The following is a 132,989-nucleotide window of genomic DNA, read 5'->3' as shown; positions in this document are numbered from 1 at the left end:
CTCAGTAGTTTGCTCTCAATTCCAAAGGAAAGAATTTTGGTTTAAATAACACAACCTTTTACATAAAGGAGTTAACATGATGTTAACATTATGGTTATCACTGCAACTTGAACCAGAACATGGAAGTTTGAGATTTCCTAGCACTCAGCAAAGTTGTTTTTCCATTTGCAAGATCTTAATCAAGAAATCTGTAACTCAAGTAGGTTCATTTTTAAAGATGTGCTGGCCTTGAAATAATTTAGGCAGAGGACTGGAATACCTCAGTACCTGAAAACGATTTCTGTTGCATTCTAGTAATATTGGATCATACATAACAGGTTTGTCTGTTAGAATCTGAAATACTGCCAGCTTTGAGTACAGTTTCTTCAGTACAATGGGCACAATTACAATTTTGAATCACACTTCTGGTAATTGAATAAATATTTAGTGTGGGGACCACATAAGGCACCTTTGTGAAACAAAGATGCTGAGTCCTATTCAGCCTTGTGCTTCATTGTTCTTATCTACCATTTAAAATTGCCTTTGTTTTTGCCTTTTTTCTGCTTAAACAATGAAACTAAATTAGTATCTCTTGGATTTTTATGATTAAAACATGGAGGTCAACAATACAGGACTCATCCCAAGTGAAGTTAACTTCAGCAAAAGCAAATATGTAAGGAAGGCAATTGCAAAACACTAATTAGAGTTTAGGAACTGCGTTTTCAGACCGTACTGTTGTGTAGTGTCTATAAACTGCTGTTTCACCTAAGTTACATCTTGTGATGGACTGCAGTAAAACAACATGGTGTTTTTAAACCCTGAAGAATTAGGTGCTCAAGTCATGTCAGCAGCTGGACAAAGGCATCCAAATCCGAATTTATTATTTTTTCCAATGTAAACTGTAATCTGAGGAAAGAGAAGGATGGCAGCTGTGATGCAAGGGAAGGCTTTCTTGTTCGCATAGGAAAAGAGTTTAGATGTTAAGGAATAATTATACTTTGAGTGGAATTAAGACTGAGGGCATAAAATGGCATTCAGGACTCCTAAATCTGAGAACTGGTCAGCTGTGCAGGAATTCTTGGGCAGTGAAACCTCTCAGTGCTATGATGAATTCTCAGCTGTAGCTATAAGACATAAGCCTTTCTACTTCAATAGTCAAACACTATGATAAACTATCCATCAGAAAACTTCAAGCTGACCTGTTGGGTTGGTCCAGAGGAGTAAGAGGATTTACAGGACTAGGCAGCATCTCCCTCCTCAGCAAAACAGCCTGTTTCTAGTCCTGTGCTGTAATTCTCCTTTATTGACGAAATCCATATAATGTCTGAAATGAGAGGTTGTTTGAGTGGGTTCAGCATGTAGTAGTTCAACTTTATTGCTTCCTATTACAGCATGTGTAGAACATTTATTGCCAGTAGATTATGAGATATGGATCGAACACACAGAGTGAATGATTAAAACTTGTTTCATTATCTGTCTGAGGACTCAGGCAGGATCCCTGTAGCCAGTCTTCTACTCTGTCAAGATTATCAGTGTAGAAATTGGTTCTTGAGGGCAAGCAGCACTTGCTTAGCACCTTTGGAAGGACGGATGACATCTAGCTTTTAGCCTGAAGAATATGAAAACTCTTACTGGATCTCATATAAAGGTAATGCTGAGCCTGCAACAGGACAACCTCTAAAGGGAAAACCTGTCCTTTTGATGTTCATCTGAAAGGAAACAAGTCACTTGAGTTCATTCGGCAGTTGTGACCGAGCTTATTTTCAAAGCCAGCACACTGGATTCTCACTTTCATTACTTAGTGCTGTGTTTAAACACCTGAGATGTTTCATCTTCATGTTACTGAGCAACTGGTTGCTCAGCTTCCCTGACTACATGGCCTGGGGTGTCTTAAGATGCAGTTGGCAAACGTTATTTGCAAGCAGTTAGTGTTTTGCTGTAGATGTGTCTGCCTGAGTTCTGCAAAAATCTTGGGCCTCTTCTGAAGTATTGGCTTTTATAGTGTAACTCTTTCTCAAAATCCAACTTTTTTCTTTCTTTAACTTAGCTAAAGAAAGGTAGCAAAGGCTGAAAATACCCTGGAGTGGGATGCCTCCTATTCTCAAATTAGCTTTATGATGGTGCTTGAATTACTGCCTTGCTTGTCTTTGATTCTGATTATGAAAATGCAACATCTATATTTGGAGAAGTTTATCATCCACTGCTCATAAAAATTAGCTGAAGTTAGAACCAAGCTTAATAGTCAAGTAGAGTAGAAAACAATGATCACATTCCTGAAGTATTTCAAAGGCCATTCAACTCATAAGTTGTATACAAGTGCTGCAAATAGATGTTTTCCTTAACCTTAGTTTTATTCATTCTAGATCCTTGCTGGATTTAGTCAGCGGTTAACATGCTACAAGCTGCTGCATACAGGAAACTTTTAGCTGTTTTTTGTGTTATTAAATAATTTAAAAGGAATAAATATTTTGAGAAGGGAGAAGGGGTAACAAGGTGATCAAAAGCAAGTTGTATCCCACAACTTATTTATTCAGCACTTTACCCTTAGAGTTTTCTATCCTCAATGCTTAAAATCAATCTGACGTTATTCAGCAAATGGTGCTGTCAGAATCTGTAAGTGATGTTTAAACTAATGAGGTCTTGGCTATTTACTTGAATAGTTGCAGGTTTGTTTCACCCATTAGGTTTTTGACTGAAATAAAGAGGGATTGTGAAGACATCTTTGGATTAGCAGCCCATGGCATATAATGCCTTCCTTTGAACCATCAGTGTGCAACTGAACTGATAATTGAATTTAGTAGGAAACCTGTCAGCACTGATGGTTTGGTTTGTAAGATTGTCTATACATGTAAGGAGGTAGCAAAGCAATAAAGCTCCAATTGTAATAAATTGAAAAGCCTAAGTACTTGCAGTGTCAAGGGGCAGCAGCTCTGCTGAAAGGAAACAGTTTCTATAAAGTCAGACTGGGTTTGAAATTGTTTTCTCTTGGTTTTGGAAATTTTTTTTTCCTGTGTCCTATTTAATCTTATTCTGTTTCACTCTGATATTGGCAAATGGGATGAAACTGAACAGAATAGAATGGGGCAAAATTGCAGAGCTGAAACTGAGAAAGTGTTTGTGTCTCCCAAATGTAACCTGTTTTTTCTGAACCTGGTCAAAATGCTTGGCTTAAGCCAATGAACAAAGTGATGGAAGCTGTCCACGTTAACTGGTGTTCCTGTGCCAGAGTAGCCTGTTATCGTTGTCCATTGCTCTGTGGTTCATTTATAAGTAAGTTAAAAGAGGTTGGGCTTATCACAAGGTGAGTACACATCATCCTCAGGACATTTGTGTTTGCTTATATGGTCTGAAAATAACTTTCTTGGCTACAGATTCCATACATAAGAGATCTCAACTCATTTCTGTGACATGGGAGCTCACCACAATTAGCTACCAAGCACCTGCTATGCTGTGCTGTAATGATAGGAACTCAAGCGGATGCATGGCAGCTATGATCAGGTCATGCTGTCTTCTAGTGAGCTAGCAATCTAGTTAGCAGGAGCTAGATTCATTCTTAGTGAGGACTAAGCATGTTGCTACTAATGTACTCAGCAAATCCAGAAGTGCGTTTTGCTGAAGGATTAATTCAAGCTACTATGAATCAGAGTGACATCTGTGTTAGGTCTTAGTGGTGGCTTGGCCAAGTTTCCCATAGTCCACAATTTAACAGCCCTTTGGACAAATGTCATATACTGTATTGTGATGTAATCCTTCATAAGGAATGCCATCTGATCCATCTAATGTATGTAGATCTATCTAATGTAATGTAACCAAGTAGAAAAGCACAGAGGAGGCACAGTGGACATCAAAGAACTTTCTGACATAGCTGTTGCATTCAAAATGCTCATTTATTACCCATTTTATAGAAAACTTTAGAATTAGGATGCTTCTCAAGGTTGCAGCAGAAAAAGGGACTATTTAGATTGTGTATCACTGGGGGAAGAATGAACAAACTTTAGCATAAAAGAGGTGAACTAATAGCTCTCCAGAACTCATGGATGATTTTGTGTGCCTTTATTCTAGGGTGTGCAGTCCTGGTCGAGCGACTTCTGCTTAAGCCAGTCACTCAGAATTAGCTACTTAAAGCAAACCATGAAACCTCAGATCTTGTTGAATAGAAAGGGAGAGAAACTTGTATCCTACTTGTAGTTTACTCCAGGCTATCTGTATAACAGTAGTTACAGAAGTATTTCAAGAAAGAAATCTTCAGTTTCAGAAAGATCATCTGATCCTCAATGAGCACTTCTTCAAGCTGCTGGTCTGCTTTGAATGTAGGACTAGAGCTTCCTAACTGTTTTTTGCTGTCATGTGAAGAATTACACAATCTTGCTCTTGGGCTCTTTCTTCATTTTCTTTCTGAGACTGATGTTAAAGCACATTGGGACAAATCACTGAAGAAGAAACAAGAGGATGTTCTGCGATGCTACATAGTTCAGTTAGAAAGCTTAGACCCTTCTGGGCAGCACATGGGTACTGTCATCACTGCTGTCAGTGTGGTGAGGCACAGGACTTTGTTCCCTATCACCTCACACTATTTCTCCTCTTCTTTCATTCCTTTATTACCATAGTGCTTCATCCAGTGCTTCTGAGTTATAGGTGACACTCCACTCTGTGCAACTTAGCAGTCCTGGGGTAACAGCTGGAATTGATGATCTTAAAGGTCTCTTCCAACCTGGTTGATGCTATGATTCTAAAGGGATTTAAATTCAAGCTGTGCAGAGCAAGTGACTTATGATGGAAATTTACCTGCTGTGTGCTCCTGTATGTACATTTCACAAACAAATAACAAATGATGTACTTTGTGATGCTGCTATCACTCTGTAAATGTCTACATTTCCTTCTGACGAGAAAACACAGAAATGGTATAAGCAACTTGTACTGAAAGCTTCCCAAATCAAGGCCATTTCCTCTGCTAAAGTGACCAAAAAGCTAGAAAATGTTTTCTGACAGCGTTATAGAATCACACTGCTCTGGTTTTGAGGGGTCATGTTACACTTGGTAAGAACCAGGGATGAGGGAAGCATGCAATTTGGAAATGCAGCTGAGGGTGAACAGTGCAGACACTCTTCATCAGTTCCTGCTCTCCTGAGAGCCTGGCATATTTTCTTCCTTATGGCACAGCATGACTTCAGGCTGTCCTTTGCTATTGCCATCTGAGCTGATAGTGGAGGGTAACAGAGCAGAGAGACCATTTTAAGGTAAAAGGGAAGGAGCCAAAGTCCCTTACTGGATCTGCTGAATTCTCTGTATCTATTATTTCTGCACAATCAGATGTGCTTTGCAGCAAATCTTTCTGAACCTTACTTGTACCCTTGCAAGTAGATGCTGTAAATGACCTTCATTTATTCCTGTGTGACTACCGGATCCACAGCTGTGAGAAGAGCATGGATGGCAGTGAGCAACCAGCGATGTCCATCCAGAAGACACACTCAGACTTGGGAAGGTCACATACTATATGCTGTCACCATGGAGCATGCTGACCTGTGTAGCTGACATACCCTCATTCAATCAGATTTCATCTGTAGCAGGTATAGCTGCCAGGTAAGATGCCATTCAAGTGCCACTCCAGTGACTTTGGGGAGGTTGCTTTTGGCTTTAGCTCATGTTTTCAGCACTCAGAAGCCCATTTTTCTCAGTCTTTGGTGAATGGTTGGTTTCAGTCTCATCACTGAATGAAACTTTGCTGCCCATTTAATAACACTCGTGTTTGACTTGGGAAGAATATAGAGGAGCATAAACTCAACTTTCACTGAGGCAGAGATTTTCTGTTTCCTCAGGACTACTGAAGTCTAAGCCACACAATTTGTACAAGACGTAATATCATCTCCTAGAACTATACTTTGACTGAGAAAGATTGAAAGAATGAGGGCAATCACAGCAACCACATTTGCTTTGAGGAAAACATTAATAAATCATTATTTTTCATTGTGTGTATAATAAAAAGTCAAATTAAAAATCAAATGAATGACAAATATTTGAAGAGAAAAAAGTCTATTTAACTCTGGGAGAATGCAAAGTACAGGTACGGGAATGTTAAATACAATCTTCTTCTAAAGGCTTTCCCAGCTCGGTGGTTTTAAAATGGTGGAAGGATTTATTCCAGCTACCAGCTGTAATTCCACATCCATGGCAGACCAGCATAAACTAAAGTGCCACTGAAGGAGTCATTCTCCCCCAGCCAGTTCATATGACTGCATGACCTTCCATGCAGTCAGTGCAGGCAACCATTGGACTTGGTCCAGGTGAAACTCACGTGGCAAAAGAAGTTTTTTACATCAGCTGGGTGCATAATCTCATTCGTCACACAACTACAAGAGCAACCAAGGAGAAAAGGCATCGTGGAGGAAGACTCGGGCAGTCAACACCAGCTTTTCTCAGTGGCTGGGTCACCCTGGACTGGTTAAAAGTGTCCTTGATGCTGGACCTTCGGCATGGCCCCTCTCTGTCAGCCCCTACTGAAAAACTCGGGAGCTCCTAAGTTCAACTAAATTTGATGGGGATTCTCCCCCTCTGCTGCTCTCTAGAGAGACTCCCCTGCAGTCCTGATCAAGCTGTGGGACAACAGCACAAGAGGGGCATGGAGCTGTTGGAGTGAGTCCAGATGTGGCCACAGAGATGCTGCGAGGGCTGGAGCAGCTCTGCTCTGGAGCCAGGCTGAGAGAGCTGAGCTGATTCAGTCTGGAGAGGGGAAGACTCCTTAAAGGGATACCTTAGAGCAGCTCCAGTGCCTAAAAGGGCTACAAGAAACCTGGAGGGGGGCTTTGGACAAGGGCCTGTATGGACAGGACAAGGGGAATGGCTTTAACCTGACAGAGGGGAGACTGAGATGAGCTCTTAGGCAGAAGTTCTTCCCTGTGAGGGTGCTGAGGCACTGGCACAGGGTGCCCAGAGAAGCTGTGGCTGCCCCATCCCTGGCAGTGTTCAAGGCCAGGTTGGACACAGGGGCTTGGAGCAACCTGCTCTAGTGGAAGGTGTCCCTGCCCATGGCAGGGGATTGGAACTGGATGACCTTTAAGGTCCCTTCAAACCATTCTGTTATTCTGTGATGTAGATCTCTCAAGGACAGTTATTCAGAGGCTTTAGTGAAAATGGTAGACAGGAGGAGGAAAGCAGGAGAGATCAGCATTACCTCCTCCAATGCAAAACCAGCAGAACCCAGATGCTTGAGTATCTCTGCCCCAGCTGTAAGGCTATTGTCTCTTGCCTGCGCAGATGTAGTGAGTATATAGGGAGAAGGGGGTTATTGTGATAAAGGGGAAGGGAAGCAATGGAGAAGAGTCTTCACTGTTCATAGGGTTACCAGTCTTTTCCTTTGGCAAGTGCTTGGATTTCAGAGCTTTTTCCCCCAGCTCTGCACGTAAGGGGAAGGAAGAGACCTTTCAGAAGGTATCATGATGCCTACAATGTATCCATAAAACACAAATATTGCACCAGCCTAAGTCTGAGATATGATCCACATCTGCCTCTTACAGAAGAAAATCCCTTCTCCTGCCTTACATCCACAGGCTGTGCTCAAGGAGAGAAAGCATCTCCCTGCTCCTTTCATGGCACCCACCATACCTCAGGGGCTCAGAGATGATTGCTGCAGCCTTTGCGGAGCACATCGATCCCTTACTGAGCAGTGCTGAGTCAGCAGAGGTGGGACGAGCATCAGCTGCAGGGGATGAATGTTTGAATACTATTGATGCAAGTCATCATCTGGCCTGCAGGGACTGCAGTCACTGCCATCCTCCCTACAAGGACACAGCAAATAGCCCAAGGTGGCTGCAGGTAAGTCACAGTTGGTGGCTCTCCTCTGAGCTGGCTGAAGGTGATTGGCAAGAGGCGTTGGGAGGGGGACAGTGGAGTTTGCAGCCATGTGCCAAGCCACAGACATTAGTGCAGGATTGAAGACAAGCCATGGAGCTGAGGGATTTCTGTGGGTCTTGAGCTGTGCACAGGTCCAAGGAGATTGGGTTGGGGACAGCAAAGGCCTGAAGCATGAAGCCATGTCTGCATTTGTGGCTCAGTATGACATGGAGAGGACCACAGTGTGGGGGAGACACTGGTATGTGCTTCTATAAGGTAGCAGGTTATTTGCTAAGGTGTGTTTGAGCTATGTATCCCCTTTATTTGCTGATAGTTTAGCTAGATCAGCCAAACTAAGTAGTGGACAAGGCTCCTTCAGCCCTGGTCCTCTTTGCTGACCCAAGTGGAATTTGCTGTAAAGGGTGTTGAGTACTTGCAGGTGCCCATAAAGCCATTAGGAGGTTTGACTTAAAAATATAGATCTAGGCCAGATGATGTGAAGCTTCTCTTTTGTGCCTGTAGGGCTGGAGGGATGGGCTTCCTCACAAGAGTGCCAGGGAGATAAACTCATTGATGCAAATGTATGGTGCAATGACGAGTATGCAATAAAAATCAAAGGCAGCACATCTGAAAAGTGTGGAGTAAAGAAGGTGCATGGCCATACACTCAGCACTTGGGATAAGGTAAACTAATGAAGAAGAATCAATTAGTGTAGTTTGCTCTGTGTAGAGTATAAATCAAATATGCTTTGTGGTAGTAATTCTGTTCTATACCATGTTATGTTTATACACAGGAAGAAAGAGTAAATTAATTGTAACACACAACCTTCATTTTGGCTTGTGCTAATCTAGTTAATTTTGACTAGTTTTGGAGGGATTAACTTTGACACATCTGTAGGTTTTCTGGTGCCTGAACATGTACGGAAATGTGTCCATGTGCTGTATGATCAGAGGGCATGTGTGTATCCAAATAGCTGGTCACTGCTAGATGTGCTAGATGGCTTTTCCCCTCCACTGCTTTCTCCTCTGGTTAGCTGTGGTGTTTGTGCAGCCACATGGGGAGCTGGACATAGAAGCTGGTCAAGATAATGCTTAGTGTGTTGCTGAAACTAAAGCCAGCAAAGTGCTTGTGTAACCTAAGCACAGGAGTGGATGTGAGCAGCGAGCAACTGAGAGCTGAAGGTGAGGGAAATGTGCATGATGGAAACCCTAAGCAAAGGGTAAGCAAAAGCCCTGCAATAAACTTGCTGCATGTTACAAAGCCACACACTAAAGCCTGAAGTGTTGGACTTTGTTGTGACAAGTGAGGTCTGGTTTTGACGTTGGAGGTGAGCATCTCTGAGGGTAAGCAGTGAATTAAGTTCTGAATGTGTCCTGGGTGGAGAACTGACCATGGCTAAACACCTTCCCCCCACCAGCACTTGAGAGGTCTCATGCTGCAGAAAGACAAATTGCATATTGAAGCTGTGGGTTCCTTTTCCCATCACATGAAAGATTATGAATGTCTAATGACAACTGTTCAAGTTTATATTCAGATTATTTTGATTAAGAGGGGAAGAGGAAGAGCATGATAAACATGAAAAGGTACGTGATAAGTATAGGTTATCATCTGCGTAGTCACCAGCTTTGCATATGCATACACAGGGAGAGGGAAGTGTATGACATGAGCTTGTATTGTAGGGTGAAGCTATAGCTGTGTCTGAGATAGATACTCTGTGTAAGGGAAAGGTTTGGTTACTTTTATTTAGCCTCCCCACCATGCTGTCAGATATGAAGAGAAGAATACAGTTGTGTGAGAAGAAAACCTTAGGCTGCAGAAATAGCTCAAAAGAGAGAGAACAACGTTACTGCATCTCGTGTGTTCCAACAGCTAACACTGATAGGTCTAAAAAATCCAGAAAGAAAAAGCAAAGTGGCCTGAAGAAATTGCTGGAGTATTGCTCATCCAGGACACTTAGCACCTAGAAGTCATGGAATCCCAGACTGGTTTGAATTGGAAGGGACCTTAAAGATCATCCAGTTCCAACCCCCTGCCATGGGCAAATCCTGAATTACAGTAGCCTGATTGCAAGAGTGTAGATGCTAACTGGGATCTGTTCATTGCCTGGCAGCACAGCCTAGTATCTGCTAAATGATCAGGAAAGAAGCTCAGTGAAACAAGGACTTTGGAAATACTGAATTGATCAAATGCACATCATCAGGTTCAATCAATGGGTAGTCAGGCATGGTCCAAAACTGCTGGGGTTTGTCTTCAATGTTTGATATGCTGTTATCTCTATAAAGTGTGTGTGCTGGGGCTCTAGAAAATCATGCTTAACTTTTCTTGGCTTTTTATGTTCTCTGTAGCTTTTTTTCTCTGGTAACTACAGAAACTTAGCTTATTGCAACCTAAAGGTCCCTATGTCAAAATACTGTCCTCTATGTGTTATAGAACTAGATGAGATGTTCATGTATAACGTAGAAAAGACTTGCCACTTTAAATGAAAATGAACAAATAACAGAATTTTACCATTCTGGATATAATCTGCTGTGTTTTCTTTTGGATGTAGACTGATTTTAACCCCCCTCTTTTTCCAAGCCCTCGTGTACAGCTAGGGGCATGTGCCTGTTTCAAGGGCGAGCCTGTAACCTGCAACAGTATGGATGGTCCTTGATGTGATGTTGCTGCCTGTGTACAAATGAGGATGGGGTGATTAAAGGATTGAAAGCATATTGAGCAGTCAGGGATTTAAAGATTGTAGCTGGCATAAAAGCAGAGGCACAAAGCTTTTATCTCAATAGCTCAGATGACAAAAGTGAAGTAGCTGCAGCAGTGCTGGTCCTGAATGTTTAGGTGGATATACCTCTGAGCTGGGGTGGTCTTGGGATCCTGCCTGGTCAGATGAAAAGCCACCTCACATGCATCTGCACAGCTGTATTTGCATCTGGAATATTGCACCATCAGTGCTCCAAACAACAGGCAGGCACCCAGTCATGGCTGAGCTGTGCTGTGTCCTGGAGTGTCCCCAGCTATTCTCCATGGGGCTTTTGTTTGGGTTGTGAGGAGGCTGGGAAGCACAGCCTTGACTCCTGCCTCTGGACAAGTATATTTCAAACAAGGTAAAGAAACAGTCTCAGAGCACCAAAGCAAGCTCAATATAGTGTGAAGTCTTGAAGCAATGCAATTAAAGAGGGATTCAAAGTGTAGTCAAAGGCTATGAACTTTGATTTCAGTACTACAGTAAAATAGAATTAAAAAGAGGCATATATATATAAAAAATATGCCTGGATGAATATAATGGCATTTTGAAAGGAACAAAGGATTTCTCTGAATATTTAAAATTTAGTATTGCAAATTGCTTGAATGGACAAAAATGACATTTTTAGAAGGTCAGGAATCGCTTCAGAAAAGTATCTGGTCTTTAAAGTTGAGTAAAAGAATCTGCTTTTACAGTCACATTTCTGCTTATGTTGCCTGGGACTCACTTCCAGCTGAGGTCAGGGTGGTGGGTCTGGCCCTCTGGCTCTGTGGATTAAGTGCATCAACCTGGATGATGGCCCTTTCTGCAAGTGATTGTGTGAGCTATTCGGTGAGCTCATCGAGCCTCTAGGAAAATCCATCACTGCTGCAAGGAAAAGTGAGAGGGGAAATCTGAATATCCCATGTAGTTCACAGTCTGTGTCAAAGCAAAACAAACTGCTGCGGCTGGCAGAGGTGGTTGGCACCCTTTCCCTTCATTGCTTACTGTACTGAGCTTCTTGGCAACATGCAGGGGTGCCCCTGCCCTTGCTGTTAGGCTCATGGTCTCAGATTAGGTTTTCGCTTGCTTTCTGGAGGCTGTTCTGCCTGGGCATAGGATGTGCTGTAGCTGGGGGCTGGTAGGGCACAGGAACTGATGGGCTGGATTGGCATCACCAATACTTGCACACTGTAACATGGTTTTGGTATCAGTGGTGTTATAGACAGCTCAGTTAACCACGTGCCACCATGTTAAGTTAACTTCCCTGCATAGAATCACAGAATGATTTGGGTTGGAAGGGAACTTATCATCCAGTTTCAACCCTCCTATGCCACGGGTAGGGACACCTTCCACTAGACCAGGTTGCTCAAGGCCTTGTCCAACCTGGCCTTAAAGAGCAGGCCTGCTCTTAAACCTTATCCTCCTGAGGCAGATGTCCCAGGGAATGCAGGAAGATGGAGTCTGAGAGGTGGTACACAACCATTTGTAGAAAGGGTAACTGGTGGGATAAAGTTGTGTTTTGAAGTACCCTCTGGATTAGAGCACTACTGGTGGATCATCAGGTCAGTATCTGCAGGATACTGACTTGATGCACAGAGGGGCAGTGTCTGGCTTGCTTTGAGAAATGCAGCCAGCAATGCTGTCCTCTTAAAAATACACACATGCTCCTTCTTCCTCTCCCTCCTTGCCTTGGCAGCTGAGAAGAGCAGGCAAGCACGGGATAAACCACATCCCTATCATTTGTACTGGGTTAAACAAAGGCCATGTGACTTCTGAGTTGTCAAACTCAGTTTTCTACATGATGGGAAAAGGATGAGTGGTTGTGGCACAGACATCATTGTCTGCTGTCCAACCTTCCCATGGCAAATTCTTTGTCTTTATTAGCTGATCTTATGAGAGCATGGTAGGGGACCGTATGCCATGTGGAGGCTGCATAGGTTGCAATGATACTTTACTTGGTGTTTTTATTAAGTTTTGTGAAATTCCAAGGCATTGTTACAGTGAGGGCTGAGCAATTACAATGCTGCTTTAAATACCTATTAAATAATTACAGTCACAGAGGCAATATCAGCCTCCTTGTCTCCAAAGCTGTATTCTAGTAAAGACGTTTTATCACTATTGCATTTTTGTTAATATATTTGGTCTTATGTTAGTTTTAAAAGGATTCTTCCATGCTATCACCAAAGGGGCTTCATATGTACACTTGTCCTTGGGTGGAGAATCTCTGGGGATCACGGGTGGATGGCAATACGCGTGGTTGACACTAGACTGAGGAACTGAGTGAACAGGAAAGCTCTGCCTGAGCTCATCAGCGAATTAAATAGCCTTTGCAGGCTGATTGAAGCAGTGGTTGTCATAGTGCCAGCAAACCCTCGCTCCTGAGCTGATTGGAAAATTGCAGTTTTCCTTCTGGTAACTTTGAATGCCTTCCCTCCCCTCCCGTCCCCTCCTCCTGCTATTGTTTCATTCCAGTAGTACAGAGCTCACTCACTGTGGTTGGTGTTTCCCAATAAAACAAAATCATGTTCAGCAGCAGAAGAAATTAAATGTGGATGGATGCTGATGTGTTGGGAAGTTGACTCCATTTCACTCTTCTCCCTGCTCCGTATGGACTAAGGAAGAAGTCAGCTCAAGGTCACTGTATACCCTGATAAGGCTGACTTTTTTTTCTTGTTAGCAGTGGTGACCTTCTGTTGTTTGCTGAAAGGTGTATAACAGCAAGCAGGTAATAGCTGAATTGTGATTTCACAAACCTCTGGACCAAACTTCTCCATCCTCATCTGGGGTTTGTCCGCAGTGAATTTGCTTTTCAGAATTCATGGTGGGAATTTCTGACTAGGTCAACACAGTACACCATCAGCTCTTCTAATCTAGTGCACAAGTGCAGTGACAAATGTATACTGTGCAGAATGAGATGTCTCACTCTGGGGAAGTGTGGGGTGGCACGGGGACCTGTCTCTGTCTCTTGCAGGTTAGCCAGAGACAGAAATTACTTGGAGCACCCATGTCTTGGTTCATTCTGTGTGTCTATAGTGTTCAGACCTTGGCAAGATACCCACTGTGTGTGAGGGAGGCAGGAATTTGGTTACTATGAAAAGTTTGCTCCTGGTACCTCCAGTTTTGTTTCAGGTGGAGATGTCTCACCAGGCTTGCTAGGGTGAAGGCAATTTTGCACTTGGATATAGGCACCTTTGCAGTGATCCTGGTGCAGATTTGATCCATCAGGGCTGATGCAGGTTGGCTTCCCACTGTCCTTTGGGTTGGCTTCAGTAGCTGTGAGAAAATCCACTGGCTTCAAACCCCATGGAGAGTTGCTACCCAAAGGACCTAAGAAGCTGCTGGTCTAAAGAGCTATGTTACAGGATGCCTACCCTTTCTTTCTCGGAATCTTGGCCCTGTAAGTGCATGGAGGTGTATATGGAATTGATTGCCCTGTTGCTATCTTCTGTAGAAACAATTGAAGCTGAAGAAACCAAAGAAACCTGAGGAAGTGGGGTTTATTCTAATGCAACCAGGAGTTCAGCTCATGCTTTCAGATGCCTCTGGTTTGTAGTGACTGTGGCCTGAAGAATTGAGTACATTGCTAACAGTTTGTTGTGATGGAGGATGAAATAGAAATGGGATAAACTTTATCATTCAGCATTTGGGTGACATTTGAGAAATGCTAAATTAACCTTCAAAACGTCTCCAAATGTCTTGTTTAGGGAAAGAAAAAAAAGAAGTCAAAGACATTGAGTCTGGTTAACGCAGACAACGAATGAGTGCATGTAAACAAATTCCCTCAAGCATTTATTGCCTCAGCCACCAATATTTCATCAGTTAAAGAATAATTTCCACATCTACCTTATTGAACAAAAGATACCATCTCTGAGCCTAAAGGTGAAGAGAGAGCAATATCTTTAAACTAAACCTGGGTGCAGTTGAAGGAGAGGTTGTTAACCCCCCCCCCCCCCCCCCCGAGCGCTCATGGTATTACATTCCTGTTCTAATTAGAAGAAATTAAAACAGTCTTAAATCTCTGCTTTTTTTGATAGCACAACTTTGCCATTGCTTTGTGGGGTTCCTATTTCAGGCCTTAAATTCTGAAATGAAAAAATTAGCCCAGGTTAACTGTTGTGAAGACCCTTTCCAGCCTGCCTTGTCCTTGGAGCTCCTGTGCTTGCATTCCCATGCATGAGATGCTGATGCATGTCTTTGTCTTTTCGAAAGGAGGCTGTCTCTTGGGGATAGCTCAAGCATGGTTGGAGCCATGGATGGAACAGCTCTTTCCTTGCTGCCCTGGATGCTGGGGTACCGCTTGCTGAGATTCTCCCAAGGGGCAGCCTGTTCCACTGCTGCCAGTGGATGTGCTGGCACTTAGTCAAGGGTAGTTGTCAAGTTTTTCTGAAGCAGAACATCTCAATAGTCACAGCAGACCATGTTCCCCATGGGAATCTGCTGAATATACTGGCTTCAGGAAGGATTAATGCCTACTAATCCTCCATTCAGGAGAAAAAGATTCAGGAGTTTGCCAAGCACCAACGAGCCAGTTTAGTCCTTCCCTCCCTCACCCCCTGTTGCTGCTTCTTATTTTTTTTCTATATATTTTCTTTTTTTTTCTTTTTTTTTTAAATAAATCCTTCTCAAAATTACAAAAGCAGATCCAAGCAATCACGGTGACTCAGCTGTAGAGCTATAAGCATTCCACATTGCAGATTAAATTTGCAATTGGTAATACCATTGTGCTGTGCTGTGAAAATGAAAAATGACTCTCTTCCTACTTGCTATTTGCAAAGTACCAAGATTTGCATCAAACCAGAATGGTTGCTAGAATAAAAAAGGGGCAAACTGACACCCTCAGAAGGGTTAGAGACTATCTCCCCTGGTGTCCTATTTTACCAGTACAGTAATCTTGGCTGAGTTTATCAGCAGAGGAAAAAGGAGACAGATGCCAAAGCAATATACGGCAGGCATTCATTCACAGCTGTGTGTTGCAAGGAATGGAGTTTCTTTCTGATCCCACCTGTGACATTTTTCTACCTGCAAATAGTGCAATTGTGCTATTTCTAATCTGAAACCCATCCAGAACTAAACTAACAGCAGATGCTGCTCATTTGAGTCAAGCATTGAAGAGTTCATAAAGTTTTTAACCGATTGTTTGAGTGGAGAAATGAATTCCAAATATCTATATGCTAATTATAATATTGCATTTACAGTGATTGCTTACAAGTTGACTGCCCTTCTGACTGAATCCAATGCTTTCTCTTCTTTAGTTATGGGACAAAATAGATAGGAGTGTCCAGTCCATTCTATACCTCTGCTTTTTAGTATCTTATTCCTAACTATTCTATGATTCTATTCTATGATTCTTGTCCTCTGGGCAACTCTTCCAGCAGTGCATAAATGATACCACCTCATTGTCCAGATGCTGGCCTTTTCCCAGAAAAACTAAGCAGTGTTTGTGTGTTCGTTTTGAACACAAAGGAAGAATTTCCACTGAGAGCTGTAGTACCAGGAGATTCCCTTCATAACCCTGCAAGTTTCTTTCTGCTACCCAGCTGTGGTTCTTGTTCACCCCTTCTTTTAGCATGTTCTCTTTTCTCTCTGTCCCGCAGGGGTGATGTTCTGAGTCTGCTTTACCCAGAGTGAATATCCCATTTGCTTGTTTCCCTCTGCCACTTTAGTGTGTCCTAGAAGATATCTGTGTGTTTTACTCTTTTTCTTGATTCTATATCAAATCAATGTTTTGAGTTTGTTTCTACCCAAACCCAAGGATGCAAAAACCAGGTTGGAAGCTAGCCAACCATTTTACCTTTGGTTTTTACATTACCCATGCTGCTGGAAGAGATAATGTGAAACCATGCAGAATATAACATTACTTTTCAAGGGTTTTAAACTGAAGGACTGTTGAATCGTGGTTATAAACCAGGAACTCCTCAACCCTGATTAGAAGACATCAAAGATGAAGAATCCTGTATTTTTCATGGCAATTCCCTCTACCAGTTAAAAATCTTTACTGTTAAAATGTGATCCTAATATCTGACTTGATTTGTAGGCTTTAATTCTGTACCACTGATGTGTAATGCTTTGCTCCATTAAACTTAATTTTTTGGCACTGTGCTTTTTCTCCCTGTGAAAGTTCTTAAGTGCTGTTACTGGTAATCTTTTTCTAAGCAAAAGAGATTTATCTTGACATTTCTTACTATAGGAGGTTTCCTTCCATCCTTAGATTCGTTTAAGGCTCTTTTCTGGCAACCTATCCAAGTTTTGTAAAAGCTTTTTGAACAAGACGTGATTTCCACATCTGCCCTTCCCATTGTGTGTGGAACAGCCCCTTGTTTCTTCTCCCTGATCACCTTTCATCCCCTGAACATACTGAGTGCTATTGCTGTGTTGTCCATTCATTATTGTTCTCTCTAGTTCCTCTTTATTCTCAGGCTTCCCAGCAGCACAACTTTCTCTAGAGAGAATGACCATTTGTTTTCTCCTTGATGTATTGCTTGGTGTTTGACTGTACTAATGCACCTTTTCTTTAGGGCTAATTTACTGAATGTCCTTGTCCTGCTTTTGTGAACACTCAACCCTCATCCATGTTTATTTGCATAGTTTAGCAGAAGTTATTTCCTTTATATTTCCATATCAGGGGAAAGTGTACTGAGGCAGATCAATATGATATTTCTCCACACACTTTTTGGTGTGCCTACAGGCTTCAGACTGCATAACCCTTGGTAGCAAAGTGACTGCAAAAGCCCTGGTGAAGGGGCCTTCAGTGGAAGGTGATTCCTCAAAGCCCTCTTTGTCTCCTCTGTCCTGGCAGAGGACAAAAGCCTGTGTCCCCCAGGTAGTGTTGGGGACTTACCCCACATTTCCTCACATCCGTTGTCTACATATCAAGTGGAGCTGGAGAATTAGATAGAAAGAGGATCCCTGCTATCAGAAGGATATTGTATTCTATAAGGGATTTATGGTGCTACATTAGGGTGATGGGAAGAAACCTTAGATGTGGGGGTTAGATATGCTACGATGTTGTGCTGCTGTTCTGATGGTAGCTGTGTGCTGCAGTAAACAACCTTTTCTGAGAGTCACTCTCTACTAAAAATGCCTCGTTGTTCCACACCCCCTCCCCCCCATCCTTTTCAGCAATCCATTAAAAGACTTAAAAGTGCCACTTCTGTCTCTGCTTGCAGGTATGCCACCTGAAATAGAATGAACCATAAATCGCTTTAATAGATAGCAGCAGAAGCTTCACAAATCCTTACAATTCAAACTTCAGAGAAAGTTAACGTAGCATCTCAGAAGAGGAGGACTGGGAAACTGCAGTCATACATTTTGTGCTGGTGGCTGGAAAGACCATGAATTGAATTCAACTAATCACGTAAAGATTGTCAGTCAATAGAAGCAATGGTTATATGTTTAAAGGGCTTAATGACTCTACTGGTGAATGTCCTGTAGCTTGATAATCATTTGTCCTTGAGTTAATTATCTGAGTCATATCAGCTTTGTGAAGCAGAGATGGAGTGGTGGGTGGTTTTAAACACCATAGAAATATTAAAATCACGTTGCTGTATCGTGAATCTTAAGAAGGAATGTTTTGGCAGAGGAAATACTTTTACTCTGAAGCTCACCTTTTGCTTGTGCCTTTCTTTGGCAAACAGTGAAGCAATCAGGCATGCTGAGTCTTTTACCCAAAAGCCATTACTTTATTAAAAAGGCACACGTCAAATTTGGTGTGACTGTGACCTAGACCTAAGGGTGGCACATACACAGAAGTGGTGTCTAAGGACGTGTTATCATTCACCCCACAGTAACCAAGGTTTCCCAAGGATGCAAAGAGAAGATGACAGTGACTCCCCAAACTCTTCATGAAGACCCTGTACTTGTGAAATACTTCAGACCTGCTTGTGCAAGTCTATGACTTCTGGTCACACTCTGAGGGCAGGATAGAGGAATTTATTGAGTTTAAGGCTTTTTGTCTACCACGAATTTTGAAACATGTCTTATGGAACTTAATGGGTTATCCTTTGTCTGCTCACAGAGCCTCATTCATTGCTGAATTGAATGGGGCTTTGAGCAGTCTGGTATAGTGGAAGGCATCCCTGCCCGTGGCAGGGGCTTGGAACTGGATGAGCTATAAGGTCCTTCCAACACAAAGCTTTCTGTAATTCTATGTTTCTGTGCTGCTTACTCCCAGTTTGTTGTGGGAAGCAGTGAAATTCAGCAGAGTTCTGATCCTGAGTAGGGAGAGGCTTATGTTATTCCTCAGGTTGGCTTTAGTTCCTATATGTGTGACTCTAAGCATGCTCAGTGATCCAAGAATTGTATCACTGCTGAGCCCATAACAATTTCAAGAACATATTTAAGGTTCAGGTTTGTTCTTGGAGAATTTTGTGCTCCATAGTGTCAGCAGATACACACTTTCAAGACTGCTGATATTCTATGATTTTCCTGTCTGTACTGTAATTTGAATCAATTAAACTTCAGCTGTGTATCACAGCAATCTTTGAAGGAATAGGAATGACGTGCTTCTAGGAAATGTGCATTATTTCCTTTTCCCCTCTGTCATCATCTAAACAATTTCTCCCATCCTATTTCTCAGGTTTTTCTTCGGTAACTCTATCGATGTGCACTATTTTCTCTTAGCATTTGCTTGGCCAGCCTGAAAAAGTCCCTGCAACCTGTTTTTTAAATGTCAGTTTGATTTGAGGTGGCAGTTAAATCAATTCGGTCCTGCCTGAAATAGTAAATGTAAACATGTTAAACAGGTCTTGTGTTCTCCTTGAACAGAGCCTGATCAACTCCTACCGAAGCCAGCAAGAAGGGTCTTCCTCTTTTGTAGGGCTGGCTTGATCTCCTGGTAATATTTATTCATCACGCAATAGGCCTCCTCTGATGATGTGAACTGAAGTTCATGCTGCTTTATCTAAGAAAAGAAATTAAGTTAATTAGATGCTTCCAATATATAGCAGCTTAATTTCCTTTAGGCTCTTGCAAAGTCTCCAGATGGGTAGACTACTAATCCTTTGCAATTATTCTCATAATTATAAAATTATAATTATGTCTGTTTTCTAATGATTGATCACGGTTCAGAATGGCTCACACGTGTATTCCTTGATACATGGACATAGGCCTGATCTAATAAAAACTTCTGTATCTTCAACGGAAGCTGCTGAAGACCTGCTGAGATACATGAATGGAGAATCTGGCTTAGAATACCAAACAAGTTTAAATGTGTAATGCTGGGTTCCCAACAGGCCTCTTCAGATGTCTTACTGACTGCCTCTGTGGGCCATATTAACAGCATGCCTCCATATGTTGTTAATTAGGTATCTCAGCTGTGTCTTTGGGGTTTGAAAGGAGCATTTACCATAATCATATGGCGTGATATGTCACAAAGATTCTTGCTTACCAAGAAATCCTCTTTAGGAAAACTGAGGCAGAGCCAAGTTACCCCTTTTGACTCAAGTCAAACTCATCTGCATGAAATTTCTTTCTCTTTTTAATTCCTTTACTTTTCCTTTTTTGCTGTTGGAGGTGTTCTGATCCAAAGAAATGAATATTGGTTTAGTACTTGGATGTATAGCCCTGGGATTTTTGGATCTGGGAAGCTGTACAAAGAGACATAGCTGAAGCGCATTCCCACGCCATAGCCATGGCTGTGCTGAGGTGCCCCCCTCTTCTGTTTGCCCCAGAAGATGTTCTTTGTGTGCAAATTCTTCAAAATCAAAACTTTCTCAAAAAAACCAGTTTGTTGCAGGAGTTTGACAATAAATATTTCCAGATGACACTACACCCTCTTCCATGGAAATAACCATGCTAACAGCCCAATTTTTAGGGGATGTTCAAGGAATTGCCAAGTATTCCTGACAAAGTGATATCATTTGACTTTCCTGTAAGAATTATCCTACATCCGTAGCATTTTATAAACACCACAATTCTGAGCCCCCTTTAAATTATTATCGAAACCTTCCACCTACCTTACATCTAGACAAATTGGTAATCCATCTGTCTAGGTGTTTAAAACCTCTCTTGGAGTAATCCTTCTCTCCCAGATGAGGCCATTAAACCATGGGCTCCAAATGGGACTTGGTGATATTTTCCTACTTCATCACTTTAAACTCTTTTCTTGCTCTATGGTAGCTTCATAAGGTAGCTTTTAGTATGATCAAGGGAGTCTGACTTCTCTTTAGCTTTCTGTGTAATGCATTTAAGGAACCCAAATCCTTTAAGTCAAGGACACTTTATTAATTTATGGCTACAGGAATTTTCCCCTTTGGCATTAATCTGTAGTGCCCAGGAGGTGCAGCTTTCCAGTCACGCAAAGCATAAATGTGTGTCTGACGACAGGCTCTCAATCACCTCTTTGTAAAGCCATGAGCCCATGTGAAGGTAGCAGTGTGGCTACTGAGCAGACCCACGTTGTCTGCAAGCTGCCAGCATGGCTGTAGGCTGCTACTCCAACATGAGGTTGTTGTGTGAGACCAGACAGTGTGAGCCACAGTGCCTTAGCCAGAGAGGAGAGAGGATTATACTTCAAACAGTAATCCTTGTATAATTCCGCTATCATCAGTATTGCTCTCAACCTGAAAGCCTGAACGCAAGCAAAAGGGGCAGCTGCTGCCTTGTACTCTTCTGAAACCTGTGATGTGAGTTGGTAGGGCAGGGATGGGGAGAACATGATCATGACTATAAGTTCATTCACTTTTCCAGCTCCGTCAGCTTGATGTAAGAAGATATTTTCTCTTCTCACTGCACCATTGCAAAAGGCATGGCCATCAGCATGATTCAAAATGAAAGGAACCAGCTCTTTGTCCCCTTGAAAAACTTTCACAGAAAGTCTTGCCTTGCCTTAACATTTAGATCTCAATAAGCCCCCACAGCACAAGTTGAGAGGACTCTGTTATAACCAGAAAGTTTGCTCCTGTACAATGCAATAAGGTCTGGGCAGTCTGATTATTGTGCCTGCTGCATTTATTCATGGTGAGAATATTCAGGGGACAGGGTTTGCTGCAGATTTATTGTGTGTTTTAAGTAGTTCTGTCCCTCCTTTTCCTATTGGCATCCTTGTATTAACAGGCAGCAGAAATATCCTTTTTCAGCTTTCCATTTTACCAGCCCCAACATGCCAAATCTCAGGCTGGTCTTTACCATGATCCTTTTATCTCTTGTTTTGCACAGAGTGGTCTCAACAGAGGGCAACAGTGACACTACGGCAGCCTTAGCTCTTCTGACAAACGCATCACCATGTCCATGTTGGGATCATATTAGCCCCCTGACCCTCCTGGCCTCATTACTGTCATCAAGAAGGCATCATCTGGCCAATGAATATACTCAAAGCTTTCTTCTGTTCAGATATTTCCAGCTGATGAGCTCCCACTTTATAGCAGGATTTCTCATACTTGCTGCATTTGATTATTGGCACCCAGCATGGTGCATTTCACCTCATTTCTGCTGTTTGGGTTCTCAGGATCATGCAGTTCTTTCTATGTGATGCCTCAGACTCTCTTCATTCTTGCTGCACTTATTAAAGCTGCTTAATTTTAGCTCACTCGAGTCTAAATCAACAGTTAAGCTTCTAATTAGGTACCACTATAACCAACCCAGCCAGAGGAATCGGTGAAGTCTATTTGTAAAGTCATGCCTGCACTTGTATGCCTAACCCTTAAAATAAGATGCCATCAAACATGACAAAAGATTATCCAATGAGCCATTCAGCTATAATGCTTACCTAAATTGAACGTTGTGTGAAATAAATTACAGTTTACCAAAGAATATGAAACATATTTTACCTTACACTAAAAATTGCATTTACTCCCCAAATCAGTTATGTTTCCCAAGGCTGATGAATTAAATCTCTGATCCTGTAAGCACCAGGCTTTGGGTTGAAAGGTAAAGACAGAAAGCTTCTGCAGTGGTTTATTTTTATCTGTGGAATCATTCCTCTCTTGCAAAAAGGCACTTGTGCCCACAGCATATATATACTTTTTGATGTGCTTTCTGCAATTTCTTCCTCTTGTATTTGTTCTGATTCCATCAAGTGTTTTTGAAGAGTACACGCAGCCATTGTGAGGGGTAGGGTGAAGTGACAGGTAGTGTGATGCCTTCTGGGTTCTTGTCTGAAACAAATCAGCACAAGCACGAGGTAGAACTTTCTGTAGGGACACAGAACTAGGCAACTTGCTGGCAAGTGTATTCCTTGTAAAGAGAGTGCCAAGAGACTGTTCCTAGTTATTGCAGGTCAGAGTTACCCCAGAGCATTCATATCTTGAGAAACTCTCTGCCAAAGTCACTTTGAAAATGTTCTTTTCAGTTGAGTCATCTGTTCCTGTGTTTCACATAGAGATCTATGGCTTGAGAGAGGATTTTTTTCCCATTTCCTGCACCTTGCAGTGTCAAGAAAATACGAAATTTGAATAGATATAAATTTTTCTGGTATTCAAATGCCAAGGCTTGATCTAGAAAAGCACTGGACTTTTGCTTCCTCTGCTTACGTGTCCTTCTTAGAGACTGCTATCAGCAGGGGTCTGATACTTGCAATGGCTAGTACTCTAACAACCTATTGTGTTAAATCCGCTTCTGTAATGACATTTATGTGCCTGATTCCAACTAAAACTACTCATATTTAAATGTCTAGGTAACTTGTAGAAGATGGGCCTTCATGAATAAAGTCTTAGAAGTGTGTGAAATCAAATCATCCTGCATCATATCTAAAGGTCTAATTCTTTTTCCATGAAAGATACCTTCCAAAAAAAACCTCTCCAAACCTACAAACAGCCAGGCAGTGTCTTCCTTTAGTTTTGACTGATAATAATATAATAAGAATTATAACTATTACATTATTGTGTTATTATATTTATTATTATTATGATTAGATAATTTAGAGGTCTGCACCTCTAAATGCTTGGTCAGCAGCATGCAGAAGGATACAAAATGCTTTTGTTCTGCTATTCTTCCATGGTTGCAATGTGGAATAATTCCACTGCATTATAAGAGCATACCTGCCCAGAGATTTGGATGCTTATTTTTTGCTATCTTGCACTAGTTTTTTTCAAAATAAAAATAAAAAAGGAGATAGAAATTTCAAAGGCAAAACCAAGATGAGAGACAAAACAGTGCTAACAACAGATGGAAATCTGGACTAAGACAATTGAACTTTAAATTACATCAAAAAATGTCCAAGAGCAAGTTAAACAGCTTTCTCATTCAGGTTTTATTTGAAACTGTCACAGAAAGCGCACATTTTCTATTCCCTTGAATTAATGTGTAATTTTAAAAAGTATCTTAATCCTATGCTGTTTGATGTGACTTCTCTGAAGGATGAGATTCTGATTCATGCTTCCTGGGATTCTATAATCAGGCAGGACTTTATTATCGTAGAGGATTTTATGTCCCAATAGTCGTACACACAGATATTTCTGGCTGCTTTGGCAATGTCAGAAGTATCTCACAGATGCATCTCGAAGTGTTAAAGCTGATGAAAAACACAGTTCTTCATGGGCTGTCATGAAAGTAAAAGCTGGGTACCCTCTTCCTGTTGCATTCAGAATCTCTCTGTAGGTGTGGGCTCTTTTTGTACCAACTCTGTCACTGTTAAGCAACAGCCAACAGATGTAGAGCAAGTTGCAGATGCAGAAAAGGAATGAGAAACTTACTGAAGTTAGATGAAATTCCCTAAATCTCTCTCATGGGAGATGGAAAAACTTCTTTACGAAGAAAGTTTTAGGGAGTATGAAAAGATAATAAAATGCCATCTCCTACACAGGAAGAAAGCAGGATAGAAGATGAGAAATAATTTCTGTGTTTAAGTGTTTGGAAGGGATACAGGTGAAAGTGGTGTGAGGCCATTTAAACTGAAAAATCCTCATATGAGGAAGGGCATTACAGTCATGTCCAGAGGAAAAAGGTTGTAAGCAACATGTAAATGGTACATAATAAGATAATGAACGACATGAGACAACTGCTCCTTTGCAAATAAATGGATAATGACTTCATTTAAGGCTGGAGTCTTACACTTACTCATGCATATGTTTAATTTAGATGACATAATTCATGTCATGACCCCAGTGAAGAATATGTAAATTTTAGTGGGATTGAGTCATGATAAATTTGCAAATCAAAGTACTGCTCAGAAATATTATCTCATTTCCAGGTAGTAAGGCTACAAATTTCATTAATTGTTCAAAACTGGTTATCCATTGTATATGTGTTAGATGAAAAAGTTAACAACCAAAATCTGTGTCACGATGAGGCTTAAACTGAGCAGCCTACTTTTGGGAAAGTTAAAACATACCCACACAAAAGTGTTGTCTAGTTCTTATATACAGTCTATTGAAGGTGGCTGCTGTAAAAGCTGGTGCAGATTCATGGTTTTAATTAAGCAGCCACCAAAATTTAGGCATAACAGAACAAGTAATAAAAAGAGATACCTTATTTGTTTTTCAGAGAACATAAAGCACCACGGTTTTATGTATCTCCTACTTAGGAAAAGATATCTTTGTAATCTAGGTAATTATAAATAATTTTTATTCAGTTCTTGTTTTGCAGAGAACAAACTCACTGCAAAGAATCATCATAATAAAAAAAACATTTAATCTGACTCCACTTAAGTCATAAACAATATTTTTGCAAACAAACATACTTGCCATACAGCTGGTTACAGTGTATTATCGTACAAGCACTTTAAGCTGCCTTGCAGTATAATGAGCATTGAGGTCAATATCACCCACCCATCCGTTGAACCTGGGTGAGCACGTTTCTCCTTGCACTTGAGGACAGTGGGATGGGAGAATACCCCAAGGGCTGGGGGAAAGGGATGCCCAACTGCTTTGGTGCCATGCAGGGGAGCTCTGCCTGTCTGCCTGTGCTTTATGGACCCCTACAATGAATTCTCAAGATTGGGCTGTAAACAGATAAGTTTTCTTAAATGTAATTTGAGTTTTATGGTTTCACTCAGGTCTTTTTCTACCTCTGAGGTTGTAAAAAGATGTGTGTAGTTCTCTGCATAATTTAAGCAACACGGATGATTTCCACAGAGCAGGAGTCAGGGAAGTGCTGTTGTGTGGATGGAGAGATTGATCTGTGCTGACAAAGAGCCCCATGTAGGAGCTCCCCTGTAAGGTCCCCAAAAGACCACTCTAATTACATAGAATGATGGTGGCATCTTCTTGTTAAGTGCCCACATTTCCATTTTAAGCAGGGTCCCTGCTCTGTAATTAGTTGTGAGTACTCTTTATATGAGCCAGATGGTAGCGTAGTAGATGGCTTTTAGTGACTCCTGAAAAATAGAAAAGACTCTGAGTAGGCACCATTTACATGGGTTTTTTTTTTGCAATTTGGAGTGTATATATATATGCATATATATATATATTACAGCTTGCTTAAAAACAGAGGGCAAAGATGAAACCTTGCAACACTGACATGCAAACCCCTCGCCCTGAGTTTGGCACTGGCAGCATGCAATTGATGAAGCTGCACTGGTGATCTCAAATATGTGTGCTGCTCAACAGCAGCACAGTGCAAGCTCTTGTCACTCAATGTCCATCTCTGATGCAAGGGGCTCAAGGGGGAATTCTGCTTTCCTCGGTACAGGTCCCAGTGTGGCTTTGCAGAGCATCGTCTGTGCTAGATGTATTCTGGTTTGGACAGGATCTGCATCTCCTGCCCTCCATCACTCCTCTCCCGGGAAGTTCCACCCAGCCTTCGAGTTCTTCTTTCCCTAAAGAAAAAGAGGAATAGTTGGAATTAAACCAGGCAAAAACAGTTGTATGGACTGTGTTTATGTGTTCCCTCACTTCTTAGGGGAAAGTCAAAGTGACATTAAAGGAGCATTACTCAAAAGGGGGGCAGAGGCGGTTGCTGAAGAGGCAGTAGATGAGGGGGTTGATGGCACTGTTCAAGGCTGGTAGGTTCTGGATGATCACGGATGCGTAGAAGCGCTCTTTGGTCTCAGGGAGTATCTTAAAGTTGTCCAGGATATCAAACAGAAAGTAAGGGCTCCAACAGAGAACAAATGCTGCAAGACAGACAGACAGAGGAACAGCTTGACATTAAGTAGTTCAGCTATTTAAAGAGGTAATCACACACGCATAGAGAGACTGCTGTAACACACAAATATTTGTTCATGCAAAAACAAAATCATCTCTCCTTATTCAGGGTCTTATTTAAGAGAATAGTTATTAGATTGTGCCTTTATTTGTCTTTATTTTTATTTTAATGCCCATAAAATATATTATGTGTGCTCCTCTAAGTGTTTAGAGTGCTCCCTCTAGACATATCAAGACACTTTTGAACACTACACAACACATAAAGGGTAAATAGGTAGCCAGTTAAAACATCATCAGTTACAGTGAAGTGCTCTTTTAACGGTCCCCTGAGTGAACAGCCAATCTAAATGTACACACCACCAAAGTGTCTCTCCGTGACAGCACTGCTGTCACAGCCATCTATTAAAACAGAGCCTCTTAGACTTCCAGGAGCGAGGAATGACACCCTTTCACACCACATTATGGCAGACCAACGTGTCATTTGGCAGTGGTAGAAAGAAAAAGGCCACAGATCTGCCTTTATTTGCAGGCATAGGGAATGAATCTGTCCCTTACAAATTTCTATGCAATCTCCTTTCAATAAAGGCTTTTCCCACAAGGTTTACACAGAAAACCTGGGACAGGCAGTGCAGTCAGCTAAGCTTGAAGTACCTGGTTTGCAGATGTACAGGTATCCGTGAAGTCAGACATGTCCAAATGAGACAGCAGAATGACCCTGTGCTTGTTTTCTTGTCACATTGATCAGGTTTTTTGCCTTGGCAGTTAGCTGAGCACTCACTGAATGTGCAAGGAAGAGGTAAGCCCCTCTCCTGCTCTCTAGAGTAAGCAAACTGACAGCGTCTATGCGCAGATACCAGCAGAGTTGCAATGCACAGTGTCAGTGCATGGATCATAACACTGACTACACAGAATTTGGAGTGGCTTTAAATAAATCCATGAGTGTTAGGTGCCTAGATCTGTTTGCACATCAAGAAGTGGTGGGTGCCTAATATTACCAGAGTCCTTTGAAATACTGAGCATCCAGGCCAGCTCTTCCCATCCGATGGCATTGCAGTTGTATTTGTTTCTGGCCAAAGCTTTCCCTGATTGCCATGCAGAAAAGCCCAGCCACAGAGAAGTTGTTCTTGTGCTTCTGAACAGCATGAATCAGACTGGCCTCTCCCTGTCTCACTGAGCAGTGAGCTAAGCACCTTAGCAGTTACTATTACCACAATATCATCCAGTCTGAATTTTGTGTGTCCTCAGAAAGAGGAGCGATCTCTTTTTCAGTGGTAGGGGATGGCTGTCAGCCCTCAGGAATAAATAGCTTCAGTTGCCTTCCTGCCTGTTTCTGGCAGCTAATCACAAGCCCTGTGTGATGCTGCCTTTATTTATCCAGATAGAATGTCAGCCTCCTAATTCCATCAGAATAATGTCATCTCCCTGGGAGACGGAGGACTCCTGCGCTGAGTCATCTGCTGCCCAGTCAGGAAAGGAGAGCTCATCCTTTCCACCTCAGCAGGCAATGCACCCCTTGCCTCTTCTTCCTGTCCCTTGCACCACCCCAGCACCTAACATACCATACATAGTCTCTAAGCCTAAAAGACAACCAGTTACCAAGTATTTTGCAGCCTGAATGGGAAGGAGATGACCCTTTCCTTCATTCCTTTTAGGTAATATCTCTCCTTTACTTTCTTTATACATGTGAAATGTTACGCTTATAACCTCATTTGAGGCTTATGTCAGATGCCTAAAACAGGATCTTATCAGCCAGAGAGGGGAAGGACAAGGTCAGAAGGCAAGAGGGGGTCAAGGTAAAGGTCCTCTGAGCCATCTACTGCACATTATGTGCTGATGATGGAAGGAGCTGAGGAAAACCAGATTCCAAATGTCAACATCCTCCTTAGCTACCAGCTGTGGGGGGGTTTCACTTACCAAGGATAATTACGATGCTGTATTTTATCGCTTTCACCTTTGCCTTGGATATGAACCCACGACTGGTGCAGCCAGCAGAGGTTTTGCCACCTGGGAAAAGAGCAGCTCAGCTAGTAAAAGCACTTTCTGTACCCAGGAATTTCTGATCTTGACCAAAATCCAGACTTGCAAGGACATGTGAAAGCACAGCAGAAGTATAGGTGTAAGTATATTATAGGAAAAAAATATTATGGAAATGGGCAAAGTTCTAGGAATAGGGATTCTAGTTCTAGAATAAGGATTTTTTACTTTTCAATTATTTTCTCACAGATGTTTTGTTTTGCTAAAGGGGATCTAGTGTCAGAGGAAAGAAGGTAAATAATGCAGAAAAGAGTTATGGGTGAGCCATTACAGAAAACCCATTTCCACTGCAGTGATGGGGACCCAGTGCAACACTCCATGTCCAGGCATTCCCAGATTTGGGGAGACTTGCCATATTTGAATCACAAGGCTGGAGACACATGTGTGCTGAGACTCACCAGGGCAGGTCGATATGATGACAGCCTGAGCTTTGCTCTTCATCCAGATGGTTCGAATCACGATTGAGTATATGACACTACAGAAGAGAAAGAGTCATTGGTGTTATGAGGCAAAGTAAATTTAACGGACACTCCAGTCATTCATGCTCTATGAATATAGTTATCTATGTGTAAGGAATAGAGGTGATGGGACTGCATAGGATTGCAGAGCAGATCTGAAGAGTTTCCAGGATGGGAATTGTTCTTATTGTCCTGGCATTGTAGATGTCAAATCTGAGGCTCAGAAGAATGCAGTGATTTGAACAAGATCTCACAGGCAAGAGGTTATTGGAGATTTTAAGCTAGCTGAAGCCAAATCTCCCTGAGGACCAGACCTAGGACACTAGCTCTGGAAAAGCGAAAGCAAGAGGAAGGACCAGATTTTGATGCATGTACACTTCTGTTTTACCATTACTTTGGGAGTAGGAAGCTGACAAATAAAATGGTACCCTGGGAAATTTGGCAGGGGCAAGATCCATGAGAAATGCAGTTGAGTATCTCGGTGATGGTTTTCGGGCCCCAAGGTCCTGGGATGGAAATCAAGGACAGAAGCGTCAGGTAGCTGGGAAGAGTTAGATGATTCCAAACCAGATCCATCACAATTTCCATATTTAGAAGGGAATATACATACACTCTTAATAGGAAAGATGAAAAGTTCCCTAGTCCGCAATGACCCTGGATAGTTACGACCTTTCCCTAGGAGACAGCAAACATGGAATTCAGTTTATTTAATATAGAATTGGTAAAAATAATTATTTCAAGCTGAGGAGCTGTTTGAACCCATGTCCTGGATGAGGAGTTTAGGTTACCTTTTCAGCATTTTACTTCAAAAAATAGGAGGCCTTTTCTTCTTCCAGCATATATAATGTGCAGCTAAAATCACTAAGCAACAGCATCCTTTTGACTGGTGTTTTCCTTTTTAGTTTGCTAAGGAAGACAAAAATAATTTCAGGATATTTCAATTAATGTGCTCAGGTTGCCATGTTTTCCTGATGTGAAAACCAAGCATCACAACAGAAATTGCCCTTGTGTGCTGTTTGCAATACACTGCAGCGTTTTGGGGGCCTGGGGCAGCCTGACTATTAATTGCCATAAACCTTAGTGATGACTGTGTGAAAAAGGTACAACTAGAGAGATTACTTTAGGGTGTTTTATAGAGACAAAAATGTGTCTTACCGTCATGTGGTTTATTTTTGTTATCAGAAGAGACATTCTTATTAGAGCTTTCAGACTGATATAAGAGTCTTTCTTACAGCACCCTCAACTAATAGACACACTTGTAGAGACAGTATTTGTGTGCCTTGGAGGTTTCCCTTCTGCATAAATTTGAGCCATCTGGTTTCCAGTCTCAGTAGGTGAGAGCTGGAAATACAATGTGCAGTGTGGGCTGTGCAGCAGAGCAGTAGTGTACTTGCCCTGTGAGGGTTTTGTATGCATCTGCTGCGGCCTCCAACTTGCCCTCCTTAATCCCTTCAAAGGTCCAGCATGGCTCACGGCTGACTTGAACATTCTCGTTTTATCTCCTGTCTTTTCAAGAACCTGTTTATTTATCAGCTAGTGCACTTGAGAGTCCCTTTTCACTTTGTACTGACAATGGTGGAAAAGTCACGTATTGTTTCTCTTTTGACTGCTCCAATGAAGTAGAATGCATTTAATAATTGTTGCCATCTCCAGAAATATCCAGCCAGCTTCTTAAAGTCCTGTTTCTATTTTCTCCCTAGCCTGCTGCCTCTAGCCTGACCTTTTTATTTGCAGACCTGCATGTGCCCGGTAGGACACATTCAGAGCTGCCTAAGCATCAGGACGAAGAAGCTTATCTCATAGTCAAAACAGTCAGACTCCCTACTTCCAGCCAAGTGCCACAAGGACTGAGTTGTGAAGTCAGGCTCCTCACTTTCCCTCCAGCTCCAAGAATACTGTCTTCTTGGCTGCAAAGTCTGATAGGAGCATCCTTTCCACCAGATGCAGTTATAGTGGCTGTCTTCTTCAGTTGGCATTTCACATATGAGCTTACATGCTGTTTCATTTAAATCCTTCATTTTTAAAAGTCTGGGGAAAGTTTAATTCCTGGTTTAATCCAGTAGCTTCTAAAGTGCTGCCAACATAGCAGATTTCTAGTGGTGTTTTTTGCCTCTGTTCATCTTTCTATTTGCTATAGCTGGATCCTTCCTTCCTTATCAGGAGGGGAGCAGAGGTGGTATAAAGCTGCTCGGGGTGGGTGTCAGAAAAGACGAGCCACTTGGCATCCTAGGAACACTTGCCAGGGACTGTTTTGCCAGCTGCAATTATGCCTTTATGCTTTGATCTCTTTGACTCCAGATCTTATTAGTGCCTAATCTTCTTTTTTTCTTTAACCTAGCTATGCTGGCATGGAGCTAAGGAACTGGAGTTTCCATAAATACAACACCCAAAGCTTAAGATCATAAAAGGCATCTATGTGTGTCTTTCAAAGCCACAACAATAAAAAGGGAGCACTTATGAAACAGAAGTTGTGTTTTTCTCACAAGAGAAAAGCAGTTATGTTTTTTTACAGAGTGCATTTATAGCTTCTTTCTTTCTATAAAAGGCAGCTGGAGGAGGACATGGTGGTTTGTGACATCTCAGAAGGGGGGAAGAAATTCCCACTTGATGGAAAATGAAGTGGCAGATGAGCAAGGAGTAGTGGCGGACAGATGACAACTGGTATTCAGTTGGGCAGGAGGGTGTTTGACAGTGGTCTGCACCATTCTGACCATATCATAGTGCTGGTTTCCTTCCTTTCAGTATCAAGCTGCTCAGCCTCCACTGCCAAGATAAAAAAGCACAGCATACACATTGCCACAAACCTCCTTTCCTAACACATGTAACATGCATGTGTGCTGTATGCTCTTGTCTCCACTGAAAGCACAGGGAGATGTGATGTACAGTTTGTTAGGTCCAGATGTTGTCAAGTTTCTTTGTGTCTGTAAGTGCATAGAGGATTTCTGGGGCTATATAAACACATGCTGTAATTACTTTAATGCATACAATGATATTGAAATACTGTATGAGTTGTTGTGGCTCCTTATCTGCAGGCAAGAAATTAATGAAGGGAAAGAGCAAGCTTAAGCGTAGTAGTCAAACCTGGATGGAAAGATAATCCAAACCCTTTTGAGAAGGAGCTGCTCAGGCTTTGAAGACCACAGGATAGAAAGGACATGCTGTTGATCTAAAAATCCAGGGATTTTTCTAGCCCTGATAAATGCAGATCTGGAGAGGTGGCAGGAAAATACAAGAATATGGTTCAGGCTATGGATGAATCTCTGCAAAAGAAATTCTTTGCATCTCTAAACCAATTTAGCTTGGTAGCTTGATCCAAATTCTGAAGGGCTAAGATGCATGTTCATTGTAGCATGTTATTGGTTAATGATGTTTTCTAATATGGCTCCATTGGTAATTACAGCATTCTTTATGCATGTAAATAACTGACTTATGGTTAGTCATAGAAATGCTAACATGAATAGTCCCACTCCATCTTCATTTGTAATTCATAGATCGTTTTAGGTTTGGAAAATACAATGTCTCCTGGAAAAGCTATGTATTGATATTAACAATCACATGAGTTACTGATCTGCCTATTCTTTAAAAATGGGTTTTAATTTATTTTTAAATAAAGGATTGCATTATATTGTCCCACCCAGCCTTAGTATTAGCTAGTAAAATGAGCCTTTACCATGGCAAAAAGTGCACTTAAGCCCCCTGTTAATGGCTTGTATTTATCATCTAGTATTGCCTATTGTTCCTTGTACTTTATTTGTGGGAAGTGATGCAGCTGTGTTATTTTATGGTAGCTAATTTGCAGTACTATTTATCCAAAGACAAAAGACATATTTAACTTCATCTAAAGAAGCCATTGTAAGCATGTGTAATGGCTAAGTGAATAGATGGGCAGATATTAGAACATATGTGCAAGATCTAAGTTTTTCTATTTAGAAATGGAAATTGCAGGCAAAAATGATTATGCTCACTTAATCAAGTTCAAAAAAATACCTTTTGCATTTTTACTAATAGTATTTTTATTCCCTTTATTTGATTGAATTTAGACAAATACGTTCTATTAAATCTATTTTTTATTTCATTGCAATGTCCTGGGTTTAGTTTCATATTTTTCCTTTGAGCTGATTCTGTTTTTTCTCATCTAATTATTTTTCTGCTGCTCCAAAGCAAATGTTCTCTTTGGAGTTTTGATTTTAAACAGCAGATGGATATTCTGTGATTCAAGAGAACTTCTGCAATTCTTTTTTTTTTATACATAAATTTGGAATTATATTAGATAAGTGCCTATGTGTTACATTTATCAGGTTAAAATATAAAAAATATGTTTGATAGTTGTGAATATCAGCTAAAAAGACTGAGTTTCTAGATACTCATGTGCCAGCATATAATTTTGGTTTGGCACACAGTAGTGATACAGAACAGAAATCCAGTAGCTCTCCTGTGTCCTCGTCACAGGACCTGAGGGGCCCAAGTGCAGGTACTGGCAGGAGAGAAGTCTGTAGTCATGATCTGGGCTGTATATAACCTCTGTTCAGCAATGCCCTGGAGGTATTCAGCTATCACAGATACCATTTGAGCTTTGCGTGGCATATCTTAGCATAGGAGAAATGGCTTTGGTTGTAGCTGATGACCCTTGTCCCAGAATGAAAAAGAAATAATTATTGCAGGTTGCCCAGTTAATTTTTCTGGGTTTTGAGCAGTTGACAATACCAACTGCAGAAAAAGTGTTGGATTAGTCTAAATAAAAGGGAAGAACAGGGCAAACTAAGCATTGTAAAGAACCTGATGCAGGATCTGCTGCTCTTCCTGGGTGTCACTGAGTGGGGAGGAGGGGAGCTTTTATATAAAAAGAACAAATATTCTCCCCTTTTCTCAGCTCTCAAAGATAACCAGATGCTAGGCTTAAAAATCCAATCACAGCTTTTCATTCTCTTTCCATTATTCAGGTCTTGTTTGTTTGTATTATAATCAGATAAATAACTCACCACAAAACCACAGGCTGTTTGGTAACTGATTGCTGATTCTCCAGTTGTGAAGGAGTGGTGGGAACAGATATCCTGAGTATTTACATCTTTCAGGGCTGTTGCAGCTTTGTTTACAGATTTCTTTTTATATACACTTTTCCTGCTTTTTATATATACATTACCTGTCTGAAGTCTGATTTCTGCCGGCAAGAGCATAAGAGCATTTGTCTCAGTGTATGCTGAAACCAGCAATGTGTCTGGGCAGGCAGTGGGCACTGCTCTGCCCTGTGGCTCCAAGGCCAGTGTTACAAATTCCTGTCCTGCCATAAACTTCTCTGGTGAAAGCCGTTTAAGGTTAAAGCCATGAAAAAAATTAGAATGCTTTATTCATGTCTCAGCTGTCAGGGCAATCTCATGAGATGCTGGTTTCATGCCTTTCTCCTCATTTCTTCATTGCCTTCTTGCTTCTGGGGATTTACTGTAAAGCAAGTCACAGAGCTGATCAAGTCTGAATACCTTCCTTTGGCAGGGAGGGAGGGGAGCATAATGTCAGCAGCTCTAAAAACTGTGTTGTTATGTAGCTTGCCTTTTCTGACCAAACAAGTCTATATGCCATGTAAAAAAGAGTGGCTGATCTGCAATAGGAAGCGTGTGGATCTGTAAGTTTGAGTGTGAAAGAGCTGCTTCACATACATGTGGGACCTGATCTAGTTGAAGATGTCCTTGCTCATTGCAGAGGGGTTGGACTAGATGGCTTTTGAAGGTCCCTTCCAACCCCAAAATATTCTATGATTCTGTGATAACTGGACAGGCTATGGGTCTTTTTCCTAAAACACTAAAAATGCTGCCTAGAATATCCTGGTTGATAGCTACTTGAGAAAACTCATGACAAAACTCCTGTCATAAAAGCAACAAGCCTCAAAGTTTTCTGTTCTATTTCTTTTCACAGTTAAGTAAGTTACTTTTTGTCTCTTCTCTGTGTGTTCATTCTGTTTGCTGCTAGTGCTGGGCTGCAGATCCACCCACAGTTTTATTTACATGTTCCCAAGAATATTTCTTGCTTTATTTAAAGCTAGGCTGGTTTTAAGACATAGGAGAATATACAAAGAGAAGTGATCCTGTCTAGGAAGAAAGAGCAATTGGGCAACCTGGGACTGGCTTTTCCCTATTGCTATAATGTCCTTTCTTTAAGGAGAATTTTTTATTATTTTGCTTGTTATATCTGTGCATTCTGACACACACAAAGAAATGGAAAGTTAGGAAATTGATGTGTTATGACCAAAGTATAAAGATTGTCTCTTCTCTCTAGGGAACAACACTGCTCAGTGTTGAATCTGTATGAGAAACTCATAGAATCTCAGACTGCCTTGGGTTGGAAGGGACCTTAAAGCTCATACAGTTCCAACCCCCTGCCATGGGCATGGACATCTTCCACTAGACAAAGTTGCTCCAAGCCATGTCCAACCTATCAGCTAAATGAGTTCAAGCACCACCTGCTTCATTAGGAGCTGCAGAGCCTAATATTTGTGATTAAACAGTAAGGAACTTCAAAGCACAACTCAACTGGATAGGAGCTAAAACTGCAACATGGTCTTTACTATTTAGCTTATGTAGCCTTGTTCTAGAAAAGATAAGCCCCAACCCACTCTTATTTGGTGTGCTAACTCAGATAAGAGACTCATGGCTCATCACCTGCTGGAAAAACAGATGGAACAAGAAAGATATCCAAGGGATATGCAAACACAGCTCCATTCTCACAGCCTTAACAGCACGTCACCATATTATGGGGAAAAGGGGGAGTATCAGCAAGTCTTTGCCACTAGGAAGAAATGAGCACCAAGCAATCCTATTGTAAATTTGCTACTGAAAGAGAATAAAAGGGAAAGGAAGGAAAGGGCTCAGAGAACAAGTCACTGCCACTGGCAGCCATTCAAACCAGTTAAGAAGCCTCACTCCCCTTCCACATCTGTTTTTGACTGCTCCTTTTGTACTGGTGGCTCCTCATGGCTAGATAATTTTAGCTTAACAGCAGCTAATGGCAGTACCCCAGAGGGAGGTGAAAAAATTCACTGATCACTAAGCACAGCCTGGGATATTGGCTGACCTCAGTTTAAAACTGATTCTGCTGCAGATCATCTTAGTGATTTTGGCTAAACCTGTCTCCAGTATTTGCAGCTCAAGTTTCCCATTCCAGAATGGGAAGGATTTTATTTGCCTGTATTTTAGGAGCTGTTGGCAGCTTCAGACACTTGGAGATTTCTTTGCCATCGTGGTGAAGAAACACTCTCCTAGTATTAGGAAGCTTGAGAGCACTTACAGTTAATTTTAATTTAATTAGCATTGAGTGTAGTTTTCCTGCTCTTTTATTAACATTACATTTTGTCATAATAACTAGACATTCATCCTGGGTTTTTAAAGATATGTTTCATGCCTGAAGCTCGGAGATAAGTGGACACACTTTAAAGATTCAGTCCTTTCTTTCAGAGACGTTTCTGGCTAATAACACCACATGGAGAACATGCAAAGCAAGTACAGTGACCTGTGCATTATCTGATAAAAAACAAAGCAGCTATAAGGCAGGTGTGGAAATGAAATTGTAATGATTGAGTAGAAATTAAAGCATTAAGCTGATTGCACACTTGACGGCTTTCACCACATGCTTGCTGGCTGTGGTTCAGGCTTACCTGATAATGATCAGAGGAATGAAGTACACCAGGAAAGCCACCACTGTCATGTAGGGTATCCAGTAGGAGTCATCGGGCCAGAGAGCCCAGCACTGCACTTCCCCATTAGAGAGCTGCCGTTTCCCAAAAATAATCAGAGTTGGTATGGAAAACAGGAAAGAGAGGCTCCAGGCCACTCCAATAAGAACTTTCGCCTGTCTTTCTGTGCAACAGAATCAAACAGATAGTGTTAATGTGGGCATGCCTGGCCCTGTGTAGCAGTACTGATAGAAAGGCAGGAAGGAGGAGGGAATTGTGTGATGAAAGGGAATTTGGGGCTGATGCTGAAAAGACTTCAAAGTAGAATGGGGATTTCATCTCTTTTGCATGATGAATAGTCATGCTCTTAAGGGCTTGTATTTTACATGTTTTCTTTAAAGATGCTAAGGGCCCATTGAGTCTGTAAATGCTATGGGAAGGCACTTGTCAGGGACAGCAAGTCAGAAACAAGAGATGTAAATGATTCCTCTGTGCCAGCAAGACATCATGAATGAATGCAAAGGACTGCACACTCTTACCATGGCACAGCAAAGTGAAGGTCAGTAGGACAGAGAGATAGAAAACAAGGAGCCCTTATGCTACAGATAACAGAGTAAGGGTTACTTAAAGCATAAATTAGGTTGGAGCATATTGGATGTACTGATGGGGGAAATGGCCTCCTTAGAATGGAAATTAAACATTTTGATGCACCTTGAAGTAAGAACTTATCAGGAAAGAGAAAATGCTTCAGTTCAGGATTGAAACAAAACTGCACAACCAGCTGCAACTTTACTGCCCCAAAGAAACATGGCTCTGGTGAGCATGGGAATCTCCTGCAGTTCTCTGCACCATGGCAGGGACCAGATCCTGCTCCTGTTGATGGTCATATGTCTAAGCGTTGTTAAGGGCGGACTGCTAACTGTGAGACGGCAGATGCTGGTGCTCGAGTGCTCAGCCCTGTTTTACCTGCCACAACAGACATCTACTAGGAGATCCTGCTGGTCCTCACAGTGAAGAACAGGAGATGAAGGATCCCAAAAGACTTGGCAAGTTAGGGCTACTGCTTACCCTTGATTTCTGTCTTTCTCTTCTGCCACATGGGGAAAATTAATGGGAAACTAAATGATGCCTGGTAGCACCAAGGGTTTATTTTACAAATCAATAAGTTGGAGCTGACAGCCCTGAGGCTTTCATTTTCACAAATGTACATCTTCCAGCTCAAATCCAGGCAGCTGTAGCCAAAAAATGTGGGGGAAAAGGGCTGATTTGTAGGGTACAAGTGATTTCAGCAGCAGTTACTCCTCCTGAGTCAGGTTGCAAAAGAAACAGATGGAGACAGGTTTTTTGATCTGGGAAGCTTTGGTGCTGAAATACTTTATTGTCCTACAAAATACCCGAAGTTGTGTGTGAAACAGAAAATCACTTTAAATTATGCATATCAAGGCAAGTGTCTTTCCTCCTTGAAGCTCAAAGAGCAATACGAAAGTATGTGGGCGAAACATTCAAAAAGCAATTTTATGCTTTATAAAACATCAGTTGCAAATATTCACTTATCTTGCTCATTTTTAAATGCTACCCACGTTCAACAAAATACAATCTTGCTAATCTAGGGCTTAAGGGAACTCTGATGACATCTACATAAGTGAGATGGTTAGATTAAGTCTATAAATATTACATAGGCAGAGGAGAACTGTAAAGTTTCCTAAAGCAAAACAAGAACTTAGCAGAAGGAATATTAAGACTGTCAGAAAATATTTCCTGACAAAAAGGACTTTTTGATTGTGAGGCAGCTACTTAAACTACATATATACAAGCCTCAGTGGGGCCCACTTGTGTATTTCTAAGGGGAAAAGATTATACTTGGATAATACGCTTTCTTTTTGTACTGTAGAGTAATTCGGAGAGAAGTGATCAATTTGAGTTGGGCAAGAGTGGTATCAGTGCTGAACCCAGGACAACAGGGCACTGATAGCCCCTAGTTAAGCAGCTTTTTGTTGTATCAGGTTAATCTTAATTGCCTGCCTTGCAAGCAGAGGTTTTTTTATGTTGTTTTTTTGTAAATGCTCTAATATGCTCTAAATCCCAACAAATCATATAGCAAATCATATAACTAGAGCTGTGTCAATTATAAATGGAATCAAATAAATGACAGCTTTGAAATACTATGTTCTATTCAACCAGTTTCAGTATTTTCCTTTAAAAACAGCATTGCTCTTTAAATGCAAAGTTTTTCATCCAGAAGCTTGTCGATCTGATGGACTTCAGTGTCATCTGCATCTCAAAGCCAGGCAAGGATCAGTTTATGCCTATTTGGGTTTTGTCTTTTACTTAAGCACTTCTGTTGTTGCTTAGTTTGTGTACTGTTTGCATGTACCTTTCAACATGGTGAAATATTCATAACATCTCTTCTGCTGTAACTTCTCAGGTTTTTTCTTTTTGATCTTTATTTATTTGCTTTTCAGTGACCCCCTTGGTTATTGAATTAGGTGCCTCATACAGCAGAAGCATTAGGATTAGACTGTAGAATTCTTCCACATCTGCACTTTCTGTGGTCATTTATGTGTTCACAAAGTGAATAGAAAATACTGAACTGTTGAAGTTTGTTTTCTTAGAAGCCATGCAAAGTATAGCTCATTGCACCTAAAAAACGTCCAACAACCCGGACTGTATTGTTTGATTTTTTAAAAGCAAGAAGTTGTTTGGTTTATTTTTGGTTTTGGTTTGGTTTTTCCCCAAAATGGTATTTCAAGGCTACATCAAAACATCATTTCTAAAATGGGAAAGGAGAAACAACTCTTTTGTTTCTTGATTGAAGCATTTTAAGGGATGAATTTTACAATTTTGAACAAAATTAGCTACAGGTTGACTCAGAACTGCTGCTAAAGTTTCTCTGTGTCATCACCAATGACAAAGTTTTGTAGTTGTCTTTGTTCTCTGCAAGCAGAATAGCTAAGAGGGCATTTCAAAAGCCTGTGACACCTCTGTTAAGAATAGCTAGGTGCAAAAGCTATATATGTTCCAGGAAGTTGCTATGGTAAATATACCTCTCTAGATATTTCTAGATACTTCTTTTGGATTTACAGCTGCCTCCTTTTTCCCTTTGAACAAGGTCTTTGCTTGTCCCATCAGTGTGCAGCCAGCCATTGCCAGAGCCATGTGGGCTGTGTCAGTGTTATCTCTGCTCATGACCTGCCGCTCTGCTGCCCCTCGACTGAATGCAATGTCTGCTCTTTCCAATATTTCAGAAATGTTTTATGGTACAGGTATAGGAAATGGGAAAAAGAAAGGAAACATTTTTATGGGGTAGGTATAGGAAATGGGAAAAAGAAAGGAAACATCTATATAGTACAGGTGTAGGGAATGAGACTGAATTAAAAAAAGGTTTTTATAAAGATTTGAGGTGGTTGGTGGGGGTTTTATGTCCAACTTCGATGTGCTTTGCACAAATTAACCACCAAATTCTTTACTAAGCCCAGGCAGTAGCTGCTTTTCCTGTACCATGTATGAAGAAGAGATGTCAGTGGGTCTGTCGCACAGCTCGCCCTCCCCAGCCTGGTGCAGCATCAGCAGGAGCTGCAGAGTGCTTCATGCCCCCCAAAGGCTGCTGAGAAAACCTTGATATCCATCTCCTCTTTCTGAAAAAGTGAGCCCATACCCTGGGGAACATGAGGCTAAATTTCATAGAAGTATTTGAAGCTTTCAGGCCTTAACATCTGCCAAATCTGCACCACTGCCTCAGCTGTGATGGATTCATAGGTTTTTAAGTCCAGAAAGGACCATTAATCTGATCATTTGAATAGAGCAGGCTGGTAAAAGCCATTATCACTCCAAAACAAGAATGATATTTGCATCTGATTAAAGTGGTTCTTCCAGACCTCATGGTTCTTATAAGCATTGCCTTTCCTCCCCACCTGTTATTTCTGTTTATTCACTCAGTGCAACATACTTAATGTCTCACTTTGGTTTTGTGGGGAAGAAATCATGTTCTTTAAATTGTACTGCTAAGCTGCCAGCATATATTTGAGTGCTGTAAAAATAACAAATAGAAAACATTCCAAGAAACAATAGATATCCAGACTTATATGCTATAGCTGTTGAAGTTCTATCAAACTCTTGCATGAATTCTCAGTACTACATTCTCAATCCAAGTTATTTTTAAAAGTGAATGAACAGACAATATAGCTGTTGCAGCTCCTAGAGTGGGTCTAGTAAGAGGGATAGCCTTTGCCCACAATAACCTTCCAAAAATGCTGGGAGATAATGAAAACCTCTACACTTTTTAAAATGACATTTCATTCTTTGCTAACACAATGCTTATAAAAACTGTGAAGGGCTTAATAAGTCTTGAAACCACAGCTACTTTGCCATTTAGAAAACTGTACCTGAGTCCAAATGTTGCTATAGCAGGAATGAATAATTCACGGCAAAAAGGTTACAAATTTTGCAGCAAAAAAGCTACCCAATAATATCGATAGCAATAGCAAAGTGCAGAAATTCTCCTACCTCCTTGCAAGAACTTCATTGGGTAAACTATGGCATGATACCGGTCTATGCTTAGTGACACGAGGACATAAGTCGAGGCATATAGAAGGACCACCTGAGGCAGAAGGTATATGAGACAGCAGCTGAGACACATTTACTGCAGAAAACAATGTTACCAAGAACACTGAACTAGGGATATTTGAAAGCTTTAGTGAAAATAAAAGGAAAGAGCAATAAAAAAAGCCCTCAATGTATTTTCACCTTCCTCTTGTCCACAAAGATTTAATACACTTTAATTCAATTGTTTTGACTTTAAATGAACACTTTCAGCATTTAACGCTTCTGATGCTAACAGAATCTCTACACAAAGCTGCACAAGCTTGGGCATACATGGGAGCATGAGGTTTCTATACCTGGAAGTAGCGAACGACTCTGCAGACGATATCAGGAGCCATGAAGTCTCCAGTGTAGCGCCAAATGATGTCAGTCATTATGTTTATGAGTCCCGTGAATGAATCTGCAAAGAAAATTAACTGAAGGAGCATTAAAAGAAACAAACACATGACTGCAGAGGAGCCACAGAGACATGTGTGACCCTCAGGATGTGCCAGCTCACTCAGTCTTGAGGGCAGTCACACCATGATGCTAGAGCACCTGGGAAAGCCTCAGAAAGCACTTAAGAGTTCTGTTTGTTCATTTTCTTCTCTTAATTTAACGCCAGTCCATTCAGACAGGGCAGGATTCCTCTAAGCATCAGAACCCACAGTGGGTTACTCATGAGCAGGTCTTGCCAATGCCCTCTGGGCAGCAGTTCAGCTGGCTGGTTGGATGTGCTGCACCCTTAAAGTGCTTTTTCTCTCTGTTTCTTATAAGGGGATGTGAGGTGACCAGCTGGGATGGCCACATCAGCCCTAGACTGGATGCAGGTCCTGGTCTCCACATCTGTATAGCCCAAAAGATGCCTGAAATGAACAAAGATCAGTTCCTCCTCAAATAATAATTTGCTGTTTGGAAGTAGAGTTGCATATGAAAGTCATCTATGGGTGTTAAGCCTACATACACTTAAACATTTCAGGCTTGGCCATGAGAGATGTGGAGGATACTGCCTGGTGGGCTTAATCCTGTTGCCTGCTAAAAGCCCCCAGGTTTTCCATGGGGTATCAATAAAATACAGCATTGGAGAAGCTGTAGCTTAGGGTCTAAGTGCATCAGCTCGATCCCAGCTGTGCCAAATATTGAATTATTTGATGACTTTGTATCTTTGTCTTTTCTTTCATTGTAAAAAGAAATATGTCTCCTGTGAAAACCCCAGGGGGGATACCTAAATGCAGCTTCCTTGTCAGAATTTTATTCACAAACTTAATTACTTAATAGCTAACCCTGCCTTGTCAGCTTAAAGTTAACCTACTTCTGCATGTACTTTTGCATTCACCAAAATAAATACACCTCAGGCCAGCTTTTTTTTTTGTGGGAAAATCTAAGGAGATGTTCCAGCCTTTGTTCTGCCTCTTATGGAACAAGTGAGCACTTACAGCAATACAAGTTTCACAAAGGAATTGCAAAAGCTGGTGGTACATACAGGTGATATTTTGTCTTTAAAACCAAGATAATAAAGAGGTTCTCTCCCTGTAGGATAGGATAAACATTTTAAGTGCTGTCCATGGAAGAAAATGTGCATCAATCCAGTGTCCTGCCACTTCAAGTGACACAGCATGTTGCTGCTCTTGCGCAGATTACTGCAAAGGGTGAGAGCAGTTTGGGAAAACATTTTGTGCCATTTGTCAGGACAAAAACAAGTCACACAGAAAGGAGCATCAATCCATATCTAAAACCAAAGTAGAGTGGTGAGGTAAGATGTTTCACTTTGATATCAACATTTTACACCTTCAGAAACTAGCCCTAAAGTTTAGTGTGATAAAGGCATTCTAACCCCCGTTACCAGGAGGTTTTGGTTTGAAGTGTAAGCTTTTGGAAACAAGATGTTGCAACGATTTCAAAACGTATTTTTGTGAGCAGTAAATAGCTTGAACCAGTATTCCCAAGCAATCAGGAATGGGTTTGGCAAAATTAGTTTCTTTTAAGCCCTTTGGAATTCCAGATATTTCTCACTTCAAACAGAGATCAGCTTAATGTTTCAGAAGCAGCAACCTGGTTTGCTTCAGTGGAAAATTAGCATTATTTTTTCTGTATCAGTAATCTTTTATCTCCTCTTCTTCAATCCTCTATCTCCTTGTTTTCTTCAAGGCTTAGTTCAAAACGAAATCAGAGCAAAATATCACTGCTGTTGCACGTAACTACATTGCCTCCCTCTTTGTGATGGTGATCATTATTAATTGTTCTTTCCTCTCCTGGTGTTTCCCAGCCCTGTTTTCTTTCTCTTTCCTCTCCCCCTGCCTCTAGAGGGAGGCTGGATCAGAGATGACATCCAGAAGGAAGTTAGTGGTTTGAAACCCTGTGTTAAATGTTAGTTATTTGTTAGAGGGAGGGGATGATTGCTCCTCTGATGAGTACAGTGGCTTTAAGACTGTATTGAAAAGACTGTAGGTGGATAGAATTAAGATGGTCTTTGAATAAAGCACAGAGTTTAAGTGTTTCAAAAAGTGAAATGCATCCTCCAGCAGTGGTTCAAACCCATTCCTTCCATTTCCTTACTCCTGAATTATTGATTTATATCCTCTCTCTCTCCAGTGATGAAATATTCATTGGTTCAAAGTAATACACATCAATAGATCTTCACCTCAGGGTATCCTCCAGCTTTTGATGGTCTGAGCATCCGCCAAGTGTGTGGTAAATAGGGGTTCAGCTTCTGCAGCAGAGGAAGGTGTGGGGGCTGCTCTCCCTCCTGCCCTCCTTCCTGGAGGAAAAAGGGGGAGAAGGGAAGGCACATCCTCTGTCTCCTCATTTCACTCTTTACTCCACCATTTTATTATCCCTTTCCAATGCATTAGTACAGTGCTTTGAAGGTGCATCCTGCAGGTCAGGTGAGAGATGGGCCAGTGTCCTGGTGTAGCAGGAGTACCTGTTGGGTGTAAGCAATTTGGGCAGGCCCAAAAGCACATTTCCAGTATATGCCCATGTTGCATCAGGCAACATTAGTGTGCATTGGGAATGTGGTTTTTAGCCTGTGAATGGCCCCCACTTCACTGACTCATGTGATGGATAGAGAAGCCACAGGGGAATGAGCCTTCACTTCAGCTGATGCTCAACCCAAAGGTGCTCTCCAGGGGTGCCCCTCATGCACTCCACACCACAGAGCTGCCAGGCAGTGCTCAGGCTGAGGTACTATAGGAGTATTACTCAGCTAAAGCAGACATCCACCCCTGATGCATAATGTGGATATCAGGTCTATCTTTGTCATGCTACAGGTCTGTTCTCACTGCATAACGTTACCTACCAATATATCTGTAGCCTTAAGTACTCGAGGACATTTAAAGACAACTCAAAATTGTCTTTCCCTTGAGACTCTTTGAGGCTTTTCAGGTGACTGCAGAGGCTTTTAAGCAAGGTTTAAACTTCACGGCTTCTTTGTGCTGACAGCCTCTGCTCTGCTCCCCCAGTGGTACCTTTTAAGAACAATCTGTGCTGAGGCTCTGGATCACTGTGAAGGGCTCAGCATCCCCTCCTCCAAGCTTGTGCCCCTCAGCACCACACACATCTGTGTGCCAAAGCCAGCTGTGTGTGCCTGCCAAATGAGCTGGATTCCTCAATGCCCTTTAATTATAGAAGCTTCTCCCACACAGTGTCTTCATGCCCTCTGCAGGCTTCAGAAATCTCTTGTCTCTGTGATCCTACCAAGTAACAGACCAACTTTTCTAATTCATTTGCTCCCCTGCTTGCCTGCTCCAGAGGGTGTTTCTTATCCCGTCTCTTCAAAGGACCAGCCTCTCTCAGTCTGACCCAACTGAGCACCTTTAGAGAATTCATCATGCAGACACAGTTTTCTTTACATAGGGCCACCAAGTGAATAATGTGCTTCATGCAGGAGATCAGGCAGCGAAAATGAAGCAAACCTACAAATTATAACAAACCATTTGTGCTCCTGCTCCCTGCCCTATACACTCTAACTTGTTGCTTCTGTGTATAATTTTCTGTAGCACGTATACTATTCATTCTCTAATCAGCTAACTGGTTATTCCTGTGCTAAGCACGCATGCAAGCTCCAGTGATTAGTGCCACAAGTACCTGGTGCAAACCTTCACTAGTGATTTAGACAATGAACATGGTGCTTATTATTCTGTTCTCTTACTGCTCAGGCTTGACTTCATGTTTCTTACACCTTCACAACACTGCTTAACCTACCAGCCCCCTTTCACACAAAGCCCCAGTGTGTGCCAGTGCTATAAATCTGATGCATAGATCATGAAGCAGAGCTTTAGTCACTGGTAGATGAATCCTCCTTACTCATGTATCATCTCAGACGCAAATACAGCCACAATCACATCTTGAAATCCTCATTTGTCATGTCATTTTAATTGCTGTAATAGAGGTTAGTGTTTAGAAGTCAGCTGATTTCAATGACGTGATCTCAGCAGCTCACACGTTCCCTGGTTGCTTTTGGCAAGCTTACACCTCAATGTGTATCACTGGATTACACCACTGAGGTCCTAAGAGGTAAGTATCAGGTACAGGAAACCAGCATAGCTGATACATTGCTCTGAACCTTGGTGTCCTCATTGCTACTGGTAACCTCACTGTTCCTTCCTAAGTCCGCAGCTTTCACATTAGTGTTCTTTCAGTGATGAATGTTCTGCTGATGAATGGGCCAACTAGCACCAGGCTTGGTCTGGAAAACAGTGCTAATCAACCTTCACTCCTAACTGTGTGCCATTGCCACTGCTTTCTTAATACCCTTTTTCTTACCAAGAAGTGATGTGTGTGCTGTGGTTCTGTGTCTGCATTGCTAGGCAACTGTGTGGTTATAAGCCATTTGATTCCTCACAAAAATAGGCAGAAAATCAATTAATGATATATATTCTCTTTTCATAGGAAACAAAACCAGCAGCAAGTGACAGTTTGTGACTTTTAACATAAGCCAAATGCACATAAGCAAAATGATGCAGACAAAAGGACTCTGTTGAAGAGAAGACATGGCACTAGTGTGAGGGGAATGGCAGCAGCTTGCTCTTGAGGTGGAGTTTCTAGAAACTAATTTAAAAGAGAAAATCCATGAGATTTCAATAATAAGGAAAAGTAGAGGGAGGTTGGTAGACTGAAACATGCTCAATATAGTGCTACAGCATCTGTGCCTGGAAAATGTGGCAGGTACTGAATCAACCTGTGAAAATCCTGAGCCCTAAAGACCGATTTTACCAAGACTCCACTGTGCTCAGCAAAATCCCTTTATTTTATTATGGGCATGACTGAGTGCCTGCATTGCCTCTGGCCATCTGAACACAGAAACTGCTTGGTTCAGGAGGTGGTTACAGCAACTTGGGTGGTGGATGCTGCCTCATATGACCAAGAAAAACTGCCCTTGGAGGGGCGAAAAATCAAAACCTGCCCTTGGAGGGGTCAAATCTGAATGCAGACTTGCTGTTACTGTGGATGAAACAAATGTTCATGGTAAAAAAAAAGCTCTCCACAGAGACAGAAGTCTATTACAGAAAATGAACAGAGGTAATTAGAGATCTGGCATGGGGATAGAGACAGGTTAAAACTGTCTCAGTTAATCTGTTCATAGGAATTTACTGTCTTGATGGCATTGCCAAAGGGGTGTACCTTGTGCAGACTTCAGGATATTTCTTTCGTTACAACTAAGGAGGTTAAGACAAAAATTTGTGCTAAAAAGTCAGTAAGAAAGTATCTCTATTGTTTGATTATTAGTTCTGACACCACTCTTCCCTTAGAGACACTTACCCTGAAGATGCTGGCTGTCCTCCCTGTCAGAAGTGGAAAGCGGATAGCTGGTAAGCAGTGGTGGGTTAAAAAGCTCCACACGTCATCTCTGCTGCAGTTTGATCATTTATTTCCCCTGATGAGAACAGTCTTATTAAGCTGGATGAGGTGATTCATGACTTCTTGGTGAAGCTGTGCCTCTCACTGAAATTTCATCTTTCTTTTCATGTCGCTTACAGAGTGATTCTATTTTAATGAGGGATGTTTCGTTCTGCTTTGTTGACGGCACCAAGCTGCACAAGGCACAGCAGAAGCAGCAATGTGTTGTAAGACAGGGAGTGTGAGCTCCTAGTCAGGGCTGAGGATTTCATGTGGTTCATTTTTAGACCTTGCCATTTGCATTTCCTTCACTTCCAGTCCCCAAAGGGCACATCCTCAGAAGTAGCAGTTTACTAACACCTGCCTGCAATGGAGTGATAGACCCTTTAAACCAAAAATGGCATCACTGCCCTATTACAGCAATAAGGTCTGAGATTCTGGAATTGATGAGACAACCACTGCTACTCTGTATCACATCAGCTAATAAGAGCCAGTGCCGTGAACTTGCCTTGCAAGTTAGTAAAAACCCCCAGCTGATTTTATTGCAGACATGAGAATGCAAGCAATTAAGATTAAATTTAGGCTGCTGAAGTAACAGGTTGGCTCAAGGACAGGCACAGGGGACAGAGAGCAGGGAAAGCTGTCCTGCCTCCTGCAGACACCCCTGCAGCTCCTTTCATTACATTCTTACTCCCATTCTTCCCTTAGTCTGTGCTTTTCACTGCAAATACCACACATGGCTTTGCAAGTATTCACTGCACTAGAAGTAATTTTGTGACCCTGTTAGCTAGAAAATGTACCCAGCCTTCTGCTCTTGTTCAGCAGTTGATAGTAACATAGGTTACATACCTGCTGTGAGCACCTGTAGGACAAGATACTTGCAAGATGTCTAGAAGATGCTTTTTAGAACGACTACATTCAGCCTGCAGGAGCCTTGTGCAGTGCCTCTCCATGCAGTGAGAGGCAGCATGTGGGGTACTCACGGGTGCTAAGGTTCTAGGGCAGGAAACCCCTTCACACTTCAACCCTCTGATAGCCTATTCATCCTCTTCACAATACCTCCAGTTGTATTTGTAGTTATTCGCAGCCCCTTGCTCCAGCATTGCAGAACATCTGGGCACAATATTGGACATGCTGCCAATAGAGGGGGTGGCTGGTACCCCCAGGAACTGCCATGGTCCTGCCCACCCTGAATTTTACTCATTTAGAAGTGCTGATGTGGGGCAGACGTGGTTGTGCCTGGATGATGCAAGGATCCCAGCTCTCTTTCAGAGAATCCCTGGATAAAGGGGGGAAGAAACACGAGCAAAACCTGGGGATGCACTGAGCTCCTGTGAGGCATCATGCAGTGCACCTACAAGCATTTTTTTGTGCAGCAGTGGCTGTGCTGGAGCACGCAGGAGGTAGCAGGTTTGCCATATGTACTAGTGATGCTCACTGTGCTGCTAACGTGTGTTTTCTCCTTCAGGCCTGGCAGTGTGGAGCAGAACACAAAATGCAATGGGTGAAACTAAACCCACTTGAAAACTCAAGAGGAGACCTGTTCAGCTTCCCAGCTAAAGCTGTGTTATTTTTATTCAGTGGCAGAAGTGATGCTTTTTTTTTCCCTTTCTGGTTCACAGGAATTGACAGGAATTTTTGTTGCACCAGGTGAGCATTTTATTTATTTATTGCCTTTCTTACATTCTTTTACTGAGGTTCTCCCCTTCTGAGATGAGGCAAGCCCTTTTAAGCTAGACATTCTAAAAGGTGGCTGGAGTGAGGCTCCAGCCTCACTGCAGAGCTCATCCAGGTGAAAAGGTGACTAAGAACAGCATGTACTACACAGTGTTAACCTCTTAAGAAGCAGCATTTACAACAGATTCCCTAGCAGGTCCCCAGGAGTTAAAATTTGACCTGCCTTGCCACTGTGAAGGGCACTAAGGTTTTGTTTAATTTGGTTTGATTAATGAATCTCTTCCTACCATTCTTTTTCACCCTGTCCTTGCTGTGGGATACAGCTCGGAGGGCACAGGGGGCTAGACTGAACCAGCAGTGCTGCAACAGGAAGCACAGCACCCACTAAAACAGGGCATACAACTGGAACAGCAGCAGCACATCAAATGCAGTGGAGGATGAGCAAGGAGGAGAACTTGGCTTGTAATACCAGGTCATCCACGTCAGTGGTTGTTTCAGTCCTTCAGAAAAACTGGCTCCTCCCACAAAGGTGCTGACAAAGAGTCTCAGCAGCTGTTTACACAACAGGTAAATGCAGACCTGCAAAACCCATAGCTAAGGTTCCTGTTTGATTGAGTCCTGTGGCTATAGGTTTTGAGTGAAGCTTCTCTAGTTATATGGACTTATGACTTTTACATGCCTGAATCTGCAAATCAAAGTTAAACATGAAGAAGGGTTCAGTCACTATTATTTAACTGTTGGAAAAGTATATTTCAAATGTTACTCATTAATTTATCTTTCCTTTGGGAACAATTAGAAGGAAATAAAAGTAATGTGTGTCTGGGGGAAACCTGCATGGGGAGGCTGGCCTCAGTGTAATGCAGAAGATAAGCTCCTATGGATCAGCTTGTCTTAACTATGCACTGGAAAATGAGGACATACTTCCACAAGGGACATTAAAATCACACTCTTTGTAATCCATTGTCTCTTCATTTATTTCCAGTGGTGCTTGTACTTCTAGTGTTTTCCAGAAGACATATATCTTCTAAGATAACAAATACCAAAAAAAGTCCTTTTTAATTCTGTCCTTCCCCAACATCTTGTACATAGTTTCTTTTGTTAGTTCCTCTGGATTCCCCTTATTGATTCTTTTTTGGCAACTTTTTATCTCAAGTATTTTAAGGTCTGCATGTTCAGATTTGATCACAACAGGAGCTGCATGATTATTCTCATCTAAAAAATGGGGACTATCCTGGGAGTATTTTCTGTTGGTGTAGCTCAGGCAATCTGGTCATTTTAGTCACCAAATATCTGCGCTTCCAACAGTCTTCTCTTAGTAGGCTCAGATATTGTTGACACAGATACTTTATTCTAAATGGGAATGGTAAGCCTTCTTTCCTCCCCTGTGGCAAAATGTGAATCAAATGATCATGATGCTCAAGCAGGAATATTGCAGACTGCAAGCCTAAGGTTGGGCAAAAATTGAGCTGCAATCCCAGAACAGTAGAAAGATGTTAGTTCCTTTTTTTTTGTACCTGCTTTGTCTCCTCTGGTGTTCACTGATAGCATGGATAAAAGCATACTGCTAAGATTCGCTGGAGAATTGCTTTGTAAAACCATCATCATGTGGAAACGGTTGCACATGCAATTCTATACTGAGCTACTTTCCATTGAATACACTGAAATGTCAGAACATGCTCAAGGTGATCCCAGACCATGTAATTGGGCTGAACTTGGCCAAAATGGGCTCCTAAACATTCAGTCTTATTAGAACAACTAAGTCTCTGTAGTGTCATATGTGATATTTTTGACATAAATTCCATAAATCCTGCTAAACCTTTGTAAGCATTTGGTAACCAGCTAGGGAATGCAGTTAAAGGAAGTGACTCTCCACAGAAAACCTGTAAAACACATCTATTGGAGTCATACGTATTGACAGGTGAGGAAGCACTGCGTGAAAATGCTGGATGTTTTGTCCTACAGCCTCCTGAAAAGCTGGGAAAAAAGTATTCTATTGTTTGTTGGCACAAAGACAATCTAGAACAGAATAATAAATAAATATAATTTCTTTAATACACAAGAAAGGAATAAAATAATATCTCTACCTTTTTAATGTTAATTTTTCTTTCAGTGTGTTTTAAAGCCTGAAAAGGATATTTCTATTGTAATTTCCATTCAATTGCAATTAGAAATGCTGCAGTGCAGATGATAGACTAAAAGGTGTTAATGATGTATTCATACATTTAATGTCAAAAGTTTAAACTCATGGTTTTTAATGGGAGTTAATAAGATCCTAAATGATGATTCCAAGTAAAGCAAAGTCATTATGGCCATACTGCTGGCAGTACGGTGCTCATACAATCTTGTCTCTCAATATCACTGCCATCATAGGAAGAAGCCACATAGAAACTCCACACCCCTACCTTTGTTTATCAACAGAAGCTAAACTCTCACATAGCATAATTGCAAAATAAGAATACCTTCTGCCAGACAATTCTGCTTGCACTTCAACAGGAAATCAAACAGGAATCCATATAATTTAGAGGCAACATGTTTTCTAAGCACTCCAGAAAGAAATCCAGTTCCACCCTTAATGCCGAATTGTTCGACCCTAAGGATTATACAGCTTGGCTGCTGAGCACCTCTGATTAAAACCAAAACCAAACATAGCACAACTGTCATTAGGATTTGAATGTCTGAAACAAGCTGAAGGTAAGAAAACCATAATCAGTCCTTCAGGACCACAGAACAATTTTGTAGCTGTCAAAACAAGAATTAAGCCTTCCTATAAACGAGCATAAATTGACACAGCAAAAGCTGACTGCTGCCAATGTAAAAAACACATAGTTCAGTCCTTTGGCTGCTGAGTGTATCTACAAAGCATATTCAGGGCTACAACTGGGACACAGGAAAGGTTATCAAAATATCAACCAGCCTAATGTCTGCTTTTGCTCTGGGGCCCCAAAGAAAACCCTGAGTTCACCTCCTGCCCTTCAATGTTTCTCTGTGCCACAATGTGTGTGCTAGGAATATAAAATCAGCAGTTCTTGCACTCCGTCTTGTCCAAAAAATGGGTGGCTTTGAGAAAAGTAATTTATGCAAAGATACATTAAACGGGACTAATGTTTTCCCAGCTAAACTTAAGGATGCTGCTGCTCTGTTTTCCCAAAGAATATCATTACTAATACAAATAAAAGGTGTGTTGGGTGACCCACAGTACTGTGTCTGTGGGGCATGACACAGCATGCCCATGGTGCATCAGATGTTTGCTAGTCTGACAGTGCTGGATGTGCAGATTCCTTCCCTGGGGTCCCACTAAGTTCAACCTCAGACTGATATGAGGCACCTAAAGCCTCTAAGACCTGGACAGACCTTTGCTAAAATGGAGTCAAAATTTCCCACCAGAATCAAGAGTCTTTGGATGATGTGTGATTTTTTGGCATGCTAAAATCATACAGGAGATCAGTTATTTTTCAAAGTGCCTGGCTTATTTTTCTGACTACAAACATCTGGGGATCTTTAAGATGAGTATCAGAAATGTGGATTTTTCCTGCATGTTGTTCAGTAAGATTGATGAGCGTAAAGAGCAAAAACAACAACTCTCATTTGAAAGCTAAAATCAATTTATTTGTGTCTTTTCTGCACCCTTTCAGTCAGTACCCTACCAAAGTTCCTCTGAAACTGGAACCTCTTCTAAACAGTGAATGAATATGAACTTTCATCTTTATTTACAATTCACACCAAAAATGTAACTCTGTGAGAAAAGCTTCACAGAGATCAAAGTGTCTTTCTCTGCTTCTGGAGCAATGAATGGTCGACCAAGAAAGGATGTGAATGTATTTAGCAACCCCTTAGGAGAAACAGATAACATAAGCCTCAGACTGTATAAAACCACCAATCTGATGAATTTATAATATCACTATCTTTTCAAGAGCATTTTCTGCAAAGCATAAAAAATGCATTGGGGAATCATTGTTTGCTGAAAACAATGCTAACCTGCCAAAGCACTTATTTGAAAATGTATTTGATAAACTAACGAGTGGGTGTTTAAGGATTTGGAAATAGAGTTATTATCATGCATAATGCTATCTTGCAGGAGTAGCTAGCCTGTTTGTTTGTGACTTTTAAGGATGATCAAATCGGTCCTGAACGAGAGCAAAATCCTTTGTGATATTATGTGCACACTGAGGTCCAGTAAAAGAAGTCCAAAACATTCCCTTCCCTAGACCCTTTTAAATTTCCATTGATATTATAAACCATGTAAGAGAATCACAGAGTTATTTAAAAGCATACCTGTAAGGGGCATGGTTTTGTAAGCATTGCTTCATTTTTCTGGTGAATCTTGTTGAATCAATTTTGTTTCCAGTCTATTTGTATTAGCTGTGTAGAGCGTTCACAGAAATGCGATTGTGTATTGTAATTTCACTTTGATCACAGTCATTTTCTTTCCTGTGTTTCCCAAGCAGCCTTCTAGAAAACAAAGCAGTAATAGTCTGCAGCAGTGGATATTGAACTGCTTGCAAACCACTCAGGCAGCTCATAAAAACATTATTAAAAGGCAAATGCCCTTTGTGCTCATAACTTTTAAACTATGCAAGCTGAAGTGCTTTAGTACTTCTAACACATTGTAATATGCTGAGATGTGCTGTTGCAGGAGTCAGTTGCAGACTGACAGCTTGTCTCTGCTGTCAGTCACTGGTTCCATTTGACTCTGACTCTCCCTCCAGTGCAAGACGAGTGTCTGAATGTGGGAAGCTTGATGAGTGACAGGTAGCACATATATTCTTCCTGGAGTTGTCTTGTCTCTCACCTCCTGCAGAAGGATCCTTTGCAGAGGGTGCTGAAATATCTCCCTGTACCAGTGAGTCTCTTGGCTCTGGAGATGGCCAGTCCTGCAACAGGGCTCTGGCTCACCCATTAATGTGAGTCTATTCCAAAAATGTGGGTTCTGGGAGAGCTGTGAAGGCCACAGAGGGAAAGAGAGCTTTTTGTGCCCATGTGCTATGAGTGCTTCACTCCGTAAAACAATTGTGGAGCTATTTTAAAGACATCCTTGATGTTCACTGAGGAAGTGGCATACTGCTTTAGTTCCTGGATCCATTGAACTGCTGTCTTCCCCTCTCCTGAGGTCATTCCTTGCTCAGCAACATTCATGTATGTAATGTTTAGACATGTGAGTTTACTCCTTTACCTAAAGCATTGGGAGTCTATCTGAGGATGTGTTTTCTCTCAAAACCAGATCTTGTGTAGGGGACCTGCAGCTTTGCCCAAGTAGAAGAGAGCAGTGGTACTTGCTGTAGTGTCTAGCAGCTGAATGAGTATTGCCAACCCTCATAGTGTGCTGGGGACACTTTCCATCACAGCAGCTGCCCTGCATTCAGGGTGTTCTTTTCCTTGCTGTAGACTTTGATGGCTGCAAAGTTTGCTGTAATCCTCTTCATCTTTTGTCTTGCTTGTTTCTGCTGTAAACTACAATTAACTTTATATTGTCTATGGGGCCCAGGTTTTGGAGCCTAAGAAGTCTTTCGGTAAACTGCAGTTTTAAAGGATGGACTATCTAAGACCTTCACACAAACAGGCACTAATCTAGTGAGCATCAAATTGTCAGCATATTATAGATTTTTTTCAGTTGTCTTCAATATGTTTATCCCAAATAACAATTTAATGGCATATGATTTCCACCAAAAGGGAAATTATTTTCCATTTTGGTGTATTAATGGACTATACATTCCCCTTCATAATGGTTAAATTGTATTGCCTTCTTTTCCTCCTCTCCACCTCCCCCTTCCCCATCCTCCACTCCCAGCTCTAAATGATGATATTTGATAATTTGATAGCTTTGGTCTAGATAGGAGAGTGTTCCTCCCAGGAAAAGCACTTTTAAAGTTATTTTCAGTGTTGGAGTGTATGATCCTACTGTATCTGAAAGAAAACAGTGCTCAATGAGCTTGAGTCTAATTTTAAGCAAACTAGCTGCTCCATGCTACATGCCTTTGGAGATGTTACGTGCTTACAGTAAGATAGTTTCAGAGTGCAATATGTTTTTTTAATGCCATTGCTGATAGAAAATATGAGGCAGCATACGCTCACATTCCCCCACCCCAGACACTGAAAAGGCTTTAAAGCTGATTTCCATCAGCTGTCAGATGGTCAACACTGAACCTCTGTTTCACCCACTCTACAACCAGGTCCCTGTTATCCAAGAAGCTACATGCCCACACAACTCAAAACTACTGTTTGAACAAGTTTCTGCTGTAGAAGAGATAATAACTGCTTTTGAGAAACACCTGAGGAGGGCAAATGGTGCTGTAATGTGAACAAACGCAGTTGGTTCACTTACTGCATGGAAGGCAAATTGAGCATTTGGGAGGTACTTGATGAAAACCATGTTTGTGGCGTTCCAGTTAACTTGCCAAGCTGTAAGTGCCAGCGTATTCATGCAGGGAGACAGTCATTACAGACACATTGCAAAAGTACATGTCTCACTATTGATTTATTTGTGTAAGAAACTTCCGTGTTTGAGAGAGGTAAGGCTCTGCAACATAATATTATGAGAGGACCCTTCAGAGAAACTCGGTTGACATGCAGCTGATGAGGTTGACACTTATTAATATTAGATTAGATACCTTTGCAAAACACAGATTTCAGGTGGGTAGATTTGTCACTCTGTTGTCTTTTGTACATTAAAATTTCATGAGGGTTTCTGACTTAGAGCAATGAGACTTGCCGCTAATAACTCTTTGTCACAAAAAAAACCCTGTTTGATGTTTCAGAGGGAGTTTGAGCATCACAATGCTGTAAAAACTCATCAGAGAAGATGATCAGAGGTAGGAAATGCATGCGTTTTATGAATGGATCCGTGCTGTAGTAGTTTTCATGGATTCCATGCAGCCAGTACTGTGAGGCTTACTCCAAATGGGCTGTGCCATGTAACAAGCTCAGTATACAAAATGTGTCAGGCTTGCTGTGTGCCTGCAAGTGCTTCTGTCAGGGAAATACAGGAATCCAACTTTAAATTGTTTCTGTAAATAGAAGATGGAAGAGGTGACATGATATCCTCCTTTTAGAGGGATGAACAGAACACTGAAAAGAGCCTCATTTTTCCAGGGTTATGTACAAAACTGGCCTCAGAAATGGCAGCACCGGATTCCACGCTAGAGCTGACAGAAGCCACTTCTCAGTCCTTTTAGAGAGGATCTGCTCTGACTTCCATGAGCACATGTCCATGGCTTAGCAGTTTTTTGAGTAAGGATTTTAAGAGTGAACATCTCCTTGATTTTAAGATATTCTTGTGTATTTTGTTAAACCAAAGAAGACTGAGCAGCAGATGATGTTTTGTGTATTTCAGTTGGCTTATCGGATGTCACTGGAGAGACAATTTCCTAAGAAGCAGCATGAAATTACTAATTGAATGAAAGAAATTACCTTAAATGTTTTCTTTCCTGGACTTTATAGTAACATAGCAGTAACTTCAGCAACCCTATAACACATTAGGAAACTAATGTTTATACAGTCCATTTCTCTGAAAGACATTTTCTAAGACAGCTCTCCATCCCTCCTACAGTTCCTGGGTTTTTTGTGTGTCTATATGAGCTGGGAATGAAATGGGTAGAAATCAGCTTTTCCATACAAGACTAGAAAACATCCATTCATAGAAACAACGCTGTCTTACAACGCAGAGGTGTGGTACTCACCCCCCCCCCCCCCCCAGGTAATGTTAGATCAAACCACAGCAGATAAAAAGCTGTCCTGGTACGTTCAGTGGATGGAATCTGATATTTGTTGTTAACATTATTTATTAGGTTCATAAAAGTGCTTACACACACACATAAAAAGTAGTTTGGGGTTGTTTTTTTCTTCATCATGTTTCTTCAGGTTTCTACAGCTTTAAAGCAAAGTGTTTCCTCCTGCTGAAAACCCCTTATTCCTCACTTCTAGTCTGCAGGCTTATGTCGTGTTCAGATAATATATTGTCTATCATTCTCTTTCTCTAGTTTATAATGAAAGTACAAACATCTTGCAAGAATTGCTTCCGTTCATTATAAGTAACCTCTTATCAGTGTCATCAACCAGCCACCTCTGCTTTTCAGTGCTGTTATCACTGTTCCTTGAGAAGAAGCAGAACGTCTGACTTGGAAGTGAAATGTCTGGAGGTTTTGTCCAGATTTAATTTCCATCCCATTTTGACTGTTCATATTCTTGGGAAGCAAGTCTTCACCCTTCTCTCACTCTTCTTACTGTCTGCCTAACTAAACAGCAGTGGAGGAATAAATGATTTATGTGCAAGTTTCTTTTGGATTTCAAAGTTTGGACTATGGAGTTTAGTCACCTCAGTTTAACACTGACAAATCTTGATTCTGTGTACCTGTGTATTAAATGTGTGCAAAACCAGAATGAGCTGCTAAAATGCATCCATATCCCCATTGCATCCCTCATTAATTTCAGGTTGTTTTTCCTGCTAATGCAGTAGGGCATGGCAGTCATCTGCCCTGCAAAGCTCTCCTTTAAGGTTAGTCATGCAGCTGTAGTGTTACTGCTCAAGTTTGGAATCACATTTGTCACTCCAGACCCCACTTGAAAAAATTGTCTTTTGGGCAGAGCCCAGAGGAGTCTGGACAAATTCCAGATGGGTGTTTGGAAGCAGTGTGGAGCACAAAAGAAAGAAGCATGCGTTTTCCATCAGGTAACATGTTGATCTGCCTTGCTGCACTGAACAACAAACAATAAACTGAGAACTATCTTCTCTGTGTTTGCAGATGGGTTTGAGTCAGAGACTTCTGAGGCCTGATAGACACAGTGGAAGATTAAGTTCTTAGTTGTCAAAAACTAATGGTAATTCTGACATTTCTGGTGCCATATGAACACTGGTGGGATATATATAGTCAAATTTGGGGATCTAAATTAGGAATTGAATCCTTCTGCACAAGAAACTTGAAGGCAGCTCAGAGTATTTTCCTCTATTGGCTATAAATGGAGCACAGGGAGATTGATTTCATATATTACATACCTACAGAGAGGCTCTTAAAATAGATGTTATGAATAATCCCCTAAAATGAATACCAGTGTGCAAGAATGCAATCACAAAACTTAATCCAGTTATCTCTATGACAGTTATGTCCCGTTCTGCTTCCCAGGACTGATGTTGCACCATATGCTTCCTTCAGACGTACTTTTGTACACATGTCAAGAAGCTAGCAGAGCATTTTCCCTCCACCCTCCTTGCAAATAATGATGCTGTGTAAAGCAAAATGTATGATGCCCTAAATAACAGTGACATCCTCAGGTGAAAAAGGTCCCTTTTGCTCAAAGACCATCAAACATAGGTTGTTACCACACAACCACTTAGCTATAAGAAAAAAGGGTTGTCTGAATCTATTTCCCTAATTCCAATTTCACTAGGCTAACTAGAAAGTTTACTAAGATTAGAATTTTTTTGTTCTTTTTGCTGTTTCTTTCAAAACCCACTTGGTCACTCCAGCATACAAGCCCAGACTATATTGCATTTTGGTCTTACAGCACACAAAAGTGCTGCAGTTGGCCAGGAAAACTTTTATAATCTCAACACAGCCCTACTGGTATCAGCAGAGCTGTGATGGAGCAGTAATTTAACTGCACAGTGCAGGTCCCTGTGGAGGGTAAGAGAAATTACTTTGAAGGTGAAAGGGGGGAAAAGAGCTACCAGCAAGAACTGGCTGAAAGGAAATGCTTTCATTTTAGTCACACAGATGTCTAGTCAGGGAAAGCATTTGTATGCAAAGATTTGAAATAATGACAGCTCCTTCTAAAATAATAGAAGAGTAAATGTGGATCTCCTATGTGGAGAGCTGTAGGTGGATAAGTAGAATCACGTATAGGCTATGTGTGTCTGATGAAATGAGAGGATGGTGCCTTTAGATATAGATAGGGCATCTAAGGTCCATTCATCATAGTTTAATCCTTTCAGAAATGACTTATTACCCACGAAAAGCAAACAGTGACTGATTCCATCTTAGTTCAAAAAAAGTATGATTTACCTTGAATTTTGGTAGATAGGATAGTCACAAGATATTCTGCTGATGTTATTATTTCTGTTGTGGGTGACCAGGAGCCCAAGCCTTAGGGATGGCAATAAAAGGCACTCCTGGGTGACTTAGGAACAGAAATCTGGTGCCTGCTTGTAATTTTAAACACACATATACACTGCAAAGGAATAATAATTTTGCACTATATTGAATATATAGAGGCGTACTGTAGCTAGTTTTTATCTGCTTTAGAAGCAGGAGTATTTGTGGTCTAAAGTCTGCTAAGTCCCTGTATGTTATATCAGGAAAGACTCAAATTCTTTGTACAGGAATCCATCCCTCTACTGAAAATATATTATGGCTTCACAAAATGAAAGTTAAAAAGGATTTCTCTGTCTTAAGAGTGTTACAGTGACTGAGATGCAGATGAAATGAGGGCATCTCTTCTTTGCTGGTAAATTTTCAGGGTCCCAGGTGGTTCTGTGTAACATGAAAAAAACTACATTACCATATCCTACACTAAAATTGATACTGGAGCTACTGACAGGATGGGAGAGTGTTTCTGCTGTTGTACAATTGCAGAGGGAATACAGTTTATACCACTAGGCACTCTGAAAAACCCACTATGAGTACCTATGAACGATGAACACACAGTGTCCCCTTCCAGAACAATTAAGTACAGTACGTAGATGCTATTCATAGGGGAAAGAAGAGGGATTTTTCTCAAGAGATCTCCTTCCCCGTGAGGACCTCAGCTCTATACTCAGAGCTGTGATGCATAGCGATTTTTGCGACGTGTAAGGGGCCTGAAGAGCACTGCTCAGAGACAACAGGCTCAGAAATGCTGGTTTAAGGATGTCTGTGTTGTGGGTTGTGATTGCGCTAATTACAAACCATGAATCATAGACATCTTGTTCCTGCATTTGTAAGATTAAAGTAGGCTATATAAGTAACAGTCATTACAGGGTTTTTAAATGGATGAGCATTCTTGCTTCCAGTAGCAAATTTGGAGAGCTTATTATCTTTATATTTCCACTAATGGGAGGGACATTGCATTCTACTGTTATAGATAGATACAACATTTAAGCTTATTTTGGTTTTGTGCCAGTGCTTCTGTTCCCTACTGAAGTGAGCTACAATGGGTAGTCACAGCAAACATGAATAATGATGCCCAGCTCTGGACTTCCCAGAAGGTACCTAAAACTATGTGAGCATTAGGCAAAATGTAAAGTACACAAGCTTGGGTCCAGGCTGATTGAGAACACCTTGAATTTCATCTGGAATTGGAAACTAAAGCAGAAGTAGTTGTCAGAAAACCTGTAGCTCATTTCTCTACTTTTGGTGTATTCCACCTCCACAAGAGCTCCCTGATCGGGCAGTAACCAGCCTGCTTTTTGGAGTAGCAAATGTTAGACTAAAACGCTCTGGCTACTGCATTAGGATGAGCTCCATTGTTTCTTAGCACACTTCCTTGACTCCAATTCTCTACATACATAGAAGGCAAAATCAATCCAACTGCCTTAGACCACAGGATTATTGCCAGTCCTTGAAGGCCACCTTTTTTTTTCATAGAGCCCCAGTGTTGTTGGAGCATAACTTTACCTTTTCAAGGAGAGTTCATTTTGCACCAAAACCAGTTTGGTTTACATTAAACCTTATATGGAAATTGTGTAACTCGACTGAATATTTGTGCCAGTCCCAGATTCACTGTTCCTACACTACTAGACTGGATTGGAGCAATGTATTTTAAGATGTCAAGTTATTTATGTGAGACCTTCAGCTTCATGCTTTCACCTCTAAACCACAAACTGTACTTTGTTTTCCATGACCATCTTCCTTTGGCTGTGTGACCAAACACCATGAAATAGAGGTCCTGATACCCCAGAAGAGACCATGTCTCCTTTGCACAAAGCCTTTTCCTGTCACTCAGTTTTTATGCTAATGCTCACTCTTGGTTTCTTTGCCTAACTCCTGAGGTTATCCTACTCTTTACCCCATCTACCTCAGGCTTGGTTTTGGAGAAAATGCATTTTAAGAGGGATGCATGTATTGGACATTTTCTGTTTTCCTTGGGAAAGACAAAGTCTTGTGTTAACTAATCTTATATGCAGACAAGAATGATCATATAGAGACATACAGAAATATTCCTGGCTCTTCACATAAGAAACCTGACCTGAGAGTATAGTAAAGCATGATTCATAATGTCAGACTGGAATTGCATAGCATGAGTGTTCAAGTTACTCATTAAGATCTGGGGTTGTATGAATCATCTTCAAATCTGAGCTAAAGTTCAAAGAAGAATTTGAATTTCTGCTAAAATAAAGGTATTGAATCTCCAATATCAATGGATATCTGATTTTTTTTTTGCCATGTAATACCACAGATTACTGCAGGCAGCAACCACATACATCTTATCCTGCACCATGTCTCTGTTTTTGGGGGATACACTAATACATACCTAGCTTAAAATAAGTCCCATATTGTTTTCCGGCAACTGAATTAGTCTTTTTGGCAGGATATGTATGGAAAACTGTTGTTTCTTCTTCAAGCAACTAATACAGCCATGCAATAGATTTTCTTATTCACTCCCAGTCCAGACAACTCAACACAGTTTCATAGGATGCACTGAATAAGTAATGTTAATGTTGTCATGTTTACTCCTGGAGACTGTTTTTGCTCTTGGTAAATTGATTCTCATTTGTTCTGTGAATGTTAAATGAACAGTTGTATTAAATGCTTAGGTTTCTCTAGCCTGCAGAGGAAAGGTGGACATAATCTATTTATTTCCCTAGTTCTCAAGCTGTGTATGAACTCAGGTGATTTGCAGAGTTGTCGGAATTCCAGCTGGTGTTTGGGAATCAGGCTTCTTCCAAAACTGGGGATTTTGGATGCCACTGGGAACTCAGGCAAATGTCAGTGTCAGTGACACCCTTCCTGATTCTGACTTATCCTTTTCAGTAGTGATGGGAACATGTAGCGTAGTATGAGGATGATGCATTAGCAGAGAGTTTTCCCTTACCATACATTATTTAATTAATTACATTCTCAAGCAGTTCTAAGACATAATGGATGCAGATATCCTTCTGTCAATTTTATCAGTGAGCTCTGCAGTACAATTGTAACTACCTCTAAGTCTTCTTTTCTGCAGGTAGGATACTGATGCTTCTCACCTCTCCTCAGACTTTTCCCACACATCAGCAGAAAATAAAGGTGTGGAAATGGGAGAAAGCCACGGATTTCTGTAAATTGTTGAAATAAACTCTATTTCAGTTCAGCATTCTGCATTAGGTTTCTGTATCTTGGGTGGGCAATTATGTAAATCACATGGCAGGTTCCAGCCAAGACTCAGCTGGCAAGGCATGAGTTTTCCAGTATAAGTGGGAAATCTATGGGCTCTTTGGCTGCCAGCAGTCCACCTCCATTAAGGTGACTTGCTGAGTTAGCTGCTAATTGGCGCTATGCAATTAACTTCCAATGCTCATAATCACTGTGATGTCTAAGGTACTTGTAAAACTGATGAATTCGTATGTATGATTTCTCTGATATGCAGGAATATTACAAGTTCCATTTTCCAGATGAAAAGCTGTAACAGATACAATTATCAGTTAATTTTGGTAATGGTGTTATTATATTAAGCTTTTGTACATATTAGGGAGTAACAAGTCATCTTCATTCCTTCAAGTCACAGAGGCAAGGAAGAAAAACACTGAAGGACAGGCACAGTCCATTAAAGCAGTCAGTGCCATGATGGTTTAGGTGTAAGGGAAAAAACAAGAGGAGGAGGAGAATAAGAAGAAAAGAAGGACAACTTCTAATGTGTTTGTTTGTGTTTAGCTGTTGTAGTAGTAGAGTTTGAGGCACCTATTTAATACCATTTAATTAGTAGATTAGCTGGCAGACTCTGCCTTCAGTCATATTAACCAAGCCATCCCAGGAGACAATGGCTGAGCACAGATGGTTTTAGCCTTACAACCGTGCTCTCTCTGGGCAGAAGCAGCACAGAAAATAAACATTCTTTGCTTTAGCAGGGCCCAATTCCACCTATTTGCTCACATAACCCTCTTGTGGCAAGCATATTGTCTTTTTACTAAACACTAAGCAAAATGAATGTAAAATTGCTTAAAGCCCAAAGCTTCCTATCATCCAGCTGTCTGTAGCAACTGAAGAATATGGTAGTGATATAAAAAGGCACTTTTAAAAACACCTCCTTGTCTTTTTAATGTCATTCTCAAATCATCCCTTAAGGTTTGGTATTTATAACACCATATAGACTGTAGCTAAATGCTTTTATAAGTCATCTTTTGTTTTTTTCTATTTATATGTAAGCTACCATATTTTTTTTCTTTCTCTCTTCATTACAGTCACAGCAATACCTAAGTGAACACACATTTCCAACTAAGTCTGTCAGCTTATGGCTTAAAATTCAGCATGCAGTAAAGCATCTACATGTATTTCTACCACTAACAACGGACAAAATCTAACAGTGTTCTTAAGGTACTGACTTCTGTGTTGAAATAGGGGAAAGTCATGGAGCTAATGGTCATGACATTTCCAGCTCCAACTTTCCAGATGTTACTGTTGGAGAAAAGAACCTCAATAAACTATGCATGTTTGGTGATTAAAAGGAACTTAAATACATTCCTCTGTCAGCAGTAGCTGAAGTTGGATGAAGAATAATGAGAAGTAAAATACTTTTTAGTAGAGATTTTTAATATATTTCTTGATTGGTTTTTGAATTGGTGAAATAATAACAGTTTGAATGGACTGTTTAACCAATGAATTACATTCCTTGTCCAATGCTACTCAAATAGTATTTTAGTATAGCTTGTTTCTGCTGCGTTTACTCTTGAAAAGTTGAGTTAAGAAGGCATTTATTTGGTAGATCATTTGGGTAAAGTGATCTAAATGGATATAAATATGTGGGAAAACCATATTTTCTGAAAACAACTGTATTTTGCTTGAAGCTTTCCAGTGTACTACTGCACCTGAGAAGTCACCCATCTGTTAGACCCTACTCTTTGATCTCCAAGAGGCAAAGATCCTAAAGACACTAAGGCTCTCAAGTTATGTGAAATGACATCAGGTAGAGGAAGATGTGAGGAGTTTCCTGTCAGGAGAGTTAGCTATGCCATGAGCAAAACTTGTGCTAAACTCAGAAGAATACTATTTGGGAAAAGATGTTTAGAAATACCCTCCTCACAGTGTAATCTTCAGAGCTTTCAGTTTCTGAGAAACTAAATTGCCTTGGAGATTGAAATCTGTAGGAAACTGAATTTTAGTTTCCGTCTTCACAGATAAGCTTGTTTTTAAGAAAAAACATTTTTACAATAAAGGGAAATGCCCAGAGGCAAACTGAACACAAGGCAAATATGGCAATATTCCTCTTTGTTAAATTAGCTGATGCTGAGTGATTAGTAATATTGTTTAACTCAGCTGTTAACTCTTAGCTGATTTCCTGTTGCTTAATACTCAGATAATTTCAGAGATTTATGCATGAGCTGAGAGTTAGACATAGACGTGGTACTGACACAGGCATTGTATAAGCATATATTTAACATGAAATATTCTGAATCCAGGCTTCAGCAACGTCTTGAAGCATACTGAAGTTGAAGGGGTTACTCACATTGCTACAGATCCCTGAAGCCCTGAGCACCAAGTTGAATTATGGTGTAGTAAGGGATCAGTACGATTCTTATCTTTGCATTTGCTGGGTGGGTTGAACCACTCCATTCTGGCAGTGTTGAAAGGAGCCTCAATCAGCTACGTCTCTACTGCATCTGGCTTGGCAACCAGTCAAGGAGAACAACAGTGCTCATTTCCTATTCATGTATTATGCACAATTTGCTTTGAATACCTTGTTTATTCTAACACGAAGGCTGTATTTTCATTTCATTTTGGTGCTACATTAGTGGGAAGACATGAGAATTGGGGACACTACTCAAATATCGAGCTGCAGATCAATAGACAAAAACTTTTTTAATGGCTTCGAAATGCCTGCATCGATAAAGTTATATCCATTATTCTTCTCTATGCTACTGAGGCAGAAATAATAAATACTTTAAGAATCTCAAAATAGATAGAAGTAGTAATATTGACTAAGCAGAAACTGTTTGCCAGGAGATTAGGCTTTAGTTGGTAGGATTTGAATATGCCTGGCATGTCAAAGCAATGTGACAAGCCAGTGTTTTCATAATATTCTACATCTACCTCATAACTTGTTGTGAAAAGATGATGACTGTTGCCAGCTTGCTTTGTTCTTATTAATATTTTTTGAAGATAAGAAAGTGAAATGGCTCCATTTCAGGAATGAAGTAATTTCTTTGTGCCAGAATACTGACAGGAGCTCTTGGTGCAGGAAGATAAATTATAATTCTGACTCCTGCATCGCAAAAGAAGTCAACATTGCTTGAGAGAAGCTTTGCTATTCAAGCTGGTGTTACCTCTTTTAACATTGCAGATGTGAATGTCAAGTGAACTTTTTATGTGTATTTCCATAACATGAAATGGAAAAGACTGTTGATCTCAGGCACTTTGAAGCTCTGATTTTAAAAGTCAGGAATAATTTTAGGAATGGGAAGGTCAGAAGAATCAGTGAGTGGAACGTGGACCTCGTTCAATATTGTAATGTCAGCTGCATACATTATTTGCTGTCCACTTCTAATGGGTATTATTTGCCTTGTTGTCTTTGCCACTGATTATTCCAGCTCCCTCAAAACCGCACTTGCAATGCCTTCCCCTCCCTTCATGTAGATGGTATTTGAAACCCTAGTGAATAGCTCTCTATCCACCCCCATTCTTATCCAAAAAAGCAGCATTTCCAATGGGTCCAGAATATCAAAACTCCCACACAGAGCTTACCCAGCACAGCAATAGGAGCAGCCTCATCCCAGCACACCTCATGTGGACCAGCCTTCTCCTAAGCTATCCTGTTACGGACATTTCTGTCTGCTCTTGTTTTATTTCCTTGACCTGAACATCCATGACTTTATGCTGGTTCTTTATCTACTACAGCAAATACATTTGTTTTCTTACTAGAACAAGACCCTTTGCTGTTTAGTTGAGGTCTTTCTATTAGGACCCATCTTCTATCACTGTGATGGTGTATCTATCACTTGTGTCCCTGCTCTGGCAGCAGGTCCAGCCCTTGTGTCTTCTGTGCCAGATGGACACAAGGGGTCATTTTCCATCATTCATTCTTCCAAAGCCTTTCTTATGACAGTTTCCCCCAGTATTCTGCTTGCTGATGATGATAGATAGAAAGTGGACAGTATCCATCTGTGACCAGTTGTTCTTCTGCTCTTTGCCTGTACTACTGCTTTGTTGCATATGTTTTATCATCCTCTGTATCCCAGTCTGGGACTTGGAGCTCTTTGAGGAGGGACTGGCTATTTTCAAACTCCTGTGAACACTGTAATGCTTGATCTGTGACTGGTGCTTCCAAACAGTGCTGTGAGGCTGTATCAACACACCTTACATGATGGATAATATCACTGGTACAATCGAGATAAGAGGTGAATTACAAGTGACTCACAGACAAATAGGAAATCCAGCTGCCAGTACTTCAGAAGAAGAGTCACTGCAAACCTTCACCTCCTCACCTTGCAACAATTCTTATATCACCTGCAACAATTCTTATATCACCAGCAGTTATGAGACAGTCCCTTTCCATCACTTTGCACTTGTTCTAACTGTTTCAACTGAGAGTAGTGTTTCAAACTGGACAAGTTCCTGAGCAGACAGGGATGAGACTATGAACAGGAGTTCATTTACTTGCAAAGAATGCATGTTGACAATTGGGGTGTGTAGTCCTTTGTTTTCCAGTTTGAACAGATAGATACACAACAGACATCAAAGAAGTATGGGAAATCACATATTAAATAGTGGAAAAGTGCTGTAATTCCTACCCTAGCTCACCAAAAAAAAGTCAACAGAAAGCATATGAATATATCTTACATACACAAAAAAATACAACTCAGCTCTCTTGTAAGCCGGGATTAGTAGCAGGACACCATTACAGAAAGAGCACATATTTTCCCTTGGGAAACCTAAATCCCCACAGATTTAGCCCATTCAAGGCCACAGAGAAACAATGTGCTGCTTATGCTCTTTTTTCCTTTCCTAGTTGCTGAGACTGATGTTCTACAAACCAGGTTTCTGTACATTTCATTTAAAAACTGCAAAGTTCTTGGGCCAGCATCCTTTCCCCTTTCAGAAAAAAAGCTAAATGCATTCCTTTCCACCTTTACATTTTGTTATATTTCCTTAGCTTGGTTAAACCAGACAAGATGAAATAATTTTCACTTGCCAATGCAAGAGTGTAATTGGTGGAGCAATAAATACCCTTATGAAGTGCTTTAGAAAGGGGTTTAGTAGAAAAACACAAGAGATTAACTGTAAAATAGTTTAATTTAAACAGTTCCATGACAACACCTGGGGAAATGTGGATGAATGTTCAGACTGGAAGATAAGATTCAGGAAATCAATGAGTTGTAGCTGCTGCGTCTGATGCAGACTCTACTACAGCTAGCAACATCTTTTCAGATGGGAGGCAGACTGAGCTCTGAGGTAAGCAGCCGTCCACCTGTCTTATGGCAACTGAATTCTTCACCACTCAACTTGCATTTTCTTATTTGTCATTTCAATAGCGATCCCTCCCATACACTACCTGTGATTGCCAACTGTGTAACAAAGAAGGTCATTCGAGATTTCCGCTTCCTCCTCCAGGTAGAGAAGAGCACAATGGCATTCCCAGCAATAGTGACAATAAAGAGAATCCAAAGAGTCACCAGCTGCTCTGTCTGCATTGAAGAGAAGGGAAAGAAAAGTGTATTGATAGGTGACTTGGGTTGAGCCAGTGAGTTAGGACAAATGAGATGAGAATGGAAAAGAAGAGTGAAATGTGAGTTTTGCCAATGGATTTCAATTATTTATTTTAAAAGATATCCTTGTTCTTTCAGCAAATACTTAACATGCTTCACTGCTGGTGATATTCATTCCACTTTGATTGCAGTGGCTATATATTACTTCTATCTTCACAAACCCACTAGCAGTATCTGTGCTCGGCACATAACACTAAAGTGAGAGGCAGCCCTGTTTTCTCTTGGTGCTCCAGCAAGCTGTGAAATAACCAGCTTCCTCACTCTGTAAGGACTATTGATAGATGGGCTCCTTTGGAGAAATGAGGGAAATAAATACTTCTTTCCTTCCCAGCTCCAGTGAGTCCAGGTCATTCACAAGCCCTATGAAATTCAGACATTCACTCCATGATCTAGATATGCACCAAGATTGAAAAGTAAGCATGACCCACTGTAAGGAAAATTGTGTAGAGCGATACGTGATGACAAAACGTCCCCTAGTGGTACTGCCTACAATGAAAAGAAACGAATATTTGTGCTCTCAAGCATCAGGATCCTTAGGCTGCAAGAACAAGGGCGTATGTATCTGCATTTGCTTGTGTTGTGAACACATGCCAAATCTTCTCCCTACTTTTGGCCTACCAAAACCCTTGCTAGATGCAAGATAATCACTTTCCAGTGGCCACTCTGCAGGTTTCCCCCCTCCATGCTAGTGTGAAGTTTGTTTTCTCCTTAGCAAACAGCCAGCTCTGAGCCTGGTGAACATAGGGTCAGCCTGGAGAAAATATTCTTCATTTCTGTAAAATTCTCACTTATAAAACCCTATCCCATGTAAAGCTGTATGTAGCATCATGGAACGTGATTCTACTGCTCTTCTGTGAAGACAAGTAGAGAAGAGTGGATTTTTCACAGTAACAGGTTTGAAAGATGTAAAGCAGAAAAACTCAGATGGAAACAAAAATACTAATGTAGCCAACAGCAATAATATACTCCTTATTACTAGAGTTGAAGAGAGAAAAAATACTTATCCATCTCAGCAGAACTGATAGTTACTAAAGTTAAAACTCAGTTTCCATAAGGGACTCTTCTCCCAGAGCCAGCTGCTCCTGAGAAGACCCCTGCATAAATGAAATATAGCAGAGCCTTTAGCCCCCTGTTCTGTCTTCTCGTGGCTTTCCAATGTTTCAGATGTATTGGTTGCCTGGACTCACCTCCTAGAAACTGGGATGAGTTTTGGATTATGTCAATGCAGTTGTTTGGGATCTTCCAGTTCCTGACACCAAACCCATAGTGTGGAAGTTAGTTAAAAATGGAGAAGACAGGCAAGGGCTGCAGTTCAAGAGGGATCCCCACTCCTGGCTTTACAGAAATGACCCCAGAGCATTGTTATGAGGCTGTTGGTGAGATCCATGCCTACCTGACTGGGCTGATGATGGAGCAGAAAGAGGGGAGAGCACTCATAAGCATTTCGCAGCCACTAACCCATGACTTTCTCATGGGGGAGCATAAAACAGGGCTCCTCTGGCCTTCAAAGAGAAGATGGCTCAGCTGTGAGTGCAGGAAGGGAAGGTGAAATGGAGTGAAAGGAGGAGGAGCAAGGAACCATGGGCTTTAGTGCCTTCTCAACTCTTAGCAGCATCCTGGCCAGAAGCCATGGTCCCTTCTCTGCTGGGGAGACACTTGTGGGAACTAGCCTCAGCTTTGTTCCGGGTAGGTAGCCACACTACCCTGTGGGTTATGTGGGCATGCAGGAAAGGCAAAACCTGGTGTATGAGCAATTTGAGGCTGCGCTCTGTGCCTGAACCCAGAGATTAGTTTAAGCATGCAATGAAGGTTGTGTTTAGATCGTTTCACTTTTCCCAGCATGACAACTTTTGCCAGCATAATCTGCCATTTGGGTCATGTCACCTAACTGCAAAGCTCCAAAGAAAGAGAACTGCTCTAAGTTGTCATCCTGTAGTCTAGATAATAGCAGTGTCTCAGAGATGAATCACCATTCGTCTCACCTACCTTAGGATGGCCTGTCTCCACTGATTATAGAACGATCTAGATAAGACAGCTTGTGTGGGCTTGATATTTAGCCTTTAGACAAAAATAAAAGCCAAACCTCCACCTTTTTTAAGTGTCTGCAAATCTCTTGAATTTCTTGGAAAAATTTCCCTGTCAAATAAGCTCTGATCCGTAGACTGGAGAGGCAGGGAGTGATCAGCAGGACCCGCTCACCCTTTAATAGCCCCATATGGCCAGTGCGAAAGTCTAATGGAGAGTGGAGACTAACAGTAGACTATCGTGGCCTGAATGAAGTTGCGCCACTATATAAAGGGACCTGCCAGGGAGGAGGGGAAGCCAGGAGGAAAGAGAGACAGGACACCTGACCGAGGCTAGCCAAAGAGGTATTCCATACCATAGCACGTCATACCCAGGAGGTAACGGGGAGAGACCCAGAAGGGCTGGAGCTCTGGGGGGGATGGAGGAGGTATCAGTCGGTGCTTGGTTGGGCAGGGTGGGGTGAGTTATGGGTCGGTGGCTGGTGAGGTGTTGTATCCTCTTCACTTGTTATTGGCTTTATCATTATAATTTATAGTAGTAGTAGCAGTAGGGATTTGTGTTATGCCTTAGTTATTAAACCATTCTTATCTCAACCCATGGGGGCTACATTCTTTGGATTCTCCTTCCTAACTCTCCGGGAGTTGTGGGAGCAAAAAAGGGGGAGTGAGTGAATGAGCTGTGCGGGCTTGGTTTAAACCACGACACCGAGACATGTGGAGTTATTTTTATGGGGATGGTTTGCTTTGTCCAGGAGTTGGAAGGAAGTGTCTTTTTAGAAGGCAATTAAAAACATATGATTTCACATCATTTTTGTCCTTGAAATCAGTGGCCTTTCCTCAGGGTTCGGTTTGTCTTTTCCATTTCAGAAAAAGTCTTTAACACATGAAGACAACTGAGAAGCAGAATTTGTTCTCATTGTCTCTGGTGTAAAATCAGGAGAGTATTTTCTGGAAGAAACTCTGTATTCCTGTATTATACTGGTACAGTTACAAACAGAACAAGGATCTGACACTCAAAGCTTCTCATGATTCCCACAGAAGAAATAGCTTTGGAGCAAGAGAGACTGTGTTAGAGGGGTGTTTCCCTAACATAGGGGCACATCGTATACAGCCAGTTTAAATCCCCTCCTGCCAAGTTAAAAAGCAGTGCTGTACAGTTAAGCAATTTTAGGCTAAGCCTCTATGGAAATATACAATTAAATCAGATTACAAAGGTAACTGAAAAGATGCAAAAGCTGAATATAGGAGAGGTAAGTTTTAAAGGCCATAGATAAAAGAACAAAGCCAAAGTTTTTATTAATCTATTTGTGGTCGTTGCCATTTAGAGAGAAAAGGAAAAGAGCTCATTCTTGGGGATTAAGGAGTTATAATAACAGGCTACTTAAATCACTGCAGCCTCTCTCAGTCTGTGTTAGCTTGCAGAATGAAAACTTCTGTAGCTATTAAAGCGATACCCACTGTGATAAAGGCCTTCACAGAGGCTACGATTAGAATTCAAAATTATCTTGATGAATTGGAAACACGCACTAAAAAAACCCCCAAGGTACTGTTCAACAAAGGACAAGTGCAGGACTCTACAGAGCAGTGGGTGTAATCATACAGGGTTGGACGAGTCTTCCAAACATGCCCCCTGCATGTAGCACGCATAATGCCCCGCAAGTGGAACATGATTTAATAATGTCACCCTACCATGGGAGTGACAACCACCCTCATGAGATAGATTGACAGCTGTCTCATGTGTCTCTGCTCTAATCCTTCCACTGTACTCAGCCATTCTACTACACCCACTCCTGGGCTCAGTGCTTCAAGAGACACAGAGCAATGAGTTGACAGCAGTCTAGAGGATATATCCAGGAGACTGAATTAACTGACTGAATTAAGCTGCTTAATCTAGCAAAAAGCAGACTGCAGGAAAATATGAACTTGAAGACACAAAAAGACTGGTGTTAAAAAAAGAATAGTCTCCCTTCAGATCTGCTGTGGACTGGCTAAAAATCAGTGAACCAAAACCACAGCACAGAATTCTGGTTGATCATCTTAAGTTATACCATATATATATATATATATATATATATATATATATATATTGATTGAGTCAGTGAAAACTCCATCTGTGAAAGTCTTAAAAATAGTTACTGGATTAGACAGATAGCTGACTGATCCTTGAACTTCACTTCAGCTACATGTTCTATAGTTTTCTTTTATTCAACATCTCAAGGTTGCATGACATAGAGGTGTTTCATTTCATGTCTTGTTTGTCCATCAAACAAAAATCCTTTTAGTAACAATCCTCAGCAAGGTGATTTACAAAAAAAACCCATTGTTTAGTAACATTGCACAGACATCTGAGGCATTTTGGATAAAAAGCAAACTAATAACTTCTCCCAAACCCATGCACAGAAGCTTTGGGCAAGGGCTGCTTTTGCAACGGGCATTGCTAACTACGTTACATGGGAATGCCATGAGAGATACTAGTCTCATACACCAGTTCTTTTAGAATAGAAAAATTAAAGATGCTGGTGACTTAATTAAGGTTACAGAACAAATCAAAGTCAAAAGGATTTATTTGGTTTGACTACAACCATTGCATGCACTGCTATTCCACAAGGCTTCTGCGTTTGGAGCATGGAAGTGCTTGACTTCTCAAGCACACACTCATGTTTTGCTAATTTGCTTTAAGATTAAAACTAGCTTTAGTCAATGAAGCAAGACTCTTCATGTGTGAAATATAAGCCAGAAAACTTGTCTGATGAATGAGTGCATTTTCCTTTGCTTGTAGAAGAAAAAAGCCTGTTATTTTGTCTATCAAAATTTCTGAATCCAGGCTAAGTCTAGCAAGAGGCTTTATATTTGTGCAATGATCATCCCTGAGAGCAGCTTTAATCAAGACCATAGTTAAATCTTTCAGATCCATTGGGAGATATTCTGGGGCCACAATGCCATCCCTCCTTCCTGTTTTCCCCATACAGCTCCCTTGCTCACTCAGTTCTCACATTATGTATTCCCTTTGTTGGGGGCATCAGCTGCAGCTGTGAAATGGGATTATAACCGATAGCCCACCCCATTAGAGGTACTTTTGCTCAGGTTTTGAGTTGCAGAAGCCTTTGCCTGATATCAGAGCAGTTGCTCATAGGGATTGAGCCTGATTCAAAGTGCATAAGTACTAGTTCAGCCCCAGGTTTGAATCTGGGACTGTTGCTTTCCCATTTCAATGACACCAGTCATGTCAGATTGATAGCTTTCATACTTCCTGCACAGAGGCTGCCTTATGAAGTGCTTTCTCACACTGGCTCCCAGCACATGGCTACAGGTCATTCTGGGATGCACTGCCATACGAGGCCTTTACTTCGTGTCAGAGGTGCTGGCAACAGTCACTTCCCCATGGGTTCTTATGGTTGGAAGAAAGGCACAGCTGGAAGGGACTCCAGCTGATGTTTTCTATTCTGCTGAACTTGACAAGCGGTTTTGTGTGAGCTTGTGTATATAATGCTATTGCACCTGTAGTTGTGGAGGATACATTTTTCATGGTGTACCTATCTACTTTTTACTTGAACATTTTCAACTTGAAGAGATAATATTAGGTCACTCAATGGTCCATGCATAATTATATGGATAGCCCTTTTGAAACTGTCAAATGCTGGTTTAATCATGAAAAGAGGTAAAAATGGTTAAGTATAGCTAATCTGTACAATTAAAACATCTCAAAAAACCTGAGACATTCATCCTTGCCAGGCATATTTATGTAGGAGAGGCAGACAGACACAAACCCTGAGGCTGTGTAGACCATGGAGTCAGAAGTTTGAGGGCTGCTAGTATAAAACCACCTGAATCAGCTGGCTCAGAGCTGTCAGGCTGTCACACAGCCAGATCACTTCTGTGTTGCATTTAAACTACTAGATGAAGCCAGCATAGCCAACACTGCAGCAGCAGTGTCACACAGAGATCAGCTATTACATTCTCAGCACAGCATCTTAGGAATAGCAACAGTCATTACATTGCAGAGACTGTGTTCAGGAGTTCCTGACACCTTATTTGTGTAGATGTAATTCTCCTCTCCCCCCCACTGAAAGACTGCAAAGTTACTTATGAATTATTTGATATGCCTATTTTTCTAAAAGGTATGATTGCATTTGCAGAGATTACTCCAGAAATTTGTCAGCACCCATTATTATTTTTCTACTGTGTATTCAATGATGGGATGCTTTGTGAGGTTTGCTTGAAAATCAGAATAAGTAATGGCATAGGTAAATGCTTTCCAGGAGGTAAAGAGGCTCCTGCATTTGGATGAAATGGCAGCGACATCAGATTCTGACTTAAACAGGCTCTGAGGACACCTGGAGCCAAATCTTTGATACCTGGCAGTCTTACAAAACAAGTCTGTGCAAACGTTCTCTCCACAAGCTGATCTCCTCAGCCCTTTGCTGGAGATGGTAAGCCCTGACCTTTGTCAAGAGCATTAGTCTCCATGGATAAGCAGCACATGCACTTTGATATGTGCTTACTCTAACATAGCTATGCACACATGCGCTTTGATATGTGCTTACTCTAGCATAGCTACGCAGTCTTGTTTAGTATCTGAGCTATGTGGGCTAAAACATGAAGCTCTAAGCAGTGCTACCAGTGTGGTACTGGCAAACTGTCCTTCCTGAAACATGGGAATTTAGATTATATGTACAAAACCTGTTGTGGTGGATTCAATTGGTTTGTTGCTTTCTGAGGAGCAAACGTTCCTTCTAAGAGCTCTAGCACTTCAGCATCACTACTGTGGAGATGCTACATGGCACAGGGACCAGGGTTTCTGCAGCAAGAGGGAGGGGGAAGTCAACATGTAGACAAGTGGCTGGGTAGAGATGGTTCCTAAACAACTGTGAGTGTAAAGTACAAAACCTTTGTGTCCTGCTGCACAGGTGAGGGCTCAGCTCCACACATCAGAAAACACAATGAGAAAATGTACTAGATGATGGAAGTCAGCCCTCTCCTGTGAGGCAGGAGATGATGGTGAGAACACTCCCACCAAGAAAGAAACAGTGTCTGTGACTTTTCTCCTTCAAGCTCTCCAACATTTACTCTATTGCATAAAAGTAGGACATTCCATTTCTCAGCACACCCCTTGAAAAAGGTAGGACCTCTACTCAACGCCCTCTGAGGGGAGTGCATGCTCCTACCACTGGGGAAGCTTTGGGTCTATTGGGGCCCTGGCAAGTGCAGGTGCCTCCTCCAGCCCTGATGAAACCTCCCAACCCTGTGGACAACCAGCACAAACCTATTCGGAGATTTTAACTTCTCTCCAGGCAGGTTTCTGGTCTGCACCTTGTCAGTTTTGTAGAGTTAAGAAGGTCCTAAAGCAGAGGAAGGCCACATGTGTTCAGATGATCTCTGCTCTTTTCAGGTTACTGTATTTGGCAGATGGAAGCTGATGCTCTTCTTAAAGCCCTTTTACACATAGACAAAATTCTTATGGAAGAGGTTGTAAAGGGATGCAATGAACTCTCCTTTGGCCTGGGAAGTTGGAGCTGTAATTAATACCCATTTGCACATCTGTTCTGAATTTGGTGCTGACCCAGCCAACAGGACTTCTTGTGGTTTAAGACAGTGACCTACCTGGATGCCTCATGTACAGGCACCTGGGAAGAAATATAGTCTGGGTTTCAGGGACCATTTGCCATAACACAGCTGCAAGGCATGAATGTAAATGATGTGTATAATGAAGGGGAGGATGAGCCAGCACCTTTGCCATGGGAAGCACCAGCTCCTCTTCCATACTCAGTGATGTGTGGATTCACCCAGTCCTGCCCCAAAAGCTGCAACTCTGCATGCTAAGAGCCAGCCTAGCTAGCACAGCTGGCCATGTCCCCAAAAGCAGACTTATGGGCAAAGACTTGGTGAGCAGCTGGCCAAGGAGCTCTGATAATAACTACCAAAAGGGAATAGTGCAATCCTCCAAGTGGATGAAATGCTCCATTTCCCAGCCAAAATTAATAAAGAGAAGAAATCTAACTGAATGGACAAAGTGCTTTCTAATCTAAAGCAGTGCGGATTTAGTTGTTAAGCTATGAACAGGAATAGACAGAAACTTAAATGCTTCTGAGAGAGCAGCAGAGAAGCACTCACAGTGTGGGAAAGCTCATCCAGTTCCAACCCTCTGCCATGGGCAGGGACACCTTCCACTAGAGCAGGTTGCTCCAAGCCCCGTCCAACCTGGCCTTGAACACTGCCAGGGATGGGGAAGAACTTCTTCCCTGTATGTGTCCTGTCTTATTTCTTCCTTATGTGTCTTTCTGAAGCACGGGAGGAGAAGAAGAAACAGCTCATGCTCCCATAATTCAAGCAATGTGAGAGATACCCTACATAGCTGTCATTGGGCAAAATTGTTAGTCATTAACACTGGAACTGCTCCATATACAGGGTGAGCATCACTCTCTTGTTGCCACTTGGAGGCTTGAATCATGTTTTCCTATGACGGCTTTGGTAAGACAGGTTACAGGCAGAAATAGCTTGTGTGTCCTGCCTGCTTCCTGACACACAGGCACTGGGGTCAACCTTCATTGTGGCCATTTACCCAGCCTGCCTTTACTGTCAGCCACAGGCTACAATGTGTTTGAAAATCCTAATAAAAGACCAAAACCCCCATTTATAGCTACATTTTGAGCACTGAGCTCTGGTTTTTAACTCATTCAGCCTATTCCAAGTTGAAACTTTTATTACTTTAGCTGCTTAACCAGATCCTTGTGAAGAAGGAGATGCTGCTTGGCTCACTGGAGGTTGCAAGGATACAGCCACAATGTGGGCAGTCCTGATGGAGGACAGCCAACTGAGTCAGCAGGTATGAGCAGCACCTTCTACACGTGAAGCTTTTACAGAGCGCTGAGATTGCTGGCAGGGAGCCCTGTCTTCCCTGCACCATCACCATCAGAGCAGGTGCTTTATCCCCTCCTTTCCCGCAGCAGCACCAGCTGTCACTTGTCTCCAGAGCCAAAATATTGCCATGCCTATTAACAGCTAGTAATTGATGTGAAATCAGTGAACCTCCTCGCAAAGTTCATGCTATGTGTGCCAGAGATAGATAGACTTCCGACAGAGGAGTCCAAGCCTAATGAGAAGCTCTCAGCTAACAGAATCAAGTTTCCTTTAGCAATGGATGAACATGCATGATTATCCATGGTTTCCTAATTATTGTAATTTACTCAATCTCCCTTATTAAGGAGCATTTTTCTGCCTGGGGACTCTCTAATCAGAATTAATTGTCACTTTTACCATTATAAAATACTGCTCCCATGACATTGTTCAGTTTCACAACACTAACTTTGGAAAGAACAAAGGAGATAAAGTTGTTAGATTTTGCTTGTCACTTCTGATTTGTATCAATCAAGAGCATCTGAGGAGTCTAACATGGAGAGGAAAAAAAGAGGGGAAAAAAGGAATTTTCATCCTTGAAATCCTAGATAAGAAAATACTGTCTTATCAAGGAAAAAATGTATCAGTGATATGTTAAAAGAGACCCTCATTAATTAATTGTAGAGCTACCACTGAAGTTTTTCCTCAACAGGTATGGAAACCTGTTGTAATTCCACTGTTTCCACTGCATTGTGTCAGAGCACGAACAATCTCACAGAAATAAAAACTGCCTCTGAACATACCCCTTTTTACCTAACATATTGTCAAATGAACTAAGTGTCTGTGTCTTTCCAGTTAAGTGATGTCTTTGGGCCTGAGCTCCAGAATCAATGGCAGGGTACTCCTTGTCAGACTTTGTCGTAACTTGAACTTGTACAATGTGCCACAAAAGTAAAGTGACATGGCATGCAGCACGAATAATTTAATTAATTAATAATTTCCTAATTCATTGCTTAATAGAATTGACAACAGGCACAGAAATCTGAAGGAGAGATGAATTTCAGCACCTCTTTTCCCTACATCCCCACATTGCAGGGGATGATGTCTGTTTTCGGAGATGAGTGAATACACTTCCCATGTCATTCAACAGCATTCACTACTAAATGATTCATCTAGTGCATTCTTAACAGCAGCATAACAGAGACTCTGTATCCTCTGCTCAAGTTAAAAACAAACAAACAAACAAACCAATTAATTAGAGCTTGTCCTTTGTGAGTAAAAAGCCACAAACCAACACAAACCCCTCTCACCTGTGTAGTGTTTGTTGCAGCTGGAAAATGGAAAAGAAATTCCTTATGTCAAGATGATGGTTATAAGAAATGATATAAAGGATGTGTCAAACTAAGACAACCTTTTGATTAAAGATGCACGCATAATTACAACACCTCTACAGAAAAACAGCACCGTCCCCTCTTGGAAAGGGATGCAATTGACTGAGACCTGAAACTCCAAACTCCAATTCCTACAACTGTTTTGTTTTTCAGTAAATGCCTCACACATGCTGCCTGCTGTCTTTGCAGGGGGGAAAAACACCAGTATCTAGGCAAGAAAGTTCAACAACCCCAGTTGCCTCCCCGCAGGAGTGCTGAAAGAGCACTAGAGCTGCAAGCATGTGAGAAAAGTAATGCACACTTTAAAAGGATACCTTAAAAGAATAGTAAAAGGATCCCCACTCCTCTTCCGCCACCACTTCAGTGAAAGTCACCGTTTCAGTGCAGGTGACAAGGGTGAGATCCAGCCAGCCGGTGCTTCCCTGGGAGCTGCTACTGGCTTCTGTGGAGCCGACCTCCATCACTGGGTTTTGTTCGAGGTATCTAGGTGCTTGTCTCCCTAAGAGTTAATGCAGCCGGGCTTCTCTCGTAAAAGCACGGCAACAAACCCAGCTTCTCACTGCTTCACCGCTGGCTGCCAGAGGTGTCGGGCTTCAGTGCAGCTGAGTGATAGGAGAGGAAAAAAACCAGAAAAGCCAAGCTGGCATTGTCCCTCTGAGCTTTCCTTCAGTGCAACTCTGACGACAGCCCTCCACATGCTCCTGCATGCTGCAGGAGCAGCAGCAGACAGTAAGAAAGTGAGCACATGGGGATCCAGCCATGTGTCTTATGGACTCTGGATTGCTTTGCATCCCAAGTTGTCAGCTCTGGAGTCAGGCACACCTGGGAGAGCATGGACATCCTCCCTGCTTTAAGTTCAGGAGCCTGGCTATTCCACTAGCAACTTGGGTTACTTACCCTGGCTCAGCCCACTTTGATGTCGATTACCTGCAGAATTATAATATATCCATATACAAGCACCTGTGTTAGCAAAACCCTATTAGGTTTTTAGACTTAAGATATCACAGTTTCTATCAGTATCTATCTGACTTGTAAAGGTGTCTTTACTAAGGAAAAAATATCACAAATAGGCCTTCACACTTACCTTTGCAAAGAGAGGAACCTGGGCAACTACAGACCAGTTGGTCTCACTTCAGTGCTTGGGAAGATCATGGAGCAGATCCTTCTGGAAACTATGCTAACACACATGGAAAATAAGAAAGTGCTTGGTGACAGCCAGTATGGTTTCATTAAAGGCAAATAGTGCCTGACAAATCTGTTGGCCTTCTATGACAGGGTTACAACACTGGTGGATAAGGGAAGAGTGACTGATGTTATTCACCTGTGCTTGTGCAAAACATTTCACACATATCCTGAATACATCCTTGTTTGTAAGCTGGAGAGGCATGGATTTAATGGATAAGTAAATTGTTTGAATACCTCTGAAATTAATGGCAAAATAAAAGACTCTAATGATTGAATCCAAAGAGCCTATAAAAGGCAAGATCAAATCCTAGCAATTCCTCTAGGAAGGAAGAGGAGACCAATCAGCAATCCTCTAGGAAGGAATACCTGATTGGTTCCTACAGTTGACTGTTATTTTCATCAGCCAGGATGTTGCAAAGTCTCCAACAACTTTCAGTGGTGAAGAGATTGAGACAGTTTTACAGAGAGAGAACTTGAGTCTTCTCTCCACTTTAATATCAAATGCTCTCAAATTATTATTCTATTTTTTTCCTGACGTATAATACGAGAAAATGTGTGATATTTGTCATGTGTAAAATGTGTAAAATATGTGTAATAAAACTTGATGCTGCTTTCTTAACCTTTTGGGATGTCTTTTTTTTAACCCACACTTTAGCATTGCATCAGAGCACAGGCATGCTTCAGAAGTAGGAAAGATTAAGCCATTTTGAGAATACTCTTTAAGCAAAAAGAGTGGGTTATTTGGAAGAGGAACAGAGAGGGCTTGTTTTAGATGTCATTTCATTGGCCATTCCCTTTATGTTTGTCTCAACAAATTTAGTTTTCTTAAATAAAGCCTTACCAAAAGACCAGAAAACCTGAGACTGTAAATGGCTGCAGTGAAAGCTGGAATGCAACAAAACTGATATCCTCCATGTGCAGACACGTGGGGAGAGACCTGCAACACATATCTTGTATCTCCTCACAGTGGTGTGATGTTCCTGACTGACAAAAAGAGGAAACCATGTACAAATGTAGAAACCAGAAGACTGATAGGACGAGACAGATGAAGGCAGGTACTCATGGGAAAAAGGAGCAACGAGTCGAAGTTTTTGAAGACCAAGTGCAAATACTGGTTTTAACTATTTAAACATGAAATTCCTCATGCAGAGGCTCTGGTCTTTCCTGCACAGCAGCTGTGAAACATAATAGATGGAGATGGGTCATTTTGAACAGGACAGAGTGGACACTTCAAGGCAGGCAGAGGTGCAATCACAGCCACGTTGCTCTCCAAATCCTAGCAGCAGGAGTAGTAAGGGTTGTGCAGGAATACATAGTCCCTCCTATGCTGAGCACTTCCTTATTTTATCTTCCCTGATAGATAATGTTGTGTGACACTATTTGTTGTGCATGATGATGATGATAATTTGCAGAAAGTCAGCAAATCTAAATGCTTTGATGTGTCTAATTGTTTAAAAGATTAGGCACAAATGGACAGATGTGCTCAAGTCTGCATTATTTTTAACAGAGAATTTATAGCAGATTTCTCTTAGTTATTGGGGTAAAACTGGAAAAACAAAATGGATTTTTGCTGTTTAGAGTTTCCTGCACCCTGGAGTAGTTAGGCATAATCATATTCAGTGAAAAGAAGAAATAATGCTATCGGACTGCAGGAAGAAAGAGAACGAGATATTCCTTATTTGTAAAAGAACAGCAAGTTAGCTGTTTTTCTCTTAAAATCCATGCTTATCTGAATTTATAAATGCTGGCTTAGGAAAAGGGATGTCAGTCTGTTCTTCCCAATGCATAGCCCTTCTCCCCAGGAGCTGAACATCTGGGGCAGAGCAGTGGAGCTCAGCTGCCAAGTCTGGCAGCTCAGGACCACTGGAGAGCTGTGTTCCCGCATCCCCACTGAGCAAGGATGGAGCAGAAATTACACACCAGTGACACAGTTCCTATTGTCTCACGTAAGCTCATCTTCCTTCACTTAACCAGCTGCTTAGCACACGTGTTGTTTTCCTTCGGTGCTGTGCCTCTGGAGGGGCATGGATCTGTTGAGTAGGAAATACACAAAGAGTGAGGTGCTGCCCTCAGAGCTGGAACCAACCAAGGCTGCAAGTGGTCCCAGAGCCTGGGCTGGAGCTGGGAAGAGGCACCTGGGTTTCTGGACTGTTAGAGACCACAGCTGTGTGCAATGCAGGGTGCTCCATACATACCTTAGCTAGGATGTAACTATTTACCCACCACATTTAGCTCCTCCATGAGGAGACAACATCAAGTTTCTCAGTCTTCAAAGACTTGAAATAGCAATGCTCTTTTGTGACATAAATATACAGTTACTAGATTTCCATTCTCCACCTTTCTGAATGAAGAGGCTGTACCTTAGGATTTGAAGAGTCAGGGAACACAGCAAGATTTCAGAAGCTAGTTTCAACCTCGCTCCTAAGCTCTTTACTTCAGGATCTGTATCGCAAAGCAGGACAGGGAGGTGCTGCCTGGGAACCTGGCACAGCATGCTGACACTGCCAGCCTCAGCTGGTCTTTAGAAATGTGTGAATCTGCAAAGACTCTCAACCTGTGACTGTCTCAGCTGCACCACATGGGGTCATCTCATGCCACAGCCCGTTCCATTTGTTGGTTCCTCAAATTCCTGAGTTCTGGAGTTAGAGGCTGGCAGCTGGAGCTCAGAAATGTGTGTTTGATTTTCACCCCAAATTGGAACAAACTCTATTTTGAAGCAATGAAAGCATCACTGAATGAGATGACTGCTCTCTGCTGGGCTCCAGCCTTGATCTCTGGCCCATCAGTAGCTATCCAGCTTTGAAACAGATCCCCAAACTGCCAGCAAATGACTTCATCTTAATTTAAGTTTTTGAACAGACCTTTCTCAAAAATCTAGACTTCACCCATAGTAAAGCACCAGAATCATAGAAAAGACAGAACATTTTTATCATAGGAATGAGAAAATATGAGCACGTTGTTCCTCTTCCACAGATAAGTTAAAAAGGAGGACTTTTTTTTCACATCTTTGCTACTGTTTATAGTCAATTCCAATTGGTCCATTTTACAAAAAGGATACATAGCAATTTATCTTTTTTTTTTCCCCGAGAAACTGTTGCAGAAGAATAATCAATCCTTAAGGAATTCTTTCTGAAAAGAAGCAAGCAGATGAAGAAAACACAGAGAGGAATGCTATTAAATATGAACATTGTCTTAGTGGAACTGTCAGAAACCCTGAAATTTCAAATCCCTTTGCTCTGTTCCCCTCAATAGAACCATCAAGAAAACCATGTACTTCAAGGGCCTGATTCTCCATTCATTCACTCTGTTGCAGAGCAGGATTGCTTCCTGTTCAGTGACTGGAATCGCAAGTAGCTTTATGGAAAAAAGAACCAATCCCCATGAAATGAAACAGATGCCTGATAAACATGCATTCCTATAAAACACTGAGGCAGTCAACATAGTTACTTGGAGTATTCCTGCTTTAAAGGAGCTGAGTAGGTGGCCAACATGTATGGCATCCATCGGGTCCTGGCAAGTAGTTATGCGTAGGGATGCCTGTAGATGGGCAGAATAAATTCACAGCTCACATTAGTACCAGAAAAATTTTCCCTTCAAAACTTTCCACTTCCAAATGCCAAGGCACCGTCTGCCCTTCTCAAAGAGCTGCAGCTGGAAAGGGAGAACAGCTCAGAAATTAAAGGTGTGCTGCCAAATGGGAAAGGTGGCTTCAGGTGAGCCCTGTCAGGCTCCCAGCACATCCATCAGGCACACAGCCAGCCCACCAGGCTGCATTGCCCAGCAGACCATATGCTCATTAACAGGGCAACCACAGAGAACAAAACACCAGCCATATGGATGTCCTATCCTCCTCCCCCTGCTTAAGGTCCCAGTTAACTACAGTGAACACTAATGAACATTGAGGGGGGGACTTGTGCAGACAGAGGTATTAGTTCCCATTTTGTTTACACCTGGCATCAGCAGCTTGTTATTAATTTATATAGACTTCTGAGCTACAAACCAGAGCCTCAGCAGCACCACAGTTCAGTTTCACACAGTACAGGAAAGTCAGTGGAGGAAAACCGGGTTCAATGTTTCCACAAGACACCTTGCAGTGTTTTAAACAGCCACCACCAACAGACACTGCCTTTAACATATATAAATAGGAATTATTTTCAATGCAGTTTTCATATTGTTGCTTAAAGGAATTTTTCTTCCATTTGCACATGTTTGATTAAACTAAAACCAATTTAACAGGCAGCTGGGCTAGAGGATCATTGTAGGTCCCTTCCAAATGTAACTGTCTTGTCCTTTCCTGTCCTGTTCTAACCAACTGTTAGTCCATCTTGGACTACAGTGTGTGGATGTCACATTATATCTGACTTGGGAGAGACATACTCTTCTCCCCCCATGCCATACCCCACTGTCTGCTACCTCTGGTGGCTGCAGACAAGATGTCATTTGCATTATTTCCATTCAAGCCTTCACTGATTTAGGAGTTTCTCCCCTGTTAGAGTGCAGAGGATGCCAGGAGCTGATAAACTTCTCTTCCTCTGCAGGGCATGAAGAATAACTCAATGGCTAAGACACAGGCTTGGCGTTCAGGGAAGATACTGAGTTCCATGTTCCTCTGCACATTCCCTTTCTGGCCTTGGCCACTTGATTTCCCTTTCCATAAGGAAGAGCTTTGTAAAGTGAAGATGTGAAAAAAACTCACAACCTTCTGGCTGCAATTCCTCATTCACATGGACTCTGTATTTATCTCCCACTCTGGGCACACACAGCACTTGGAATAAAGCTAAGCATTCAACTACGATTTTTGACAAACTCTCTATAAACAGGGACCTAATCCTGTGTTGAAAGAAGGATACGACCTTGCAGCACTATGGCCCATGACTGCTGAATCTGAACTGATGAAATCAGCAGTGAGCAAAGTGCTGAGCCTCCTTTGCAAAGCAGGGAGGGGTAAACCCACACAACAATTGAGCTGTTCACAGTGAACTGAACTTCTGCTATAAGCTGGGCAGAAGAATCTAAAAAATACAAATCTAGGTAAAGTTTAAAGTTAAAAACATGGCAAATTAGAGCATGTCTTAAGACTATATTGCCAGCACTAGTCTCCAATCAAATGGTACTACAGATGCTACAGAAAGAGGGTGATCCAGAAAAAAAATAGTCAAATCCATCAACACTAAAAGCTTGGGGGAAAAAAAAAAATCACAAACCAAAATGTAGATGAAAAATAAAAGGAGGAATTCTGTGCCCACAAGGAAGCAGGAGAATGAAAGGAAGTGTGGGAAGGGAGAATTTAAAATGCCTGCATCCCAGTTCTCCTTTTCTATGGAGGAACTTGTATCTGAAGTGATGAATACACTCTGTCTTTCAGTGACGAGCAGCGGAGTGGAAGTGCGGATTTACAACAGAGGTGGAAAGCTGTTAGATGTATTGCAGGACTTTTTATTGCCAATTACAATTTCATGGCAGGGTTATTATTTATTAAATATAGAAGCAGTCAGTTGAATTCTAACTGCTCTCTGGCTTAATTCCACTTATAAAAAGGCCTAAGAAATTATATGGGGCTAGAGGAAAAATTCTTTGCAGTAGCAGGCATGCTTCTGACTGCCTGCATACAGACACAGAGAAATAAAGAAAGCCACTGTGCAGAAGAGGGACAAGTTACATCCAATTTCCTTTTAATAAAGCCTAAGGTAGAGTAAAATAAATGTACTCCACTGCTACCACTAACAGGCACCTGAAGAAAGTTTGAGCAGTGTAACTTCCTCAATTATTTAAGTTCAGTTTTTAGGATCTCCAGGGAAAGATACACTTCACACACTGCTCTCCCTTCCAAAAGCTGTGCACAGACACGAAGGGGAAAAAAATAACCAAACCATATCCAAAACTGTTAGCAGGTGAAATGTATCCCAAGTCAGACCTGTCACAGGGGATCAGAAGATAATACTGGCCACAATATGCAATTGTGTCCCCGGTCATTTCCCTAAAGGACAGCGATGTATGCTGTCAGGAGGTAAGAGGGATGAGCTATTCAAATCCCAGCAGCTTTGTGCCAGCATTTACTTTGCATTCACTGGATTGCAGGGCAGGGGAAAGGGAGAGGGAGCAGAGAGAAGGGAAGAAATACTGAAGAAACTGTCTCAGCTTCATCAGGGAGCTCATGTGGATAAAGTCTTTATTCTCTTGTTCATGCTGATATATGTTGCTGCATACTGCTATGAGCAGAGTGCTTAATAACATATGTTGGCCAGAACAGCAATCCAGAGCTGGTACACTGTACACAATAGCTTTTATTTTTAGTGTTAGACAAGTAATACAGAAAAATAGTCTCCTGCTAACAAATTCTTCCTAGCCTAGATTATACATGTAAATTACTCAGCCTGGTGTGATCCCAAACTTCATTTCCAGAATACCATCATCTCTTGCTAATACATTTTTCAGGCATACTTCTTTGGATGTTGTTTGGGATTCTTCAGACTACCAAAGGCAGTGTATTAATGTTCCTGATTACATTATGAATCCCATTTTTATTAAAAATGGGGAAATGCACTGTTAGAATTTCAATTTCTACAGAAATAAAACCAATCCAGTGAAGAAAGAGGAGTGTAACAGGGCTGCTGCACATGCTGACTTGGAAACAGAAAGGACAGTTCAAAGAAATGGTGCTGTCTAGATAAAACCACAAACTTTAGCAACTGACATAAAGTTTTGAATACACTTGATGTAAGTGTTCCCTAGTGACTGAACATGCAGCAAGTTTTAACTGGACTGATCAACTCAGAACAGTATTTTTATATCCTCAAATTTTCATAGACTTTTGTGCCTCTTAGAACTTCATCATTTTAATAAGATGTGCACAATAATCTGGGTATCTTATGCTAATGGCTTTTTGCTCTCCACTGTAAAGGTGAGTATTATGATACAGATACTTAGAGAAATGCAAGTATTTTGCTGCTTTCAGAATGGGTACAATTACCCAATTGATCACATTACACCCTGGCAGCCTTTGCTATCTAGCCAAGGACGACTGCTCTATTTGCAATAAGTTATGGGCAAGCAATGGCAGATCTTCGTGGAAATAAATGAGCTCAACTCTGTTCAGCTCACAGGTTGTGCCCAAGCATGTAAACTGATGATCTGGCTTGCTGATTCCACTTGGCTATTGATTTCTTCATGTTACTGATTATATGCTTATATGTATAAACAGAGCTGATTTACTGTCTAGTAAATAATACTTCTGTCAGTTAAGCAAGAAATTCCCAGTCCTTTTCCAAACATACCTCTGAAACAGGTCATATTGTTCTTGTAATCAAGCTATACAGGATAAAATAATAAGCACCATCTATGAAACAGGAGTGCAAAAGTTTCCAGTGGTGCAGGCAGATTATATAAAATAGTTAATACAATATCTAATTTGTTAAACTCCTTAGAAACAAACCCAAAATCAGTGTGAGAGGTATTTGTTGCTCCTGTTGCTCAGAGCTGAGTTTTCAGAACTTTTAAAGACCAAAGTTGTTGAAGAGTTCCTTAGTTTTGCTCTTTGAAACAGAAAGAGAATTTAAAGGAATAAAAGGTTGCTATTGCATCCCCATGTGTATCAAACCAGGGAGAGGTTAAATGAAGACAAAGCAACACATCTCTGCACTTGAAGCATTCATCGCTTTTGTAGAACAATCTGCTTTAGGAGAAAATAATGTTTTCTGTGGTTATGAGCATGCAAAATGATTCCTGACTTTATAAGAACTGCTGCCTGGGGATTAGATGAGGCTTTAATATCTTTCCCAGAGCAAGGATTAATTAAAGTCTCTCTTCTTTGGGAAGGTGATGAACAAAACAATTTCATCTGTATGTAAAGCTTTTGATTTATTTCTCTGCAGAAATAAAATATGTATGATGATTTCTCATTTCACAGCTTTTTCTTTTAAAAGAAGACTAATTTAAGATTGTTTTCATAGGAGTTGCTGAAGGGAATTTAACAAGCTTTTGAAATGTCAAAAGGGAATCTGCTTTAGGAAACTTTGAAAATCTATTGTTAGGAGCTAAGAAAATACTGATAAGACATCACTAAGAATCTGTCTTTGGTTCATTTTTTCTCATGCCTAAAAGGTGTTACTACTCTTTTCATGAGAGTCCTCGATCATCATCAGAAAGCTGAAGAGTGCACACACACACACACACACCGATTTTGTTTGATTGGGGTTTTTTGTTTATCTGCAGACCTGGTGTTTAAAGAACTCAGATTAAAATCCAACCAATCTGGCACTGCCCCAGGGTCTGAAAGTCTGGAAATGGCTTTCTTCACTTTATGACAGGAACGACACAAACTAGAGCATCCCGTGGGAAACTTGCTGATGCCTGACCCCTCTATTCTCTCTCTCTCAACAAAGCAGCAATCTGTGACAGTTGTGAAACAACAAAAAAGTAAAGAAAAAGAATTAAAAATCACCCATTATTTGTTTCATGATGCCAGCGGACATGTCTGAATTCCCTCCAGCATTAACATGAAAGTCTAAATGAAATAGATACTTTACTGAAAAAATGGCTTTTAAAAAACCAATAAAATATCCATTTAAACCATGAAGGTGAAAAAAATTCCAGTTTACATTTTTCTCAAGAGTATTTGACCCCAAGCTGATTAATTTTACTTATAGCAAACAAGCAGTGTTGTAAAAGCTATTTTACAAGAATGTTTTTAGTATTATATTGTAAATATTATTCTTTTTTATTACTCTTGCAACACCTACCCTTCATGAGTTCAATACCAGCAATCCTTACACTGTACCTTTTTTTAATGAAATATCCAGCAAATTTTATACATAAATCTATATTATACATGTACACAGAAATGTATAAATACATATATGGGTGTGTATATATATAATATAATATAATATAATATAATATAATATAATATAATATAATATAATATAATATAATATAATATAATATAATAATTTTAGGTATATATATGTTTATATATAGTATATATATTGAGTAGATATTTAAATGGTTCAGAGCCTGCACATACTTTTGACACCCAATAAATGTACATCAAAAGTAGACAGGCTGCCCAGGGCAGGGCTGGGGTCACCATCCCTGGATGTGTTCACACACCATGTAGATGAGGCCCTCAGTGACATGGGTTAGTGGTAGTCCTGACAGTGCTGGGGTAAAGGTTGGACTTGATGATCCTAAAGGTCTTTTACAACCTGACTTATTCTATACTATGAAAAAGATTAAAAGCCTGTGCATATCCCATAGCAGAAGGGTAAGAAGTGATGAATGGCAAACTGAGAGTAAGATCTAAAGAAACAATGAAGAACAAAGTCTCTAATGCAGAACTTTACAGACTTTCCTGCACAGCATCTCCCTGTAGAAGCCCAGGACCTCAACTGGATTTGTATCTTGCATTTGGCTCATTCCGTCAATCTCCAAATGCAAAACATGTAAGGCAAAGGCTTGTCAGCTTCTGCTACCCTTTTTGATGATCACCTCTGTCCCTTGCTCAGGTGGATGAGATGTCAGTCCTGCAGCACAGCACAGGTAAGAAAGAAAAAAGCAAACAGTATACCTACTGAATTAGATAGTCAACATGCCAGTGACCAACATGTCTTGTATGGAGTGGAGCACAATATTGAACGGTCTGACAATGTGGAGCTCAGTACTGGATGATCTGGTGTACTGATTTAAACACTGCTCTACTTTGAGGAGTATTTGCCTGAACTTTATAATGCAGTCTTGGCCCTTAATATCTTCTCCAAGGAGTTCAAGAAAGGATCAATGGCCTGCAATTTTATAGTCACTGCCATCATCCTGTAAGATAAATATGGATTAACTGTCCTGGATTAAATATTTAATGTAATAAAATGCTTTTTTTTTTTTAAGGTATGGGAGTGTGACTTGGTCATACATTTTAATTACACCTAAAAAAGTCATGTCAGCATCTGATTTGTTCTGTTCAAATCCCAACATGCTCTAAAGATAAATCTCTTCTGTTTGAGGAAGGTTAAGACAGTCAAGGGAGCAGATCAAGTAACTAGGAAGAGGTGAATTTAAAATCACTGTTCCAGGCTGTCAAATAGATTAGAGTCCAAAGGCTGAGCAGTAAATTATGCATACCTATATGTACAATTTCTCATTCCATTTTTGTAATTGGAAAAAAAAAGAATGTATGTATTATTAATTCATCACAGACTCTCTAGATACTTAGTCTTAGGTCATTAATTACATTAAATAAGTTATAGTGAAGCCTTTGGGGTACCTTTGCAAAACTGACATGAGACTGTATCACATCATAGTGTACCCATAGCTTAGTCTACCTGAGACTGGGTACCCGTATCAGCTTTTATACCTCTTCTCCTAAGCTGCTTTTTGGAACTCCATTAGTAAATGGTGAGCAAAGAGGTGTGAGCTCAGGACAGAGGCAGACTATTTTTCCTCCCCTCTATTCCTATATCAGAAGAGCTCTCACCTTCCTCACCTGGGCTCAGCTCCTTTACTCGCAATGTAAAAAGGGCTCACCTCCAGGGGAACACCCTGACAGGTTTAAGGTTTCCAGCTTAAGGGAGCACAGTCATGTAGGGTTAGGGATGTAGTTCAAGTGGCAGGTATGTTAAGGCTTTTGACCACCTGCATCTTAAACTTAGTGCCTGGGCTTTTAAATGCTTTTTATAGCATAGACCATTAAACCATGTTGGATTGTCCCTCCTGAATGCTATAAAGAGGATAAACAGTGTGTTCAGCTATTATCTGTGGTTTATGCACCTTTACTGCTGCCTTTCAAATGGAAGAGTTAACCTGACAATTTAACACCTACAATTAAAATTACAGTGGTGAGCAACTGCTAATTCCCCAGTATGGAGCACCCTGAAGGCCACCTAAGATAATATGTGCAAGAGCAGCCAAGTTATGAAGTGACCACAGAGCCTGAGTGGCCAAGTTCTGATGGTGTACCTACCTTCATAATGACACTTCATTAATGACTGCTGCTGACAGGGTTTCACCTGTAACAGGACAGGCTCTCTGGGGACAGGGAACTTGCTGTGGGTCTGAGCAAAACAAATCAGCTCCTGGAGATGAATTGCCAAGCTCACCCTGATGTATCCCATGTATATGTGCAGTGGGGAAAAGGCAGCACTCTGTGACTCAAAAATGAGCCAGTGAAACATTGCACCTCTTTCATACCTTTTTTCTGGAGACCAAAGTCAATGTGATTTTTTCCTGAGCTCACTGTGAAAGCTCAGTTTGATCCCCAGCCTGAAGAGACAAGACTATATTCCATTTGCACACAGTCATTGTCCCATAACCATATTAAAATAATCAAGAGCACAATTGGTCCATGGAGTGCCTTTTTCATAAAGGTGCTACCAAAATGCTACCAAAACCAGTGACTTTCCCAGAAGCATACTGCCACAGTCAGGGATAAGAAACCTTGAATATGTCAGTTAGCAAGCTTCTGATCAGATTCTAGTATTTTGCAGTACTGTGACACTTTTTCCCTCAAAGAACTTTTTTAAGACCAGTTTAATGCTATGCATTGTCTGAAAATAAAGCACACAGTACAGGGCATAGACTTAAGAAGGTAGGAATGAGTTGCTGCCTATGCATGGGTCTCCAAACTCAGGTGGAAGTTTGAGGACAAACCCAGCATTTAAATCCCAGCTAAACTTTCACACATTACCTTGCACAGCTAATAGAGGCTTGACAGAGGAGGGTCTTGAGGAAGAGCTGGTTCTTCATGACTCTTAGAGCAGGAACCTGTGAAAAAGGGAACTGAAAACAAACTATGCTGATATTTAAAAATCAGCAACAGCACTCGTCTAGCCACATGCCAGCATCCCCAGCAGGAGCCCCACGTGCTGCTCATTGAAACAAACAGAAAATTCCCTATGGGTGCAGGCAGCAGTAGGATGGGTTCCTAAGGTGATTATAGGTGTCTATCACACCAGTCCTGTCCATGTGGTTCCAGCAAAAAGCCGGAAGAAGGCCAGGAATGGCAAATTACATAAAACTCACTTCAATATTAGTCACACTACTGCACAGCTATCCATTATCATTGAATTTTCTGCTGCCTCATATCCTTGAGCATATTCTGGGGGTTGCAGTAGATGATCTTGGAAGGTCCTTTCCAAACCAAACTGTTCTATGATTCTATACCTACACCTTCAAGTATTCCCAGCTGCTGCAGTGACACATTTCATTATTCTGCCTTGTAAAGGAGAAAGTTAAAAAACGGGATTTCTATTTCATGGAAACTTTCTTCCTTTCACTCCCACAATCCCTATTCCACTTTCCAAACATTTGTACAAATCAACAAGCCAAAGGTCTCCCCTGAGCAGCTGTCTGCTGAGAGCCAAAAAAATCGTGATCTTTTGGTTTCCTAAACTCAGAGACACTGCAAGCCCTGGTGTAGTTCTGCAGGATTCAGAAAAAGCACACTAAGCCTGATGTGTGTGAGAGAGTCCTCCAAATAAATCACTGCTTTTTGGTAAAAGAGAATCCTGCCTCCTACTTTAGCAGCAGCTGGTTCTTCAAGCAGGTTCTGCCTCTCAGTCAGTAATGATCCTTTTTATTGTCTATAACATATCAGTGCCGTAAAAGGCAGTGTCTCCTATATCAGGGGTTTACTGGTATCATCTGCTCATCTATAGATCCTACTCAGTGCAGTGATACACCAACTTTGTCAGCACAATTACAAATCCACAAGAGGACTTAAGACTTTGCACCACTGTTCTCCATCACCCTATATGCCACCCAGCTAGGACAGCAGATAGCACTGATTTAGGCAGGTAGGTTCCATATGTAATGTGGCAGAAAAGTTAAGTGCTTAGAGCAAAGATCTTAACAGTTAACAAGCAGAATGAGGAAATACTTGAGCTAACTAAGAAGAAACACAGTGTTGCTTAAGCTCCAGATACATTTACAAATTCAGTATTTCCAGCTGCAAGGAACTTAACATTGACAGCCCCTCCTTTATCTGTAGGTAGGCATCACAGCATTTACACATAGCAAGATGAGTCCTTCTTCCAAAGAAGCTATTTAATAAATGGGAGAAGAGCAAGACAAGCCCATCATTTCTTCAGTAAAAGGTCCAAACTTCAAAAGTCTGAAGCATCTGCAGCAGTTTTCAAACAGCTATTGCAGTCATTCTTATTCAGTAACACCTCTTCCCTTTTTAAAAGAGGAAAAAATCATCTAGTGAATAGAAGATACGTGATATATAATGTGAACATTATTAAGTACCTTATTTAAGCATTAATCTTTAACCTTCACAAAAGTAGTGACAACATACAATGATATTTGCTGGAGGCAACCGTTCTTTCTTACTCGCACAACAGCTTTATTTATAGCAGCGGCACACATCTGAACAATAAAGGAGAATGAAAGGTAGCATTGAAAGATGCATTGTAACAAGCAATAAATCAGGAAGCGCTGTACTGTTGAATGCTAAAGAAAAGGAAGACACCTGAAAATTACATTGTGATTTAGCAAAAACCTTTTAAAATGTGCTTAATACTAAGTACATATTTGTTTCTTACTGACGTAGTGAAACTGAAGCTTTTATTCAGAATTAAGTATATTCTTAACTGCTCTGCTGAGTCATGATCTAAAGAAAGATGACATTTATGATGATTTTCATCCAAGTCTACAGGATAAACAATGTTTTCAGGGAAATTCATAAGGCTATCAAACACATAGGCGCATCTCAGTCTATAACAGCAAATATCACTGACAGAATAAACCCTATTAGCATTCATTTCAGACTGCATTAGTGACATTCCTGTAAGCATTCATTTTTCACCATCCACTAAAGTGCTCTTGCTCATGAAAAACTGCTTTAGGAAGTTTAAATACATCTAGGAGCTGTTACAGGTAAAACTTTCTTCTTTACCTATCATTTTCATGTTGCACTAGGAAAACAATTCCAGAAACTCAGGAATAAAATATGGAATTTATACCTTTAGTCTCTATCTTTGCAGGCTGCTTATGATTTTCATGCATGTGGGTTCCTTTAATATTTGTGTATACGTGTGTGTGTGCATGCATATGCATTACCTTAAATAACAATCCCAATATTTTTCTGAAGAAATCTCCAGATTTAGTATTTTCATTTAAAAAAAAGTATTGCTCATAGAGCCATTAGGATTTGATCTTTCTAATATTTAGCACAATTATTGTATTAAGATAGTAACTTTTTCACTGATTTAAAATAAAAACCTGTTACAGTACAAATGATCAAAAACTTAGGGTATGTGGTCTATGCAAAGATATGAAAGAACTGTTTAACCAGGAGAGAAAATGAGTGAAGATATTAACCAGTCTTCAAATCCGTCAGCGTGGGATGGGACAAGACAAGATGCACATAAATTGCAGCAAGGATTTTAAGGTGGACATTAGGAACAAAAACCCCCTCTAATAGCAAGGCAAGGAAAATCTCTGAGACAGATTGCCTGGGGATGTAACAGAAGCCCATCCCATAGGCTTTTCTAGTATGGTTAGTGAGACATTGATCAGAAAGGGTTTAGGAATAAATTTGTCTTGTCACAAGGATAGGAGACAGATCTTTTGACATGTTCATATTTTTTCTAATTCTAGGGTAACAGCTAAAGTAATAGAGGAAAGTTATAGAAGAAAGGGTAATTAAGGAAAAATTGTTCTAGCTTCTCTATGCCAGTCTGAAGAGTCAGATGCTACATTGCTCTTGTACTATTCTGGCTCCCTTCCTCTACAGTGCACACTTTTTTATCACCTCAGCAGTAGGAATCAGCTGCCTAGATGTCCTACAGTCTACAAAGAACCTCACGGGGCTAGCACAGGCTGAGATATTTCCCACAGATAACTTTAAACATCTACAGCCACCAGGTAAATTCCATTTATTAAGATAAATGCAAATGCACCTGCTATCTCTTAGTGGAAGCTTGTTCTTTGCTCAAGAGGGACCATAGATTTTATTCCCATTCTCATTGGTATATATGTTTTGGCTTAGCAAAACTAGCTCCTATTATTGGTCATTGGTGATATAAGGTAATGTAACTCACTGTGGGAAGACATATTTGATACAAACAAAGACCATCCTCATTCATTAAATTAGTTTTAGCCTGAGTCTACAATAATGTGACAATCTTTGCAATGAAAGCTGTTTGACTCATACTCTGTCTTTAAATGCTGTGAATACGAGCAGCTACAGAGATCAGCATCAAAATGTGAGTCATAAAATGGAGTTTCAAACTCAATCATGTAATGAATCTGAGCAGGTAACCTCTTTTGCACAGAAATAAAGCAGGACTTTATGAATTAAATGAGAAACAGCCTGAAGGAGGAAACTGTTTTCTAGTCTTTCATGTAACTCACTAGTCTTTCTCAGTGTGAAGACCCCATTTAGCTTTTCCAGTGAAGATGTGCATTGTCTTCAGTGAATTTAAGCCTCTGATGATAGCTTTGCTTTTCTTAGTACTCCCACTGATCCCTTAGAAGTTGAAAAGCACAGGCATATGTGAATTCCCTGAATCCAGTGAAGTTTAAAAGGGAATAGAAATGATGTTCTTCACAAGCCTGTCTGAAAACATTTGTAATTACCTACCTGTTCTTGATGCAATTAAGGAAAGTGCATCCGGCTTTGTGTAAATAATCAAAAATTAGCAACCTTTTCCCCTTAAAGACATGACACCACAGGATGTAAGAACATGAGTATTTCAGAGGAGAAACAGGTTCATGTAAGGTTTCTGTTGGCAGCTTTTCAAATGTCTTCATACTAAACTAGTTTCAGGAGGTTTTTAGGCTACCATTATGATATCGGTTGAAACCATAGACAATGAATGATATGAACAAGAATAATGATCAACTATTGCAGTTTTAGCATTTTTTTTCTGTTCACAGATAGCTCCAGACCAGTAGATACTGACCAGTTTGGCACATCTGCTCTATGGTAGGTACTTCTCCAGCTAACTTAATACAGCTGCAACTACAGCTGGACCAATTTTAAAATTATTGCAGCAAAGTTTGCTTGATTCAGCATGAGAATCTGCAGGATTTTGGCCACTGATGCTTGGAACTTGTCTGCAACCCTGGAAATAATCCAGTGTAACACTCAGAAGAGCTTTTGCAATGAACAGAAGAGTCAACAGTTCAAGTATCAGACATTATCTCTCCACCAGTTGGTGCTTTGATCAGTCAATTACACTGATGCTACAAAAGCCACGTAATACACAGCCAGGACCACATGGTAGCTACTGAACAGCTGCACAAAACAACAGATTGCAAAGACAAGACAATGAGGTTTACTGTATCCTCCTCTGGGGCTTTTAATCATCCATTTATTATTTATGCCAAGCTGTAAAAGTGATATGTGCTTGGCAGTCCTAACAGGATTGAAGTTATCTAACAATTATCTAACAGTTATCTAACAGTTATCTAACTGTTCTCAACAGTTGACCTTCCTGCAAGAGAGACGTACCTGATGCATCCTGGTTTTAATTTAATAAATAGTATCTTGTTTTCCAGTAGCAAAATGTTATAGTAGTTCTCTTCAGCTATTCCTCGGGATATGTTTTATATGTGGTGCCATTTCATTTAAAAGTCACTACCTTTGTACATATTTGACTTCTTTTCCACCCAGAAACAGCACAGAAATGTTAGAGATCGTCATACACATATTTCATTTTTAGAGGGAATGTTGTTGATAGCAAAAAATAGAATGGGGTACTAATCCTTATTTATTGACTTTTTCTGTCTCACACTGAAGGGGATGTGTTTTCCTAGCCCCTCTTTCCTCTTTAGGGATTCACTTCATATTTATTCAACTTAGAGCTTTTCCATTCATATATTGGGTCAGGATATAAATGAAACAAACCTCTAGGTTCATATCCAATCCAGAAATTCTACTCTTAAATCCTCTATATTTCAATCCGTGTTTTATGCTGCAGCAAATCACCTTCATAACAATTTCCTAACTCCTTTAAAAAAACCAACAAAACAAACCTATTTTAATCCATGGCACCATTTATGTCTTTTCTATTTAAGTAAACTTCCCTATCCTTCTGGGTCTTTCATGGGTAGGATTTGGGGACTATTTTTGGTCTTCATTACCTAAATCTCATGGGAGATCAAGAATAAAACCATGAAGTATCTTCAAACAACCAAAAAAATGTAAAGGGCCTCTGAAATCTGTGGCCAATTCAGCTGGGTGACAGTTTCATCCCTCTAAGAACAGCAGTTTTTGAAGTGCTGGCTCATACCCACAAACATTAACAGATTTTAGACATACATATCCTTCTTCAAGTCTCCATATACTTAAAACAGTAACAGGAATTGGTCAGAGAAATATTAATTTCTCATGCCAGAAACAAGCAAACTAAAAATTAAAATCCACCATTAAAATATTTGGAAACACCATTTTATACTAGTTAATATACTAGTTTACAGTAATGACTGTGCATGTCACAGTTTCCCTGTCCTTCCTCTACTTGGTACAGTTACTGCACAGTAATAACATAATGCCTTCTCTGATGATACAGGGAATCCTTTCTGTCTGTACTTGGGCAGTTGTAAAATACCTTCTTATTGACTAACCTGTTCCCTCCCATACTCTGCTCTGGAGCTCCTTATATACTGCTGCATTGGCATCCATTATCCATATCGTAGGCACATCCCACACCAAAGCATCTTGGCATGGACATCAGAAAATCCCAACTTCTAAACCCTTGCCATGCCATACTGTCATCAGTATACAGTTGACAAAGACAGTTTACAAGAGCAGTACAAGTAGGTAGGTACAGGTCTTTGACTAGGGAGAGACAACTCTGGTAGTATTTTGGTTTCCCCAGAACAAACTTAAGCTATATAAGCTGCAGAGCTCTTCATCAAAGACTTTTCATTTGCAATGAAACCCAGCACCAATGCAGTTACATCACCACTATATTTTATAGTTGTCTGCTGGTGAACTTTTGCCTTCTACTAAGAAATCACCAAAGTACAAAGTATCACATACCAGCAATTCAAGAAAAAAAGAAGTTTTAGTGGTTTTATAGGATTTCTTAAAATTCTTTTCATTTTTCAATAGATTTTTGCACATTCCTGACAATTCTCCTCTGCCTGTATTTGTAGCCAGTGTACAACCTCTCACAATTGCCCTTCCCAAAGAACAAGATGTACTGACTGTTATTCAGCTTCCATTTTCCTATTTTGTTCTCCTTTCCTTTCTGAAGTCAGAGTAAGAATGAGCACAATGAAAACTGTGTTGACAGAAAAATGCACTGTATTTTTAAAATAGAACTGCATTTCTGCCATTAATTTAAAAGCCACCTCGTCATAACTTTAAAATTTAATCTAAATCTAACATCATGAATCACCATCTTTGCAGTTGTCTTCCTGATCAGCTCCTTTTCATGAGTTTCTTCAGAAGCTTAGAACCGTAAAATAATTTTAAGGTATAGCAATACCCTCCTGCAGCAAAGAAACAAAAAACCCACATGGATTCTGGCTGACCACATTACATCTTCAGTATTTTTTCAAACAAAGACTTGTTCCACCAGCTATGTTGGGTTAAGAACATATCCAAGAAGCACCTTTTACTTGCAGGTTTTTACTGTTACATTACTTTTGGAGGCATTTTATTTTCCCATTCCTTTCTTTTTCTCACTGTATTCCTGATTCACTTACAGGGGGGAACCATGTTTGGGTTTTGGTTTGGTTTGGTTTTTTACAAGTATTTCACAGCAATTGTCCAGTTCCTATTATTTTATCTATTGAGTGTCTTCATAGAATTAAGCACCCAGAAGTTAATGGCAAACATTTACTCTTTGTTAAACTATTTTTTCTTATAAAGTTGATTTTCTAAGTTAACCTGACATACCCAACTTGCCTTGGGGTAAACCAAGCAAAACTGAGGGTGCAGTCCCTCAGACTGAGTCACAAGGGTTCTGATTTATCAAGTGCTATGCTCAGTCCTGCTTCTAATGGAAGGCCTTTTTTTTAATGAATGAGTAATAGGAATGACATTCAGAAAACTTCAACTGAGTTGTCTTGGCATTGTGACTTTGGCTTTGGCTTGCTGTAAGTGTAGAGCTTTAGACCTTAACTGCTTAAAAGTTGATCTCCTCATGAAATGTTTAAGGTGTCTGCAGAGCATTCCCAAGTTGCACTGCATTGTCATACAAATATAGCTTAGTTCATTATAACTGAAGTAATCTTTTATTAAACTGTTACACAGCTTTCTCATTTTGTAAACCAAATACAGAATAAATGTTTTGTCATTATTCTCTCCTTTTCCATTTCCTTCAAATTCACTGATATAAGCTAATCAGTTAGCAGTGGTTTATTTATATGTTAATGCAATGGCACAAAGGAGAGAAATGTTAAGACTTTGCATTCTTGCTACATTTCAATTGCAGTTCCCTTTCGGCTCACAACTCTACTAAATAGTTTTCAAGTGTTTTCAAATGAGGATTGCTTGAGAAGCAAGGTACCCCTTCTCTTCCTCTCAAAGAAGCTATAGGGGTATTTATTTCCTCTGTCCACCCTCAGCTGCTGAAACTGTCACCACTCAAAGTTCCTGAAGTTTATCTCCTCTCTTGTTCAAGGAGACATGCTTTTAATACAGCCCTAAAAACCACACTGAACTGATCTGAAGTGGCAGATGTAACTCATTTGCCCTTTCAGGCAGCACATTCCCACCAATGGCAGAGAGAGAAGGGTGCATCATTCCACCAGCTTTCCCAGGTCTGTTGCTAAATACTCTGTTCAGAGAGTATTGTGTCAGGACTTGCAGCACCATGCTGGAGCATTCCATTAACAAAGGACTGGATCCTGTGGAAAGTACCCATTCTGGAGGAGTTAATGGAGAAGGACCCACACTGGAGCAGTTCATGAAGGACTGTCTCCTGTAGGTAGACCCCATGCTGGAGCAGGAAAAATGTGTGAAGAGGCAGGAGCAGCAGAAAGAAGGGTAATCAACTGACCACAACCCCTATTCCCCATCCCCATGTGCTACCTGGGGGGTGGGGTGGGAAGTGGAAGAGTCAAGAATGAAGTTGACCTTCGGAAGAATGGGATGGGGAGTTGGAGGAGTTGTCTATGGTTTATCTCTCCCTATCTTCCTCTGTTATTAACTGGCAATAAATTAAATTGTTTTTCACCAAGTCAAGTCTATTTTACCGATGACAGTGACTGGTAAGTGATCTCCTTATGTCAATCCATGAGCTTTTTCATTGTATTTTCTTCTCCTGTTCTGTTGAGGGTGGGGAATAAATGAGCATATTAGTGGATGACTGGAAGCTAGTCTAGGTCAATCCACCATAGGTAAGACTCTCTTTATACATATACAAGCATCCCTTAACACAAAGAGAAACTTTTGAGTCTCCACCTGCCACGTAAAGGACAAATTCCAAGAACACAGCAAAAGCACATCAAATGCAGCTCCATCCTGGCAGAGTTTGTGTAACACAGTGCTTTGTGTCCTGCAGAGAAGCATAACAAATCAAGATGTGCTAGGCATCTGATGGCTTTGAAAGATAAGCAAGGGTACTCACCATGTTGTGACAAGTATTTCTGGAAAAGAAATATAGTTTAAACAACCTTTAATTCTGTGAGAAGCAGCTGCACTTAAATTTTAGAAGGAATTTGGTAGAGGCCACAGATCTGACCTCTGCCTCACATATTGGTTTGCATGACTGAAGGGATACAGGCTGGACCAGCCAGGAGGTGTGCTGCACTTTTGCTTAATGTGTGTTACTGTTGCCAAGCAATATACATTCAGGGCAATAGTCAAATACTGCCATAAGTCAACAGTGACCCTCCAGCTAGCCATCAATCTTGAAATAAGTTGCTGAGATGTAAACATAACCATTTCATCATTTTTCTGCAATGGAATACTGCTTTATTTCTACTATTTTCCTCTGTTTCTTTCTCCTCTCACCCTATTATGGGCAAAAGAGTGTGACAAAAATGCTTGCTGATCTGTCACTATTTCTTTAACACAAAGTGGTCTGTCATCATTTCTTTAACACTAAGTTAACAGCTACTACTCTCAGTTCAGTGTTTCAACATGTTGCTTTCTAATCAGCTGGAAGAACCAGGAGATAGGGCTTCCAAGAGTGTCCTTTCCTCTCCTTCCACTGTCTACCAAACAAGCTGTGTTTACATGATCCAGGGCTCCAAAGTTTTGTGTCACTTGCCTCAGACGTTCAGAGGGAAAATGTCTCCGTGCCCCCAATGCACAAAGAAGTTGGAGGGAAGAGAACAGGATGTGCTCCTGGACTGAAGAGCTCTGCAGCTTTCAAACCTAAGGGCCATAAGCAAGGCCATATTTAAAAGACTGAAAATGGCAAACCAAACCCTGTGTGAAAGCACACACAGGGGTTTTGAATATGACCAAGCAAAGAACTTACATGTGTGGAATCTCAGAAGACTCGAAGTCCCATTGCCTGCAATGAAAACGCAAAGACATGTTCATGCACCCTGACATGGCAAGGTCTTTGTAAAAGTTATGCAAGGCTTATTAAGTGCTTTGAGGGCTGTGTATGGTGGCTCTACCTAAGTGCAGACTGAAGGAGAGATCTTACTTCTACTGAACTCAGTGATGTGCACAGTTTCCACATATGCAACATATATTTTTTAGTTAGTTAGTTAGCTGTTTGAGACCTCAGAAACACTGACAACACTAGATGTCAGCCACATGTTCTTATATAGCTGGACCAGAAAGAAGAATTTTTGCTAGTTGATAGACCTGAGTCATGTTAATTTCAGTGATGGCCCCAGAAAGTTAGTGTGATTTCTTGTTTATTGAGTCTTGGTCAGTCTGCAATGCATTGGTCAGATACTTCTTCAAAGCATTCCTCCATCCAGATCTCTGTAGAGTTCATCTTAAAATTAGAGGAAAGAAATTCCAGTTCTTCATCTGTGCTTTCAAGGTCAAGTATATTTAACTTTGGTTCTGGATGTCATTAGTTTTGTTCTCTGAGCAAAGTATCTCTTCATTTATATGTGTGTTAGACAAAACTTTATGCTACCATTGCCCAAATTTGGGAGTAGGACTGCTCTGTGACCAGTATGCACATCTAATGAAATGCATATATTCATACAGTGTTTGCTCTTAATCATTTTTCAATAACATTTATAAAGCTTCAGGAAAAAACAACTGAATGGTTATAATTGACCTTTTAATAAAATACCAAAAAGTTCCCCATTGCACTATTCACCTTGGAGAATCTTTGTTGTTGTCTTAGCAGGATTTAGCACTATCATAATTCATTCAGTGGTATTCCATGCTCTTTTTTGCTCCAGGATACATACTTCAGGACATTTTATGTGGCAGCCAGGTATTTTATAAGGTGGCAGAAATCCACAGGCCCAGAGAGTCTTTTAAACATGCTTTAATTTGAAAGTCATTTGGTAGGACAAACTAAGAGGGCTTTTAGCCTTCTTTCCTTAAAAAATAACCCAAAACCCCTACATAACCAAATGTCTATCTTTCAGGTTCCTCTTAACTTTACAGTCCACTGGCAACTTGCATATGTCAAAGTGCTGGTTGTGTCCAAGACACTGACATCCTAAAACTTTGTGAACATCAACTGAAGAAAACACTGGTGTCATTGCAGAGGACCCACAAAGGAGGATGCTTCCTCAGGAATGATTTTCCATCTTCCTGGGCAACAGCAGACAACCCAATATATACATACGTGCATGTAGACACAGAAGCCACCAAAATGCACCATCAAATGCACCATCATGTAAAACCATCAAAATGCATGAACAATCTATTGCACATGGTTGTTTCTGCCCAGCCCAAGGTGCACAAAGATAGAAAGGAACATAAAATTTGACTACTGTAGCCAGTAGAGTATACACACTGTATACAACAGAGTGTGGTATTTCACAGTTACTTTTTTAAGGAGACATACATATCATGCCTTAAGAATGATATGAGAGATTGTACTAATTCAAACTTCAAAACACGAAAGGAAGAAAAACTCCTTCTTATTTTAAGTGCATCATTTTTAGTGCCAAGAAAACATTCTGTCCTGTAGCAACACATTTATTCTTTTTGGTCTTGACGCAAAATGTTCAATTAGTGAAATTCTCCTTCCCTTAATTTTTGTTGATGGTAATGACTGTTGTCACTATTGTTATTCATCTCAAGTCTTAGTAATTTCAGCATTTAGTCAAATTATCAAGTCCTAATAGTATAGGGTCAATTGTTTTGCAGGATACTGATTGATGAACACTTAGAGTGACCAAATCTAAGAGAGGACAGAGGAGGTCATTTGCTGCACATTTTGTAGCAGTGACTAAGAGATGCAACTAAGTGACCATGAAACACAAAGCTTGTGCAGCAGTAGCCTTCTTAGATATGGATTTAACCAAGAACTTGCTGAATGAAGGAGTTGCTTAGGTTTTGAAAGAAAGACTAATGCAGCAGATTTCTCAGGTTGATGTTTTTGAGTGAGTCTTCCCACCAGCAGACTGCTGCTCTGGTTCCCTCACTTAACCACTGAATTGGTTTCTTTAGCACTGTCATATCTCAAAGAACATTCCCAGGGAATGTTTTCTTTCCATTTGCTCCCTGACTGTAGCTCAACTGTTGCTATAATACACATTGCAAGTATCATTTCATGAATTAACTAGAGGTGGGAGAGATGTCTGCTTGCATTTTTCACAGAACTGAATTAAGGATAGGCATGTGGGTTTTTTGCAAGATAACAGTAAGAGCTCTGAGGTGCTGCACAGTGGTCTTGATCTGTGCATGGTCCTTCTACTTCAAATCCAGTGCTGTACACAAGATTTCTTCTTCCCTTTTATGACCAGGGAAGTGCATTGAGTGAAAAATCAGCTCTCCGAATGGCAAATGGTGGCCATGTGCTCTTCTGCACCACCCCCCATTCCATTTATCGCTCCTAGCCTAGATTTATAAAGCACTCTCTACTAGAGAGTTTAAAAAAATCAAACCCAAAACCAACAAAATCCCGACTAAAAACCACTTTCAAGTATAAAAATGTTTTGAGTGTTTTTTAAATGTGTCTGAGGGGTTCTTTTTGGTTTGGATTTGGAAGATCTGTCATGGCCCAAACAAAAGTATGCTTTCCCACTGATTTTCTGCTTTAACCCTTTGCTGGATGGTAAGCTCAGGAGCATGAACCCTGCAGGTGGCTTGCACAGTCCCTCCAAACTCATCTCTTACCAAGCCATGAGGCATCCTACCTGCTATGCTGCAAGAATATATATCCAAGTTTGCTTGCTTAAACAGCCCTCATTTTCACCTTCCTCAAAGGACAGCCTAGACTCACTCCAACAGCCTGCTCAGAGAGGTATCTATAGCACAGCAGTTCCTCAAAGGGACCTGGGGTCCTACAAGCACACAGAATAGATAGGAAGGAGCACTCCACTTTTGCCCTGCTGCGGACCAGCTGTTCTCTCATCTCTCTGTCTTCTCCAGCATCCCTATGGGAATACACTCCTGCAGAGGACTTCAGCCCCCCTGGCTCAGGGAATAATCCCAGGCACAAGAGCACTGCAGTACAATACTAATATTATCAAAGTCCAAAGTCCAACAACTGCATTGGCCCACCACATTCAAACTTGTACCTGTCGATGTCCTGCACTATTCTCACCTGAAACCAATACTGCACAAAAGCTTTGCATCTTTTTGCTTGCTTTTTGCAAGCCATGATACCCATTTAAATTTCCACATGACCACTTTACGGAGCAATTTTAATCACAGGTGCTTTTGTTAGCAGGTTTACTGAGTTGGCTTGTGTTGTGCTTAAATCATTGAAATCTTACCTGTGAGCAATGTGACACACTAAACTGTATTTCCTCTAGTGTCAGAGGTAAAGTCTGTTATCCTGCCTAGAATAGTAATTTTAGAACCTTTTCCATGGTACTGCTCATGGAAAGACCTCTACAATACAGATTAATATTGTACAACCTTCTCTACACTGTACATTTGTTTTGAGTTACTCTTCCCTGAAGATACTACGAGTACTACACACTGCAGAGATCTTGGAGGTGAAAGGAAAGCCATCTTTCACAGTAATCTACCCTTATTAAACTAAATGTGTATTAAGTTCTTTTTAATGTATGTCTTTTCTACAGCGTCTCTTAATGCACTGGAGTCCTTGGAGCCACGGAAGCTGCACAACAGGGACTGTTCAACAAATGCTTACCCACTAGCCACAATTAGTAGACTAACTATCTCTCACTGACTGAGATTCTCACTGAATCCTACATTCCCTTTTAACCAAAGTCTTCTCTCAAGACCATCTTCAACTGTAAGACCTTGTCTGGACATCATCTAGCATGTTTGGTAGCTCAACAGCATCTAGGAGGCTCCAGCTGTAGCTACCCAAGACAGAAACCAGATCATAGCTCCTGTCTGCATATATGTAATCAAACCTTCAAACACTGCATCCTGTACTTTCCAATCAGTTAAAATGCTCAATTTCATTAAGCACACAGTCAAGCCTCAGTCATTACCAGCACCATGTGTTCAACTTAAACCATGTGCCTTCGATTGCTACAGTTGGCCATTTCCAGCCTTCACATCACCCTCAGGCAGCTTGTGTAGAACTCTTTGTTTTCTGACAGGCTACAAACTCTCAGTTGTTAGTCTGTTATCTGCCTGTTCACCCTTTTCAATCCCAACAATCATACTCCACTGCCTGATCTGTGCTGCTACAATAATTAACCTCCTTGTTTACAGGCACATGTAGCACTGATACAGCGTATACATGTCTCAAGCATGATGCCAGGCAAATGAAAAAGGGTGTAATATACCCAAACCTAAAGCACAGGCAAGAACATAGGTGTCATTTGACCTCTGTTTGGGATAATGCACTTCTATAAGTAAAGAGTAAAACACTGCCTTTACTTTGATGGTATTTGACATTTGCAATGTAATCCTAAGGAAGAAGCCAAATTTATTTGCTTTATAATAAGAATATCTGCTTGTACACAGTTGAACTTTCCCTTTGTATTCCTAGTTTGCTCCAACAGTTCTGTATCAGAGCATAGAAATTGAAGGGACATCCTGTATTGTATTCTGACCCCTCCTCTTGCAGGTACAACATCATACTATTCCTTTTACAAATATTATCCAGCTCTTAGACACATTTGGATTTGTCTCCACTAATGTCAGAAAGCCAGTCTGGAACCTCATGCTTCTGATGGCTGGGAATCCAATTTGCATTTAAAGTTTATTCATGGCTTTTTAATATCCATTTGTTCATGTACCACTCTTGTCACTTCACTTGGACTTTTCCTTTTGAGTGGGAAGTTGGTGCTCTTCAATATTTACAGCCATCATGTTCCAACAAGTTTTTATTTCAGTTGGCCAACCAAACCATGCTCTTTTAATGTTCTTCACAAGGACATCAGGCTTCCTGGTCCCCTCATCAACCCTCCTGGACTGTCCCAGTCTGACTTCGTCTTTCAGGAGGGAAGACTTGGAAGCTTACACAGTTGTCCAGATAAGGTCTTAGAGCATCTTGTCCCATTATCCAGGCTCCTTCTCTTTATTGAAAAGCTATATCTGAAACTAGATGTATTATCTCACTTGCTTTTTTTTCCCAGCTAACTTCACCTCTTTCAAGTCACCATAGGGTGTCAGAACCATCTAAATTTTCTGCATGAGATCTTGGCTTTACAGATGTCATTAACAAAACCCTGCTAAACTTCCTGTAGGGAAACAATTTAATGTTCTGAATCCTGAACGGGGCCTTCACCTTCTTCCAGCCACTCAGACCACAACATACAAAAAGCATAACTTCTGTAATCATGCACAAAACTCCAGCAAGATCAGCATGAAAGCATTCTTTCACTTCCTGCATCCCATTCACTTCCCTCAGCTCTTACACATTTGAAAGACTGCTCTTCACACCTATTCACCTTCAGCTAGGCAAAAACTCCCCACAGTATAAAACAGATGAAAGCTTCAGTTTAACAAGGCTGGTGTTTGATCTTGTGCTTCTGCTCCACAGGAAAACACAATTAAAGCTGATCCATTTGCTTCTGGATCACAGTTCTGTAAGACCCTCTTGGCAATTGCATTGCAGAATGAGCGCCACAGAAAACATAAGCCAGGGTTTTCTTCCTCTGGCAAATTTCATTAAATGCAGATTCTCTTCCCCATGTTCTTAAGAAATTCCTTCAGTTTTTACATGCCCTTAATGATGCTTGAATAAAAACAGTAATTTGGCTTTCAAGCAACCAGTCTGTGTGGGCTGCTCAACTGCAGCAAATTGTCCTTTGTAAAAACCCCAACACACACAATGAATTTTATCACTGGTTAAATCAACTACTTGAGCCATAACTGGACGTTTAGCTTGGGAAAAATAATACCTTTGCCAGCACTGTGATAAGAAACACATGAGCCCTGTGTAGAGCTTTCAGATTTGTAGAGCAGCTTCCTAAACTACTTACTAGACATCCAAAACAGGCTGAGAAAGATTACAGGTGAGTCTATGATAGCTTTAGTTCAGATCAAGAGTGCCCTTTTGAAGTGAACTTCCCAATTGCCCCCACTTACCATGCTTTGGTTCATGTGGCTGAGCACTTGTGGAGAACACAAACTGGAAGTCTTTCACATGAGACTTTCTGTAAGAAGCTTTCCACGACTACCTTGATGGCACACCAGCTGCTGACAGACGTGGATTCCACAGGACCAGACCAGACCAATCCATCCTGAAATGTGCACATCTTGGATATGAGGTCTTCAGTGCCAACTGTTTTGCTCCACAGATCCACTCCTACTGGTCCACTGTACTTACTGATACAGGCAGAGAGCCCAGGTCAACCTAGATGTCATGCTTCTCAGGCATCTTCTACTGCTTAATTTCATTACTGTGAGTTTTCAGAAAGTCAGAGCTGGAATTCAGCTGTGCTTCAAGGCATTTGGATATTCCTTCAAATGCATCTGTGCCTCTTAAGGCAGCAAAATGGAACAAAAAAGAATATGGTATGTGAATGTGTGTACAATACTGGCCAGAAATATGGTGTTTCTGCTAGAGGAAACATAATGCAAACTCTTCTGCAGTTTGAGCAATTCTTCTTCCATGCCTAGCTGGAAATCAGTGAAGAAAAGGAATAAACACAAAGCCATAAACCAGAAATAACTAACATCCCTCAACTAAAATGTGACTCTTTGGCTAGATTGAATCATAATACACAGTGAAGTGTAAGCCTGCTCATGTTCTGGCCCAGGCTGAAAAATACATGAACTGCTAAAGATCAGACTGAAGTCTTTCAAGGCTGTGTTGATTTAAATCAGTTAATTCACTTACGGACAATTGTGAGCATCCTTTTGGGTTGTGCTGTGTCACTTTTTGGACTATGAGGCTCAGTGAAATGAATGTGTATTTGGTGAGTATAAAAGCATGGCAGGGACACTTCTATCAGATTGATGACCAGCAGTTTCTGGGGTGAAGCAGTACAGCAGCTTAGCAAAGTACAGCAATAGGCAGCAGCTGGGAGCAAGCAATACAGCCTGATAATCCTTGGAAGAAAGACTCAGAAAGGCAAGGCATTATTATAAGGCACTTTTAATACCACCAATGTGCAAAATCCAAAACAGAAGTAAGGGCTTATTCATTTAAGCAATGAAATAAAGTATAACCACATATAAGCAGCTCACCACTATTATTTCACCCTGTCTTGCCACACACATACGCACAGAGGCTATGGCTACATGTATCTATTCCCTAGAACAATCTCCAAGAAGAGATTACCATGTGTTATCATCCCAAAATGCATTAATTTGATCAAGGTAAGTTATTAATGGTGGCCAATTTCTTTACCAAATTTCAACCTCATCTACTGCCAGCATGTTATCCACAAATCCCAAACTATTGATGGCTCTGTGAGTCTTGCTAACATTAGAGATGCTGCCAGCGCCTTGAAGGTATGTACAGCCTTTTGTGTCCCTGCCCTTCAAGGCCACAAAACCCACCGCTCCTGTGGGCTGATGTCCATGGGCTGATGTTCACAGGCTGATGTCCCAGCATGGCCTCAACGATCCCCATGCAGGTACCTGATGCTCCAGGCTGGAGCCCCACATGATGCCCCAGCCCCAGTGAGCAGCTTCCCTGGCAGCACATTGGAACCACTGCTGCATCCAGTACGCTTCACTCACAGTCAGGGACTCGCTCCAGATGGTTCATATGGATGATTTCTGCTCCCCCACAGGGTCCCCCATGAATTCCACTGCTATAAATGCATTTGCTAGCACATCTTTGCAAGATGACTTGCACAGTGGGGCCATACATCCCTTTGTGCAGCATGTGATAAACCTCCTTCAAATAGCTGCGCTAAAAATAAATGCGTGGATTTATTTATAAAACATTGAAAATGAAAATAACACCAGAAGTCAAATTCAAGGCACTGGATGCAAACAAATATCATCCAGCTGAAAACAAGTAACCAAAAGATGGAAAAAATAAAGAGCTCTCTTTCACATCTATGAAGTCACTGTGTAAGGACAAGGGAGAGAGGAAAGTTTTACACAAAATTTGGTTGTCAGTCTGAGAAACCTATAGGAAACTGGATCCTTCTGGTTCCCCTGTTCAGCCTGAGCTAATTGGGGACAGTCTAATTCTCCAAGAAGTGCTGCCAAACACAGAGAATTAGGTCCTTTTAAAATGTCATCCCAAATGCAACCCACGTCACTCAGAAAGCACTTGCCATTTCTGAAAATCCTGGGGTTTATCTGTGAACTTAACAACAGTAACACACAGGAGACACAAGGAAAGTTTCCCTCTGGATGGTAGAACCATTAATTTAGTGATTTTCTTTTAATGGAGGCTTAATATTTTTTTCAGCTAATAACATAAGAGTGGCCTACACATTGGTCACCAAGTAACACTGCTGAAATGGTGAGACAGTAACAGTTGTCCATTTGTATTTACTTTGAATAAAAGGAAGAATGTTTGCCAGAATGCTGCACATGAGCTTTGCCACAAAGCAAGGCTTTCTACAAAGTCTGCAGTAGGATGCACTTCAAGAAAGGATATAGCTTGGGATCAAATGATCACATCCAGTAAGTGGTGAAATAGGGAATAAAAAGACTTAGGGAATCAAAGCCCAGCTAGCCTGTATTTAATCCCCTCTCACAATATTTAGCCAGTGCTCTTCACAATTCTGCTGTCATCATTAGTGTATGTAGAAGTTATAGGTAGGTCTTCATGAGAAGACATTTCTAAACTGAAGAGTATCAAAGCTGTGGTGGTTGGGTGAAAGAAACAAGAGGACATTTCCCATGCCAAGTCTGCAACCACAGTTCAGATGTAGCCCAGTAGCCATGGACAGCTAGGATCTGTTGGAGAAACCACTTTCAATGTGCCACTTGGCTTTCTCCTGCACCCCCCACCCTGACTCTCTCCTGCTTTTCTCGGGGAGTTCCTAGCTGTGTTATCCCCAAACGTTATATCATCAGCCTGTTCTGAAGGCAAGAAAATAAGCTGTCCTTTGAACTGCCAGTATCTGGCAGGATTATAGTAGCTAAAAAGGAATCTTTTATCAGAAAGAGAAGAAACAATTCATGAAAGAGTTGTCTCCAAATTAATAATGTCTGCACTAAAAAGTATATAAGAAAGAACTAGCTGAAACCAGAACTGTATCCTGGGGAAAGTTTGCCAGTCTGCTTTAACAACCCAATGCAGCTCCCGTGAAGCCATTCCCAACTGGATAAGGAGCAGGCAGGGTGCCTGGAGAAACATTTCTTTTCCCACATGCCTCCTCATTCCCAGAACAGGAGAGGGCCAGGACTGTGAGTGCTGTGCAGGTCTCTGCACTCCTGTGGGCTGGCTTAGAGACTGGACATCAGTGCCGTGTTCCTCTTGCCTTCACTTCAGTACCATTCTCCAGAGCTATCAGAGGTGAGCACCAACCAGGAGTGCACATTCTGCAGGGGCACATCCTGCAGGATATGGGTGTCAGCAAGGCATGCAAACCAGTGCTCAGGGAGGAGTAAGCACATCAAACAAGAAAGAAAAATACTGTCCCTATGGCAGTGCGTGCATGCACATTCACATCAAATTTTACAAATAGTTCAGGTTTGCAGAGGGTGAAAGCACTCCCTCAAGGCAGGATACCACAGACTCCCTACCTAAGCTTTGGATCAAGTAGTGGAAAAAACCAGTTTCTCAAGAATTACCAATCAGACTCTTTCTGTGTTGGATCCATTATTCTTTAAGCCCACTTTAAGGAGACTTCTTAGAAACACAAATCTCAGTCTTTGTCACAAGCCCCTGCAATGACCATGACAACAAAGTGAGAGTATCTCCACTTCTTATGCAAAGTGTCATTAACAACAAAATAAAATCTGCAGAGATTTAGTGTGCCAAACACAACATACTTTGTCCAAGGACAGAGCTGTATAAGAGTCTAAAAATTAACTGTGATGTTACCTTGGGCAATAATTGTAAGTAAGATGCTTTATAGAGAGCCATACAGTCATCCAGCTTATGTTCTCTGTATGCAAGGATGAATTACGTTTGCAGAAGTTACATGAACAGGAGTACACATGGAGGCATACAACTTCCTTGTTCATATTCTCCATTATCACTCATTCCCCTCTCATAACCAAGTCCATAAACTTAATAAACTGGAAGAAAGAAGGACTGATTTAGCATAATACAATTTTGCAGTCAAGCAAGAAAGTACTTTACTTGGGATTCATTTTCAGTGGAAGTGATGGTCATTCCACAATGAAGCTAGATTACATAAAATATAAAATGTTATTGCTTCAGGCTTGTCTTCACTGTTGTATTAACACCAGGAACAAATCTGCCATTACTGCTAAAGGAACTTCCACTCCTGCCCACAGAGAATCTTAAATGTCTATTTAGACTCTACTGATTCACTTGCTGGGCTAGAGGCACAGGCCATGGGGCTTGTGTTAGACTAATCAGCTGCTAATACAAGTGTTCTGTCTTTCAAATATTCCTTCAAAATGTAGCCCTTCTTTCTCAAGTCAGAGCACCTCAAGTACAGTAAGTGCAGAATCAGGTCCTATGCGCCACAATCATGAGCCCTATTCTTCACCTCTCTCCCCACAGGGACTACAGCCAAAGCTCACCTTGAATGAGATGAACCACCATTGAAAAGACTACCCGTTCCTCCTCCAAGCTCTGGTAAATGTACCTGACTAGAAGGCATATAACCAGTTTGTATGTTTTTCTTCCTGTTAAAAGATAACATTTTTAAGCTAATGAGCAAGATTCAAAGACAAATCTTCAGGCTTACAGCACCAATGAAAGAAAAGTCAATATATGTAAATGCAAGGTTTAAATCTGTCATATTAACTTGAGCTTTTAAATATTAATCTACCTATCTCAGTGTAGGCTTTATTAGTACAATAGTCTTCTTTATCCCCATATTGGTATCTATGAGTCAGTAGGTAACCAAGGGATACCACCCAAAGGAATCTGTTTTAAGGAGGTGAATGCATTGTTGGTTCCTAATCTTGATTACCAGTGACATTCTTCTGCGAGACTGCGTTCATACTGGGGAGGAATAGCTAGTTTTCTCTCCTCTGGATAGTTTTCTCTGTCTAAAGGTAGGATAAACACTCTGTAGAAGATGGATACATATGAATGCAAGGATAGTATAAGGGCGGAGGAAAGCTTCATGCAGGTACATCTACCTATACCATCCCCTCTGATAGACAGGGGCAGAATTCTAAGACTACATCTGCAGTAGCAAGTAATGTGAACTATGGGGGTGGATGCATAGAGTGAAACAGTTGGCACTGAGGACCTCATTTCCAGATTGCATTGTGCTTGTTTTTATTTTCAGACTATTTCTAGTCCAGCCTCCTGTCTGGATGCCCATTTGTGAATGAAGTGCTGCACTCCAGCATATATTCCACCTTAATTTCCTTTCGAAACATCACAGTTCATAAGCAAAGAGACCATTCCATGGTACAAAACCTGCACTCTGATCCAAATGAAAACATTAATCTTAGTGTACCCTCGGTATTTAATTGATGCTACCGAAATGCAGTTCTAGTCCCTGATACACAGTGTGACAGGGGAGAAAGGGTAAAGGAGAGAGAGAACAGAAAAGAGGAATTAATTTAGAAGTCTGGCCAACTTGAAAATCTTCCTGCCAAGAACTGAAGAACTAATCAAATGGACCATAATGGTACCATATATCCTTTTTTCCGCTGCACTGTTCAACACTTTTTACTTGTCATTTATTCCATTGACTCTTGGTTGTGTTTTATGTAGAAAAATCACACCTGATTTCAGGCATTTCAAAACTGTTGGGACACAACTGGGAGGCAATAAGATTACTTCCAGTAATCACACTGGAGGGAAGGGATATCCGATTCTTCACCAGAATAAAAAGAGCTTTTTGAAGTAAAATGACATTGGAACAAGAGCAAAAGAACTCAAAATGGCAGCAAGCAAACAGAGTCTGGAAAAATATTCCAGATCTATAATCATTGGGGAATTAGAAAAGTGGAACTAGCTTCTAGAAAACCCAGGAGACAGATTTCCATGTGAAATTAAATCATTTTCTAGAGGAAACTGCTAGATGTTGCTGACTTAGTGCTGGACTACCACCAGACAGTCCCTCTCAGTTCCATAAGGACAGCATCAAATCCCAGAGTCAATAAAAGCCATGAGGGACCATTCACCCTTGTGCAGAAGGAAGTAAGCTTTCTGCTCTCACAAGAGAAGGGATAGGCTTGCGTCCTGTCTGGGTGAGTGCTAAGGACACTCAAAGCAACAGCATTAGACAGAAGTCTCCACATCTCAAAAGCCACTGCCTGCTCCTTTCTTTGGCCTATAGATAGATGATCATGGGCTCAACTCCAGTTTTGCATATACATTTCTTGCTACTGTTTATTGCTCCAGCTTGCCAAAAAGCAGAGATTGCCAGCACAGATTATCCTGTGAACATGCAAATGCCTTTTCTTATAAACTGTAAACTACACATATCTGTTAAATTTTAGACCAGCCTCCCAGTAATGTGAATACATAACAGATCAGTGACCTGCACTATCTCACGCTATGTTCAAGCAATACCGCCTGAAGATTAACACATCTCCAGTGCCCTGCTTGTTTTCAAATGCCCAGGTTCTCAGGTTTTAACTATATGAAAAGCTGCTAACTACTGCATATCATATATATCAATAAAACAACCTTATATCAATCATGTCCTTTGGAGATGGGAAGAGATTTTCCCTGGTGCTTGGAATTAAAGAGATGCACTGGACTGTTGTTATGGAAATATTTTGCGCTTCTTCTGAAGTCTAATCACATGAAAACAAAAAACAAGCTGAAAAGGAGAAAAATTATTTTCTGCATTGTAGTATTTCAAAAGGCTGTATTGACAGTCCCTGTGAGATAACAGGCAAAAAGAGCAAACCAGGAACAGGCAATTGCTAGGTTTGGTCTGTACTAAATGTCAAAAGGAACCAAAACACAAAAGGCATCATCTAAACCATCACGAGATTCAGCTCTTGCTATCTTCCTTTCAAAACTGCTCCTCTTCATTATCTTGGTTGAATTCAGTTATTGCATACACACACCCTGGCACATAGAGCCCTGAATTCTGTGCTTTGGTCAAGTCAAAAATATATTACTAACAGTTTTTTTTGTACAAAACCAAACTGTTTCACTAATCATGAGGGTGTCCTGCAGTGTTTTTCAAGTGCACACTAGGATAGGCTTTGAAGAATGTAATTCTGAAACAGTATTGCAATGCTTTGATTTAACCAGATCCACAGTTGTTCTGCTTTCAGTTTTCTTTTTGCTTATGGCTATACACCAGTCAGCTCATTCACTGACCTCTGTACAAATGCCTTCAGCTACTCTGATAGCATGCTTATTGTAAAATCAAGATTTTCACCAAACTCCATACAGATATATGCAGTACTAATATGTTAGCACCACAGACCTTGCCACCTCTTTGGAAGCATATCCTGCACTTCAGGCAACCTAGCAACCAAGTAATTAGCTACAGTGATGCAATATTACAGCCCCTCTCCCCCCTGTTTTAGGGAAGAATGAGATTTTTGGGGTCAAAACATGACACATGGCTTCAGAGTCAGGCTTCAGAAAAAAGTAAGTTATCAAAGACATCATTGCCATCATGGTTATGATCTCATTAATTACCGTTATCAATCTGTTCTTTCTAACCCTTTGTGCTATTATTCAGCTTCATGCTGACGTTTGTCTCAGTTTCAGATTTCAATACTTTCTTTATCAGCATCTCCTTCTTCCAAAATAATTAAACCCAAACTAATGCACATCATTTTCCATGTATGCTCATGCTTTAATCTTCAATCTGGACAGCTTGCTTTTAACTACCTTCCCTCCACACTTCCATAACTGCTTATCATTTTTCATTTGAAAAAACACTTGTGCTTTTAAGAAGCCATAGCTTTTACTGGCATCATTATCAGCACAGCTTTTTGTCTAGCATTAAACTTCATATTTACAGCCTTGGAAATGCCATATGCAAAGGAGCTCCCCAGGGAGAGACAGTGATGCATGCATATCTCTGTGCATGTGAGAGCAAAAAATGAACCAGGAATGTGGATGAGCAAAGGCAAACTTGTCCCAGTCTCTGGTTACGAGAACACCCAGAGTTTTCTACCCTCCTTGGTTGAAAATGTGCCTATTCCATTGACTGTTCTTGCTCCCGACCCATTCACAGCTGGGCTCGTATATCTGTGGCACAGAACTCACTGCACAAAGGTGACTCTTAGCTAGCAGCTTCACTCAGTGAGATATCTCAAAACACCTTCCAAGGGAGGCAGTGTTGGACCAGCAAAGAAGAGTGGAGTACATGCGCTCTTGTAGCCCAGATGCTTGGGCAAGACCCTGGTGCAAATCTCAGTGTCCCATGTACTTGGCTACATTACCTTCAGGACACTGAAAGACTTCAAACCTGAGGTCCACTTCTTCTCTGACAACAGCATGAAGGTGCAGGCTCTCACTGCAGCTGTCTCAGAACAAACTCTGGTGTTTCACGCTGTGATAAGCACATCCTTTCCTCCTCCTTCACACTTCTGCAGTTGCATAATTGCAGCCCATGTCTATAAGGTATAATTATTCTTCTGATTTAAGAGAAAATACTACTTTTTCCAGATTGGCTACTCAGTGTTGAAGATCATAAGCCCACTAAAAGGTCAAAGCCATCAATACCATCTACAGATAATTTTAATGTTAAATCAGTCTTGTAATGCTTAAATAATGAAGTCTCATTTTCAATAGTAATATCGTAGCAGTTTTGTAAAGGCCCTTCGGTACTTTACCCTCACACATGTTCCTATCATGTATCTTTGAGATAAGGAAGCACCTAAGTCTCATTAAAAAATAATTGGAGCTGAGCATATAGCTACTTTGGAAAAATCTTCCAAGTACCTATCTGTACCTTTAAGCACCTAAATACCTTTAAAACCTGACCTGAAGAAAACACAAGTCAGTCAGATTTCCTGCCAAGCACAAGTTTTATTTTTATTTTAGGTAAATTGATGCTATTTCTGTTGATCCCATCAGTTCTTTCATTGACCAAATGCCAGAAGCACCAAGTTCTAAATGAGTGCTGTGAAAATGGGATAGAGCAGCACCAAACCCCCAGAACTAATGAATGTGGCTAATAAATGCTTGCCCCAGCCCTGTGCCCTCAGGACATGATGCAATCAGCAAAGATTATGCCTCATACTGCCTCTTGCAGCCCTGCAATATTCTGGGGTATCATCTGAACCCCAACCCATGGTCCAGAGTTGTATTACCTTCTGGTGGTCTACTTCTGATATCTGAAATGGGGCAGACTGCCTGTACTCCACCAACAGTCTTATAGAATATTGTGCTCATGTTATCTGATTATCAGTGCTGACACATACCTTCAGGGTTTTGAGTCAAATTACAGACAGATGACTTGAGAAAGGTAGTTTACTTCTAATTTGCCTATGCTCAATTACACCAGCAGATAGCCTTAACAAAAGGAAGAGGAAAATCTTTTGTTGGTGGGCAGAACTGCATTTATTTCTAATGAACAACAAACACCTTGGTGCAAGAAGGTTTCAGTGGTATTGCTTGTAACACCTAAGTGTTCATTACTCAACTTGTCCCCAGGGTTATGGTAATTTCTAGAGGCTCATCAGTCTACGCTGGTCCAGAAGCATGCAAATAGTGCACAATGCCCATATAACCTCATTTAAAAATACTCTGGTTCCAAATTCATTAAGAGAAAGAAACACTAATTGGTTGTTTGATGCTAGTAGGCTAATCACATTGTTTAGAAAGGAAAGAGAAGTTTTAATCTTTCTTAAAAGGGACCCGATAGCTCAGTATTTAGATGTTTGCTGCCCATGGCAGCTACTGCTGTACTGCCTTTGCACAGCACCTCCAGCTCTGCCATAATGACTGTAATTTTTTCTAAGGAATTTTTCATGGAAAAACATTAGCTTACCTTCCTGAGCTATTGCCAAAAAGCTGTCCCCCTCCTCCCCACACCTGATATCAAGAGAACACTACCATTATTCATAAGCAAAGTTCAGCACCAAACACTCCCACCTGGTACAAAATCTTGGCAAAAGGAGGAACAGCTCATACAAATAGCCAGAATATTCTTACCTCACAACAGTTACTAATAGACTGCTGTGGTGGTTGGATGCATATATCCAGGTCAAAGCCTTCTCACTGCAGGGCTGTTGAGGATAGTTTGGCTGCTAAAGGATCAGCTCATTGAGTCCTGCCTAGAAGCATTAAATGTCTCCAATATTTGCACAGCTCTACTACCTAACAAAGAGCTTTGAGGCTGGACTCTCAGCGATCTCATTCATCTCAGCCTTTACAAGTGGATTTTCTAACAAGCAGGCTCAGATTTGCTCTCTGAACTTCCCAATCACTTTCATCTTGCAGTGAGACAAATTTAAAACTAACCAGTTTTCTTACCTTTGCTGCAAATATCCTTTCCCCGCTAAGTAATGAATTTTGCAGTCTCAGCTTCCTGTAATCAGTAAAGCATATGCCACAGTGTAAGCTGTAAGGCAAAATAAAGCATAAAGTCACCATATTCAGGAAAACAAACACATAAAATGAACATGTTTCCTTTCAGAGACTTAGCAGCTTACTTGAGTACCTCTGCATTACCTTGACTTTTAGAAACAATTTTTCCTAGACATTCCAGTGCACATAGCTCACAGCCTTTAGTGAGTCCTAATTCACACCTTATGGAGGTATGTATAAGCTATCTCCCATTTTCAAGTGTGAGACCAACATATAGACAGGTGAAGTATTCTTCTGCAGGCTATCATGGAATTGAGAGTGGTAGCTATGCAACCACACATTATACTCCTGCACCTCTGCTTATACAGATTTCCTGTTGATCTACGCTTAAAAACTCTTCATGTCTTCTTTTACCTCACTGGTCTCAAGACTTTCCCTTTTCCACTGCTAACACTCCTGCTTTACCAGTGGTGGGTATGTCTGCAGCTCTCCTGCCGTAATTAAACCATTCCCAAAGCAACTTCGTCTATAACAGTTTAGCTTGAGATTTGTGGCTTTTATACTGAAAGAAGGGTTTGTGTGCCCAGAAGTCTTTTCTAATGTTTTTCCTCTTACCTGTTTGTACGAATGTTCCTTAGGACCATCATGACTGCAATATAACCTCTAATCACTACAGTGACTTTACTGGGAGAAAAAATCTCAGCTGAAACCAAAAGATGAGATCCAAAAAGTGAACTGCAGAAAAAAAACTAAGTCTAGAGCTGAACCTGGCGCTTGCCCCTTCGTCTCTGAGATGACCTGGACCCAACATCCACCATGAAAGCACATGCAGAAAGCACCATTTAGCTGCCAGAGATGAGGGTTGAATAAGCACTCTTTCCATGTCAGTTCTGTGTTGTAAACCCATTTTTGTTTTCCTGTCTCATGGCCCTGAGTCATGATGTGGAAATACGTTGATTTGACTTAGCTACTCACTTTTATGTCCTCACAGCCAAGGCCCTGGTGTGTCAGAATGAAATTATCTCCAGAGTTCTGTAAAGCAGCCTATCACATTTACTGTTTTCATTTCTTATGCATTGCTCTTCAATATCTTCTCAGCCTCAGACAATCTATCTCTGTTCTTGCAGGTATCCTGCTTGGGAAATCCAATCCTTACACTGTATTAAAGTAGGACTTTAACATATTAACGTTGCCTGAAATTGGTTTATTGTACAGCAAGAAAACATATGAGGAAAAAAGAAAACCTTGCCCAGTACCTTTGTCATCTCTAGTAGTCTATGTTTGAAAGGACAAGTGTTGCTGAAGTGAATGAGCACCAAAAATAGTGGCAATAATTGAATACTAACACCTCCATTTAGATAAGGAGAGGGCAAGGCTAAGAGCACTGAGGTGCAGGGTTTTTTGTGCTGCTGCTGGTTTTATACAAACTTTTATTTTGCTGATGATGATAGTGGTGCAAGTTCAAGAGAAACCTGAACTGAAAATCAGAAACAATCCTTTGCTCTACCACTCCTTGCTGTAATGCTTATTTTCCCACTAATGTGGTAAATGAAGCAGTCTCACTGGTTTCTCTTTGGGTTTCAGCTATGACAGATGTAGCCTAACAAGGCTTGAGGACTGAAGGAACTGAACATTTTCACTTTCAGGAGATGCTGGCTCCTAAGCCAAACAAACATTTATCCTGCTTAAGTCTAACCTGATAAGAAATGAAACCTTTGGACTAAGAAAACTAGTAATTTAGCTCGCTTTCAGTAGAGTTTTATAAAAGAGTTTTCCCTGTCTTTTAGGATGTATAGGATCACCCTTGAAATTGCCTTTCTTTGCCTAGCCAAGGGAGACAGTCTAGATGACAACTCAAACTGAACATTTAGCTTTTAAATGCTAAGCTGAAGATTAGTCTGTTGCTTGGATTCACAGAAATTCATTCCTTCCAGGACATCTAAAGAAAGGAATAGCTACGGGACATATCTCTCAGCTGCAGTGCTGGAAAAAACAGGAGTGAAACTACCTGAGGAAGGAAGGTCATTTGACAGCTTGGTTACTTTCTTGTTTCCCATTCATTCCGTGACAATATGGACAAAGGGAGAGAAAAGTACAGTTGCCTGCTAAGTCAGAGAAAGGGCAGATATTTCGCTGTTGTCAAAAGGAGAGTGAGAAATAAAGACAGCGCTGAAACAGAGGAATTTGCTGACATACAACACTCAAGAAGGGTTCCTAAAAATTACATATTTAAAAAAAATCTTAAAATTAAATGTAAACATTAAATCTGTGCACATTTCTGTTTATCCTTTCTTTTGCCCACAATGATGCTGCTGTTCCACTGCATGAGAAAACAGGCTGTAAAACTCCTCTCCCAAAAAGCAGGCTTAAAATGAGAAAAAAGGGGCTGGTGTCTAGCTGAAATCTCTGCTTAGGGATCCACTTCTCTAGTCTGAGGCGGCCATGGAGATCTAAACCCTAAGCCCAGATACTATAGGTGCTCACGAAGGCTGTCAGCAACCCTTAACTGCTCTGACAGCACAGCTCCTTCCCCCCCCCCATGCTCACAGCAGGAACAACTGCCACCAGAGAATAGCTCTCCCAGAAGCACACTGCGTTGACTGGTTCACTTATCTCCTGCTGTGATTTTAATTTCACATTTTTGCAAGTTTAGCAAAATCTTCTTGATTTAGGCAGGAACCAGATGAACCCCATTCAAGAGAACAGTATCTGAGTGTTAAACATCTGCCTTTCCCAAGTTATATTGATAAAATAGAATAGAGCATACAGGCCATTTATTCAAGTAAAGAGTGTTTCTTTGGTTATAGATGTTGCAGCTGCCTCGAGACTACCCAGAAATTAACTGTTCAGAATTTGGATGACATTAATTAGCCCTCCAGAAAGGAAATGTGTAATCTACCACCGTGACCATGAATGGGAGACTTCAAGAAACAGCAATTTACATAGGGCTGCAGCTGCAAACATAAAAGCATGAGCATATGTACGACACATGCATTTTCCTACAACAAACAAACATTTGGGGTTTATATTTTAAGCCTTTAAATCTCATGAAGACATACAAGAAGCAGAGACATCAAGAAACACCTTTGCTCAAGTTGATTTCGGGAGCCTGTTAGATTTGTTCTGAAGTTACCTAATAACACATTGCATACTTAAAAATCACAGCTGAAGATGGGTCATCTTCTTCTCCTGAGGTACCTGGAGTGAAGTTGTTAGTCTCCAGTTCAGGTGAGGTTTTTAGGTCCTGATCTGATTTTCAGACTTTAAATTTTGTCATACTTTGAAAAATTGTAATTTTACTCTATCTGTAATTATGATTTTCATGGAGTGACATGAATCCAGCTGTTATAACATTAAGAATAACATCAAGAAATGTTACACACAATACCATGAGACCAGAGATAGAAAGAAAGAAACCCAAGTCAGTTTGCCATAGGCTACAACCCAACCCATGGTTGGGTTCCTGATGCAGCACTGTGCAACAGCAGTGTTACTGTATCCAAAGATGTCTCTATCTCAATCCTGGCAAATAAGAGGTTTCCTGATAGGAATGTGTCACATGGAATTTCTTCTTCAAAAGGTATTTCTGCTGGATTTTAGCAACTTTCTCATGACTGATCCACCAGGGAAATCTATTTAAGTAAGCTCCTGTGCCAAACTCTGAATTGTTATCTAGGCCAGGAAGGATATTAAGAATGCATTATAATAAACTGTCACAAACTTCTTTCTCCTTAGCCCAGAAACTCCTGGCACTTCTAGAACTTAAATCTAGTTTTACTAAAGAGTTTCAGAACTTCTATATATGACTTAGACCATTCAGCACACAAAACCCCACCACCAGCACTTCAAACAAATTTAATGTAAATCTTACTGAAATGTGACACCTTTACCTTATTCATATAGAAGCCAAGCCAAGGAAGGTATTTATATCAGGATGAATACGAGTCCGTTTAGGACTGATCCTTCCCATTACAGTATTAATGCAACAATGCAATCTGTTGGACTTCAGCAGAGTTAGTCTATGACTGGTAATGCAAATTCCTTTCCAGAAGCTCGTAATACAAACAGTCTGGTGTCTGCCTTGCTATTCTCTACAGGTCTGGACCATTCCTTATGAGAGATTGCTACCCTCTATTGTTTTACTGCAATGATTCAAGGTCCAAAGCAATAAAGATAAGCACAGGCAGATACTCAAAACAGGCAAAATCCACCTGAGAGCTGAGTTCTTGGCTCCCGTTAGTTCGTTTCCTTCCTCAAATATTCAGGGCTGTATTTCCTTCTTTTCAGAGTTCAGGGCAGAAATTCACTCAGTAGTTCACATTACCTACCTGATACAAGCTAGTGGTCCTAGGCTGCTCTGACTTGCACCGGAGGCAAGCACCACTTGCCATCCCCAGCAGCAGGGAGCTTGTTGAAGGTGCTGAGAACCACTTCTGCATCGCTGGCCATCATGTGCAACATGTGCATGCTGGTGTGTCTCCATCACACTCCCTGGGTGATCCTCCAGTGATCATTGCTCATGTAAATGCTGAAGTTTCTTGTACCATGTCTTCAGCCAAAGGTGATTCAAGAGAGGCCGGCAATGTACTTCCCTGCGGGGTAGCAAGGACTGTTTGCATTTTTGTGCCATCTGGAAAAGGCTTCTGGAGGCTGAGCATGACCTCAGACGTTACCTATGGTTTGTAAGAACTCTGAGCTGCAAAGTGTGAAAAGCAAACACACATGTGCATGCAAAACCAATCTTCAAAAAGATGGAGAGCATTTAATGATTAACAGAGGAAACTTTTAAGATTAAACTGCATTTCTTTAAAGAATTACCAAAAGAAGGAAATAACAGATAATAAGTAGTGAAATGTTTCCAACTGTCTGGTTGGTCTCCAGCATCCTCTCTTTGCATGACATTGTACAACCTGATATATGCCATCACTTCCAAACACCTGGAGACACAGCCTTTGGGGCAAATCTGGAAATACTAACAAACACTGTTTACCTCCTGCTTTTCCCCCACCTTAGATCATTCTCCTCAATTCTCCAGTTACCAAAACCTTATCTGGAGTGGGATGCATTTTGCATGCACAGAAAGTTTAATTGGGGCTGGAAGCATGTTTGCTTAATTGAGTCTGCCTGACAGATGTGATGCAGTGAGATAATGAATACACAGTTGAGAGATGTCTATGTTATGTACATACATATATTAGGAACCAGAGACACAGATTTCCTGCTATGGGAACCAGAGAGAGAGCTGCTTGTTGGTGTCGAGCTCTGAGTTGTTGCAGATCTGCTTTGTTTAATGACATAGTCTGAGCCTAGGGAGAATACAGGGAAAATTCCAGACCACCTGAATTAATGCCATTAGATATGCCTGCTGGAAAGGTCCTTTGCTACAAGCTTGGGCCACACAGTCCTCCTATCTGCCTTGCAGGGGCTTTGGTGTTCCCTGTACCCCTCCATGCAAGGGCTCAACAGGCAGCAGAGCCAGGGTTCTCTGCTGCCACAAGAAAACAACACTGTATCCCTATCATTGAGCCCTGGCTCATCACCTCCTGTGCCTGCCCATACAGTCCCAGCCTCAGCTCTGCCACTCCTCAGGCCCTTCCAGGAGAAAATCCAGCTCTTTATAATGATATGGCACATGGAATAGGCCAGTCTAGCTGCAAATAGAAGCAATAATTTTATCATTCTTCTATGCCAGTGAGCACTGAAGGGGTGTTCTGAAGCTAACACTAGACACAACAGAATAGCCCAAAGAGGGACTGACAGGAACTGACTTGATGCCACCAATGTCTCAGTACTCCCAAGTGCTCACAGCAATCATCAGCCTCACCAGCATCTGAAGGTGCTCAGCACCTTGCAGAACTGCACAGCCCATGTTTGAGGAGACACTGGAGAAATGGGTAGCATGTTTCCTTTCATCCTAGATCAGATGTTTGCCATGTGCCTTGCAGAAGTCACATAGAAAGCACAGGAGATTATGGGGCCATGGGGCTGGAAGTTCCCCAGCAATGAAGGTTGTGAAGTGTATGTAACACAGCCATGGAACAGCAAAACTGGGACTTCAGAGGCTTCTTGTGAGTTGCACAACCAGCTCTACCACATGCAGGGAGGTAGCTGTGTGTTCCTTGGCTAACAAAAACCAGGCACATAATTCTGTAAGGATTCATAAATTCCCCCTAAACCAAGCAAATAAAGAAAAGAGCAAAAGTAAGAACAAAACATCTTTTTTTTTTTTTTTTTTGGGGGGGGGGACACTGACAACTGCAACAGAAAGGTGTTAGACCTGTATCAGGCCTTCTTGTGTTCAGAACTAAATCCATATCACAGCCTTCTGCACAATGCAATCCTTCCTTGCACCTCTCTGTTTTGGAAGCTGGGAATCTCAAGGAAAACCAACAGCAACCAAAGGTGCAAGCTGTCAGTGGGCGATCAAGAGGTACAGCAGGAGTCCATGGATTTTACTGCTTTCCCCATGTGGACTGCAAATGAAGGTTGCTATTACATGGTCCCGTAAGAAGTAGGTGAGAAAAGCAGCCTGTTCTTGATATCCTTGCTTCCACCTGGTGTCTATGCCTTTTTGTTCTTTTGCTGCTGTGAGTAAGAGGGAGACATTGCTTTGTGGGTTAATGGTCTCAGAAGATCCCTTCCTGTGGAACATTCCTGTAGGATATCATGTCAACTGAAGGACCCACAGTAACTAAGAATGGAAAAGCATACACTTACTTCATTGTAGGAACACAAGTGTTAACATCAGGACAAGGTACTGAGGTACCTGTTATCTGTATCCACACTTACACAAATAGGCATATTTCTTTTACAGAATTGGCCTAAACCCTAACACTTGTAAATTAAATCTGAATCTCAGTCATAATCTGAATCATGGATTATCAATTATTTGATTGTTAATACCTTCAGCTGCCAACTTTTTTCTATGGTGTTCTAGTTGAAACCAATACAAAAAGTTAATACTAAAGACTGACCAAATTCTGATCATGTTTAATCAAAAATGTTCTGTGTCAAGTTCAAGCTTGTCAAAGGTATGCAAGGCACAGATCTGATGCATGTTTCTGTCCAGAATGTTGTACTGCACCATTAAGAAAATTTAAATGATATACCTACATTAAATGAAATAGAAGCCCTGGCAAACTGACACACTCAGTACAAATCTAATAAATGCTGAATTACACAAACCCAGATCTACTTACGAAATGCCTGCATAGCATCACTTTGTGTGGTTTAATGATAGCATCACAGAGCGATTTCATGAAGGTCAATTAGTTTCCTCATTCATCCCCAAAAATCTCCATTTGGCATGTCAGGCACTTTAACACTGAAAATACAAGTAAGGCAATAATGACAGCAAAATGCACAGACCCTGACTGTAATAGTTAATCAATATTTGCATACATAAATATCACCTAAAATGTTTCTGGACGTGTTCTGAGATTTCTAGAATGGAAAGATATAAAACCACACTTCATATAATTGTTTTCAGAGCCTGGTAGCTTCAAGAACTAACATTCTGTAAAACTGCATGTTATTAACAGTTTCACCAGTTAAAATTTGATGGTAAAACAATTCTATGTGTTAAAATATAGATACCATAATAAAACATGCATGGGCTTTCCCTGTTGCATTTCTGGAAGCGACTTCAAATCATGTTGTTGTATTTGAAATAGTTAATAAGTTTTGTTTATAATTGGCCAAGGATCACTAGAATTCTTTCTATGAGCAAAGGATGTGCACTGAAACAGTTCTAATTAAATGTCTGGCACATTTGTGCACTGTTAGAATGCTGAGTAATATATATATATATATATATAATCTCTGAGTAATGAAAACATTATAATTAGGCATTTGGAGGTTATAAGCAGACATGCCTTGGTGCAAACCATAGATAGATGACACTTTCTCTCGCAGAACTGTCCCATTCTGACAAGAACATGAGTCTAAAAAAGGGTTAGCCTAACTCATCTCCCCTTGCATTTGACAGGCAACAGGCAATCAAGACACCACCACAGAGAAGAAGAAATGAACTTTGCAGTAGCCAGACTTGCAAGCAGTGAGATGCCACCCAGAAGCTGTCTGTCGTGGATAGCAGTAAATAATGAGTGGGCTCAGAGACACTCATTTCCAAAAGTGCACATCCCCATCTGGTTTTGCATATGCAGCGCTGTAACAGCAGGTACTTTCCAGCTGCATTCCTTGGCAACTATTCAACTTGTCAACTGGAGGCTGTGCACAGGGTGCTAGAAGATAAATTAAAAATGTCAGTGTGCTGTCAAGGGTCAAATTTTGGTTGTCAGTTGTGAAAAATCCACCCAACATAATTGGGTTTTCTATTTAAAATTCCATATATCAGGGGAAAAAAGCCCAAACTCAAACCCCCAAAATAAACCAAAAGAAAACAAAAGAAACCCAACTGCAGTAGCTGTGAATGGAAGAGAAGGAAATGTACTTCAACAGCCACAGCATCCTTCCTCCTCTCCCAGTGCCTGCCTCTCCAACAGGCACAGACTTTCTACAGCTTAGGGTTTCTTATATTTTAGATGAAATATCCAATTACAGAAATCACAGATCTATGAAAGCAATAATTATCTTTACAGTTTTGCTACTCAGAGTATATGTTTATATGTGCTGATCACCCACTTCATAGATAATAAGATAAAACACTCAAGTATCTGATTGAAGGATACTACTTCTATATGAGCCAGATGCTGCTGGGCTTGCTGCTCCCACAGCCTGGGAGATGCTTCTAGGCAGCTGCTTATTTTATCTACCCTGAATGGCCTCATGTATTTATGGACACACAGTGAAATGTACTTGGTAATCATCTTTGGCATGGTACCCTTTCAGTACCCTGTGTTAGACCTTCAGCATATAACACCACAGGTATGATGGAAATCTCATTTCTATATCCCAGAACCAACAGAGGAAAGAACATACTCAATTTTGTTGATAGCATAAGAGTTAGCTGAGATTAGGTTTGAGGAAAAGTCAGAAAAAGGAATCTTATACAAAGTCCTCAGAATAAGGAGAACAGCAGGTAAAAATGATCTCACTGCAAAAATGCTGCAGCTCTGGAAAGGAATGTTTTCTCATGTAAAAATATGCATTCAATGCATAAGTCCTTTTTGCGTGGATAATGTTACTGTTTTTTTCCCTCTGTCAGATAATTTTTAGGTTGCACAAAACTGAAAAGACATGAAAACTGTGTAGACACACTTTCACATCATACATTGCTCCAAAGAACTTCATACTAGTCTACTCAGGCAGACTAGAAGTTATTACCAGCTTAACTTCCAATTCATAATCATCTGCATATTTTCAACATAAAGGCATCCAACAATTTATTGAAAACACACAAAATAAAATTTCCTTAAAGAGTAAGGAAATTGCAGGAAGAATAAAGAATACTCAAAAGTCAGAAGAAAATCCACATAGCATTTCTTCTAAGTGCCCTGTGTTAAACTGATTTCTAGATGTGGAAATCTGGTACATTACAGACTGTTGGGGTACTGATAGTTTAACAAAACACACACGATCTTTTAAAACAGATAGAGAACAGAGAAGTGCTTAAACTGACCAATATTTCAAAACATTTAGATTTTCAACAAATCTCTTTTAGCTGGTGAATAAAAGCCAGAAAAAAAACAAACAAGAAAACAACACCCCCTTTCTCTCCCCATATCCCTCAAAACCACTACAATGATCCACAAGGGTAGAAGAAGGGCACCTGATTTAACTTTCTTGTCTGCAGAAGCACTGAATGAAACCTTGGCATGAAATCCAAGAACAAAAATAGCAAAAATGCCAAGGGCAAAACTAACCAAAGCCTTCACTTTTCTTCAGAATTCATGAAATCACATGCACAATCTCCATTAACAAAAAAATACAAATATTCAACATCTGTTCATGCAAAGAAATGTTAATGCTTAACCCTATGAAACCAGCTGTCAGTGGCTGCAAATCCTTACAACTCACTGGTAGCAAAACTATTCCCTGATAAGGTATATTTTTTACCCAAATACTGCAATGTTTTGGAAGCCACATTTCAACAAATTGCTTGAGGGGAAGGAGCAATTCCCTCCAGATTGCAGTGCAGGTGTAATGCCACAACAAAGAAATGAGCAAATGAACATGGACTGGTTTGTGGTTAGAAATAGCATTTCTTGAAGCATTTCTTGTCAGTAAGAGAAAAAAAAAACTTAAGGAATTATAATGCCATAACAATTTACATTATGGTTTGTTCATATTGTTTAATAATTGATATTAGTAGTAGCATCACTAGTAGCATTATCCAAGATAAAAATGAGCATACATTTGGCTCCAACGTTTTGTAGGAAGAGATGTTTGTCTCTTTCCAGAAGGTCTAAAGAATCCAGAGAATCCTGAGATGTTGCATGTGGAAAACTGACAGAAAGTCAGCTGTCTTCAAAGATTATTAGATCTGATGTGCAGAGGAGCGTCCTCTGGCAAATGAGGCCAATTAACACAGAGCAATGTACATTCATAATGTTGATCTCTCCTACCCCCCACCTTAACTGCCTACTAAAAGTGGCCCCTGACACAAGCTAGCTTCTGGCCCTTGCTTAGGAGTTGTTTGGGAGAGCTCTACTTGCCGCCAGCAGCAGTCAAGGACCTTCCTAAGAATTTAACAGAACACAGCACCTGCAGTACCCAGGACTATTTGCTGGAGCTAGGTGCTGGTAACCATCCTCCTTCCTGTGTAATCACAGTCTGATTATTAAACCTGAAGCTTCTGGGTTAGAGGGCATTTATCTTAGAAGAGTTGACCAGCAGATTTAAAAGTATTAACATAGACTCTACCACAGTTCTGTCACATCACTAGAGGGCTTTTTTAGTTATTTATGCTTCCATCTCCAAAAATCATGTTGATGACGCCTTTGAATATAGGGTAAAAAAGTCTTCTGTGGGCATTTTATCAAGGTTTTATAAAATAGACTTCACCTTATTTTTTTCAATAAGATTTGATGATATGGATCAAGTTTCAGTCCCTCTCCTCAGAGCAAGTTTTCCAGATCTGCTTTATTAATAAGGAATCAACTAAGCTATCAGAAAATTTGTACCTTGGTCTGGAGAGGAGTTCTCCCATGGTTTGATTGCTAAATTGAGCTAGCTGTTGAGGTGGTGAAGGGGGCTATCCAACCTTTCAATGCCCTTAAAAGTCCTTGTCACAATTCCATTCACTCCTTCCTAACATAAATGTCACGTTAGTGGCTACAAAGCCCTTAGATAGTAGATGTCTATCACACTGACAACTCTCTTTCTATGTCCAGAAGCTCTCATTCTCTCTGATCCCCATCCAGTTGTCTACATAGCAAACAAACAGCTGGGTTCCCATACAGCAGGACACAGCGCCTCTTCCATATGATATCTAACAGAGAACATGAGATGCAGGACTGCCAACCTTTCCCCCCCCCCCCCCCCCCCCCCCCCCCCTTAATAGTGACTTATTTTTTTCAAGACACTGCTGTTAGGAGAAGATGATAATAACGGATGACTTCTGTGAACACAGACAAGACTTTTATGTTTCCAATCACTACATGGCAATACCCCAATTTAACTGTAGGTAGCCCATTATGTCTGTGCTAAGCCATTTAGTCTTCCAGATAGACTCCGGAATTCCTCTCCATTTAACATCCCAAAGTAACCAAATTAAAAATCTTAATTTTCTATCCCCTTTTATTATGAGCTCATTAACATCCTTGTAGGATCAAACTACCTCTGCTCCCCTTATGAGGCAACAATATACTATGCACCCTCCACATCTGGCATAAGCTGATCTAGCCCTGAGTACCACCAGTGAGCTCCTCGTAGGTAACCAAATTTGGTTTTGCAGCCAAGTTATCTTATACTAAAATTATGAGTTGGGGCAGTGATGTCCTGGGTTCAGCACTAGCAGTCATTTTTCCCCTTCTCAGTAGCTGGTGCAGTGCTGTGTGTTTGACTTCCAGCCTGGGAACAGTGCTGATAACACCGATGTTTTTAGTTGCTGCTTAGCAATGTTTAGTCTGACCGAGGACTTTGTGAGTCTCATGCTCTGCCAGGGAGGAGGGGAAGCCGTGAGGAAGCAGAGACAGGACACCTGATCCAAACTAGACAAAGAGGTATTCCATACCACAACACTTCATGCCCAGGATATAAACTGGGGCAGTTACCTGGAAGGGCTAGATCACTGCTTGGGTCAGGCTGGATATTGGTCAGCGGGTGGTAAGCGGTTGTATTCTCTTCCCTTGTTATTTCCCTTATCATTATTATTATTGGTGTTAGCAGCAGTGGTTTGTGTTATACCTTAGTTACTGGACTGTCCTTATCTCAACCTGTGGGAGTTACAGTCTTTCGATTCTCCACCCCATTCATCTGGGAGCAGGGGGGAGGAAGGGGAGGGAGTGAGCGAGTGAGGTGTGTGGCTGACTGGGCTTAAACCATGACAATTGTGTAGCACAATTCAATTGTACTTTCTTAGGCTCTCAGAGCTAATTTTACTGCAAGTCCTCACGAGTGGTGAGCTTGAGCCAGACATGCTTTGGACAAAACGCTTTCCAAGAGTGCAGTGCAGAAAGCCAGTCTGCTTATGCTTCTATTTACATACAAGTTTATCTTGGTAGCTCATAGAAACCCTTGAGCAAGAGCTACTGTATTAGCTATCCTCTAACTAACACTTGCGCATGTCAGAAGTAACCACTGAAACCACACCAGCTGCATATGCACCAACTTTGTGTTAGGCAAAAGGTAAATGCTCTTGTTTTTAAAGTTGCATGGAGACATTGAGTTGTGGAGCATGTGGCCTGCAGCATTCGGTATTAGAATCTTATTTGTACACATAAAGAAATCAGTGACCTTTTTCCTTTCAGCATGGTTATTTATAGTGCCTTTCAGGTGCTTTGCTGGCCTATTGCTCTCCCCAAAAAAAAACAAACAAACACCTGGACTTGGTCAGATATGCTCAGTTTATAGGCCACTTTATAGGGCACTTCCTTTATTGTGGTAAATGTTCTACAAAGCAGCAGGGACTGAGCCAGTAAACATAGAGGAAAGCTGCATGTCTCCCTTGTGTTACGTATTATTACTCATTGCAAGAGGATCAGCCACTGAAGAAGGACTGTAGTACACCTAATCCTCATCTCATTAGTGTTAAATTTACATGAGTAAAGAAAAAGAATATTGCAGTTAGAAACGACATCATAATTACCTCTTGAGGTTGGGAATTTGAGAATATTAATGCATGATCATTAATGCCTTTCTGGTGGAAAATCCATTCTTGTGCATAAGCATTTTCTTTGCATTAGGGCTGAGAGATTAGACAGTACTCTTTCTCTCCTTGCACAAGAATACCATTCCTATGGTTGCTCAGGAGATGTCAGTCACCTGTGAAAGTTGCAGTACTGTGTAAGACTTAGACGCCCAGCACAGACAACCCTGCTGTCACCCTATTCCTCCACCAGAAAGAAGAGAAATGGCTTAAAAGCAGTGTGAATGCATGCTTGAAAACTGTGCTCCTTCAGTGTACTTATTCATATCCTTCAGGGTTATCATCTTAAAGACAGACAAGAAATGTTATTCAGAAGCGACATAAATCAGGAGCCATAGGCCTGATAGTTCTTCTTTCAGTTTGCAAGACAATGGTAATTTGACAGATCTGTAGACTTTTTTAGCAGTCCTCTGGGAAAATTCATTTTCGTCACTTTGTTACCATTATTTAAAGCACTGCTGGAGACAAAAGGAGATAGAGAAAGAGATCTAACGTGTAGCTAAGATATATTTACCACCCCATCTCATCACTACACACAGCGTGGTTTATGTCTTTCATTACTGTCAATGAAATATCTTACTATGCCTTAATAAATGGTCTATTCTTAATTTAAGACAGCTGATAAATGTCAACTAGTTTTTGCAGAATTTTACTGTTTTATTCTAAACCCTCAAAACTCCAGTCTCGTGACACAGCAGAGAGCTATCTGTGGCTTTAAAAGGTTTATTTTAAACACATTAGCTTGTATGAGCTGAGAAGCAGGCTTCTGAGGTTCACCTAGAAAGAAACTGCAGCATTAGGGAGGACACATTTTTGTGATAAAGACAAGCATTATGCACATTTCCAAGTGGAGATGCCACAGTGCATTCATGCCACAGAGATCCTATGTCCTGGGATCTGGCAGGAATGCTTTGGAAAGTCTTTACAAAGACCAAACCGATGGAGAGAAGCATTATGGAGGGATGAAGAGAGATCTGGGGAAGAGAGCAGTCACTTGTGTGTCTATGAGGCTGAATGAAGAAGATTTTGCAAGCTGGTGTACTATTAAACATTCACTAATACACTTAATAACTCAGACTGATGTTCTCTTCCTCAATACCATTTCACTTTGCGAAAGTTTTTCATCCCCTACCAGCTTCAAATACATTTTTATTCAAAAGCCTTCAAAACTTCAAGGAGGCCATGACTAACAAATTATTGTTAGAAAAGCAAGCCTCTTAAAGTAACATAAATCCTTTAAAACATTCCACCAGAAGGAGTAGAAAACAGCATCAAAATCTGCTGGGAAAGATGCAGCAAGAGCAGGAATTTTTAGTTTAAGCACAAAGCATCAGTGCTAAACATTTGATAAGTCTCATGGTTTTGTTCTGAAAATAGAGGAGAGGGAGGGTTTTTGTGCATGACTTAGTCCCACAGCAAATAAATTCATGCTTAAAAATATAGCTTATGCACAGATGGCTGCAGAACAATTACTACTTATTAGTGTTTCTCATTCCATATCAAAATTTTGACATACTGGGAACTCCCTCTTGTCCCACTCCAAAGATTTCTTGGAGAGATTTTACTACATCATTAGTTCAATAATCATGACATATTTGTATTCTATTTAACCTTCTTTTATTTCTACAATTACATAATAATCCTATTTCTTTTTAACCAGTTTCTTTACTGTAACAAAGTTACAGTCTTCTTGTACTGATAAGAAACTAGGGAGCCAGATGCCATCTGGAAGTACAACAGCCTGCTCGCTGTCCACACACGTTTACCAGACTAAAAAAAAAACAAACCCAAAACTAAGAATAGCTAGGCTACCTATCTGCGGTTTAAACAGTAGGTATTTCAAGATGCCATGCATTAAGAGCAGACTGTGTTTTAGGTGTATGTACCATTCATTCAGTTTGACAATGTATGCTCAGCCTGTAATAAGAACACACCAGACACACTCCAACAAGGATTCCACTTGTGAAAACAGATACAGCAATTCTAACAAAACACAGAGCTGACACCCAGATTACAGTCCCTTCAGCTCAGACTGATCAGGGAACAATCACTAACACAAGCAGGTTTGAACATACATACTCATTTTCTCTTGTTCCCTTCTAGGACTAGGTGAAAAGTAACATTTAAATGCTAGCATGCTATATAATTCTAGAATGCTTCATTTTTTGGTGTCAAAATTTATATTCAGTTGCAAAAACATATGCTCAGTTATGGGATCCTTTCTAAAATGTGCTTTTTATTTATGAGCACTATTCTAGGCACAAAATCAGTTAATGTCAGTGACTTTTTTTGACATGTCTTCAAATTATAACTCTGCTGAGGTGCCGGTTTTCCTACCTATCATGTTCTGTCCTTTAATGATTGCAAGTCTTTGACATAGGAATGATGCTGTGTACATTTAAAAGGCACCTGGAAAACAGCATCCATTTGTACTTTTCTGAAAGCTACACTGATAGAATTTATTCTCCAAGACAACATTATCAAATAGTGTTTTGGTTTTATAAAATTGAGGCATTTTAGATTGTACTTGAAAATAAAATATCTACTTGGCTCCTTATACCTCCATCACAATGCTGTCTTGCTTCTGTCATTTCTCATAGAAGTTGAGTGTTAAACTTACACTTGACTACCAGATGATACAGCTCTTCTCTGATCCATGTATTGCTGGTTCAACCAGATAGCCGGGCC

General features: G+C 40.8%; 1 protein-coding gene across 1 annotated transcript; it reads right to left on the bottom strand.

Annotated features, from left to right (window-relative positions):
* Positions 1–26,079: 26,079 nt before the first annotated feature.
* NPSR1 (neuropeptide S receptor 1) lies at positions 26,080–78,373 on the bottom strand. The gene is made up of 9 exons (XM_031042433.2): positions 78,212–78,373; positions 67,435–67,567; positions 41,592–41,695; positions 41,200–41,293; positions 36,679–36,880; positions 28,977–29,053; positions 28,459–28,548; positions 26,333–26,513; positions 26,080–26,216 (listed from the first exon to the last, which is right to left on the bottom strand). Exons 1-9 carry the CDS (start codon positions 78,356–78,358, stop codon positions 26,123–26,125), a joined length of 1,122 nt encoding a protein of 373 aa, XP_030898293.1. The 5' UTR covers positions 78,359–78,373; the 3' UTR covers positions 26,080–26,122.
* Positions 78,374–132,989: the final 54,616 nt, after the last annotated feature.

The sequence above is a fragment of the Melopsittacus undulatus genome, chromosome 1, assembly GCF_012275295.1.
Source record: "Melopsittacus undulatus isolate bMelUnd1 chromosome 1, bMelUnd1.mat.Z, whole genome shotgun sequence".
In the NCBI taxonomy this organism is placed as follows: domain Eukaryota; kingdom Metazoa; phylum Chordata; class Aves; order Psittaciformes; family Psittaculidae; genus Melopsittacus; species Melopsittacus undulatus.
The sequence above is the reverse complement of the archived record's forward strand: the minus strand, read 5'-3'. Positions and strand labels throughout refer to the sequence as shown.

Coding starts and splice junctions, on each gene's coding strand:
- NPSR1 (XM_031042433.2), bottom strand. CDS start 78,358: ATGGAGGTCGGCTCCACAGAAGCCAGTAGCAGCTCCCAGGGAAGCACC. Junction 41,696..67,434: donor TACACAGTTGGCAATCACAG/GTAGTGTATGGG, acceptor TTTTCTTTGCAG/ATTCATTCACGGGACTCATA. Junction 28,549..28,976: donor CATCATATCGACCTGCCCTG/GTGAGTCTCAGC, acceptor CTCTTTTCCCAG/GTGGCAAAACCTCTGCTGGC.